Source organism: Vicugna pacos, chromosome 8 (assembly GCF_048564905.1).
Source record: "Vicugna pacos chromosome 8, VicPac4, whole genome shotgun sequence".
In the NCBI taxonomy this organism is placed as follows: domain Eukaryota; kingdom Metazoa; phylum Chordata; class Mammalia; order Artiodactyla; family Camelidae; genus Vicugna; species Vicugna pacos.
The window spans coordinates 50,851,674-50,973,709 of record NC_132994.1 but is presented as its reverse complement, the minus strand read 5'-3'; the positions used below and the strand labels follow the sequence as shown (position 1 = coordinate 50,973,709).

Sequence of the window (122,036 nt, the reverse complement as noted above, 5' to 3'; positions counted from 1 at the left end):
TTATCTTCATTTTCTCTTTCCTCTTTTCTGCCATTATTGTCATACATATTAATCTATATGTTATAAAGTCAACAATGCAGTGTCACAGTCATGGTTTTAAGCCTTAGGTTTTTTAAAGAAATTTAAAAAGCAGAGTACACACACACACACACACACTGATTTTTTTTCCTGAATACAAGTCAAATTTTCTTGTTTCCTTGCAAGTACTATAATTTTTTGTTGAAAATTGGACTCAGGTAATATGCTGTAGCAACTCTGGATTCTGATTATTTTTCTGAGAATTTTTTTCTTTCAGTAGTCACCTGGACTTAAAATTACAGATTTTTCCTGCTCTTTTCTACAAAGTTTGCCACTTTAGCAATGCACCACCACCTCACCAAATCAAGTCCACCCTCTGATGGCTAAAGGCTGCAAATTCCCACTGTTTTTATCCAGATCTAGTAGTTTTTCAAGAATAAATGCTTCTCCACTATTCACAGTAGCCAAGACATGGAAGTAACCTAAATGTCCATTGACAGATGATTGGATAAAGAAGATGGCTGGTATATACACAGTGGAACAATACTCAGCTATAAAAAAGAATGAAATAATGCCATTTGCAGCAATATGCATGGACCTAGAGATTATCATACTAAGTGAAATAAATCAGACAAAGGCAAATATCATATGATATCACTCATATGTGGAATCTAAAAAATAATTCAAACGAACTTATTTACAAAACAGAAACAGACTCACAGACAGAAAGTACTAACAATTTTTTTTGTAGTTGAAAACTGATAACAATTCCTTTACCTTTGTATATTTGGCATAATAAAGCCAAGGCTGCTTACCTTATCATCCTTTCCCAGCCCTGGGGCAGGTGGATAATTCTAGTTTCAATCAAATCAGTCACACAAGAAAAGAAATTTTTTTAACTCATCATTCTTTTCAAAATTATTATCCACTTATCCCCTACAAGTGTGTAATCACATATAATACGTATATCTGAACAATCCAGAAACTTCTAAAATTCATCAGTATGGGGCATCCCAGTTTTTTCTGTTGACGTGGGCATCCAAGTGGGTTAGGTGTGATCATGGGACACAGAGGGCCAAGCCTGAGACAAGCACATGGCCTTCCTTCTCATCCATCTGAGAGAACATTTGCTGCAAAGGTGCCACTGTTGTAGGGTAGCCTAAGATCTTGGGAGACAGGGAGGAATGTTGTAGCTGTGGGCCCCAAAGAGTAAGAATGTCCTCTTTCTCATTGTGCTGGTGACATCATCCAGAACATCGGATGCTGAGGTCTAGCTCAGTGTAGGATGGATTTGTTAATTCTTATAATATGGACATTAGGGATTAAGAAGCTTTGTACCTCTTTATACCCTAAGCCACCTGAAACCAAAATAATGGAAAAGCAGTACAAAAAAAGGGATTATATGCCACATTATATTCCAAAATAAACTTCTAAAAGATAAAATGTAAACTCATACACACACCAAAAAAACCTCACAAATGCATATGAAAAAAATATATAGGTGATTATCAAAAATTACCTCATAGCTCCTGGCTTTTCAAACAAATATTTTTTGAAAGAATGAATGAATAAAAGAGATAAAATATGACCTTTCTTCATATGCAAGGAACTTTATAATCTTTTAAAGTTAATGATATTTTGAAATGTTTAAACTTTTTTTAAAAAATGACAAATAATCCAACTCTTTTTATAAAAGTAAAAGAGCAATTTAGCAGAAATAGAAAAGCATATAGCCAAGAAAACATTCAAAGCAATGCCCTCACTAATAATAGGAGAGTTGCCAATCAAAGGAATAGCATATGTAATGTAATAAAATTAGACAAAATGTATTATGATTTTTATCATATTAATAAGAGGTAACTAAGGACTGCTATCTTTTATAAAAGAGAAACAAAGTGGAGAATAGAAAATAATGAAATTGAAAACAGAAAGAAATGGGGAAACTCAATGACACCAGAAGATATTTCTTTGAAAAGCTTAATAAAATTGACAAGCTTCTAGTTAGACTCATCAGGAAAAAGAGAGAAGTCATAAGTTATTATGAAATTATGAAATGTATGTGCCAATATTATGAAACAGGTGGCACAAAAACTACAGATTCTACAAACATTAGGATGATAAAGGAATATTATAAATAATTTTATGTGAAATTCTAGAAAGGTAAAACAACAGTGACAGAAAGCAGGTCTGTGTTTTGCCAGGATCAGGGTGAGAGAGAGAAACTGACTGTGACTGGGTACAGGGGGGCTTGTTGCGTGGATAGAAATGCTCGATATCATGACAGTGGGGGTTGCACGACTGTATGTATCTGTCAAAACTCATTGAATAGTAGACCTAAAATCAAAGAACTTTACTATGTATAAAATGTACCTCAATAAAGCTGATTTTTTTAAAAATTAAAAATGAAAGAATGCAAACAGGCACTTCTGGGAAAAGATGATGGATCAAACATACACGTTTACTTTCACTTTCTCCCAAGACAACACTAAAAAGAATGTTTTTTCTTAAAAAAAAAAACATAAATCCACAAGGACAAAGAATTGGCAAAAGATGACTAGAATAAAACCGTGTAGATGGAAAAACAGATAGACGCCTGGTAAATACTTTAGCAGATCGAAGAAAGCTTAATCTTAAACCAGAAGTGAAGAAAACCAAGATGCAACCAGATTTACATGTAATATGGGCTGCACTATGTACTCCTGTTGGAGGGTGTGATGATAGGATTAGAAAACGGGAGAACTGGTCCAAAGTCTATTGGAGACACATTCAGAGAGCCAGATCTTTTCCCCAGTTCCATGCAGCTGGTGACTAGCTCTTTCCACTTTGTCAGCAGAAAACCAGAGGTTTATTCTGTGGAAAAAATAAAACAGCCTTTGGACTCTAGGACTCCAGGACTGAAAGGCAAGAAATTATCGTATTAACATATTTGGTTAATTACCATATAATTACCAGAAAATATGTTCAGTGTGAAAGAGAGGTTGCATACTGAAGGCTGATCCACCAGCTCTCTGGAACACACAGTTATTGATTACCTACTGTATACCAATGACTGTACTAGAAACACAGGATAAAAAAGAAAAATAAGAATGATGCATCCTCACCAGAAGCTCCTAGCCCAGGGTGGAAGCCAGAAATATGAACGGCTAATTGTGATACAGTATGTTGAGAGCCACGAAGGGGAGCCCACAGGAGAGTATTAAGCCCTAATTGGAGGGCCGCAGTCCTGAACATCATTGCTTATACCTCCTGTGGTCCACGTTAGAAAACCTATTCTCCCAGGCACCGCTGGGAACGGCAGCCCCGCATATCCTGGGACATGGCCCTGCTCCTGTGATCACACCTGATTTAATCAGATGCCTCACAGATGCCCATCCATTGACTCTGCCGTGATTGGGGTTTTCTTGGGCTTGAGCGCTGAGGTTTGCTCTCGCTTGAGAATTTTGCAATCAGGCACAGCTGAAAAGTTATGATGTGGAAAGAGCGGCTGAGGGAGACCACGTTGGACTGCGTGAAAGCTGAGTCCAGAGAGGACTCCGGTAGAGACAGAAAGGGGAGCATGAAGCAGACGCTTAGAGAGAAGCAGGATCAGGAGAAAACATGAGGTGAACTCCAGATTTTCGGCGTCCCCACCTGGGATCTGTGTGGCTCAGCTCTACCTTGCTTACTGTCTTTGGATTTTACCTGTTGTTGTATCCTCAAAAGAATGCCCCTCCTTTTTGCCATGATCTGATTTTGGTGGGTTTCTTTCCTTTCATACAAAAGGACTAGAACAGGGGTCATGGAAGACTCCTTGTTATTAGTCTGCTACTTCCAAGGACCAGTAAGAGTTAGACAGGTAAAGAATGAGAAAGATGGTATTTCAGGATGAAGGAGCAGCCCACAGGAAGACTGACAGGCACAAGAAAGTGTACTTGCAATGCAAACACTTGAGTAGAGCTGGAGCACATCACAGTGAGAGAGAGAGAGAGAACAGGAATGGGCAACTGGTACCTAGGCACTGAATGAATAAGGTGATGGGTAAACTAAAAGCTCACCCATGTCTTGAAAAATCTGTTTCTGAAGTTCAAAAACAGATGAACAAGTTTACTGGAAAGTTTGGCAAGCTAATTAAAAGACGGAATGAGTTCTGATATTCTGGTTCCAGGAGGAGAATTTACAAAAGTATTGCTATGTATAATTATTCTATTTAGAAAATTATTTCAGTAGGGAAAAAATGCTTTCAAAATATCTTCATTGTCTATGAGCTAGAAGTAAATTCATTTTAAGAAATTAAATGTAATAATGGAATGGTAATTAATCACAGGTCTTGAAGTTCCCATGTGGATCTGTCATCAAGTAATTTTGAGTCCGTGCTATCAATAAACTGATAATCAAAACTTTGTTATAATAGAAAAATTAATTATCCAGAAAACCCCATATTATTGAGATTATCATACTTTATTCTAAAGAAAAAAGAAAGCCTTGAATTTGCAAATTTTATTAAAGTATTGAAATTAAAAGGAAGAAAATTAGACTTTCCCCAAAATGTATGAATAATTAAGTTTGTTTACTTCTGGTCATATATTTCCTGATTGTGCAAATCCTGATAAGGATTGATAAAACTTATCCTAAAAGTTGTACCATTTTAATAAAATGAAATTAAGGTGAATAAACATTTTAATATGTACAATTACTATATTGAAAAATTATTTCATATATTTTTCATTAAAAGGTTCTGATTTATTCTTTATTAATATATATTCACACATATACACACATGTATCTTTCTATCTCTACATATTTGTCTATTGCACAACTATAGAAAAGAACTCAACTATAAAAAACATGTTTGAAGGAGCACATAACTCAGTTTCTGAAACCACAAGCAGGTTTTCAAGAAACTGAAATGCTCAGCAAATTGATTTGATCTGGAATGAAGACTAACAATAGTAATATTAACTGTCATTTTATTGAATGCCACCATATACTGGTCATGGTTCTGGGGATCTCAGTCATTCATTCATTTTTTCACCTCTTTATTCAATCATTTATTTATTCACTAAATATTTTTTGAATCCCTACTACGAATCAAGCGTTAGTTTTGGCTCAAGATACATGGGTAAGAGGATATGTCTCCTTAAGGAGTTTAAGAGCCTAATGAAGGGAGCTAGATATTAATCAAATAAGTGTCAAGAATTATAATAAAAAACAGCAATAAATACTGTGGTGAAAAAATGTAAGAGGGCAGAATATATAACTGGAATTTCTGAACCAATCTGTGGTGGGTGTAGGATGTAGTCAGCAAAAGATTCCCTGAAGAAGGGATGCTTGAACTGAGATTTGAAAGGTAAAGAGGAAGTGGAAATAAGACAGAAGAACCAGATGATTTTGAAACATGGCTTTTGTTGGTTGTGTAAGATCTGTGTAGGGGAAAAAGTGAGATAGATTGACCATGAGTCATGAACTGGAAACTATTCATACATCAGTTCTTTTAGAAACTGAAAAAAAATTATTGAAGTATAGTCAATTTATAATGTGTTAATTTCTGGTGTATAGCATAGTGATTCATATATATATATATATATATATATATATATATTTATTTTCCTATTCTTTTTCATTCTAGGCCATTACAAGGTATTGAACATAGTTCCTTGTGCTATACATTAGGACCTTGTTGTTTATCTGTTTTGTAAATAGTAGTGTGTATCTACAAATTAATCCACTAATTTTATGGGTTCCATTTCATACATGATAACAACTCAAGGGCCTCTCAACATTGCCAGAAATAGTTTTGGGATCCACAGAACAGAGGAACACTGAAATTGGCAAGTTAAAAAAAAATCTTGAGAGGGATGATAAGAATAATATGCATTTGAAAATGTGATTCAGATATATACACTTTAAACATAGGAAACAGTAAATGAGGTAAAATATATACTTGAAAATAGATTCAAATATATATTTTGAAAATATGGAGCATCCCAGCAAATAAATTAAACATCTGAAAGGAAATCCAAAAAGAAAGCAAGTCACAGAATGATGTTGAGGAAGGAGATCAGGAAAGACAAAATTCTTTTTAAGTTCTCAGACCCTGTGACAAGTGACTATAATAGGTTATAAGGAAATTGAATGTCTTGTGCTTCTTCTCCTCAATCATATAAAGTTAAACTTGCAAAGATATTTCATAGGATTGAGTGCTTGGCAAACTGAAAAAAATGCAACATAAAAATGGGTTATTTTTACAGTCTCTTCAGAATAGAGATATTTGAACCTCATGAGTCACAAATTGTAAAATGTATCAAAATTTTATTTCACTAAATTATTATGTGTCTTTCAAAGCAGAAGCAATGTAGACTCTGTGGGTCACGATGTTAGGCCTTATGTCTGTCTGTCCACAAGGAAGCAATTGGCTTCCCAGCCTGGAGCTGAGGCTGCCACGTGAGCAAAATGGGCAGCCCTCCTGTCTGGCAGTGGCTGTACTGCAAACACGAGGGAAGCAATCCCAGGCAGAGATGAAAAGGGCTTTAAGGACTCACTCAAGCATGCTCTCCTGCTCTCAGGCTGTAAGCCATGACTGGGACTGGCTGCAAACAGCTGCTGGTGACAGACCCGTCTGGCGAGCAGCTGAGAGATGGAGTTGCTTTTTCTTTTTGAGCAAAGGCTTAAAGCCAATGATATCTCTGATAGGCATTGATACAAACAACTCTAGGTGCCTTGTGGAGCTTTTGTTGCAATGTGACTCTATTATAAGGAGAAAATAAATGATGACAACTAATAATATAATCCCAGTTACCACTCTGGGGGCATTTACAAGATGCTAGGCACTGAGCTGTGTAACTGACAGACTCTGTGCTCACTTCTCTTCACTGTTTACAGAACAGTGACAGCTAGAACGCTGTGCCCCCACCTCCCTGTGCACCAGGTAGTTCTCATCCATCATCTCTGTTTACTCTGCTTAGTGAGGACACTAAAATGTTTTCAATAGTTTCGCAATATTCCACTGTACCAAGGAAATACATATTTAAACCAATTCCCTGTGGATGGAGTGGGATATTAGGCTGTTTCTAATCTTGCTACTACAAACAGTGTTACCATGAATACCTTCGCATGTACTGTGTTTCCCACCTGTGTGACCACATGTGCAGGGTGGGCTCTGGAGAAGTGGAGAGGGTGGGGCTGAAAATTCCAAGCTTCTAATTTTGGTTTGGTTTTGGTTTTGGTTTGGTCCTCTTGGGACCAGCCCACACCCAGCCGCCTACTCAGAGTCAGCCCATTAGAACAAGGGATGCTCCTAGTGTTCTTATCACTTGGGAATTTACTGGGATTTTTGGAGCCCTAGGTCTGGTCCCCACAGTACAAGGTTTGGGGAGCTTCCAAGCTAGTGAACACACCCTTGTTCTGGAGGGTAGTGATATACCCCAACTCCACAGGGCAGAAGCTCCTGCACTCAGGATCCTCTCAGACCTCGTCCTATGTAGCCATTCATCTGGCTATTCATCTGTATCCTTTATGATATCCTTTAGTAAACTGGGAAACCTAAGTAGGTGTTTTCCTGAGTTTTGTGAGCCTCTGTAGCCAATGAATCTTATCCGAGATGGGGTCTGGGGAATCTTCAATTTGTAACCAAGTCAGACAGAGGTTGTGGGTAACTTGGGAACCTACTACCTGCAACTGGCCTCTAAAGCAGGGTGGGATGAATCTTTAGCCCTTAACCTGGGAGATCTCACACTATCTCCAAATAGATAGTGTCTGACATGAGTTAAGTTGTAGGACACCCAGCTGGTGTCACCGAATTGCCTGGTGTGGAGAAAACCCACACAAATGTGGTGTCAGAAGTGCTGTGAGTACAACAGTGGCGGGAGAGCACAGGAGAAAAACTGGGAGGAGGAGTGTGGTTTTTCCTACTTAAACACGCAGAGAGAAGACAATGTGAAGACACAGAGGGAAGACCACCTTGTAAAGATGGAGATTGGAGTCAGGTAATGCAAGCCAAGGAACACCAGCGATTGCCACGCGCCACCAGAAACTAGGAAAAGGCAAGGAGGCGTTGTCCTCCAGAGCCTTCAGAGAGAACATGGCCCTCCTGATACTTTGATTTGAGACTTTAGAATTGAGAGAATAAATTCCTATTGTTTTCAGCCACCCAGTTTATGGTACTTTGTTACAGAAGCCTTAGGAAACAAATACAGGAAGTTAGACCCTGTATGTAGGTTTCTGAGCATTAAAACTCACATAATCAGCGAGTGGACGCCACCATTCATTCATGGCCTTCAACTTTAGCTGGATCCTTAGCATCGTTCAATGAACTTGAAGACATCTCTCTGCTAATCGTTATCAACTCCCTTCGAGCCAACTAAAGCGGTCCCCACTTCTCACTCCCACACATAAACGGTGGCTATAATTGCGATTCTGACCTGTTTACATTTGCTGCAGTCCGCTCTCATCTGCCAGGATCTGTCTGGTTTATGAAGGGGCCATGCATGTAATTGGTCAATAAACTGCATGTGGACATAGGAAAGACCACCACCCAGGAATCCTTTAGGTCTTTAAGGATTGCACAAATTTCTGCCATTTCCCTTGGGAAGTGAAATTGTTTCGGGATCACTATTTTGGCAGGGGGAAGCAGTTTTAGAGGCTTGTACTTGGCCTTCCCACAATGTGATAGCTCTTACCCACCAGCCAAGGAATCCAAATGAGCTTTCTGACAACTACAAAGTACATCCATTCCAATTATACAATCAAGGACTGAGGAACCGAACACTCTGTCAGTCCATGGGCCCCACGTGAGCTGCACATGAGGCAGGACTCCATTTATTGCTTGGCCAACATGTGCCCTTACTCTGCTAGAGAGGCCGGGAGAAGGCTTCAGCTCCTGGACTCAGTCGGATCTTAGATTCAACAGTTCTCAAAATGTCCAGGTGCATCCCTTTTCCCAGAGTGTAGTTGCCTAGTAAATGGTTGTAGATCCCTTCGGAAAAGAACTGGAAGGAACCACTAAGGCATCTGCCTGCGGTGGTGCTGCCCCATTCGTGGGGTACCCCCAACGTGGTACGAGTCCAAAAACAGGCTCAGCTGGGGAAACTAGGCTAGGGAAACTTGTGACATTTCAATGGGCTGTTTGCCCTCACCCTCCCAATTATCTATCCTTGATTTACTTTGTGGTTTACAGTGAACAAAACCCTTGTTGTCTGCCCAGCTATCTTGTCCCAGGAATGTCATGCTCCATTAACGATCTCCATAGCCCTGGGCGATTCAGGCTCCTCTACTTGCTGCTCATGACGATAATCACACCCACTTTGCTTCTGAAGGTTAAATGCCATTGCCTGGCTTCCATTATCACCGTGGCTTTCAGGGGGCCCTGTTCTGTAAAGCTGTTCCTCTCCTCAGCCCTGGCATCCAGGAGAAAATTACGTCACTGGTGACCCCTCACCACTGCATCCTTGATGGGTTTAGTAAATTGCATTCTTCTGGGCTCTCCCACAGCAGGTGGACTTTCTGGCCTTATCTGGTATATTCACTCTAGCATGCCTACTTCTGTGAGCCTCTTGACCCCTTGCTCAACCATTTACCAGGGAGCTGTGGAATTTCTGCTTAAATCCGTGTGAGCCACTATTCCCTAAAGTTTCCAAAGCCAATCTAGCAATGTATTAGCATCCTCTTCAGCGGCCCTTACCAGGTTTAAGTCCTGTGTAAAGAGAGGGGGTTCCTTTATCAACAAATTCTTATTTTATTATATTAAATATTATATTTTATATGTTATATTCCACCCCACTTGACTTGTCACACTCCCAAAAGTTCTCTCTAGAAAGACTACCTGTATATGTTGGCTAGATTCCATATCTCATCTGGTGCAAAGTCCCTTTCTTTCCCAGCAGGTCCAGCACCTGCCCCGCTGAATATCAAATTTCCCCAAGTTGTGATTTGATTGTAGTTATGGATCTGGTGAGCAAGTGGCAGGGGAAGTTACATCCTAAGGTGGGCTTGTGTTTTCTCACAAGACTTCAGCATCATCTTCAAGGTGGGAGTACTACCTTTAAAAATGAAGAGTGAGCTCATTCTGTCAGTTCAGAGTCCTGTTTCCCAGCAGAGAACAGGTAGCTTTTGAAAGGTGGTAAGATAAATTCTTCTGAGAGAGCGGGCATGGACCCAAAGCAGAATATAGACACATCAGATTAAAAATTGCTGCTTAACTTTCCCGTTCATCTCCAGGAAGAGGGGGAAGCTACATTTATTACATCTTTGAAGCAACAGAAGAGAAAGTTATTGCTGACTCAGGATGCTTGTATTATTGCTTCAGTATCTCACATTCTTTTTTTGCTGTTTTCATGATATCATTTCTACAACGTGCTGAATGCATCCTAAGGACTCAACAGTGTGCAACCCAGAGTAGTCACAAGATCTGTCAAAACTGATTGTTTCTCAGACCCCAGTGTGTTTGGAAAATCTGCTTCCTAAATATATTTACTCAGACAATTTTCATCCGTTGCAGATATTTTATTAGAAGATTTTTGCGTGAAGAGTAGGTGCAGAGAAGGGGAGGTAGTGGCAGGCAGGGAAGTGCATGACGAGGTTGTGCCCAATATCCATGAATCCCAACTGAACTGCACTAAAATATCCTTGTTTTGAAGGGTCTGCAGCTGTTTGTCAGTGTCATTCATGGTGAGAAAAGCTTTGAAATCAGAATGCCTTTGCTGAAGTCCTTGTTTCTCTAGTCAATGGTTGGATGACCCTAGGCAAGTCATTTCATTCCTTTCTGCTCTGGTTTCCAGTTTAAAAATAAGCATAATAATATCACCTGTTCTGCTAATCTCAAAAAGGGCTGCTTGAAATATTAATTAAGATTCTGGACATAAAAGTACTTTGTACATTTTAAGGAACCACGAGGGTTGGTGATGCTTTTCCTGCTGTAATTACTCTGGAGTAGTTGTAAACTAAAGGCAAACTATTTATTTCTAAACCATGAATTTGCCTCTTTGGGGTGGCGTTTTGTTTCGTCTAAAATTCCTAGGATTTAATTTTTTTAGTTTCGAACTAAGTAAGTGTTGGCAAACATAACTTGTAAACATTATATGTTTTAAATTAATGTTCATTTTGAATTTCATACCATGACTTTTGAAAAACAATTTTTTCACCCTGCAAAAATATCTACAAGTTATAACCACAGAGAAGGCAAATTAGTTTTTCTTAGTTGCCCCAAAGGAGATTCTATCCTGAGGTGATAAATGAATAAATTTGTAGACGTGTTTGAGGGTCCAAAGTAAATTTCTAAATATACAGAACTATGCAAGAAAATGACCTTTTACGTCAAAGTAAAATTTGAGTTTAAAAATAAAAGTCAGTGTGCTTTTTTTCTTTTTTAATAAGATCTGTGGTGAGAACAGCAGACCTGCCTTTCCCTTCCCCTCCCCTGGCTGTAATGACTTCCATTTCCAAAGAAATCACATAAGATTTGTTTGCTGCTTAATATTACTATTTTTTGACCCCATCCTGGCCTATTCTTATGCCCTTGAGTCTGTAATTCCAAGGTGACCGCAGTTTTCAGGTAATCAGCAGCATTCAAATACCCTTTCATGAGGAGGATTCTGGGTACTCCTTGATCCTTTCCCCTCACTTTCAGTATCTCTTATTGCTTGCTTTCCAAGGATGTGTTACTAGTATATGAAATATGTGTCTAATTATATGTAATTAGATATAACAAAACAAAGATTTTTATTAGTATTATTATTAGCATGAGTAACTAAAGATTTTGCTGATTTTAAATTATTCATTGGCTAATAGTAGAAAGAGATCTCTGAAAGATATCATCCTGTTAGAGATACAGCACTTTGAAATGATTCTTCTGCATGTAAAACCAGCTTACAGTAGGAAAGAATTTAGCTCATAAAAAATAATCATCTCGCTTGCATAGCATTCTATGTTTCTAAAATTTCCACCAGTATTAGAACCAATCTGTGAATAAGCTTTAAATTTAGGAACCACCCACTTTATTCCATCAACAGCAGGCAAACTAGAATGGATGAAGGAAAATATGCTTATCAAATTGAATTACTCCAGTTGACTGTTCCCCTTAATCAAATCACTAGGATAACTGCCAAACCTATTCCCTTGGGCGGCATTCCACACACTCCTAAAGGAACCAAGATACCAGTTTTTATAAAAATAAACCCCCTATAGAGTAGGAAACTGGGCAATTCCAGTGATTCCCTACCTGCCAGTCCCCACTCCCAAGTCCCAGGAATAACCAGGATCCCTGGTGACATCACACATAATTTAATCAAAGATCTTCTATGGAGTATACTAGACTTTCAGGGAGGTGGGTGTGTTTTGGGAAAAAAAAAATCAATACTATGATATAATTTTATATTTGGAAAACCAAATAAAAATGCTTATTTTGAAATTTCAAATCATTTATTGTTAATGCGGTTTTCCAAAGGGGGCACAAATTTTGAAACGTTGGAATGCTGTTCACACTTTTTCCTCCTTTCTGCTCTCTATGAGACTCTGCCTGACTTTTGTGCCAGAGCCAAGATCTGCGCTGAGAGTAAGTGTCAGCGAAACCACCAGCTTCCCAGGGAGTGAGAGAGAGAAATCCAGGCTCCATTGGCTCCCCAGCCCAGAACACAAACACCCGGTGTCTCTTGCACCCTTTTCTTCCTCAGTCAGCCTTCCTGTGGGAGCCGTAAGCCCAATGCCAAGGATCCAACGTGAGGCTGGAGTTATGTGCCTGGAGACAGAGTTGACGGAGCTCTGGATGAGAGCTCGAATTCAAGGAGAGTCGCCGTGCCAGGCAGAGCAGCTTTCTCCCCACCAATATCCTGGGAGAGAAGTGGGATGGAAGAGGAGGAGGGGAAATCTGGCCCCCTTTCGTCAGTATGGGCTTACTTAAGCCTTTTGCTAAGTAACCATAGGAAAATACATTGAAACCAGACTTCATTACTACAACTGGAAAGTATTTTTCATGATTGATTTCTTCTTCATCTCCAACTCCTAGAATATAGCTCTGCTGGTCAGAATGCACTAAGTGTGCTCAGAAACCCATGAACAAAGCTGCAATCACACATGCTGGAATCAGGAAAGGTTCACACTTGCACATTGTGATGGTGCCCATTTCTTACAGAGAAATAAGGATGGAAGTCAGTTCACCATACCGAGTGGCCAGTGGGAATTGACCAAAAAATGATGAATTGGCTAGCTTCACTGAATATTTACATTTCTTCTTGATCAATGCTGATTCCAGAAGAGTGAAGTCTAAAGATTTTACAGCCTCTACATCAAAAATGGAGCAGCCATTGTACATAGATCAGTGTTTCAAGGGCCTCGACGATCCCCAGCCTTAGGAAGCACAGATCTGAAGGTGTCGAGCAAGGCCGACTGCGTCTCGTCTATGTGCTGCTCGCTGACTTGGACTCTGATTTCAGAAACCAAAGCCTCCAGGTTTCAGGCAGTATCCTACCACCAACCAGCCAGTGCCAATATTACACAATGACTGCGTTAGGAATGCCTTTGATTAGCTTAATGCTTTGTTTACCTATATTAACATTTTATTTATTTTTATTTACCAAAATGCAAATATTTTTGACAGGGATAATAGAGTATATTTTATCTAGCATTTATATCCTTAATGGAGAAAGGTTTATGACATCTCAACAGCTGGTTCTGATGGGGAAGAAGAGAGAGAGGATGAGGGCACAGGGCATTTGAAATGACCGTGAACTGTGACAAAAGTGACCACACAGAGGCTCTGAAATCAGTTTGCTTATTTATTTTCCAGCCTTGCTTTATTGAACCTTACCCCGACAGCATCCCCCTTCAGGATAGCATAGGCTATCTGCATAAAAGGAAAAGAAGAAACTAGTGAAGAAACAAACCAGGATCCCACATCCAATGAGGCAAGTGGAACCAAACGGAACATCCCTTGGTCAGCAGGGGTGAAAAAATCCACAGTTAAGTGGCCAGGCTCACCTGGAGAAGAGGTTACAGAAGGCATGTGTGGAAAATGTCTAAGAACACACACAGACTTGGCATGAAATAATGATCATCTTCCCAGGGTATTCAGGTTGCCCTGGTTTCTGCCACATCTCAGTGTCCTTTCTCTCTCCTACCCTCTTAAGTCTGTCACATCCACACTCTAACAGCCTCTAATGTCCTCCACTCCCATGACACTTGGGTTCCTGGGTTGTCCTCCTCAGGGTTCTGTTTTCAGGAAATACAGCTCTTACTTATAGCAGTGACATGGTGGCTCAAGAGTCCCCACCAGAGGTCCAATCTGCTTTCAATGTAGAGCTAGCAGGTCAGAAATGGGTTTAATCTCTCCAGGCCCAGCAGATCGTCTCAGTCCCTCAGTCTTCCCATCTCATGGTCAACCTGCCCACCTGACTACCTTTGAAACCATTTGAAATCTCTGCCACCACCAACGCTACCATCATCAAGACACTTATGCCCATTTTTAATAGGCATCCATCCATGTATCAGACAGAGAGAAACGGAGCTTGCTACATGGCTGGCACTGGGAATGGAGCAGTGACTGAAAGAGACAAAAATCCCTGCCTTCCTGGTACTTAGACTTTAGTGGGGAGATGCAGATAGCAAGGAAAATAAACAAGACATACAGTAGATCAGCCAGTGGTAAGTTCTATGGAGATAAATAGGCAGGAAGGAGAGGTGGCTGCAATTTTAATCATGGTGGCCAGAGAAGGCTTCACTGAGGAGGTGACAACTACGTAACGACCTGAAAGAGGTGAGGGAGGGAAACTGGGAAGAGTATTGAAAAAAGCAGGACCCAGTGAGTGCACAGCTCTGAGGCCAGAGCCTGCCTGGCCTGTCCGAGGAATGTCCCCGAGGGGGCCAATGTGGCCGGAGCAGAGTTAGTGAGGGAAGATCAGGGCAGATGGGCTGGAAGAGGTAGAGAGGATGGGCCTGAGAATCCCCTAATCCCACAAATGCAGAGTATGCGGGACGTTCCTCTCAAAAGCTTCCGCTGGGACATCATATCCTTTCTATCTGAGAGCCATCAGAGGATTCCCCGAATCCCTCTAGATGGGTATTCTGCCCTCCATTTGGAACCAATGCCATTTACGGCAAGATTCTTACGTATTTCTCTGCTCCTTCAATGGCAGTTACATTGATGGGTTTCATCAGGAGCTGTGTTTGCTCTCAGTTTCGACAGAGATAGAAATTTGTGGAGATTTGTTTGCTGTTGGCTTTTCAATTAACTCACGATCAGAGGAAGAATACAGCAGGATTCACAATCAGAGATACAGGTGTTTTTCAGCCACATCACTAAGAATGTTAAGATAAGATAATGACCTTCAGAATATGGGAGAGGCGGTGACTCATTCTAAAGGGGACGTGTCTGGTTTGCCTCTGTTTCAAGGTGTCCCCAGTGCTTACATCAGCTCAGTCTTCTTCCTTCCTTTGAATAAATGCCTGCTTCTCAGCAAACTAGTAATACTTTGATAGTTAAGTTTTGTAATCATTTGAACTATTTTGAACTATTTTATATTTCATAGTATCCAGGTGTCATTATAATTTTTTAAGGAAGAGATGCCCTTTAAGAAAAGTTCCAGATTGAATCCGAGGCTAGGAAGCATGTAGCAGTCAATGGAGATTAACTGACTTTGGATTCTAATGCCATCCTACTCTGTTATAATCACAGTTGTGTTTCATACAATGTCTCGGTATTAAAAACAATTATTTAGAACATTTATTCTGTACCTGGTGCTATCATAAGCACATATTAATTCTTCACACATCTTAACCAATAAAAAAATCATTGATGTACTCTAGTATTATATCATTTTATAGATGCAAAAAATGATGCCTAGAGAGTTTCAGAAATTTTCATGGCATTGCTATGTGTAGCTGCCAGAGGCACACATTTTCACTTACTCTGCAGAGCAAGGCCTGGAGAACTGGCGAAATGTATTCAAATCTTAAGAAGCAATACGCAGACTGATATCACTAGATCTGTTTGTGATATTTAACCTAATTTATTCCCTGATGGATTTCTCTGATGGATGAGGGATACAGTCCCTTAAGAAGCTGGGTGTAGGTGAGGAAAGCTGTAAGAAATCCTGGCCCTGGCCTTTCAGGTTCTACAGGCCCACCAATTGGTCTGAAAACCTTGCAAAAATAGATGCAGATGCATGATCTCACTTCTTCCATATCCAAGTCCAGTTTCAACCAAGGAGGGCAGAATTGTGTGCTCCAGGAAAGAATCATGGAAATAAGCTAAATGAACAGAGGCACTCCCAGCTACACCACTGGTCCTGCTGGAGTTTGTGCAGCCCTGCTCCTCTGTGATTCAGCTCTCTCTTCCTTATCTCGGGATGAGAAACCCAGAAAGGTCTCCAAGAAGTGAAATAAGTAGGATGTACTCGAAGGGTGTTGGCCATTCCTTTCCTCAGCCTCAGCAGGCAGAGAAGTGACTCTCAGACTCCAGAAAGCTCCCCAGTGGGGATACTGGTGGCTCCAAGGACACTGTGCTTGCTTTCCTCATGGCTGGGTTATTCAGGAACACACAGAGTGCCAAGCATCTCAGAATCCAAACTCCCCATGGTTTTCGCATCAAGAGCCTCCGCCAATTCCCCCCACCATTTCCCGGTTCATTGTCATCTGCTTAAACCCATAGCATTTACATAAAGTGAGTCCCTTTGGTGGAAGCTTGTAACATTCTAGAAACGGTTTGATTTACTCATTTGCAATTTTTATAAACCTTTTTAATGCTCTTCCTGGGAATATATTGTCATTTCAGGCCTATTTATACATATACATACATCTTATAATTGATATGTTTATACATGCATACATTTAATATACATATATTATTTTATAAGCTATATTAATAGTCACACATCCTGATGCCTCAAACGTTTGGAAATCTCATGTTTAAGACAAATATAATTGCTGGTAAAATTGTTTTTTTTTTTAATCCTGAATTAAAGTTGGTAGATACTTCTGGTAAAACAGCATGGTAATAATATTTGAAAAATTCAGAAACAATTTTTTTTCTTATCTCCAGATATTTGAAGATCAACATCCCTCTTCTAAATTAAAAAGAAAATCATTCTTTTAAGAAATATCAGTTCATCGAACAAACACTTAACTGGGTGGTTGACATGAGCCTGGAAACCTGTCACCTGCCAGACATTACTGCTAAGCAACGGAAACAGAGCAATGAAATGAGCACCAACAAAGGAGACCCCGGCCCCTGTGGATTTTAGAGTCTAATGAAGGTGCTAATCAATTAATCACACCAACAATATAATTATGACCAAATCAGGACTATGAGGGAAAGATATCCCGGGCTTCCCAACAATTCAAATCATTTATCTGGAAAACAACTTCTATCAATAAACTGAGTTAGGATGCACAGAAATCGATTGAGAAGTGCCCAGCTGGTTATTCAATTACTGCATTTAGATGTCTAATCGGTGTCTACATGTGTGTTCACGCACGACTGAAGCATTGTGCTGCACACCAGAAATTGACACATCGGAAACTGACTATGCTTCAATAAAAATATATGTATACAGACATCTAAACCTCGAGGTGTCAAAACCAAGTTCCTCATCTTCTCCCTAGCCTTTTCTGTTTCAGCTGATATCAACTTTATTCTTTCAGTTGTTTAGGACAAAAACCTTGGTGTCATCTTGACTTCTCTCTACTTCAATCTTTTTATCTAATCCTTCAGCAAATCTGTGGCTCTACCCTTAAAACACATGCAGAGTCTGTCCACTTCTCACTCCCTCCACTGATCCCACTGACGTCTGGATTATTAGAATCCAAGTAAGATCAAATCTTGCCTGGGTTTTGCAGTACGTCCTAAATGGTCTGCCCTCACTTCTGCATTTTCCCTGTTGACAATCCGTTCTCAGTGTGGCTGATGTAGTGACCCTGCTCAAAGTTAAGGCAGAATGTATCACACTTTGGCTCAAAGCGTTCCAGTGCCTCCTAACCACCCATTAAATTCCCAGCCCTACGTGAGAACTCGTCTACCCTCTGACCTAACCTTCTGCTCTTCTGCCTCTGACTCCATCTGCTGCACCATCTTGGCCTCCTTGCTGGTTCTTGGACTGGCTGGGCACATGCCCTCTCCAGAGCCTTTGCTCCAGCTGTTCCCCCTGCCTGGAAATCCTCTCTTCACAAATCTGCATGGCTCCCTCCTTCCTCACCTTCAAGTCTTTGCTCAAATGACCTCTTCCCAATGAGGTTGACCCTTGATTTAACATGGCAACCTGACCCCTACCGCCCAGCATGCTTGATACCTCTGATTCTGCTCCCCTTTTTCTTTTTGCCTGAGTACTTCGCACCTGTTAACATGTGTATAATTTTATTTAAAAGTATGTTGTTTCTTTTGCCTATCTTTCCCACTGGAATCCAAAACTCATAGGACAAGAAGCTTTGTCTTTATTCACTGATGTATCCTAAGCACTCTAAACAGTGCCTGGCATATAGTATGCACTCGATAAATATTTTTCAAATAGATAAATGGAAGTCAGTAGGCAGGATCATGTTGTGGAAGAGCACCAGCCTTGAGGAAGCAAACCTGAGTTCTAGCCCTGACTGCACTTTCTAGCTGAGTGAGTTAGTACATACTCTGAAATTTCAGTCCCCGCCACTATAAAAATGTAAACAAGAGGGTCATTATAAGAATCACACATGAAGCACCCAATGTGGCATAGGTTTTATAGGTGTAGTAATCACTGATCACAGTATTTTTATATGAAATAGTTAAGAAAAGATTTAATGTTGTATTTTTTCAAACAATGTTCTATGAATCATAACTATAACTCAAATACTTAAAAATTCTCGCTCATTTCGGCACTGCAGGTACTACTCAAAATGTTCATTAATAGCGTAAGTTCTCCCTGGTTTCTCGTAAGAATTTCAGCAGTTCAGTTAGTTAGTGGAAGGCGTAGGGGAACAAAATGTCTCTTTGGCATGTGGGATATTTCTAGCCAAAATCAAGGCCCAAAAGACCCAGGAAGAGACTTTGATCTTCCTCCCAAAGAATGTAGATGGAGGACCTGTCCCAGGAAGGGAGCTGTCACCACGCATAGCCACAGTGTGAACCAGCTGTGTAGACAGGGAGGAACAGAGCAAAGTCTATTAAAATATCCCTTAGTGTCTCATTGTCTCCGAGTGGCCCATCAAACATCTGTTTACCAAACACTTGCTTTTCCATCTCCCTGCGAATTTCCTTCCTCCTTGAGGCTCCAAACCACTACACCCCTTTGTCCTTAGCTGAAGGTACTTAAGGTGAGGGCTACGCCGTTTTTGTGAGTTAGTCTTTCTGGGTCTTTCCCCTGTACATATGATACTAAACTTTTGCTTGATTTCCTCCTGTTAATCTGTCTCGTATCAATTTAATTCTTAGACCAGCCAGAAGAACTCAGAAGGGCAGGTGAAAATTTCTTCCTCCCTGACAAAGGCAACAACAGCTGAAAGACACATGGGGTTTCTTAAGCCACAAACACCTAAGGACAACAAAACAGTCTTATTAATAGTATTCAGAGTTAGAAGACAGGAGAAAAGAGGTCCATTTCTTGTGGCAAAGAGTGAAGCGTTATCAGATTACAGAGAGAAAGCAGGAATAAAAATGTGTTTGATTTTGCTTTTTGGCTTTCTTTCAGGAAGAATGGACTTCAGACCCAAAGTGGTAGAGCAAACATCAGTGAGAGGACATAGATGTAGGAGATGTGTGAAGCTGTGTGAGAGAAAGGGACACTATTCTGGGCCAATTCATCCCCAGACTTTACAGTGGTGGGCACCCAGAGAAACTGCTTTTTAAGATTTCTCTGGGCCATAGGGGAGGGTATAGCTCAGTGTTAAAAAGCACTGGGTAGATTTTTATGGGATACTAGCAACACAGTTATCTTTGCAACAGACTGAAAAATGAGTTCCCAACCAATGAATGATGAAATAGACTTGATGTAAATCAGTTGCACATTGAGTGAACCAGGACAGTGGCTTTGGTCTGCTGTGTGAGAGAAACCATGTTCAGAGAGGACAGAAAGGCCACTCCCTTCTGCGGTCACCTCACCTGAAGTATTCATTCAGTTCCAGGCCCCATAATTGAAATGAAAAGGAGTATTGCTGATCTGCGGACAATACAAAGACGCTGAGGGGATACAGAGACTCATACGAGGAGCAACTGAAAAGAAAAAAACCCAAGTGTTTGCCTTGAGGAAAAAGAAAATTCAGGGGACACAGAAAAGCTGCCTCTATTAGAGAAAGGGTGCTGCCTGGTGGGGTGGAATTTGAGGAGAAGGTAGTGTTTGTGACCTATCTCTGAGTCAGGCATTCTTCTGGTGCAATATCTCTTTGAATCCTCACACTTACCATGAAAGTGCCTGATTGCTGATGAAGGCAAGAGCATAATATCTCTCCCCAAGTGCGTCAGGATCACCGAAAGCCATCGGTTCTGTACGTCCAATCTCTTCTTCCGAGATGCTGAATTACTGTCTTATATTAACACATTCTCATTGTTTGTAAAAGTTCCGAGCATTTAAAGTCAGTGAAGATTCCAAAGAGAGAGAGAGAGAGAGAGAAAAGTATTTTAGACCAAAGGGCAAATGTTGCACTGAGAAGTGCAGGTAAAGAAACCACTCCAGCCATCAAAAGTAACTTTGTCATCTGAAAGGACACAGATGGTATGTGTTGCCTGAAATGTCACTTGTAGGAGCCTAATCTCACAGAAAACTGTCCTGGCACATAGCATGAGCCTGTGCACACAGAGCTGTTGGCAGGTTTCCTAAATGGGGCCTTCGGACTTTAAAATATGGGGTCTGTTTTGAAAATGAGAAAAACTGGTATGCCTGGATGGGAAGTCGGCTGCTTTTCTCTGGTTTGATAAACATTTCTGAATCAGGCTTCTATTCCTTTAAGAACTATGCTTACCTTCAAATTTATTTTGGTTTATAGACGCCCTCCTTAACAGCAATGTTCACGAAGAAAGGAATCCTTTCAGGGAGACCTCAGAAAGTATATGAAAAGGTTCTTTGAAAGCTATCACATTTTGAAACTGACTTTCAATGAGCTGCTGCCAGCTGCAGTGATCAGTTTAAGTAGATTCAATGGCTTTTCTTTATTTTTAGTATTTAATACTTCACTTTTTCCTACTATTCTTAAATAACCTAAATATTCTGAGCTTTCTGGTATTCCCTTTACAAGGAAACTGAGCATGAGAAGAAGCATTCTTTTCCCCTGGTAACGTTCCCAGCAGATTTCTGCACATCTGAAGTTTTGTGGTTAAAGAGCATAGATTTATAGGTATAAATTTTAAGAAGTATTTGAGAAAACAAACAGCCAAAACATTAACTCCATGAAAAAGTAGTGCTGTTTGCAATAATATGGTTTGGGGTTTTGGAATAGAAAGAAGTGCTTTTACTGAGGAAGTAACTGCCTGGATGACTCCACTGGAGGGGGCGGCAGGGGCGGTCACAGTTCCCAGTGGGATGGATTCTGGTCGTAAACTCAGTCCAGTCTGTCCTACCACCTCTCAAGCCAGAATCAGGCCAGTCCTTAACTCCCCCGCAGCTGTTCTTTGCTAATGTTGACTTTTATTAAATACTTACCATATTCCAGGCATTTAAGGACACAATTGAATGTAATCCTCACAGTAATCTCTTGAAATGGGTACTGATTTTACTGCCAGAGCTGCTCCAGGTCTCTGCTCACAACCTGCCAAACCCCCATCTTTAGCAGGAGTTAGCAGAAATCTTTAAGTTAAAGGGTCCAGAGATAAGAAAGGAAGCTACAAACAAAAAAGTCAGATAGAATCAATGGGACCAAGACGGCCGCAAATCTGATCTCCAACAGACCCTAAGTCTCATTATATGCTGATTTGAATACAGTAGCTTATTAAATGCCACACCTACCGCTGGCCGTGACCAGCCATTAAGGACTAAAAAAGGATAAAAAGGAGATGGCACCCTGCTCCCTCCTTCGGAAAAAAGCCCTGCCTTTTCCCCAGTAGACTAAAGCCCCATCTCCTCCTCCCTTTGTCTTTATTCTTTAAAATTAAATCCCTCTCACAAATGGGCCAGGAGTTGATCTGTGAACTTAGTTCCCACTTTTCCATTCTTTGGCAGCTGAATAAAGTTTGCACTGTGTCAAAGGTCCCAAAGGAAAAAGAATCCTCCCCTACTGAGGCACAGAGCCTTGGCTAGGCTGGTGTCCAAGCAGGGTCCATATGATTTAATTTGGTAACATTTTAATTCCCATTTCACAAAGACAGAGACTGAGGCTTAGAAACTCTGCTTAAACAATATCGGCTTGTGAGTGGTTCCTCAGGCTCAGAGTCCTAGTCCTTCACCATAACCCCAAAATGCCTCTCTCTGCCTCGTTCCTTCCACTTAGGATGGGTCCATGGGATGCCTGAGTTGAATCAGAAGTGTTCTCTTGAAAAGGAAAATCCCAGCTAGGAAATGAGTTAGTGGGACGTGGAATCTCTGATCACTAGGAAAAGAGACCCCTGGCAGGAGTACCAGAGACCATCACGTGTGGGATCAGTTATTCTGGCTGGTTCTCCCCCAGCCACAGCTTGGAAGGAGAGCTCAAGGCTGGCTGCCTCCGCCCTGAGAAAAGAATCGAGTCTTTTTCTGTTTGTTTTCATTTTTATTTTTTCAGGTTTCTGGGCTTTGGGAATTAGCCAGAAAGCCTGTGAGCAGCCTTAGAAGACCTGCTGGCAGCACCCCTAAGAGTTGTTAGCCAAAAGCTTCCAAATCCTCTCCTCATCACTGAGGCTGGTCCATTGGGAGGAGCTCAGAGATACTCTTTCAACCAAGATAATTAGTTTTGCAAAAGGGAGCCATTGTGGTTTGGAGAGCTCACCATTGATTATTAGGTCGAGATAAAGATTGTTCTCTCCTTTTTTTCCCTCCTGAGAGCTTAGATAATAAAATACTTTTGACCTTGTGCAGCAGAGATCCTCTTTCCCACTGAGAATAATGTGGGGAGGAAGGGGAGGGAGGCGGGAAGAAGTCCAAGTCCATTGTACCACTTCTCGGCACTCGAGTTTACACCATCAGCCTTCACTTAACCCACAGGCATGTGACCCATACCAGTAGCACCAGGGAAAAACACAGAACTCCTAAAGTCAGTGACAGGCCTGAAGGGGTTCAGAATATGCTGCTTTGACATATTGATTATTTTGAACAGAAGTCACCTGAAAAACAGCAGGTGTTAGAAGGGCTTTCCGATCATTCCCTTTCTACCTAAAAGCGGATCAAAAAATTTCCCTTGAGCAAGTTGCCTTCCCCATACTAGGAAGAGAACATTCTTATCACTGGAGACTGTTGTATAAAGGAACTTACTAAACGAACCCTTAACTTGCATCAGTTCCCTCATCAATTTGTTATCACTGTTGCACAATTGACTGCCCCCAGCTCAAAACCCTTTGTCTTATCTCACCCCCAGAAGTTATCCGTCTTTGTTTAAAAAAGCATACAAGCTTTGGGGCCCAATGGCTTCTTCTGTTTCTGAGTTTCCTTTTGAAGACACTCAAACATATAAGATATTAAATAAAATTTGTATGATTTTCTCCTGTGACTCTGTCTTCTGTCTGTTTAAGTCCACAGACCCCAGGAGGGTAGAAGAAAGTTTTTCCTCCCCTTTAGCCCTTCTTGTAATGCATAGGAACTTTTTTCCCCAAATAATTTGATGACACAAGCTAGTCAGAGTGATAAAATGCCTCTTTAAAATATTTTTCTCCTTTTCTACACTCATGCAGTCTATTCATGATCATTGAAGAAAATTTAGAAAATGTAGATAAGCAAAAAGAAAATAGGTAAATTAAAACCGCTCAAAATACCATTACCCAGAGAGAATTACCATTAATAATTTTGTGCCAATTCTTCCAAGCTTTTCCTATTCAAATAGAAACATATAAAAGTTAACTCTTTAAAAAAAAATCAAATTCTACACACAGTTTTGTAACTTGCTTTTTTCTTAGCAGTTTTTCTTAGCATCTTATATGAAATATATAAAAATGAACATTTCTCTTATTTTATTACCCTCTATGTAGATTGCCATAGATGAGCCTCCTGTCATTTATTAATTTGTTCAATGTGGTCAAACATTTAGGTAGTTCCTCATTTTTCACTATTATTTTAAGCAACAACAGAACAGGCTCATTCTCACATTTTTGAGCCCTTGCCAAATATTACTTCAAAATAAATCACCGAAGCTCAGACCAGTCCATTTACTAAGGTTTCTGAGACATTGTCTTCTAGAAAGGTGCCATCCAACAACAGTTCACAAGCAATGTGTGAAAAGTGCCATACAGTTTTCTTAAAGAGCAGGGCAAACCGATGGTCCCAAAACAGTCATAGAAAAGGGATGAAAGGGTCCCACTGCCTTGCCAGGAGCCCCTCCACTGGGCTTCCTACAGTCACGAAGATAATGTAAACGGTTGTCACTCTGTTACCCCCATTCCAAACCTGTAAGATGAGATAGCGGCAGAGTTAGATCATTATCCAGAACAATGGAGAGTCCTGGGGGCCTGCTGGGAAGAGAGTGCTTCTGTATGCAGCGATGTTAAGAAAAAGAGCAAAAGCCAGCATTCAGTGAGATGCCCTTTGGCAGCAGTTGATAAAAGCTGATGCTTCCGAGGTGCAGAACTTATTTATTAATCAAACATTTACACAGCATGTATTATGTGCCAGCCACCTGAAGTGCTTTATAAGTCTCTAATCATTTAAATCTCATAAAAACCCTATAATAAAGCCGATAACACTGTCAGCCTTGTTTTTTTACATGGAGGTGAAGTAACTTGCTGGGAGACAGTCTGCATGTCTAAGCACAAAGTAAGGTTGCCTATCAGAGCATGTCCCTGATGGTGCTAAGAGCATCCCCAGCTGCTCCCACATATACAGGGTGGTAAATACTCAATTTCCCCATCGCGCAAGAAGCACCGTTTAACTGGCATTGCCACAGTAAAGACAACAAAGACTGAACTTTGTGCACAAAAAGCCACTTAATACCTAAAATAACTAAAATAATTTTAGATAACATGTTCCCCATACCTGATTTAGCCCTGGTTTCCTTTGCCATTTGTTAATTTTAACTATTTATTTTTCTGGGCAGATTCAACTTTTTCTTCAGTAAATCATAACTGGACCACTGTTTAAGGCCTTACACTTTCCAAAGCCCTGCGACCTAGTTCATCTCATTTCACCCCGAGAACAACCACTTTGGAAGGCACTGGAGCTTAAGAGGCTAAGTGACTTATCTGTGGTCACTCAGGCGGATTCATAACTGAGGCAGGACATGAAGCATGTCTCGTAACTACTTCCCCACTCCCTCCTATCTTCTTTCCTCCACAGGCTCACAACAGACACTGAAACTAAGGAAAAATGTGAGGGAGTGAGCTGATGTGGGAGCCATAGGGAGTTAAGAAGATAGATAAATATCCAGACACACACACAGAGACACACCATGATATTTCTTGTGTTTTGAATTCAGCCGTCTGGTGAACTCACCTTCCAGAGCTCAAAACTACCTGGTCTATCTATCTATCTGCTCACCGCTAGTCAACTTTCTTTTCCAAGCCACACAAAACTATTCTTTTTTTAAAATTTTTTTAATTTTTTAAAAATTGAAGTATAGTTGTTTTACAATGTTGTGCTAGTTTCTGGTGTACAGCATAGTGATTCAGTTATATATATTTTCATATTCTTTTCATTATAGGTTATTCCCTGTGCTGTACAGGAAGATCTTGTTATTCATCTATTTTGTATATAGTAGCATGTATCTGCCAATCCCAAACTCCTAATTTATCCTTCCCCCAATCTTCTTCCTCCTTGGTAACCATTAGCTTGTTTTCTGTGTCCCCACAGAACTATTCTTAAATTTCACCACATTTCAAGTCTTCTGGCTTCTTTTGTGTCTGAAGCTGACAGACAAAATTAAGGCCACCTTTCATTTATTTACTCATATGTTCACCTCTGTGAATGAACCTGCCCCGGTGTGTTCTACACAACTACCAAAACACCTTCAGTTTCAGTACAAACACACACCCACACACACATCTCACACACACACCCCTACACTCTTAGCTAAATGTCACTTCTTCAGAGATACTTTCTCTGGGCATTCTATCCATAGTAGCCTGTCTGCATCTCATTCTTTTTTCTTTTCTTGATAGCACTCTCACAATCTGAAAGTATCTTGTTTATTTGCTTATTCGTTTATTATCTACTCATTCGAATCTAAGTTCCATGAGATCAAAGAGTTTGCTTGTTCATCACTGTATTCCCAAGGTTTGATACAGTTCCTGACACATAGCTGGTGTTCAGTAAATATTTATAGAGCAAATGAATAAATGGGCGAGTGAATGAATAAATGAATGAGTAGTTAAGCCCTCTTGTCATGAGTTTCTTTTGACTCTTTGCTTATGTCCTGTGCTTCCTGCCCTGTCTTAGTCAGTTTGGGCTGCCATACAAAATACCTTAAACGGGGAGGTTTAAACAATAGAAATTCATTTTTCCACAGTTCTGGAGGCTAGAAGTCCAAGATCAAGGTGCCAGCATGGTCAATTTTTGGTGAGAGCTCTCTTTTCTCTTCTTGGCTTATAGATGGTTACCTTCCCACTGAATCCTTACATGGGAGGAGAGAGAGTGAGCAAGCTCGCTAATGTCTCTTCTTAAAGGCCACTTCCCGTCATGAGTGCCTCATCTTTTAACCTCATCTAAACTTAGTATCCTCCATAGCCTGCACCTCTAAATCCCATCACATTAGGGATGAGGGCTTCACATATGCATTTTAGGGAGACCTAGTTCAGTCCATATCATGCCCCAAGTGTAATGCCCTCTTTTCCATTCTGCGTGCTCGAGAATCACCATTTCCATGAACAGATTTCAGGTAGAATAAATCACTTCTTCCTTTGAACCTCACCAGCGTCCTATGCACCTACAGTATTTTACTGTAGCTAGTTTCTTACATGCTTGGCTTCCTTTCTGAGACTTATAAGCTGGCACAATGTCTGGTACCCATAAAGGGTTAAATAAATATTCATGCATTGAGTAAATAATTGGATGAATAAGTGTTAGCATCTAAGAAGGCAACATAAAGCGACTAGGACTCGGGGTGGCCAATATCCATACCATAATTTTCATAAGAGCTATTCACAGGAGATGCATTCTGGAACTGTCTCCATAGACTATTTATAGGTCATTGTCATGGTATTAGTTAATTCAGTTACATGATTTCCAAGTCGACCCATGTTGGCTTGCTAGGACTGCTGTGACAATGCACCGCGGACTCTGGCTTAAACAACAGGAATTTCCTTTCCTGCCTTCCTGGAGACCAGAAGTCCTAAATAGGGTATCAGCAGGGTTGATTCCTTCTGAGGGCAGTGCCGGAAGGAGCTATTCCAGACCTCTCTCCTTAACTTGCAGATGGCTGTCTTCTTTCTGTATCTCTAACCCATCTTCCCTTTGTAAGTGCCTGTGTCCAAATTTTCTCTGCATATAAGGAACCCAGTCATATTGGAATAGCGCCCACCTCATCTTGACTTAATTACACCTTCAAAGACCCTATTTCAAAATAAAATTACATTCTGAAGTATTGGGGATTAAGATTTCAACATGTAGATTTGGGGGAAATGCAATTCAGCCTGTAATACAATCTGTCATGCAAATGAGAAAGTTGTCACACAAGAGCAGAGAGAGAAATGACAGTCAACCGCCTGAAACCAAGGGTTGAAAACAGGGCAGATGTAAGGGGCAGAGAGGTGGGGGAAGAACTCAATGAAGAACATACACAAAATATCAAAAAAAAGAATACCGACCAAAGAGCAGAGTGCACCACTGTTCATGAAAATGAATGGAGTCTTTAGGGAAATATTTGGTTATGTTTAGAATAGCTTATTTAAAGGGGCAGGAAAGGCCCCTTCAATACATTTTGTAGCGTAGTCCTTCAAGTATGGTTACAGGGTTTTAAATATTGTTTCTTAATGGTAAATCTCCAGGCACATGGAAAATTTAGCTGAAGACTCAAAAATGATACAAATGTACTTATTTATAAAACAGAAACAGACTCACAGATATTGCAAACAAACTTGTGGTTACCAAAAGTGAAAAGAGGGGAAGGATAAATTAGGAATTTGGGATTAACAGAGACACACTACTATATATAAAACAGATAAACAACAAGGACCTACTGTATAGCACAGAGAACTATATTCAATACCTTATAATAAACCATATGGAAAAAAATACTGAATCACTTTGCTGTACACCTGAAACTAACACATTGTAAATAAACTATACTTCAATTAAAAATTAAAAATAATTTAAAAAAAGATTCAGCCCCACAGTGGTCCCATTTTTTCCTGATAACTTTCATCTCAAGATGAATGACCATAGAATAGAAGTAAAAAAATAAAAGATCAAGAAGTTCCCCCAAATGGGTGAACATACAAGGAATATACATTCAGGTGGGAAACATCTCTGTGCAAAATAAGACACACTCTATTCTTCAATTCTTGTTCTTGCTCTTAATTTCTCCCCTTTGCCACCCACCTTCTTGGAGATCTGCTTAAACATCCTGGAAGAGTGAATCACCGTATGTAAGGAAACCCAGGAGTATTGGTTTCTTGGAAGTCTGGTAGGTGACTCATAGTTCAAAGATTTTGCCTTTAACAATTTCATTTGGAAAAAAGTTTTCACATTTCCCAAATAGGCAGTGTGTCCGTTAAGAAATTTAAACATGATAAAATGGTGCATAGCTTGTTAACGCTAGACAGTGTTACATAGTATACTTTTTATAGCATACGATCTTTATTTTCATTTCATCATGTTGTCTCTATATTTGTAAACCATAACTATCACTTTAATTGTATTAATTAAAGTAATACTGTTTCAGTGAATATCCCCAAATTTACATAAAGTTCAAACACAACCACCTTGAGTATTTGGAATGGCTAAGCTCTTCCTTTGGAAACCATAACACTTTCAAATGAACCAAGTATGAAGATATTATATTCCAATTCTAATTAACAAAGAGAACTCTTTGTATGTTGGATATCCCTAAATTCTTTCCTCCGTAGATTAGGAGATTTGGCCTTGATTCAAAGTACTTTGTATTCCTGAAATCTCCTTGTGGAATTCCTCAACTCAGGCCAGTTTCTGGACAGCTAGACTTATGGTGGGCACTGCAACAAAAAAGCGCAAACAAAAGTGATAACAAAGCTTCCCTATTTAATGGGCCGTAGGCCATAAGTAATCAGACTGCTCTTTGGAAAACTTTCAAAGGGGTTAATTTCTACCCCTTGGAAGAACTAAGTGTTTACACTCATAAAATAGCATTTATTTCATAGTATAAAAAGAGGTGTGATAAAATATTGTATGTAGAGCACTTAGCTGAGGACTTGGATATAGGAGACAAATAATAGTCAATACATAGTATATGTCCATACAAGCAGCACTAGAAGGACATGCATCCAGGTGGGTAGTAACAGTGATTTGCTCTGCCTGGTAATGTTTTGAGTGTTATTTCTCTTGCCTGTGCCTATTTCTTTGTTTACAGTGAACATTTATAGCTTTATAACAAGTAAAATTAACAAGTGATTTTTAGTTTTTAAGATATTACTTTAAATTCAGTGCAAGGGTTTATTAATTCATCTCTTTTTATGCCTGAAATTTCCCTGTTACCTGGGTAGTCCAAAACGTTCATTTGAAAAATGGGTCCTGTTTCGCCGTTAGGTGTTTAACATGTGTTTGAATTTTTGTTAGTGACATACAGATGTAACCACGAAGCATATTTGAAAGAAAATACTTTCTCATCTAAGAGAGTAGTGTTTTGCTTCAAAATTCTAAATTTGGAGGAAAAGTATTAATAGCAGATAACCTGATTAACAGAATAACATTTTCTATTAAGATGGATCACTGCTTGCAAGTCTAAGTAACTCAGGTGTGCCTGAAATTCCGTGGTGGCTTCTGTTCTCACCCTGCACCTACTTTGAAGCCAAACTCAAATTTTTTGCCACATTCCCAAAACAAATTCAACACTAAAACGTGTTCATTAGTAATGCCAACTTTACCAAAGATTTCTAGGGGAAATGAAGAGAGGAAATTACATCACATATCACCCAGAAAAACTTAGTAAAAGTTAGTCTTCACTGTTTGCCTCCACACTCTTCTCTCTTGTCTGTCAATCAAAAAATCCTCCCTATTGTCCTAACATTCAAATCTAGACTTTGGTTTGTTGCCAGCAATACCCCACCTAAACAACCGCCCTCATCACTGCAGTAAAATACAGATCAGTAACTATTTAGCTGTAGTTAAGTCTGGCCCATTTCATATTTCATCTCAGGCAGTTTCTCAAAATATTCGCCCAGTAAAACAGGTATGTTGTGTGTAGTGGTGCTGATGCTAGTGAAATTTTGTAGTAAGAGAATATTATTTTCACCAGAAGGATAAATACACAAAATCATCGTATACCCATGAATACGCGAATCAGTGTGAAAGTGACAAGGACTCTTTCTATTCTGCTCTCAGCCCATCCTTGTCTCGAGCTTTGGCTTCAGATGAGAAAGAACCGGACATCCCTAAAGTTTCCTCTATGTAAGAGTTTTCAATGTACCTGCTCAAAAAGCCCATTGCACTAGCTTCTGAGAACACATGGAGCCTCCTAGTACAAAGCATTTCTTAAGAAAACTTTTTTTAGAAACCTAAAAAAAATTTTTTTTCCTGTACTTTGGTATAACACACTTGACTGATCAAGATGAATTTTAATTGGAGATACATAGCAAACTTCGGCTTTCCTTTACTAGTCATGTGTCCTATTAGTCTATAAACTATAACATGAGAGTAGGAAGACTTACCTTGATAGCTGTCATGACTCCAAATCCAAGCTTTTTTCCAACTATTTACGCCATTACTCAGCAACCATTTAGTAATTGCTCAGTTACTGTTTCCATGTATGTGGGCTCTGGCTTGTAAAGTCAGAGTGGGGAAAGAGGAAAACCCAGCCTACAAAGTTTCCATCAAATAAGTCTGAACTCCAGACATGTCTTGAGTCACTCGGACTCTACTTGGTTATTGAAAGTCTATGGAAACTTTTTCTACTCATTGGCGCTACTAAAAGCTCCAGACCACTGGTTTCCAGTCGAGTGGTGCAGTGTGCTGTTTTTCCCTAATTGCTTTTTAAAATGTGGGTGTAATTCTTCCACTTTCATCCTTACTGTTTCGGGGGTTTCAAAATTTGTGCTTGTGTATTATTTAGGTTCTTCTTATTTTAAAATAAAGACAATTACAATTTTGTATTTTAATAGCTGACTTCTTCCTTTGCCATTGCTTCTCAAAACCTACGTTACCCACTCTGTCTGAGGTGGCCACATTCCACGGTTGTCCCAGACATACCTAATGATTACAGCTTTCCCGCAGCAGATCTGTGAAGGAGGAGAGAGTGTTTTACCCAAATCCCAGGCATATAGCATTTCTTGAGATCTCAGAAAAAATTAAGAAAGAATTGAATGAGTTGATCTCTTAGAAATATATACAATTCAAAAAAAGGCACAAAGATTTCAGGTGAATTTAGCAAATCTCTGATGGGAATAGTCAAGACTCCAGAAGGAAATGTTGCAGGGCAGAGCCCTTAAAACCAGCTGTTCTTTGCCATGCTGGCCACCCCATACGCTTCAGAGGGGGACATCACGCTGGACTGGGGACATCACGCTGGACCAGGGACATCATTATAAATTCTCTGAGCCTCACTTGTGGAATCCGTAACTACAGAAAGTTGTGTAGAAACATGAGATTGTATAAATAATTAATGTTTTATGAGTGCATGTGAAAACTGGTGAAATCTGAATAAGGTCAATGGGCTAGTTAACAGTATCATACAATGACATTTCCCAGTTTTGACATTTTACTATAGTCATGCAAGACGTTACCACTAGGGGAAGGTGGGTAAAGCATACCCTGGACTTGTACTATATTTCTGCTACTTGTGAGACTATAATTATTTCAAAAACAATTTTTTTTGTGAGAGAAAAGATTTTAAAATCTTCCTAGAAAGATACAGTATATTAAAGAAATTTTAAATTTTTACTTGCCTCATTTCCAGTATCTTTTATGTTCCCAGTGATTTGTGCATCATTTTAAAGTAACTAATAACTAATCCCCATACAATTTGTTAAGCAGGAAGCACCTTTAGTTCTCAAAAAAATTTTTTTTGAAAATCACATGTTCTTTACCATGATTTTTCTCTTTTGCCTATCTTGAGCACAAGCTGTCATCCTGATTTGCCCAAATGTGAATAAAGGTGAAATGGGGAAATCAATCTTTTGTATTCTTTTTACAAATGCCAAAAGAAAGATTTGTGTCCTAATATTCACAAAGAGGACTTTGCATAAAAACAAGTAGACTTTTACGGCAGATTATTATTTGGGGAAATGATTACCTAAATTCCTTGATCTCCCTGTCAACAAGGGCTGACTCGACTGCCAACATTGGGAAAGGCCCAGAAGAGAAACGGCTGCTCCCTTTCAGCCTCAGTGGACTGCAGAAAGCAGGAGAAAGAAGAGAGAGTAGCAGAAGCAATCAGCTGTGCATGTCAGTTTTTATATCTCTGGGAGCCCAGAACATGTTAGGTTCACGAGGAAATAACTTATGGGGGTACAGAGGAGGTGACCTTGCATTTTGAGCTTGGGGAGGAAGCTATCCTGAAGCAATGCAGGTGCAGTCATAGAGCAGAGTGGAGGCAGATGGAGGCCCTGAAGTTAGCTTTCCTCAGCCAGATGACTCCCTGTGGCATGGATCCTGAGCTCAGGGCAGGCAGTGTGGGAGAAGAAATCCCACAGTAGGGGATGGGATTGTATTTCACAACCAGCCAGATAGAGGGAAGATGTGGTGAGAGACTCAGAGGCTGAGGTGCTTAAGCCGAATGGATGGACCTTGAGTTCACTGCTGGTAGATTTCAACTTTGGAGATTAACAGGCGATGCCATGACAAGGCAGAAAAGAGTTTACCTCTGAGTCCAGAAGTTGCCAGCCAGCACACACGCGTGTTATTTTTTCCTGTTATCAATATTTAGTCATTTTGATTTTTTAGCCCAAAATGAAACACTTCACATTATTTTCATGTTACCAAAATGGGATGTGAGTTAAACCATATGAAATTGTCAATGTTTAGCAGTTTTTGAGTTACAAGAATGGTGATTTCATATGGTTTACCCTCAGACTATATCATGAATAGGTGGAAAAATTCAGGATTACACTTGAGGTCATTGCCAGCAGACTTGATATTGCTAACCAGAACTTGATAGACCCCATTTATTATTGTCTCTGCTTACAAGAAGATTTTATTCTGGGACAGAAGAACTCAGAGTACCTATTAAACACAACCAAAAGAAAAAAAATGTTATCACTTTTTTGAGTCGGTTGAAACCTAAAAAAAAAAACAAAAAAAAAACTCCTTTATCTAGCTTTTTACTCTTAACATGCACCCCAGGAAATGGTTCTGAGAGGTCTGAAGGGACAAGGAGTGTTTCCTAGTAGCCATGCTGGCTTCCTACTGTTCCTCGAACACACCAGGCACATACCCTCCTAGCTTCCCCCATGTACTTGCCCGGCTAACGCCTCAGCTCACCCGTCTTTGTCAGATCTCACCTTCTCAAGGATGCCTGACAACCCTATTTATTATTTTTAGCAAACTGCCCCCCACATCTCCACAACCTATTGCCCTGATCATTTTTACCCCAATTTACTTGTTTTTTCCATAACACTTACCCTTCTAGCACATGATTTTTCTTATTTGTTGTGTATATTATTTATTGTTTGTCTTCCTTGCTAAAATACAAGCTTCTCAAGAACTGGGGCCTTTGTCGAACTTGTTCACTGAGTATCTGAAGTCCCTAGGACAGTGCCTGGAATATAGTAGGAGCTCAATAAACCTTAGTTATATAAATAGATTTAATGAGATGATCTTAAATAGGCAAGGCATGTAACTGAATGACTAGGAAAAGGTAGTTGGTTCCAGATTCAAAGGGACAGCAAGAGAGAAAGATATTTAGTATCTTAAAGTAATCAATTAAATATTTGATTCTAAATTTCTGTTCTTAATTTGTGGCAAACTAGGCTTAAATTCCTTAAGAGGCAGAAGATGGAATCTGAGGTGATAGTTGATAAAATCTCTGCAAAATCATACCACTTTCTGAGATGAGATCCAGACAGATCAGGAAGAAATAATGAGTCTGCCCAGTCAGCTGATTTGAGCCACTGTTTTCCGTTTTTTAAATATTCCAGAGTAACAAGATTAACCATGTCATGGTTCCTTTTTTTCCCCTTAAATTGCTAATGTCACCATAACTTACAAAACATTCTTGGATCTAACCAATGAATAAGGACTGTAATAGAGGCAGGCCAAATTTAAAGATCAGGGCAACCACAAACCATGATGGAGGATGTTACTAATGTGACTAACTCATCCTGGCAGGAAATATAGGAGTCAAACCTCCAAATCACAGGGCAAAGATCAATCTGACATAATCCACAAATTTGAGTCACTGAAACTGTGCCTAAGCCCAAATGAAGCAGAAGCAATTGCCCAATTAGTTCAAAAAGAGTGCTTTCTACATGATGGAGAGAGGACAATGCTACCACATTGAAGCCTCGGTTGTACATATTCTAGATCTGGTAACTTATTGAATCCCCACACAACTCTGTGAGGTAGATACTAAGTGGTTCCCCCTTTACAGATGAGAAAACTCAGTTATAGAGTTTAAGAATCCTGCTCCAGGTCACACAGCTAGGAAGCCAGAATTTAAACCCTGGCGTCTGTAAATTAGGAACTCATGGTCATATTAATTCGCCACCTTCTCATAACACAAATTAGGAAAGATGATTCCTTGAGACACTTATAAACAAATTTTATAAATATCACATTAAATAGAGACGGCACTATGCAAATCATTAGGCAAAACTTCTTTATTTTTTAATGTTTTATTTATTTTTTTTATTATTGCATTATTTACTTTATTTGGGGGGGAGGTAATTAGATTTATTTATTTTTAGAAGAGGTACTGGGGACTGAACCCAGGACCTCCTGCATGCTAAGCATGCGCTCTACCACTTGAGCTACACCCTCCCCCCAGGCAAAACTTCTTAATTTCAAGAAATGTGAAAAGTTATTTAAGGTCTTTGTTTATCCCTAAGAGAACATTATTCTTTAGTGGAGGGAGTCATAAGAGATGGACTAGTTAGCCTCTCTAGATTCCTTCTACACCTATGAATCATTTACACATTAAGAAACATAAAATCTTAGAATAACAGAACCAGCCTAGGTCTAAGTCCAGTGTCATAATTTACTAGTTGTTATTCAGCTACATTTGTCCTGTGGATTTCAGACAAGTCAGAATTGCATGAATTCTCTCTCATTGGAAGGCTGAGGTTTGTTCCTGTCTGGAAGTTTGTTCAAGCGTTAGTCCACTGATTGAGGGAGTAATTGTGGTCTGCCAAGGGTGCTGTGTAAAAAGGAAGTCGTTTCTTCCAACAGCCTTGTTTGTGTTTTTGAAAACTGTTTAAATTTATGTTCTGTCTCCATTCCCAGGCCCAGCCCTCTCAAAGTAAACAGATGACAAGTAGCGGTGGTGGGGTAGTGGTGATGCAGGGGTGGGGATGGAGGTGGAGGAAGGAAAGAGATTTCCCTAGGGCAAGAAGAATTTCAAAGAACCCAAATGTAATTTGGAAATAAACTCAAGTGCCAAACCCAGATGGATTTATAGCTTCAAGATCAGTCAAATCTATAAGCATAAATAGACTCCTAGAAATTTCATTTACTTAAAATGATGAAACACAATGAACACTCCTATATTAGATTCCAGCTAAATTAGTGGCTAAAGATGAATTCTTGGCACAATAGTAGTTGCACCTCTTTATGACATTTATCTCCCTCCACCCATCTGCTTCTACATTCCCAGAAGAGTCATTTTTTTCTGATACTTTCTGGAATAACAGACCCTGAGCTCCCTTAATTCCAACTATGGCAGTAAAAACCTTGGAAAGAAAGACAGAAAGAAAGAAAGGAAGGAAGGAAAGAAGAAAAGCATTGAGAAAATAAATTTACAGAATCTTAAATAAACCTGAAAAAAAAATCGAACATTTAGAATTTCCCTTCTTTCCAAGTCTGTTCCCAAGACCTTAGCTGACCCCACTTGGGTTAGAATGTTCCCTTTCCAAAAACAAGAATTAATTGCAATCCTTGATTCAGTAACACTGGAACTCACAAAAATATTCCTCTTATATGCCTGTCTACCAACTATGTATAACTAAAAATAGCAGTGATATGTGTTTCCTCTATTTAAAAGCAAGAAATTCTATTATATTAATCATCATTTATATAAAAATCACTTGTCAAAGATTTAGTGGATCACATATTTCAATGTCAGCAGAATAAAAAGGAAAGATAATTATATTACCTGAGATGATATAGTTCTATTGTCTAAAAGTTAAAAAATAACTCAAGAAGACTTAGGGTGATGATGGATCTTGGATACTAATATGGATTCCTACTACACCCACATAAGTCTCCATTAATTCTCAGCTACACACCTCAGGTACCAATTTGTAAAAAATCAAGGCATTTATTGAAATGTCACGTAGTCATTACCTTACTTTCTTCAATAAGTTAAACTTTCTGATAGAAAGGTTTTTTTAAATCCTTAAAAAGCAAGTAACTTTCTGAAAAATTTTACATTTCTCTGAGAAAAAAAACTTGACTTTGAACCAAAGCAATATAGATTGATGTTTCCCCAAATCCCATATTCAAATTTTACATTCAAAGGAAAGCTACACCCAGGGGAAGTGATTAATAGAGTTTAACTGCTATAATCATTGGTTGATGTGATTATGCGTGATTTTAATATATGTATAGTATTTTTTATATATAATATGTTTTAATATGTAAATGTAGTCTATATATAAAACGTTTATGTATATAGTTTAATTTAGATAGTGGTACAAGTATGCATTTCTTTTATGATTCAGAAAAAATAAATTATTTCCATTTTTTAGTGATGGAAAGCTGTATCTCAGTAAATTTAGATTTTGAATACAACAATTTAGGAATTAAAAATATGTCAAAAATACTGTTATCTTTAAAAAATAAAACTGCCATATATATGTTTGCTTAGTTCTAGGAATTTTCCCAGAAGGTATACTTCCAATAAAACAGCATATGCATAAGGTTATTCATTGCTATATATTTGTAACTACAAACTATTGAAAACAAGATCCTTACATAGGAGATTGACTTAACAAATATGGTAGCCCACAGATTTGATAATCTAGATCAAATGGACCAGTTACTTGAAATACACAATCTGTCAAAACTCACACAAAAAGAAATACACAATCTGAACAGGCTTATATCTATTAAAGAAATTGAATCAATAATTAGTGACTTTCCGAAACAGAAAGTACTAAACCTAAACAGCTTTACTGACAAATTCTTCTTAAGGAAGAAATTATATCAATTATCTACCATCTTTTTAAGAAGATAGAAGCAGAGGGCATACTTCCTAATTTGTTCTACGAGGCCAACAGTACCCTAATACCAAAACCAGACAAAGACACTGTAAGAAAAGAAAACTACAGACCAAAATCTCTCATGAACATAGGTTAAAAAATTCTCACCAAAATATTAGCTCTCACAAAAACCAGTACATGGATGTTCATAGCAGCTTTACTCATAATTGCCAAAACTTGGAAGCAATCAAGAGGTCCTTCAGTAGATGATGAGTAAATACATAGGAACATCCAGACTATGGACTATTACTCCATGCTAAAAAGAAATGAGCTATAAGCCTTGAAAAGACATGGAGGAACTTTAAATGTATATTACTAAGTGAAAGAAGCCAAATGAGAAAGCTACTTATTCTCTAATTTCAACTATGTGTCATACTGGAAAGGACAAAGCTATGGAGTCAATAAAACAGTTATTGTGAGTGGTGGGAGGGGTGGGAGAAAGAGAAATAAATAGGCAGAGCACAGAGGATTTTTAGGACAGTAAAATGTTCTGTGTTGTATTATAATGATGAACATATATCATTATGTATTTGCCCAAAACCATTGAATGTACAAAACTAAGACTGAATCCTTAGGTAAACTATGGACTTTGGATGATTATGACATGTCAGTGTAGATTCATCCTTGGAAAAAAAAATGACCATTCTGGTGAGTGATGTTGATAATGTGAGAGGTTATGCATGTGAAGTTATAGGGAATACATAGGAAATATCTCTACTTTTCTCTCAATTTTATTGTAACCCTAAAACTGCTCTTTAAAAAATGTATTAAATAAAAACAGCTATAGTACATCCACAAAATGGAGTACTATGCAGCAGTAAATAGGATGAGGAAAGAGCTATATAAATTGATATGAGCTGATTTCCAAGTTTAAAAGAAAAAGGTATCTCCTTTTGTGTAAGAAAGGAGAATTCAAAAAATAAATTTATCTGCTTATTTTTGCAAAAATAAATAGAGGAATAATAAACTAGAAACTAATGGCATTAGTTATCTACACAGAGTGGATGGGAAAAGACTGGAAGGACAAAAGGAGGACACTCTGAGTGTCCTTTTGTCCACCTAATTTTAACTTGGAACCATGTCAACATTTTACATACTCAAAAAACTAAAATTGACTCAACAAGCATGGGAAAATTTCTAAACAGAATATAAATAAAAACAAATGAATACTACTATATTTCAAAGAGTAACATAACTACACTGAAGGAGGAAGATTACACCAAGTAATTGTGGAACACAGAATTCTGATTATAATTTCTTAGTCTAGAGATGCAAAGAAGTGAAAAAAGTTTCTTGAATCCTACTTAGTAGATTGGTTTCTCTCAATGGCATTGGTTAGCAATTCCTGCATTTCTTATACTGCAGGATTGAGCAAGTGAGTATGCTGATGATGTTGGGAACCAAGTGTCTCATTAGTGGAGACAGAAGACACCATTATGAAATGGGAAAGGGTTAGAAAGAACCATGTAGTACTGAGTGGTAACTGAACTCATTGCTTTTTTTACATGTAATTACAGACAGACATAGACGAAGAGATGTAGGTATAGACCGTACTTTTGTTGACTGGAGGGGCCTAGATGCAATGGACATTCCAGAAGTAACTGGGCCACCAGCACCCACTAAATGGAACCAGGGCTTCTTGGAGAAATGGCTGATCCCAGAGTTAGCACAGGTAAAGCACAGATAAGCCTAAAACTTTTTTTTTTGTATCAAAAAGTAAGGAAGTGCTCAAAAAATAATGAGGATATGTCAACAGGACAGTAGAGTCCACTTAAAGAAGCTCCCATAAGCCAAATTTGGAGCAATTTGAGTACCAAAATAAATAATGATTATTTTAATCAATTGGAATAAAAAAGAATCCATGAGTATATACAGATAAGAAATAAACAATAAACAGGCAAACAAAAATTAAGAAGGGCTTGCTTTTTCTTACAGTAGAATGCTAATAAACATAGAAGGAATCTCATGGCAGTTTTAAAAATCACCCTTTGGCAACTGTCATAGTAAAATTTGATCGGGGAAGAATTATTAATGGATACTAGAGATGGTAGATGAAAAGTTAACGAGGAACAAGATGTTTATACGGTCTCAAGTATCCTCCCACAAAAAACTTCTAAATTATAAAGAGAAAATACTTTCTTTATAGAAGAGAAGCCTGATAAACACCAACTTAACCAGTGACCAAATTTGGCATCAAGCATAATAACACAATTGAACATCTTGTGCTTCCAGAAATGAAGCACTGAGGACGCAATATCACTGATGTAGTGCTCCTGCCAAAAATGCAAAACATGGATCCAGTCATAAGGAAATGTTAGACAAACCCAGACTGAGGGACAGTCTACAGAACAAATGATCTGGGCTCTTCAAAACGTCAACATTTGGGAAAGGCTGAGGAACTAACGTGCCAAAAAGGAAAGAAAACTTAATGAAATGACAGTTTCTGTTTTGGGTCCTAGAAAATAAAGTATTATAAAGGATATCATTAAAAATGAGAAAAATTGAATTAGGTCTAGAAGTCAAATAATGGTATTGTATCAACATTAAACTTCCTGATGATCGTTGTGTGTGTTAATGTCCTTGATCTTAGGAAATACGCGCTGAAGTGTTGGGTAGTAAATGGGCATGGTGACCACATTGTATTCTCCGAAACTTCAGGAAAAAAAAAATAAAAGAGATACGTAAGTACACCTAGCAGAATATTAACAGTTGGTGAAGATGGGTGAAGGTTATATAAGAATTCTTTATACTAGTCTTGCAGTCTTTCTCTATTTCTGAAATTCTTTCTACATCAATACTTTTAATTCAACTTTATTTATATTTTTGGATTTTTTTTCCTTTTTCAGTTTTATTAGGTAGAATTGTTACAGTTTGATGGCACATATACAATATATTGCATCTAAATATATATACACAATATACTGCATTTTTTTAATTTACATATGTGTACTATCCATTGTTTCTAAGAACGTTTAGAGCCTTAGCTTTTTAAACTTACATAGTTATCAAAGGAATAAAGCCAACCACAAAATAAAAATTAATTCAAAGAGATACATACACCTCACTATTAACAGCAACATTATTTATAATTGCCAAGATATGGAAGCATCCTAAGTGCACATCAATAGACGAATGGATAAAGATGCAGCATATAAATGTGATGACTACATACTGAAAGTTACAATGTAGCAATTGCAAATCCCCTTAATTACATGACCTGCCTGTTAAATCAATGGTTTCCTTCCTTCAGGATGATCTTACACATACATATTTTTAATGGGATAATGATTATAACAAAACAAGTTACTGTATTACACAATCTCTATGCAAAATATGTCATTTTAATTTTTCTCTGGCTGAAATTTTTATTTCGATGTTGAGTAAACATTTGACATAATATGGAAAATAATTAAGTCGCTTTCAGAGAAACTCAGAAGCAATGAAGGCATCCAAAGTTAAACTCAGTTCAGAGTTGTAATCATCCCTCACTTGTCTCTCTATAGTGGGGTTCTAACTAGTTTTCCAGACATGGTGGGGCAAGGGAACACTGATTGAAGGAATTCTGTCTGTATACAGGACAGTAACATTTTTTGCCATATAGAGGGGAATAGTTTCCAATTTTTGTTTTATTTTTCAGCCTGTCTGTATTGTACATTTTATTTTTATTTTTATTAGATTGATCGATTGATTGATTTTAAGGGAGGTACCGGGGACTGAACTCAGGACCTCATGTATGCTAAGCACTCCCTCTACACCTGCACTATACCCTCCCTGCTGTAGTGTACATTTTAAAACTAATCCTATAACTAGAGAAAATATCTTAAAAAAAAGAAAAAAGAAAATCTAATGGCATTAAGGAAATCAATTAGTTACAATTAATAACCATAATTCAATTGAAGTCCTAGCAGAAATAGTTTGCTTTTTGAAACTCGGGTCACAAGGTTTTTCATCATCAGCAAAGCCCCTGTCCCCTGGATGAACGGGTCTATATATCAGAAATGAATCTGGAACTTTGCCAGTCTGCAAATCCAAAAATCTGACCAATGGTAATGCTCTTCAAATAAGTACTGGAATCTCTTTGCTTAATAACCATATTTTGAAAAATTAAGGAGATGCATATATAGGTTTTTTTTAATTTAGGCAATACCAAAAGTCACAAAATAAAACTATTTCCCTCACTCTCTTCCTCTCTCTCTCTTACACTATTAATTCCTGCCTCTCCCCACCCTGGCTTTATTACATAAATCAAGGGTGACAAACTAGAGCCAATGGGTCAACTCTAGCCCTCCATCCATTTTTGTAAATAAAGTTTTATTGGAACTCAGTTACTCCAATTCTTTTTATGTATTATCTGTGACTACTTCCTTGATGTAATCGCAGAGTTGAGTAGTTGCAACAGAGACTGTATGGCCTTAAAAGTTTTTTATTATTTAGCCCTTTATAGAGGAAACTTGCTAGCCCTGAAAAATGATAGCATGCTATACATGCTATTCTTTCACTTGCTCTTCATTTAACAATAGCCATATATTCAATATATAGATCTACTTCTTCTTTATAATAGTGGAACAGCATTCCATTGTTTGTTTAAAACCAGTCCTTCAGGTTATTTTCTGGTCTTTGCAAGAGATAATATTTTCATGCATTTGTGCAAAGTATATCTGTTGGCACAAGTTTTACAAGTGAAATCACTGAATGAAAGTAATGTGTGTTTTTTTATTTTAATAAATATTGCCTGATGGTCAAGTATAAAATATTTTATAACAAAACTGAAGTAGAATTGGTTCAATTCGAAAGTGAGACCCACTTCTCTTGTTCTCCATTCTGTTTAGATAATACTGGGCAAGAAAATATAGCCAAGGATTATAAATGAGATAACATGGAATCTATAGCACAATCTATGTACAAAAAACTTTAAAATAATACATTTTTATAGAAATGAAAATAAGAAGGGAATAATGAAAATGATGCAACATGGCTTTAAGAGGAATTGAGGAAAAATAGAAAACTATATGTTCTTCAACAGAAAAAATCATTTACATTTTGTCAAAATTGTCTTATGTATTAAGTTAGATAACGGTTTCAAATGTGGGTAAATATGTCTTTAGCTGCAGTATTTCAGAGACAGGCTGTACTTTTTCCTGATAAAAATCAAGCCCAGTAAGAAGTTCCACATCACGGACCCGGGCAACATGTGCCTTGAATCTTTCTTCAATCCAAACATCTTCTTGTTTATTTTCCTGAAAAAGAAAAACAAAATACTATTTTCCCTGAGGCATGATTTTTCATTAACAGAAAGATCTTTTATTACTTGAAAGTTGTCCTGTGTGTTTGTTTTTTCTTACTGAGGTGTAATTGACATACAACATGGTATTAGTTTCAAAGGTACAACATGATGATTCAATATTTGTTCCTGTGGTTTTTATTGCCTTACATCTTAATTTGATGCACCTAGTTTTGTTATTAAAATAAAAAGAAAAACAAAAGTACAAAGTACACTTTAACAAATACAGGCCACCATAAAGTCATAAAGTTGAGCCATTTTTATATTCACTTCAGATATAAATTTTTTGAAGAAATGAAATATTACAGATGAAGTTAAGTCACCGATGTTCCTCTGCTCAGAACTAATCATTATCATGAGTCAGCACGAATCCAGTCTGTATTTTTAAACTTTTACTGCACACCAATGTACAATATATAGCATTGATTTATGTTTTCAAATTTATATAAATGATGTAAGTGGTATTCTATAAATAACTTTTTCATTCAATATTATGTTTGTGATCTATCCATAGTGAAATATCTAGATCTAGTTAAATCATTTGTTTTTAGCTGTGGTTTGTGGTAGCACAGTTTCTTTTTTTCATTGCCACATTGATAGCATTTTTGGCCTTATAAATAATAGTGTAATGAATAAATTGGCTCATGTCTTCTATGTTCAAGAACATGAGTATTTAGGATATATAAATGGAATTGCTGGGTCATTGAGTACATGTAATTTTAATCTTACCCGATATTAAACCTAGCACTTCTCAAAGTGTTTATACCAATTTACACTTGCACTGGCAGTGGAGGATAATCCTCATTTCCCCACATCCTTGCTAAATAGTGTTTTATCCCTGCTTAAAATTTATTACCCTGAGTATTATTGAGTATTTTTTTCAGCTATTTCTGGGCCATTTGACTTTTAATAGGCTTTTAACTATATATAAAAAATACATAGTAAAAAACAGTACAATAAATAGTACAGTAAAAAACTTTTTACTATATATACAAAAGTTAGTTCAATAATTTAAAGTCATGGAGTTCTATGAAATTCCTTGCTCTTTATTTATTAATTTACCCATATTTATATGATATTGCTAAATTTCAGTTAAATTTTTAAAAAGTAAGAAAGTTTAAAAGCGTGTTTAATTAGATGAGTCTGCTTTAATTTCAGATCAGTCTTTCAGTTGACTTCAGCACACTTCAGTTCACCTGTTTTTTAAATATGCAAGATTAAAATAGGCAGCTACCATTTGAGCCAGAGGAAGTATAAGAGGAAATTACTCTTTGTTTTGAATCTCCAAAGCATTTCTCCGTGTGAGATTCATGATGTGAGTTAAGATTTTTTTAAATAAATATGCAGTGTACTGATTTAACTCATATTTCCAACGGCGATCGAATTCAGCCTTTTTTCTTGCCTTCATTACTTCACATGTTAGTAGCATTTAATGTTTTTGGTGACTTTTTAAATGAAGTTTTCTCCCACCTGGCTTTTATCACTCTATTTTCTCCTGGTTTATCCATCTAACTGAATGTTTAGTGAACACCTGAGAGTATTTGCTTTTTCGAATTGCAATGTAATGATCTTAAAGTGTAACATATAGTTATACCTAGGCAGGGGTGATATTCAAGCTGTTTCACATCTGGCAGCTCACCGGCACCAACCAACCTGAACAGAAGCCAGCTATAGACAACTGCCCCCGCTGCACCGGTGCATCCCAACAGAACAGAAGCCTTGCATGTATTCAATTCTTAGGAGCCATATGTAAATATACAATTTTGATTATATATATTACAAAATTCACTTATGGATTACATACGTACTAGACCTGTTACATAATCAGAATTATTGTATATATCCAAAATACAACTCAGTTTGTTAGTTTTTGAGGCAATATTAGTTTCAGTGTTTTTCTCCCCTAACCACTTCCTTATTCTCTCTGTTTATTCACTTACAGTCTGCTTATTGCTGACATCACACTAATGAAACCATTCTGTCAAAGAGGACCTAACTGAGTGGATTTTTGAAGACCTTTCACTTAGCTGTTTACATCAAGCTTCTAGAAGTTTCTTTTTTGTCTTCCATAGCTCTGCTTACTTGTTTGATGACACCTTCTGTTTCCTCAAGTGACTCTAGTATTTTCCATCCTGGAAGAGTAGACATTTCCCTCAATCTGATCTTTGGATCTCTACTCTCCACTTTCTCCTCCCCTTTGGCATGATTTAATACCAAATCTAACTCTACAGTTCTGGTCTCTTCCAAGTTCCATACCTGTATTGTATACCCCTAATTCTCCTTACAATACAACTGTATACCTCCAATTGCATTTCTGATATATACTGCGTAAGTTACAATAATAATAGACACAGACTCATGGCAACATTATTATTTATCTGACAGGAATTTAACAATACAAAGTTGAGAAAAACAGGAAAAAGAAGAGAAGGGAGAGAAGGATGGAAGAACAAGGGAAGAAAGAAAATAGGTAAGGAAGTAAGAATCTAGTTCCCTACAACAAGTGTGAGTGGACTCATGACTCTGCCGTTTCTACAACTGGTATCAGTTCCCTCAAACCTCTTATAGTGCAACTACCTCCCCACACTCAGTGATTAGAATATTTAAAAGTGCAGAATTTTCATATGACATGACCCTTGAAGCCAGCCAATGATTTCATTGGGTGCTTAAAGCGCAATTACCTGTTCTAATGCTTGTGGAAATACTGACTGATTTTCACTTATTAAGGTACGGCTTGTGTATGTACTCTGCTTTCTGGGTGATTTGATTCTGGGTGATTTGATCTGCATACAATTCCATTTTGTGTTGATTTTAGATTGTAACCCCTTCATCAAATGTAATTTCTTAATGATGGCCTCCAAGTGCTTACTATTCATTGAGAATTCTTAGGGGTTTATATGAAATATCTCATTTAACTATCACAACATCTTCCTCAGGGAAGGTGAATTTTTTTACACAGTTGAGGGAAGTGACATTCAGTTGTTTACCCAAAGAGGCCAAATTAATACCTGAACCCAGATAACCAACTCCAAAACCTAGGCATTTAAGTTCCATTCCATACTGCCTCTCACATATTCTCCTAGATATTCAACTAGTTTCTCAATCTGAAGACCAGCAAATCCATCCTTCTCAAAACAAGTCATCTTATATACTTCCTGGCCAGCCATATCTAAATTTTCAGTCACTTTTGATTCTATCAATCATCCTCTCTCTTCCCTCCCTTCTAGCTAATTGATAGTCACATCCTATTAACTTCACAATCTTGTAGTTATTTTTATAGATATCATATCCCTATTACTATACTCTTTAAAACCTTGGAATTTGTCCAATTCATTAGTGATCATGTCTTATTCCACAGAGATGATGCCCTGCTAATTTTGAGATCAGCTCCACTTTAGATGTTCCGGGAAAGCTTTGTGCCATTTGTACTTTACCTTGAAGTGTAGGTGGAATTTTTAGCAGATGGAAAAGAAGGGCATTCTAGGGGACAGAAGAGCATGAGCAATTAGTGTGGAAGTGGGGAAACTCAAGAGGTTTTCAAGTAATTTAAAGGATTGGCTGGGAACGTGGGTCTGCAAAGTCAACTGAGGGTGATTGCAAAGAATGTTAAGTACAGGCTGGATATTTTTGTGTTTGTTTTTGTATTTTTATTCAGGGTGGATAATCAAAATTTTGGGATGAGAAAGTGTGTCATAATGAAAAACTAAATTTTAAGAACTTGGTAGTGCTATACAGAGTTGAAGGGGAGGAAGACAGGAGACAGTGAACTGCTTAGGATCCATTCATTCATTCAGAAGTCCTGATAGATGGCAATGAGGGCGTAGACCAGGAATAGCATATAGTTTCGCCTTTTCACACTATTTCTGATCAATCCATAACGGCTACCTAGAACCTCTATGATGAAGAGCTATTTGGTCCTGATTCAGTGGAAAAGGGTACCACATTGTTTCAGTAACCAATTTCTGCCACTGGAAAAGGAAGTGAAGAATGATGGCTTACCCTTGTCAACCAAATAAACTTCTGACAAGAAAAACCGGAAGAGATTCAACTACACAACATCTTCTGATAGCTTCTTGGTTGGAAATTCCTTCTCATTCTAGGGCTACGAGTGACCCACTGTTTATCCTCTAACCTTTGCCTTCCATCTTTAGTCACTGAAAGCAACCAACCAACACTCAAGTTCAAGTCTTATCTTCAAGATTCAGCTAGAATGTTGCTACTTTCCTTACCAAGAAGTAGTTCTCCTTTGAAATCCTACAATTTTAGCTGTCTCTCTTTGTGCCATTTATTTTTCCTTCTTCTATTTTTACCAGGCTTCTAAGTGGACTATGAGCCTTTTTTGCTAGAATACGTGTCTGATTTATTGATTTATTTGTATATCATCTGTAGTTCACAGCACGGTGAAGGCAGTTATGTGTCAAACACCCTGTAACAACAGAGATGAATCCCAATTTGGCCTAGAACCTGGGCTTTAATTTCCATCTCTAATAGCCCATGGGATTTTCCACATGAACGCCTATTTCTACAAACTAGACGTGCCTAAACTAATTAGCCTATACATCTGCCGAACTAGTTCTCATTCCTAACTTTCCCCTTTCTGTCTTTTTCTTAATTACCTACATTTAAAATCTCTGATTCAGTGTTGAGTCTCCCTTTTCCTTTGGCTCTTACATCCAGTCAGTCACCAAGTCCTCTCCATTCTTCATTCTCTCCATGGAAGATTCTTCCTAATCTTCTCAATCTGTTCAAATTCTGCCTATCATTCAGGGCCCAGCCTTACTCCAGCCTCAATTTATGTAACCTTTATTGATTATTCCAGCTAAAAATGTTTCAAATTTGAAATACTGAATCCTTATAACAGTATTTGGCAATTAATTCTAACTTTGTAATGTTTCTTATTTTCTAATTTTTAAAATATTTCTTATATGATTGACTGATCCATTTATGTGTTTATATCTCATTTATATATCAAAGTTATATATGAGCTGCTTGAGGGCAGAGACAATGCGTTCCTCTTTGATGTGTTCTAAAAAGTTTTTATCATGATGTTGTGCACTTAATAGGTACTCAACACATTTGCTGAATGATCAGCAAATCCAATTACCAGAATACATGCTTTTCTGGAAAGAACATAAATGAAGTTGAAGTAATCATTCATATATAATTTGCCTCAATCCAAAAGTTTTTTATGCCCCCCAATACAGATGTTCAAAAAAGGATTGTTATTTGCACTAACTTATTTTGTAAATAAATATACATATATCATCTCTATCTATAGTTATATGATATACATCATATAGACATATACATGTTCTTTCAGACCTCATGTTTCAAGTTGATGGAAATTTTATATTTACATATTCATATAAGAAACATTAATTTAGTGTCAACTTTGAGACAGAAACATAAGGTTAGTTTGAATCCAGAATAAAAAAAATTAATAAGATACAACCCCTTCCCTTATTAGTGAATGTGAATAAAATGTGTCTAAATAAAATATATGACATGACTATATAAACACATGTTCATGCAAGCATATATATATTTAAATTGATATTAATTACACAAAGATCAACGGTCTAAGAAAATGTTTAAAAATGATGGCATATTTAGTACAGCTCTAACCCACGAAATACCTAAAAACATACTGGCATTAGAGTCACTTCTATGAAAGCCCAGATGAGCTCTGACTAATCATTTTCTCAGGGCCCAGAGACTTTCCGAGGGTATACTCACGGGGCAGCTTTCCGTGTTGGTAGGTCGGTGGGGGATGACAAAGGGTAGGACGTCCAACCACCCAGGGCAGGCGTCAGGGGTTTGGCTCTTATTTTGACAACTAGTCAGCACCACGAAGTAGTGCGTGGGGATGGGAACGCTGGTGTTGGCTGAATATCTAAAAACATAATTGAAAAGATTTGATGTTATTACACTTTTGCTTCGGAAGATTATAAATGTCTATTTTTTTAAAGAAATGTCAAGGTAGAGTTATTTAAAAGAAAGTAAATGAATAGAAAGTAAAAAAATCTTATCATACATTTTTAGACTTCAGTGAGCCAGGATAGAGGACTATAGAAGTACAGGCTTGGTCATTTTAACATCATGGGAAAATATTAAAATCCAAAGAAGAGCAGCGCATGGCATTTTGCCTTTTGTGTTTCCTAGTTTTGTTGGCTTTATACTTCATAGCAACGTTTACTAATAGAGTAGGGGCTGGGAACAAATGAGCCAGGGTCCCAGTTCTAGCTGTGCACTTCTCCTACATGTGTGGACATGTACTAATCCTCGAATATTCTATGACTTTCCAACTTTCCTCAACTTTAACATGGAGGCAGTCCTACGCTACCAACTTCATGGCACAGACAAGGATAAATCCATACAACTGGTACATGACAGTCCTTCAGTTTCAGATAACAAACATGAAAGTGTTTAAAAAGTTTTAAGTGCAAAGTAAAGGTAAGCTACCAGTATGAGTCCGCTAAAAGGAATATGAGTAGTAATATATTACTGTGATTTAGAGTAAGAGCTAGAAGAGCTGGATTCGTGTCCTGGCTTTGCTACTTAGCTGTGAAACTTAGACAAGTTACTTAACCTCTCTGTGCCTCTGTTTCCTTTTCTAAATGGGAGCTAATGGAATCTAACATGAGGATGTTTTGTGGATTAAATGAAGTATATGTAAGTGCTTAGATGTGTACCTAGAGTGTAAAGTGCTATCAAAGTGTTTGCTACGATTATTAAATGGCGAAAGATAGGACTATTAAACATTGAAATAAGGACTAGGCAAACAAAATCAAAAAGGCCACACACTTAGTGGTCATAAGTGTGACTTTATCAGAACATGTAAGTAGAAATCATTGCTTTACATAATCCAGGCTTAGACAGTACAATACTTTAGTTTGACCCTCCCATTCATTTTGATAATAAAGAGAAATAATAGATGACACTTCTAAAACTCTCTATTCCTGTGTGCTGCATTCAAAGGTAATTCTTAGCAACTTGTTATGACCAATTTTAGTACAAAGATGTACAATTTAGTGGGACCAGTGTTCTACAGGAAGTGTTCTATACTCTCTCCTGGGTGATTTAATGAATCACCCACTATCCAAAATATTGGACAATATTATGAATAGTCACTACTTGATATTTTTAGTTATTGCTGGGCTGGTTCTACATTTATTGATAGTACAATGAGTCTTCCCTACCTCCTTAACCTTGACAAAATCACATTTTCCCTTTCCCATTAGTGTAGAAAATTTCCAAATGTAAATTTTGCTAAAAATTTCCTGGATATTTTTTCTTTGCCAGTTAGTTTAAATTGTTGCTGTATAAGATTTTTGCTAACTATTTAGATAAACTAGTTGAAAATGCTCAACAATTACAACTCTATATAAATATGCTATGTAACATTAAGAATACTGAGCTTTAATTTGAACTATTGAGGTTTCCTCTTAAAATACCCTATTGCTAAATCAAAAAGTCCATTTGGTTTCAAACTACTTACTCTGTAATTTCATTTGGAGCATCAAAATTACCATCATAATTATAATCAAATACTGGTCCACTAACCACATTTACTCCATTTCTGTCCATGGCGTATTTTACAAGAAGAGCACTATGGAAGTAATTCCACATTTCTAAAAATGAAAGAATAAGGTGTTAAAAAAGTATCTACCTCTATTGAACGTGGAAATATTTTCTATTATAAACAGGATACATTTAAATAGTATCCAACTCTGCTTCAATACTTGTCAGTGGTCATTGAGTAATTCTGCAAAATAGTCTATGCAACAAAAACAAACAGCCCATCAATAATAGCTTTTTGTTGTTGATGGAGTTGCAGTCTTGAAATTATAGTGAAGCATGTCTCCAAATGCCTCCCCAGGGATGAGCTGCTTTGGGGACAGTGCAAAAATGGTCAGAACACACATACTGCCTTATTAATTATGTCTCTGGGGACAAACACCTTTCATTTACCTATGGTGAGTTTCAGTAAAATTTTGCTTTGTTATTGGTTCTTTCCAGTTAAGTAAGGATTTTTGAAAAAAAAATTATCAAAATTCTAGTAACAAGTCAGCCAAAGTTGAAGTAAGTGGAAAAGAATTTATGTCAGAGATCCTTCCTGTTTCTATATTTAAAATATTGGAACAAAATGACTCAATAAACAGGAACAAATTGCAATAAAAGATGTGTCTAGTTCAGAAGTTCAAGAAGTCACTTGGATATTTAAAATTTAATAATCTAAGTATATACTTACTTTTGAATGCTTCATACATAGGGACCAAATTGCTTGTAATTAAAGCATCGTATTGACTATCAGAAGTTCTGTTGTTTGCTGCAAAACAGATGAATTTTAGTAAATCTAGCTATAAGAGAAAAATATGACATACTACAGAATAGGCCCATTACTCTTACACAATAATGTAAATTTATTAACACACAAAACACAGAGACATCAAGCACTCTCTAGTAGAAGTAATCAATATTGCAGGCAGATTTATGCATTTGATACCTATAGTGGGTTGGTGACCCTCAAGAAAGTATGTCCAAGTCCTAACCCCCCATTACCTCTGAATGTGATAGGTAAGAAAACAGTGTCTTCACAGATGTAACTAAGGTAAGGGTTCAAGATGAGATTATCCTGGTTTTAGGATGGACTCTAAATCCAGTGACTGGTTTAGCATGCACGAGGTCCCTTATAAGGAGATGGGAGTTTGAGAAGAGGGGGGACTCAGGGGAGAAGGCCAGGTGGAGATGGAGGCAGAGATTGGAGTGATGCAGCAGCTATAAGCCAAGCAACACCTGGAGCCCCCTGACACTGCAAGAGGTAAAAAAGGATGCCCCCCTAGATTCTCTGCTTCAGTGGGAGCGTGGCCCTGCCCACACCCTGATTTCAGACTTCTGGCTTCTAGAACTTTGAGAGAATAAACTTCTATTGTCTTAAGCCACCAAGTTCGTGGGTAATGTATTACGCAGTTTCTAGGAAACAAATGTAATATTATGGATAGGAAAGCATAGATGTTGAACATACATCAAATAATAATGCTATGATAAGTAACTCTTCCAAAATCAAATTTTCTTAAGAAAGTGAGTTTTAACTCAGTGAAGACTGCTGAGAACACCACGGATGAGTGGCTTTGAGAACTCATGGAGGTGCCATTTAGTACAGTGAGTGCTGGGCGTGTGTACCATCGAGTATAGACTGCCCTGGTTGGAAACCCAGCTCCACAGGCCACCAGCTGACCCACTTAGGCAAAGTGCTGTGTCACTCCATACTTCACTGGTCTCAAGGCCTCTATCTGATTGAATATTGTGAGGATTTAAATTGCTGCAAACCAGTAAATATTTATTATAATGCTTTTTATATTTAAACTACACTTGGCTACCTTAACTAATACTCAAACAAAAGGCCAATATGTGGGCACCAAAAGGCAAGGAGAAGCAAGATTTCTTTTTTCCGTTAAGATTTCACATTCTGTTTATGGTCCTCGGATCCTCTCTAAGCCTGTTCTATTTTTTTAAAACTATTTTTTAGGGGGTGTTATTTATGTTTCTTTTTAATGGAGATTTTGGGGACTGAAGCTGGGACCTCGTGCATGCTAAACATGTGTTCTACCACTGAGCCATACCTTCCCCACCTTTTCTACTTTTTAAACTGAACTCTAAAAGTTGGAAACATAACGTTATCTTCTTTTCAGAGAAAAATATGAATTTGCTTATAGGGGAATTGCTAATCGTTAGAATGTGTAATGGAGAAAGAAGGGAGTTTCATTCTCTCCTTAATATGTTTTGAGACAAGCTGCTTTTAATTTCATTTCCCTGTCAAGGCAAACATTCATAAATCAACCAACATCTTAGGGCTCAACAGATACGATTTTATATGCCAATTAAAAAATTTTTATTAATAAATATTGTAACTAAGGGTTATCCTAGGGTTTACATAAATTGGGTGGCTCTAATTGTCTCCAGATACTGTAATAAGCTGCATCAGTTTATTATCCTAAGTCTCTGTTAGGAGTTTTTCATTGATGTGCTACTCTCTTTCCTTAAGCCTTTTTTTCCCACTGTAAATCTCAGAACCTCTAAATTATAAACCTTTTAATTGACCTCTTTGGTACTGGCTTCCAGAAAATTGAAGCCAAATATCTGGAGAAAATCCATTCTCAGAAGCTGAAATTGTTAAAAATTTCATGGGTAAGTTAGGGAAATAACAACTCCTGTAGAGCAGAGAAGAGATTTGAATTTTGGGAAAATCACACTGGTTTCTGCATGTCACCAAGAGAGATGCTTTCTTAAAAAAAAAAATTCAAGTTCATTTGGCTGCTTAATCCACAGTTTAAATTTGTTGGACATATAGCATGAGTGAGAGTCGATTTCCAGCCTGATTTGTCTTCAAGGCACAGCTGCATTCTTGATGCAAGCCTTATCTTGGCCAGTCACCAGAGGGGAAAAAAAAGTTTTTTTAGATGCTGTGTCCCTCTCCAAAGAACCTTCAGTTTTAAAATTAAACTTAAACCTGCCGAACTCTCTGAACATCTGGGCCACATTAGAGCTGATGTGTGGTTCCCACTGCAAAATTTATTAGCCTTTATTATAGCTGCTGCGCTGCTCCAGGCCAGGCCACAACCACTGGAAGCCTCCTGGGCAGCTGGTTTAGCCCAAGCAGGTAGTTTTGGTGGGGAGCATATGTTTAAGGCACATGCCCACATCCAGCTGATGAGGGCCTTCTAAGCTGCTGCTCTAAAAAAGAGTTATACTAACCAGGAGGGTAGAGGAAGCCGTGGGTGATATTCTTGTCTGCTAAATAGAAGGAACAATTTTGGCTCTCAGAAGGAGCAACCCTGACATCAGCCCGCAGACAGTCTGGGACAGTGGGAGGAAGAGGCGATGTGTCTCCCTGTTGAAAGAGAGAAAAGAAAAAAAAAATTACACCCACGGTGTGGCTCACCCATCACCTTATATGGTTAGTAACTTCCCTAGAATGTTTTTCATTTAACCTTTTCTTATTTTCTTAGTGAATCAGGTCTCCGGAAGCAATGGAAATGGGTGTCTTCAGCAATGTTTTCTTCTGTGGTTCCCTTCTGGTTAGGGACATGGGAAGGGCAAATCAAATACACCTTGGGAAGGAATATTTGCAGAATAAAACCTGACTTGAGTGCAGAGGAATAATGGGAGCTACTGCTAAAAACCCAAATCCTTTTCAGGATCGAACTTTTAGGTGGTGATAAACGTGGTACTTGTAAATAAAAATAGAATATAAAATATAAACAATTTATTTTAAAATTACAGATATGAATTCAGTTGAGCAAGAACTTCTAATTAAACTTAAGGTCAACTCAAAGAAGCTCTGGTTGTCTAAACTTACTTATTTTGGAACTTTAATAAATTTATAGCTATTCTTTATTCATCATGAAATATAGGAACATACATTTTTAATAATTTTATTTGCAACTTTATGTAAAGACTAATAATTTACTTACTAGCAGGCATCCTATAAATGTGTGCCTAAGTACTTAAGTTAATACAGTATTACATGATCATGTTTTGGTTAGCATATATTCATGAGTATGTAAACATTTTGCTATTCATTGAATTTTTTTCAGAGATTTTGACTTATATGCCCTCTATTGCTCACAATGTATGTATTTCTTAATAAAATTATTTTATAATTTATTTTAAAAGATTAAATTAAATTAGAATGTTCTTCCTTTATTCACTAAATTATGCTCAAAGCAAAATTAGCTATGATATCTAAAACATACCTGGTAATTATTTTATAATATATGCATGTATCAAAGCATCACCTTAAACTCACACAATGTTATAGGTCAATTATATCTCAGTTAAGCTGGGGAAAAATAAATAATGAAATGTGCAAGACCAATTTGCAAAGGAAAAAGCAATAAATACTGTGTGTTATATTCACAGGCAGGAGAGTAACATGATGAGGTACAGAACAGGTAAGAGCTGAAGATGAGGGGAAAGACAAGCAGAAAATGCACCCCTAACATACTGCTACAATCCAGCTGGAAAAGACTAGACAGAAGTTGAGTAGAGTTCTCAACTTGATGGTTCAAACCCATTTATCTCAGCTTCCTTTTGAAACCTCATTAAAAGAACGGTAATGGTGAAGACATGAAAGAGATGATAAGAGATGATGTGTGTAGAGTTGAAAAGAAAAGGATAAGCTGAAAGTCTGTAAAGGAGCCCAGATAGAAAGAACATTTACTCACTGGAGAAGTTGAACCAGAGGGACAAGACCAAAGGACACAAGGCACCTTGGAGAGCAAGTGCACTATATTGAAAGCAATAGAATTAAATGAAAAATCTATATAATGAATGGTAAGATTCTGTCCAGTCTCACTGCCCTCATCCATGTAGCCTGCCAATTTTGTATGTTGGTTTGAATCAGAAGTGTCCTTTCTTTGGAAAACAAACCAACCTGAAAGGAAAACTAGATACTTAAAATTGGGAGTCCCCAACAAAATGTCTGGATCTCATCCTGCTTAACTTATAAAGAAGCCTATCAGCTGACAAGCCCCAGCCATGTAGCTTAGTGCCTCAATCTTAAAATATGAGCTGACAGCCAAGGACCACCAGACACTTGGTGTGGCTGGGGAGACGAACCAAGCAGAGCAGAAGAAAACTCACTTCCCAAAGAGAAGAGACTCTATGAATGGCATCCATAGAGAAGGAGCAGAAAGCACAAAAAAGTGAAAGAGATAACAAAGAGTTCTTGGGATTTATGGCAGCAGAAATAAAATATTAACTAAAATCTAGGAGACCAAATTGCAGACATTTCTCAAAAAGTAGAATTAAAAGTAAGAGATGGGGGAAAGGAATATATAAAAACTTTATAAGTCTAATATCCTATTAATTTTGAAGAAAGATTATTTCTAAAATTCTAAAACTAAGCCATCAATTAAGCATATGGATAGAATAAAAACATTGTGAGATGCACAAAATCTCAGGTATATATCTTCCCTTCTTCCTTTCTTAGGAAGCTCCTCAGAGATACAGTCACTAAAACAAGGAGTAAACCAAGAAATATGAAGATATTTGTAGAATATCTCTACCATTTATTTCACTCTCCTTCTGGTGGCAGATACTAGAAAACTAAGAACATTTCTTTATATTTAAAAAATATATATATAGTGAACAGTCCTGAATGACCAGGTTTCTTTACTGGGTATAAAAAGGCACACAAAGCTGTTGTAAAGTGGGAGAGCCAGGGAAATGGACCACTGACCGAGTCAGTCCTTAGACACCCAGAATATTGTGAGTGATGTTTCCTACCACACAAATTATTGTTTTCCTTGAGGAAATACATAATCCATTAATGTAGCCATGGATGGATTTTCCATGATATAAGGAAGTTGAAGTGCCTGTATTCAATAGTCAAAATCATAACAGTGTTAAGGAGGGAAGTTTATTGTAATTTTTAATGACCCTGCAGCTGTGGAGGTTGTGCTCAAGCAATTTAGTTGGGCAAAATGTTTACTATTTTTCTCAAAGTGGCATAGACTTTGGAGTAGGAGAAAAGGACCAGGATGACTTTAGTCAGAAATTACTAAAAAAAAGTTACTTGTTCTCTGCTAACTGAAAGTCTTAAGATGTGTTTCTTACATGTCAAACCCAAACCCCCAAATATAAGTGCACTGGGAAAGGCAGGATGTGGCCTCCTTCATAAAGGTGAGATCAGGTGTGGGAGGGGAGGAGAGATAAATTAGGAGTTTGGATTAACAGATACACACTGCTTTATATAAAATAGATAAACAACAAGGACATACTGTATAGCACACAGAACTATATTCAATGTCCTGTAACAACCTGTAATGGAAAAGAATCTGAAAAAGAATATATATATGCATAATTGAATCACTTTGCTGTACACCTGAAACTAACACAACATTGTAAATCAACTATACTTCAATAAAAATTTTTTTAATTAAAAAAAGTTATTTTTAAAAGGTGAGATCATGCAGTTGACAGCATTTTAGAAGGATGGAGGGGAGTGATGGTCACTTTTCTGATCCTGGGCTCTTGAGAAAAAGCATAGTGAACCACCACCCCACCACCACCCTCTACACACACACACACACACACACACACACACACACAAATAGTTTCATCCTGCCATCTTCTCAGAATTCCCTAGAGTTTTTTAAGCTAGAGGATAGAAAGTCAGGAAAACAATAAATAGAACTCAGACACTCAGATAAAACCTGAACTCACTAGCTCTCAAAATTCTTCAAGGGAAGCAGACAATGAGCACAGACAGGAAAGTGAAACACCTCCATTTCTAGTCTGGCATGGATACAAAACAGGGGATACAATTCTTTTTTATTGAAGTTATAGACTCTCCTTACCCTTAGTCTGAATGTAAAAGCTAAAACCTTTATTTGAAGATGGGATAATAACGATCCTGCCTTATGGTAAGGATAATAGCTATACACTTTTCTAACTATTTTTCTTGTTACGTGATTTTTTCTACAGGGAAAAGTATTTCTCACAGTTCAAAAAGGCATTTGCAATACACAGTAATGTCTTGGTTTTTCGAGACCCACAAAACATGATTGGATCATAATTTATAATATCAGTGCTAACAAGCTTCAGAAACAAAAAGGACTGTAAAAATTCAGAGATGGGAAATATACACATAATGCGTAGAAATAGAGAAGGAGACATTTTTCAAAGTGTACTAGATTTTCTTCTCTGAAAAAGCCCTTTGACTTTCCAATTTCTGAAGTATACATGCTAAATAATAATTGTAATTCTTGCTCTTATTTTCAATTTTTCACCTAGCAACAGAAAAAACAATTCACATCTTCCTACTGAGAGGCCCATAAGCAAGGCTCATATACAGTCTGGTCAACCTTAATGGTTTTGAAGCAATCACTACAGGACCATGATTTCAAATCACAACTACTTCCCCAGAACTCTTCTGAGATAATAACAACAACAGCAATTAGAAAACCCACCAAAACCACAGGAAAACAAAAGCTCCATAAAACTTAAAGACACAAGCCAATTGGGTCCATGCTCCAAAAAGTGCTTATTTAAAGTCTGATTTTTCAAACATAGAGCTGATTTACAACATTTTTATGCGAATTTCAAAACATGCTTGTATGTAATTTTCTTGAACCACAACATACTAACAGAGTAATTTCTGAATTGGAAAGCAGAAAATTGCTAGAATTCCATCCTGTCACATGGAGGGCGAAACACACAAGCAGTTCTGTGGGATCAGTGAAAGGACAGGAACTTTTGGTAACAAAGAAGCTAGTTTTAAAACAATAACAAAAAAGAATTGTCCTAAACTCCTAGTCTAAGCCCACTTAAAATCTCTCTGCCTTTGGTTTCCGCTAAAGCTCATATAAATTCAGGAATGCAAGACAGCAGGGGGAAAGTATTAAAAACATAAACGTTCCCCTTAACTCCACGTAATCCCTAATACCTGGACTTTTCAAAATAGAGGACTGAATTAAAAAACTGGCTTTCAATATACTGCCCCTCTGAAAACCAAAAACAAAATAGAAATTATTTTAAGGTATAAATAACTTCATATTACTGTTTCATAGTGTGCTTCATAGCTTGTTGAAAAAATCACAGACAACTGGACCTTTTGCACATTAAGAAAGCGATGTTGCTGAGTTCTTAAGAAAGAACGCAGGTAGCTGAAATATTTGCCCACATTGGAAAACAACTTCAATGCTCTCCTACCATGGACCACAATTAAACCATTGTCAGCAGCAGAGATGGCTTTCAGAACACACAAAGCTTTCATTAGTAGTGGGAAAGGATGTTTTTCTTGAAAAATCTTGAATTGGAAAAAGAAGAGTAAACAAACTGACTACAACCAATCACTTCCTGTCCACAAAAAGAGATGGATATAGTCGTAACGGAAAAAAATCTGAAAAAAAAAGTATGTATACGTATAACTGAATCGCTTTGCTGTGCACCTGAAACTAACACTGTAAATCGACTACACTTCAATAAAAAATAGTAATTAAAAAAAAAGAGATGGAATATCTGTACCCTTCACAAGAACAGTGATAGGTAGGGGTTTGTCATCAGAATCTTTGGATCTAAAATGCTAAGATTTTCTCCACAAAAACAGTTTCCTGATTATTTATTTACCCTTCTGGTTGGAAGTACTGCTTTGTCTCTAGTCCTTTAAAAATAATGGTTGGGATTAATTTACCCAATGCATTCATTCAATAAGTATTTACTGGGCAGCTCTGTTGTACTGGGGATACATTAAATCAAACCGTCCCAGCCACGAAGGAGTGTTTTGGCTGACTTTTGACAGCCTTTGATTTTTGCTTTACTTTACATTTCCCTGATTGCTAATGAGGTTTAATTGCTTGGTTAATAGCTCTTGCCCGTTTATTAACTAAGATGCTTGTCATTCTCTTGTTTACTGGTAGAAATGTATTAGCTATTTTGGATCCTAATTACTATTCTGTATATTCATCATTTGTTTCTTATATGCAATGCAAATATATTGTGCCATCCATAACTTAGTTTTTTGTCACACATTGAAGTTAATTGTAGTAAATTCTTCAGTTTCCTCTGTATGTTTGTTGTTGTTCTGTGTCCTAAGAAATCCATCTCTAGCCTAAGGTCATAAAGAGATACACAAAGGAAAACATATATCTGTTGTTTACATTTAGGTCTACAAACTCATCAGCAATTTAATTTTGTATGTGGCGTGAAGGGCTGCCAATCTCTTATGGTAGCCAACTGTCCTGGCGCCATTAATTGAAAAGGAGTTTGCAAAATAGTGAAAGAGGAAAGAGGATTTAAACAGTTGAATTCTCAACCTCAATCCAGAAAGATCTGTGACACAGCACACCTTATTAGAGAGCTATATCCTTCAGGGAAGGATTGCCTCTTATTCATATTGTGTTTCTCATGCCTACCATGGTCCCAGAAGATGGTACAGTATTTTTAAGTAATCAGATAAATACAAAACCCTTTATAATTTAGTCATCATCACCTTCTAGGTACATCCACCATATACTTGGGAAATACCAAATGCAGTGTGTGCTTCTGTACTTCTTGTTGCTTCTCTTTGAAGTCTTTTTTTCTACCTACCACGTCCATTGGCCTGTAAACACTTTCTACGTTCTCCAGGCAAAACTCAATGTAGTCTCCTTTTGTGCCCATGCAGCACCTTTAAGAACCTGTAAATAAAACTTGGGATATTGTCTTACCAGCCACGTGCCAGTGAATTCCCTCTGGAATCTCTACTGCAAATCAAAATTCAACTTTTAGAATGTTAAAGAGCTACAGTTTCTTTCCATCCTGTGGGGATCAACCGACACTGGGACTTACCGGTTTAGGGACTGTATACGAGCTCCAAAGGGGCATCCTGATGGCTTTGTCAAATCCACTGACATACTCCCTGTGATAAAGGAGACAGAGCTCCTTGTTCTTCTGCATAACCCTGGGCCTCCCGAATGGCAAATTTAGTTTCTCTGTTGCTGTTACTAAAATAAAAATAACAAAATTAAAATGTTTATGAAGTTAGCCAATGTTTCTATGCATAGTAACCATCAATCTCTGATACTTTATTATTTTCCAGTAACTCATAACTATTTAACATATTTAACCTCTTTTAATTCTTACAAACCACCCTATGAGGTAGGTGTCATTATTCCATTCTACAGATTATAAAACTGAGGCTTAGATAAATTATTTACCTAAGCACCTAACAGCTCACAAGATAAAACCTTAAAATCAAAAGCACATACTTTATAACAAAGATGATCTACTTTAATAATTATCATAGGAAAGAAATGGGAATTTTATCAAAAGTATGGCCTAATGTATTTATTCATTTTTATTTGTCTGCCGTTATAATCTAAATTTTATCAATTAGTAATGGTTAAAAAACCTGCAGGGTATTCGTGCTGTGGAATAACACTTAGTAGATTCTAAGAAGATTGTCAAAACAACCAACACATTTACTGAGCTCTTACTGCATGCCAAGCACTATTCTAAGTACACACATATGTTAACTCATTTGATTTTCATAATAATTTTAAAAGTAGGTATTTTCATTCTATAAGTGATGAACAAGCCTAGAAAGTGTAATACGAGAGTACTTAAGCGATGAAAAGTTGACCATAGTTAATAATAAAATATCGCATATTTGAAAGCTGCTAAGAGAGTCAATCTTAAAAATCCTCATCACAAGAAAACAAATGTTGTAACTATGTGTGGGGACAGATGTTAACTAGACTTATTGTGGTGGTCATTTTGCAATATACACAAATAGCAAATCACTCTATTGTACACCTGAAACTAATGTTATATGTCAATTATACCTCAATAAAAAAATTTTTAAGTAAAAAATAAAAAGGTAACAGGTAATCAAAATATTGCTCCAAGCCAGACACTGTTCTAAATTCTTTCCATGGATTAGCTCTTCTAATGTTTACAATTACATGAGATGAGTGCCGTCATTATAGATGAAGAGACAGACACAGAGAGGTTAAGTAATTTGTTTTGGCCCAGGTTACACAGTCAGGAAGCAGTAGACATAGGACTTGAACCCGGGCAGTTTGTCTCTTCACATCTAAGAAGGTGAATAGGGGACTGTAGACAGGCACAACCATTTGAAGGAATTTGTTACGTGCTTGGAACCATTGTAACTACTCCATGCTTGCTATTCTTGTTATTAGATGTGGGTCATTCTCCCTCCTATACATTGGCAATACAATCTTTATGTTCAAAAGAACCTGTGAGCTTATTTCGGAGAATCCCCTAAAGGCAATATGTTATGTTCTGTTAGGTCTAAACACGGAAGACTTAACACATTTATTATTGACTTACTTTCATTTTGGGTGAGATTTAGCATTTGATTCACATGTTCTAGATCAGAATTCTGCAAGACAATGTGGGACAGGGGAAGAAAGTGAATCTAAGTAACATGTTCTAAAACGTCATCAAGATTCGTTCTGTGGGAATCACGTGAATGCTTTACTACCAAACAAAAGAGCCGGACTAACTTGAGTTTAAATTCCAGTCTGGCCACTAACTCAGAAATACACAGGGATTATGACTCTCAGGGATACTTTTTACTGCAGGAGTTTACAAAGATGTAACTGATAATGGGGCAGAGTATTCTGAACACAGCTCGAATCAACTAAATTGAGATGAAAACATCCCATGGCTTCTCAAGCTTGATTTGTAGGCAACTGCTTTGCAGATTCTGATTCAGTAAGCCCCAGCTCAGTGGGGTAGAGATTCTCGACCTCTAACCAGCTTACAAATGATGCAGATACTGATCTTGGCACCACATTTTGAGTAGCAAGGGACATTCCTTACAGAGATGAACTTGGAGTTTGCTGCCGGATAGACCGAGTTTCTGTGGCATGGGACAATTTACCTAACTTCTCTGAGTCCTCTTTATCTCTAAATTGGGGATAAAACATCCACTTCAGAATATTTAATATTATTATTTTAAATGGTGGTTCCATTGAAGTTATCTGGAGCAGTAGGAAACCCACACTTTCATTCTGATCTTTAGTGTGGATTTGATTTTTATTGGGAAGTTTGGACTTTCATCCCTTTAAGCCTTTTTTGGTTGGTAATGTATTTATGTTTGATTTATTTCTGTGGTTTAATGTGATTTTGAAGATTAGAAAATGGAAAATCTTCCCTAAACCCTGGCTCAAAGAAATACTTCTTACCTGAGGCAGTAGGTGTTTATTTAGCTCTACAACCACACTTTGAACTTGGCATCAGATGCACCTTGACATTAGTTTTAGTTTGATGGACTCCTGATAACTGGGCTCCAATTTCATTCTGAAATCCCAGCCCCACCCATGTGGTCCCGTTCTCACAGGTGGGCTTGTCCTTGCATTTTGACCTCCTGTTCTGACTCCTTGCCTTTGGGAGGCCTCCTCTTAGGCTGGAATCTCACCTTGTTGAGAAAATCTCCTGGGATCTGAAGTCCTGTTCTGGAACTCAGCGGGGCACCTGATCTACTAAAAAGACCTTCCCAATGCTGACTGTCAGCCAGCCTCCAAGTTGTCAGATCAAAGGAATCTGGCTGCTACCCAAAAGAACACCTCCCACTTTGAACATTAGGCTTCCTGCTGAATGGACTCCAGAGCACCCACCCGAGTGGGTGTGTCTGATGCGAGATCATGGTCCCTGCACTCTTCAGCTACTTTTGCTCTGAAATAACCAAGCATGACCATCTGACCTTTAGCGGTAAGAGGGATGGTTTATGAGGGAAATCAAAGAGAACTCCAGGATTCCGCTGTTTGGAATGGTTAAGGACAGTTAGCTCCCAGTGGATTCACAATTTCCAAATGATGCTTTCCAGTCTACAAAACATATTCACATACTTTATCTTACAATATATCTCTCATTTGTAGAGACGGTTGAGAAAAGCCACTTAGTTAGGAAACATCTGAGCTAGAACACAAACCTGGTTGTCAGCTACCCTGGCTATAGATTAGCTTGCCCCTTTACATTCTTATGGATACATGAAGTTCTTACTTACATTTTGTAGCTCAGGGCATGAACACTGTAGATTATCTGTGGGCAATGAAACAGTAAAGCCACAAACAGAAAACTTTGACAATTCCTCTGGGTGAGATGGTTCATAATAAGGCACCTTCAGAAGATGGTTTAAACTACCATGGGTACCATTGTTTGGTGCTGGCTGAATGTGTAGCAGATCTGTTTAAAAGATAAGTTCAAAAAATAAGTTCAAAGTAGTTTTAAAGTAGAAAGCAACAACATCTATGCAGAAGACGGGAGAAAACAAGCATCTAACATTCACCTCCTTTAATAAATTCTGCTCTAATGCAGTGGGACATTACATGTTCCATTCGGTTTACCAGATTCTCTGCCCACTCCCTGCCACACACACACACACACACACACACAGACACAAAATTTCTATACCTAGTCTTTCTGGAAATAAGAACAGTTGCTGTAAATGAACCACAGGAATTTTCATCAACTATTTCTGTTCCTCTAGAGAAAACATCTTTGCTTAAGTGATCACTTTGTGCCTTAAACATACCATGGTTTTCTAGCATAAAAACTATACTTTTAGTAAAAACAAGTTTAGAGAAGTTAAATAATTTACAATCTTACTTGTAGAATATTCACTTAATTATAGGTAAATTCTTTAAGTACAGATACCTTAAAAAATTAAACTAGTGAACTTTGATTAATATTTAGAGGAACTTTTCTAGTTTTTCCTACAAAAACAAAACATACAAATATTTCATAAACATAGCCTTGTAAGTGGATCCTGCTGAGAACTGCCAAGGAAATCTACCCCAGAACTGGAATCCTACCTAGTTCCTCTTAACCCTTCCCGAAAAGGGCCAGCAGCCCTGAAACCACAAACTCAGCCTTGGGAGCCGAGAATTTAACTTGTTAAGGCTACAACACATTAGTTTGTTAAACAAATACTCTTCAGTCTCTAAGTCATATTCAATTACCACAGGCCAGTGTGAAGGAGGAGTGACAACTGTGAGTGTATTTATGTTCACAAACTCCTGTAGCTAAAGGTGAGATTGCAGCTGACTCATTGCCTTGCCTTGAAGTATGGTCTGAGGTAAGCATATTGGCAGGAACATAGGTTAGATTCCCCCAAACTCTAATTCTTTAAGGTTTTTTAACATTGTGTGTAATAATGTGTCTACCCAAATAGAACTTTTTTTTTATACCATCCTTCTATGTCAGAAGCTTTCTCTCTGTAATTACAAGAAAATACTTGTGTTTTTAGACGTGTTTTTCCTGCTTTGAAAAGTTGGAGGTGTGATTTTAATAATCTAAGTTCTGTTAAATTAGATTTTCAGATAGAAACTAAAAGAGAAGCTGGTCTCCCAAGATCTAATGTTTATCATTACTAGAAAAGCAAAAAGAACTCTCTCTCAAAACTGAGTAATTCTGAATCATCAGCAATTCTTCCTCAGCTTTCCTACTTTTTGTTTTCTTAGGAAAGAGCACCTACTTTTGGGATTCAATTTATCACCAATTTCAAAATACAAATTTTGAAGACTCTCTCCACATTTTATTGTTGCACTTATGTACTCACCACATATTAAGTTATAAATTTCAATATTGTCAAATGGTTCGACTTCAGTCTTCTCTTTAAAACTGGGTCCATGTGCCAGAAAGATAGCCTAGGTGGGGGAGGGGGTAATAGTCCTACTATTACTGGGTGTCACGTAAATGCGAAAACAGATGTTGGAAGAGACACAATTTTCTTTCTGTAACAGCTCTCCTACTTGTATCTTAGACCTGTGGAAGGACTACTTTCCAGATCTGAAAATGATTTTGACATCATTTCCTCCTGTGATGTTGTACCAATCCCAATCAAACATAATCCAAACCATGTTTACTTTTTCTCCTGCTTTCACAGCATCTCCTGTGTCAACAGACCAGGCAAATACAAGCAACAGTGGACAACCAGTGCCAGCACAATTCTACAGTATCTGGGCAGTACATATTAGAATTCATCATACAATGTCATAGATTCTTTTTGTACTCCTTTCATATCATTGTTCAAATACGTTACAACTACTACATGACCAAAAAAATGTTGAACTTCTTAAGCATTAAATTATTGCACAATTTATACTCACCCACTGATTTCTCAAATACATCTCCCATTTACTTGAGGATGAAGAGACCTAAATATTTTTATTTATGTTTAACTAATTAAAGTTAGCTTCATTATATTATTTATAACAGATCTAATTGCTTTAGATTCTAAATAATGAGAACAGTATCAAATATGGACAAGCAATTCTTTTCAGGTAACAGGAATACATATACAGATACATATTTTTCCAAGATAATCAGCAAAGAATTGGAGGTTTTTCTTGCAGTAATTAACTGAATTATCAAATAGTCCCCTAATTAATAAAGAAGCATTCTGTCTCCAGAAATTTTTCAAGTCCTTACAAAGAGATGTAACTCGTCATGACAACGTTAAGAGGCCATATAATCATAAAGAGCCTAACACATTTTTCTTTATTTGGAAAACCATGTGTTTGTGCGTGTCTGTGTGCATGTGTGACAAATGGAACTAGATAAGACAGTCGGGTTGCAAAAATGATAAAGCTTCACTTATGGGTGAATATTGGCTACACTGAACTCATGGGCTCCTTCAATAGCTTCTTCCCTGGGCTCCCAGGACACCACACACTCCTGGTTTTCCTCCTCCTTCACTGGTTCTAGGTCCAGGTCTCTTTGCTAGTATCTCTTTTTCTCCATCTCTTCAAGGAAAAGTCCTTAGGGCTCAGTGTTTGGTCCTCTTCTCCACCTGCTCTTAATCCCTGAAACGCTTACCTAGTCACGTATCTTCTAATTAATCTATATGCCTAAAACTCAATGTTTCATTTCTTTAGGTAGACCTTCTGATTGTCTATATGTAACATCTCTACTTGCACGTCTAATAAATATCTTGAACTGAATATGTCCAACTAACTCTCATTCTCTCCCCTCTGCTCAGCGGCAGCCACAGTTGACTATCCTAATAGCCTAATGAAGGCTCTCTTGCCCCCAACACATCAGGCATGCTCCCACCTTAGGGCCTTGACACTGGCTGTTTCCTCTGCTTGGGACACCCCCCTGAATATTTGAAAAGTTAATTCTTTCACTTTGAACTTGAAGTCTCTGCTCAAATGCCATTCTGATGAATCTTACCCCGTCTATTTCATTTAATTCTTGGGTAATTGTTTATTTTTCTTCTTCTTCTTCTTTTTTTTTTTTTTTGGAGGGGGCAGGTAACTACATTTATTTATTTATTTATTTATTTATTTATTTATTTATTTATTTATAATGGAGATACCAGGGATTGAACCCAGGACCTCATTCATGCTAAGTACACACTCTACCACTGAGCTATACCCTCCCTGCTTCCATCTCATTTAAAGTTGCACTCTGCCCCCATGGCACTCCCCAAAACACCCCCAATTTCCTCCTATTCTGCTTTACTTTTTCTTTATTTCCATAGCACTTAACTCCTAACATACCAAACAATATACTGCTTTATTATGCTAAATGTCTATATCCACCTGTTAAGATGAAAACTTCATGAGGGCAGGGATCTTTTGCTGTGCTGTTCACAAATGTATTCAAGAGTTTTGAACATCACCTGTCACAAAGTAGGTCCTCAATAAATAGATCTTTAAAAAAAAATCGCTAAGTTACCTCCATGCTCTTAAACTCATTGTTATAACCATGGTTGCCTCCTCCACAGGATGAAGATGCTTTATTCCTATAAAGAAATGACATCATTACACTCTGATCATCTACTGATATGAGACCTTATTGCAAGCTGAGCTTTAATGGATTTTGATGTAACTTCTGCTTTTATTTGAGTAAAATTTTCTGTCAGTGACAGCACTAATATATTTATTTTCATGCTCAAATTCATACCACAGAGGAACAAAGAGAATAGTAGGAGAGAAAGAAGGAGAAGTCCAGGGTCTATAAATAGAATTCAAAAGCCTTCAACTCTGAAACATTAAGAAAAGGATAAACAAAGTCATATATTTTTTTAAAAATTGCCTTTGAGCTCATCTGTGCATTTATACATCCACGTCTGCATGATGAAGAATGATTTGATTGATACGTTACTTTAAGCATTTCAGTGCTTTAAAAATAAATCTTAGAATTGTGGGAAAAAAATATCAATTCCTATTTTATCGTGGAGATGTCTAGGGAAATAATATAAAAGTATGAATAAAGAATACTCAGCTCACGTTAATTATAAGACTTGGGAAGGAGACTGTAAATGCAGAGTATATTTTTAACTTTCAGGATTTTCTTCCATGAGTTGTCCTATTACTTGAATGATTTTTCAAAGTTAATTAATTTGTATTTTGTGTTTGTATTTTGCCTACTTTTTCACATTTTACTCTTTGAATTGAGCAGTCTTAGCAATTTTATATGTAGTTAGTGTTTATACTTGAAAACAAAATAGTGATAAGTGAACCTAGATTTTTTTTTTAGTAAGACTACTATTTCCAAATATTGTCCTTAAAAGATTTCTCTCATTTGTTTCCCTAAACCCTACCTCCCACTCCCTGCAAACACACACACACACACAAACATACACATATACACACACAGAGTTTCTGTTGTTTACACTGTAGCCTTAATTGAGAGCAAGACTTTAGAGTCTTTAAAAATCAACTTAAAAAAAAAATAACTGACTCCCTCTTAGCTCAAACAAAAAATAAAAATAAATCACAAAATAAAAAATAAACTGCAACACTGACCAGGCCACACTCAACTCTACCCCCAATGGAGGGAAGAAAGAAGAAACTAAGTACTGCCCAGAATGGGAAAAGCAAGAGTACTACTTACAAGGAGTTTAAATTCAGTTACTCTAAGGTTCCAGTCCATGTCATCCTAGTCAATTCCAATAAAACTGTTGGTAGAAGGTAAAATTGTCTTAAAAATATTTTTATCCTTATTGCGTAGATATTTGGTTCCCCAAGATTACTGGAACTACTTGATTGTGGGTAACTAAGTTTCAAATTCTGTGTGGCAAACTAGAGTGCTCATTAAGGAAAGAAAGAAAAGTTCTTTTGAACCAAGTCATTGGTAAAATTCTCTAAAATTGGTCTTTTATTTATCTTTCTGTTTTCAGAAAAATCTAGTTTGTTTATTTTTATATTTCCAACCCCTAGCCCAACTCAACTAGAAAACTTTACTAAGTATTACAAAACTGTATTAGGAAGAAAAAGGTCAAAATATTGTGTGAAAAGCCCTATTTCCTATTGCTTTCCAAGTGAAAACTTTAGAAATGTGCTCTTCTAATTGCTGATGTTCGAGCTTTCCAACCATTAATTTGGTTCTGGAAATTACACATGGAAAAATGGAAGCTGGCACTTGGAAAAGATGAGTTGATTTTATCTGTCATAACTTAGCTCAACTTCCAACTACTATATAAAATCCTTTGGAACAAATTCTCTTTTATCTTCTCCATGTCTAATTAATAAAGTTGAAATCAAGGCCCTGTTTCTCTGCCACAGCTGGGAAATGACACAGATGGGAGGTGAGCAAGACTTCTTCCCTGATACCCAATTAATTACCAAGTCTTATCTTTCTCTGTAGTGCTTTTCACATTTCCCTCGCTTTCCTCCTCTCCTGCCACAATTCTGAGCTAGCTCTGACCTGAGTTGGTTATCCTGATTCTGAGCTTCAGGATCTTCCTACATAACACAGACACAGACGCACATACACACACAAACACACATAGGCCCCTAATTGTATTTAACACTGCATATCTCTGCTGGAAATGGAAACATATATTTCATTTGTTTGTTTTAATGGAGGTACTGGGGATTGAACCCAGGACCTAGTGCATGCTAAGCATGTGCTCTGCCACTGAGCTATTACCCTTCTCCCTGGAAACATGTTTCAATGAATACAAATGTGAGACAGAATATAATGAACCAGTACTACCCTGGAAAATCTGAGTCACAAGTTCACCATACATACTTTCCTGCCAGTATCCTAACTAACCAGTTTTACTGTCCCCCACAGCACCACAGCCTCCCTTGGGGCTGTCATAGTGCTAAAGAATGGGTCACGACACATCTTTCTGACTGGCTTCCCTGCCACTCACTTGACCATCATCCCCCATATGGCAGCTGGGGCTGCTCTCTGAAATGCAAATCCCAATATATTTACCTCCAGCTATCTTGTATCTACTAATGGTCTCCTACTTCTTTCACAAAGCCACACTCCTTAGTGGTGATAGACAAGGTCCTTTGTGCAGAGGGCGGCTTCATTCACCAGGTGCTCTAGCAATAAGGAACTACTTGCAATGGATGGAATCTAGTCCTTCTGCCTGAAACTTGACTCTTTCTATCCTTCCTTGCCCCAGAGCTGCTCCTGGCTTTAGAGGCCTTTTAAAGGCACTCCACTGCTCTGAGCAAGCATTCAGAGAAAGAGGCACCTCTGAGAAGACACAGCCTGGCAGTACTCAAGGCTTGGCAAGCAGATAAGTGCCTTCCAGTAAAGAAAAGCGGTCATTTTCCTCCTGCAGATGCAGACTGTCAAGGCTTGGTGAGCTGAGCAAGGGATATCCACTTCCATTCATCTCCTTGGCTGAGTGCCTCTGTGCAATACACACGCTAGACAACTGCACAGACCTGCTTATGCGTCAGCATTTAGCCTAAGCTGTCCTGAGTCTTCAAATCCTGGAGCAGGAATCACACCCACCAGGAAGCATTCTCTGACATCCTCTGGCATTCGCACCTGGGGTGTGAGCTCACTCTTTGTTTCCTTGTGGCTTGTACTTGATCCTAGTGTGGCAGTTCTTACACTTGATTGTAAATGTTGTCACCCTCCCGCCTGGGAGGGTGAGGACTGTCTCTGTTTCTTAGAAAGTTGCCTGGGACGTATTTGTCAGTTTTCAATCATAAAATGAAAAGCTTTTATTCACATTCTCTAAAAGGGGACTTTAACTTTCCTTCAATTAATTTCAAATAATTGGGTGCCCCAAATTAGCAAAATCTAACACATTTTAAGCAAAATAAGGATGAAGAGGGGGAAGAGGAGGAAAATAGATTACATGAAATGATGAAATTTGCTACAATTTTGAAAAGGGAATCTAATCTAGTTATCAAATTCTGAACATGATAACTAAAGATGACATACTGTAACACAGAAGGTAGGTAGCCTGAGACTGATGTGGTAAGAGCTGGAGACAGAGTGAGGCCAGGACCTAATCAGGTGAGACTCCCCAGATGCCCTGGTTAGGGCTACGGCCAACATTTCCTCTGGTGTGAGTTAGTTTACTTTGTGTACAAATAGCAACAGAATAATAAAACTGGGCTCATCTTGTGTTACAGATGAGAAAAATGAAGCCCTGAGATGTTAATCTCTCCAAGTTCTCACAGGTCAGGTGTGAAGCCCGGCCTTGCACTCTGGGGCTGCTGCCAGCTAGTAAACGTACAAAGCTCACAGTCTGAGACTGAGTGTCAGTGTGTGAAAGCCAGAGGTATGCTGGTGGCTGGACTCCCTTCCCTAACCCGTAGTCTGTGGTGTGGAACCAACGGGCACGTGGGACCATGGTGTCCTAACTTCTTTGATCTCATACTCTTAACAGTAAATATTTGGAGAACTCACTCACGTTTATATATCACATACACACGCTACTAAAAATCTTATATATTTAACATTAGTAAAGCCTAATTTTGTTCACATGTTTTAATCCTTTAGAGAAAGCTGTCCTGAGCCACACTGACCCAGAAGGTGATGATACTCCAATTCCATGAAGAAAGGCCAGTGCCATCTAGCGATCCCGTGTTAAACTGCACCCTCTGGTCTAGCCAGGGCACTGGCAGGCTTTCCTGTTATCTCAGATAAGAGGCTCAGCCAAATCTCCAACTCCTCATCCTGCACACGTTTATATTAGAGCCCAGCTTCCTCGTCTTCCTTGTCTCCTCTCCCTTTGTTAAATGTATCTTTCAGCCACTGTATTTCCACTTTCCTCTGCATCTTCCCTGACATCATGTAACATACAAATAAGACAGAAAACACAATATGATCCTGATTCCCTTTATATCCATTCATGCGTAAGGGAAAAATCCTGGAATAAAATACAAAAAATAGGGAACATGAATTAAGCTACCGGATGGTGTGCATGTATTTGTTTAGTGACTTATTATCAGGCTTCTCCATGTGATCAAGAGGGCAGGAATCATTTCTGTATCCCAAATGCCAAGAACAGTTTGGTGCACACCTAGCAAGCATCAATAAAATGTTGTTGAATCAATTAATTAGTTGGTTATTTGGGTATGAAATGATTCAGAATGGTTTATATTTCCTCTAAACAGACTTATATTTTGCAAATGTTCAATGATCAATAGGAATTAAAATTATAACCAAAAACAAGTTACAACAAATTGATCAGCTTGGCCATACAGACATAAGTGTACTTTTTATAAAAGCCACAAAAATGACAAAGGTCTTAAAGAGCCATTTCATCAGTTACTCATCACCAGACTGTAAGACACCTGATATCATCTTTATACGCTGTCTGCTGCCTAAAGGAGACTGCAGTCGGGGATAAGAATGTGCTGGTACCGACCGTTTCCGGAACAGTCAACGAACAGTCAGGCTTCTTCTGACTCATTCTCATCTGTCTTGTGAAGATTAGGATGCTAAGACTGGCAACCTAGTAACAGTCCTTTCAAATGCAGAAGTGCTAGATAGCATATAAAAGGTCAAGAAATTGTCACGCTCAGGAAAATTCATGTAATAATAGCAGGATAAGGTCAAGAAAATTTATTATGAGAGACGGCTGTTAACAGTATTATGAGATTAATTAACAGACACACAAACCTCACAGCCAGCCACTGTCGATCCACCAAAAGATGAGCTTTGTCAATTCTGACATTTTTGGCATAGTGCAGTCGTTTCGGCAAATCGGGAGTCAAATAGGGTGTGAAATGCTGATCTGGTTTTCGGCACTGAAAAAGAGGTAAATTATTTCTTCACGACACTTAATAAATGTATAAGCTAGTACAATTTCATCTCCTAGGACCATTTATTAAACACTTTTTAAAAGTAAGAGGATTTAAGCCTGGCTAAAAAATACAGGAATATTAAACCTATTATCAATGTACTTACATTCCCTAGCTATACTGTTTTTACTTGTTACAACATTATTTGTTGCAATTAAAAATATGACGTTTATTATACTGTTTGATGTTCAAAGTTTTATTCCTGTGTATGTACCTTAAACCTTCATGGATCTCCCCTCCTTTTTTGACAGAAAACAGATAGGTCTAGATTTAGTGACAATTACAACTTTTGAGTCTAAATTCTACATGAAAAGTATACAATACATTAGTAGATATGAGTGAAAAGTCTGAAAATTAGTTTAATTGCACAAAAAAAAATCTCTTCACAATTGACTCAGTTTACCCTTTGAGTAACCTACATTTGCTTAATTTTCAAAGTCAATAGTTTTTGAAATCTAGTACAGTTCTACTTGTGAAAAATTCATGGGTTTCTTCATAAATTAGAAATCATTTCTTAATAACCACTGCTAACTAGATGGCATACTTTAAAACTATGTAAAGATGCAAATCATACTGGCAGCTATATATGCAATAAAAGTGAGAAAATGAGAACTAAAACTGCAAAGAAACTTTTTCTCTCTTGTGACCTTTTCAAGAAACAAAAGGGAAAAAAAATACAGGGAAGCATGTGGGGAAATGAATGGTTTTTTCCACTTTCTCATTTTCTTATTTATTTTAAGCCTCAACGATGTTATAAAGATTTCAAGTCTGTGTCACTATTATCTCATGCTCAACTTATATAAGAAAAAGAAGAGATACTATGAAATTGACAAAAATTTTAAAAAGAAATACAGATAGCAGGCAAGTGAAGACTTATAGAATGAAAAAGGGAAAAGTATTTATTGCAGTTATTTCTGCACAGTTATTTTTTCTTGCCTACTTTGCTATCTTTTTCAGTCTTCTTATTTTTCTGCATTTTCATTTGTCATTACTTCTTGCTTAAGTCACAATTTTTGTAACTTCCAGGCAAGCACATGATGGCAGCTGCTGAGTATGCAGCTTCCTCAAATATACAAAGGACTAGAACGTACCCTTAAAGACCACCAATCATTTGATGAGTCACACTTTGCTGGCTGAGTGCACAGCTGAGTGAATACAGAGAAACCTGGGGGTGTACTGCTGACCTCTGAAGAAGATCGGTGTTTTTTGCAGCATTTGAGAATTTAAGTTAAAGACACTAGAGTTAAGATAAAATTGCCATCCTTTTATCGAAGAACAAAGTTGATGCTGTTGTCTGTCATGCAGCCAGAATGTTTGGAACTTTCCAGTTCGTGTTTGGGTATGTTTGCCCAACAGAAGCTCAGTCTAGGCCCACAGAACAGCATTCCTGGGGATACTGTACAACCACATGAATATTTTCCTAGGAATAATGGACTGCTTTGTAAAATGAGAGGCTGTTTCTTCAGGCCCAGGCCATGTCTGTGATGCCACATAATGGACTCCCAGTGTCTATGGTATCCAATCCCTTTGCACCACTAGGATTATTGGACATCACCCTTCCTCATCTCACCAACAGGACTTCAGCTATATGGATCATAAGGTGATGGGGAAAAGGGAAAACAACGTGCAGATTTAGAAGCGTCCATATGTTGACGCTTCTCAGCTACCCATCCAATCAGCATGAACACACTGTATCCATACCCCTCACCAGTAGGGGATGACATTGTCCATCATGCTTACTGAAGATCAGAATATTAGATGTAAGAGAAAAAAGGAGTGATTAACACTTAAGGATCTCTGCTTGAGTGGTCCTTCCTACTTCAAACCTACAGTGGGTCCCAGATTATAGTAACCATTCTTTCCCTAACATTTCCTTATTTTCAGTCATTCACATTTCATTCTAACAGATTTTACTATAATTGCATATCACCTATACAGAAATAAATCCAGCCCCACCCCAAGGAATGGTAAACTGGTGAATTCATATAACAGATATACATTTGCAAATATACTTTCAACACAGAACTATTAAAACCACCACACAAGAATATTTCAGATCTCTCCAGGAGTAGCAAAATCCACCTGGAAAATCTAGATTGCTTTAAACTATATGGAATTTGCTCTGCTTGTTTACTCACAACCTGAGATGTAAGAACCAGTCAAAAGCAGTCGCAATTATAGTTAGAATAAGGAGATGATTTTTCTGATCTGTATAAAAAGATCTGTAATATCTGTGCTTCACTGTTTCCTCATATTAAATGACACAAAAAAATGTGAAAAACGATACTGCCTGAAGCTCAGTAGCCCAGCTCCTTCTAAGGAAACATCAATTCTTCTAAGGAAACATTCAATTCAGGGATCAGTGCCCCTGTTACCCGAACCAGTTTCCTTTAGCGGTGTCAACTCCAGAATAAAATCAACTAAGATAAAAGCAACTGGCAAGAATATAAAACAATGTTGAAGAGGGATTAAAGAATAAATTATAAGTGGCTTGGGCTAAAAAAGGTATAGAATATAGATTTCTCAAAACTCAGATTAAGGACATTACGTTAACTTAAACATGTATGCTAGGAGAGTGTATACTTACACTGAGGTTCCTAACAATTTCTTCAGAATCAACTGTTTCAAAAGAAAAATGAATAAATAAATCACATTAAAGTTGATACTTGACAACAGCAAAAAAATGTAAATAACTCAAGTTAATTTGACACAGACATTTATTAATGACTATGATTGATAAAATAAAATTTAAAAGTATTTTAAGCAAAGAATTTCTTTAGCATTTAAGAATGGAGCAGAATGTATTTTAACCTAACAATATTAAATATTACCATAGACTTTATAGATGCACTGTACTTAAACATGAGAATCTCTCATTTGCTTCTGTGTGGTCCTTCCAAGAAGTCAGAAGGGCAGGCCTGGTAATCCCTACATTCTCAGAATTAGGGGCTGTGGTTATTCACTTTCAAGTTTACCTTTATTTTTCCATTGAGCATCTTCATACTTACAGGTAAAAAAATCATAAGGTATATTACGAGTCCTGATGCGGGGGGCAGGTCCTTCGTACATGTAGAAGTTTATTTGGGAAAAATAATCAGTCATATATTCTCGTTGCTCACAATAAGTTTGATCCATTCCTGAATTTAAAAAATAAAATCATCCACTGAATGGTAACAATTGGTTTGTCTTTGATCAGGTCAAATAGGAGACATTTAATGCTACACATCAGAAACCAAGTTTCACTGAGATCCTCTAAAATTCACTCCACTTTTTTACTCTAAATGGCAGGCCTTGAAAATCTTGGCATTGGAAGAGAAGGATCATGTTTATAAGAGAGGGATTGACAGAAATTACAAACAGATCATCTGTTCAAAGAAGATCAATTAAAGTAATTTCAAAGATGAAAACCCTCTGTAGGAAGCAAATGAGATCTTCATAACATCTGATTTTTACATAAGACAAGTCGATATATTTTTAAGTCAAAAAAGTAACATGCATTTTTATAAAACAATGCAATAAGTACAAGAACAAAGGATAAAGAATATTCACTTTTCATAACTATATTATTTAAATTTATACAAGCAGCACGCGCTCTAAAAAAGATTTGGTAGTTAAACCTTTTTTGTTTGAGGATTCTTCAGACTCCATTTAAATTTTTATTGTTGTCATTTTTATTTATTTTATTATTTCTATCTTTTATAATTTCTTTTGACAAAATGTGCCTTAAAATATTTCCTTTAATTTTGAAGCAACAGGCCAAAGTATCAGGGAACCATTTTAGAAACTGTAAAATAAATTACTATGTTTCACATTGTCCTGATGTCCTAAGCCATAAACCAAAGTTTTGCAGACCTGCTCCTTTTCCTCATCTCACTTCATCTAGACCACCTCATCTAGAAAAAGTCCATTTCTGCTTTATGTACTTCCAAGCACACCATGTCCAGGAACGTACTTGGCATTGAGTTAGCACTTTGAAAATATTCGTCGAATGAATGAGTACTTTAAAAATGAGGTTGTGACAGCTATCTCACTTCTTTTAACACTGGGGTTAACTGAAATGGAGAGCCACCCTCAAGCAGACAAAATGTAGAGTGACAGGGACTTCATGGACGTCTATTCACACGACTCAAAAGAAATACACAGGAAGTGGTAAACTAGCCAGTATAATGAACTGCGGCCAATCTACATGAATGCACCAGTCACTGAAAAGAAGGCACATTTTAAGACTGAATAACAGCCCAATCACCTCCCTGTTCAGTACTACTAACTCCAGTTTTACAGAAAATCAAGTGTATGGATGGACTTTCACAATGAATGTTAGAATAATTAAACTGGAAAGATAAATATTAGTCCTCTGTTAATCACAGCCCACCACAAAACTCATTCTTTGCTCATATTTTAACACCTGTATTTCTAGACCTAGAAACTCTTTTATGAGCAAAGAATGAGTCTTGTGGTGGGCTGTGATTAAAAGAGGACTAAAATTTCTTACCACTTACCGTGAAGTGGTAAGATATAATCAATAATAAAATGTGATTTAAAAAAAAAAAAGCATACCATGGTCAGCCAAAAGGATTATGTTGACACAATTGTCTAAGTTTCTCTGTTTTAGGCCTTCCATCAACAATCCAAAAATGTTATCTACTGACTGTAAGGCTTGAATTACCTAAAGAAAAAGAAATGGCATTAAAATTGTCTTCGTGATTTAAGGTTTAATTAACCAAATCATTACCTAATAGAGTAAAAAACTGAACACGTTTCTTCCTTTGAAATTGCTGGGTTTTGAAATAGGGTATCAGAGCCCAACACCCACACTACAGTTACTAGACACCAATTCCTGTATGTCTATAGACAGAAAAATTAAACACTCTTCCCTACAAAGGAAAATAGATTACTGGCCAATAAATATCTAAGAAAAACAACCTCAACCAACATTATTCAGCTGCAAAGGTTCTCAGAATACTGTCCAATGTTGGGGAGAAGAGTCCACAGACACTTCCATAGGAGCCTGAATGGTTACACAGGATCTGAAGGATCACGTGACAATGGGTAATCAGGGAGTTTAAAAAGGGGCATAGCCCGTAAACTAATCATTCTGTTTCTGGGCTTTTGTCCTAAGTAAACAGAGTACAAATGGAGATTCACATACAAGGATATTCATTACATTATTTATAATTAAAATACAAGAAAAATTAACTTATACCACATCCTTAAGAAGGCATGTTCAATAACAATTAAAAAATATTTTTATAGAACAGTGGCATAGGGAAATGACCACAATACAATGTTAAAGATAACAAATTAAAACCAAACTGCATATGCACCCAACATATTGCATAATCCAGTTTTGTTTGTAAATATATTTAGCATTTCATAGTAAACTCACAGGCACAGAAAACTGAAAGAAAATGTATCAAGGTACAATTAAGAGTGATTGTCTCTGAATAGTGGAGTTCATTTTTATTTTATTGTTTGGATTCTTTTGTGTTTTTTAAATTTCCTGCCCTTCATCAATATAGTATATTGCACTGACTTAAGGTTTAAATGAATAATTTTTTAACCAACATAATCTCATTTTTTTCCCAGTGAATAAGAAAGTGTAATAGCAATGGATTGAGAAAAATGTTTAACCTTATAATCTATTATAACAATGATTGCCTTTTTTCCTTCTTTTCTGAGAAAGAATTTTACAAGCCATTTACTGTTAAGAGCATTAGTGCATCATCTTATAAAATTAGCACAGCAAACATTCATGGATGGTGCTTTTGAAACTTCTGGTTATAGAGACCAGGAAATTTGAGGTTTAAAGAAGTTAAGTAACATGTTCATGGTCCCACAGTTAATGAGAGAGAGCAGAACTTGAATTCAAATCATCTCTGTCTACTGCCAAATCTGTCATCAACTCCAATCCAAGACGCTTTCCTGACCCTCATTCTTAGGGGGACCACGCAGTCTGGTTTGCCAGTGAGTCACATTTCCAACTATTGTCATGGCATAGTTACCTTCCCTTTCACAGAACCAACCTACTCACGCCTCCTGGCTGTGCTAAGAGCACTTCCTCCTCTGTCTTCCACTGCTGTCTGATCTTCTCCTCCAAATTTATCCCCCTTCAGTGGAAGGAACCTGCCTGCTTATGACAGAAATCTGAAAAATCATTGTTGATCCTGCATCACCCATCTCGCCCCAAGTCATAGCAAGTCTCTCTCTTAAATAAATTTTAAGGGCATTTTCTTCCACCCAGGATGGTTGCCACGGCCATAGTCCAAGTCACTACTATCTCTTTCCTGAAATATTGCAAATGCTGACTCATCACTCCCCACTTTCTCTTGCTCCCTCCAATTCATTCCTCTTACACAATAAAAGTGAGTTTAAATGTTCATAGAACTGATTCTGTCATTTCCCTGATTAAAATGCCTCTGTGCTTCCCATTGCACATTTTATGGCCTTCAGGGACCTGCATGGTTTGGCACCCGCCTCCTCCTGAAGGCGCTCTCCCAGCCCTTCCCCGGGCTCACAGTGCTCCAGACATTAGTGGGAGACATTCCTCATACAACAGTTCGAACAGTTCCCGGCACAGAGCAGCCCACAGTAAGAGTCAGCTGCTATTGTTATTGTTACCTTTATCATGCTGTCTGTTTGTCTAGCCAGCTGTTCACCTATCTGTTCATTTGTTCATTTTATGTGTCCCTCTACCGTGCTCCGCCCCTCCCTCAATCAGGCCATTTGTGAGCTTTTTTCCTTTTTGTTACTCAGAGGAGAACTTTCCAACCAGCCTCACCACCACCCCAACCCAGGCTGGGTTGGCCCCTCAAGACCTCTCAGGGCACCCTGATCTTTTCCTTTGAGGGACTTTTCCAAATTGGGCTTAAAATTTATTTGGGTACGAAGCTAGGGCATTGAACAGAAGAAGATACAATGCCTAAAGTCAGCTGGAGGGGTCAGACAAATGCAGGTGAAGTAGTTGATCACAGCAATATGTATAATGATTAAAACAGAAAAGGAGCATTGGTAAATACGCTTTAGAGAGTTACTAAGCCATTCCCTTTTGGAATAACCTCAGTGTTAGAGTCTGTGATACAATCCAGGGTGGTGTGTATACTATATAAAAGAGGACGTAGACTATATAAAAGTGTTCAGACGTGAGCAGGGCCTTATATTAGAAATTATTGTGGTTTAACAGGAAGGAAGCAGAAGGGCATATCTTATACAAAGATAAATCGTGCTGCCAGAATAAATACGCTGTGCATCCCAACTGCAGACAACTGTTACTTGAGTTTCCACAAGGGCCTTTGCAGATTTATATTACGTCCAAGATAATGCAGGTCTGAGTGGATTGCAGAAGAAAACTGGCTTTAGAAAAACCATATTTAAGAGCTATATTTCTGTGGTAAATACAGAATGGTGTAGATAATGAAGAAACTAATACTAGAGTCTACTTCAATTATAATGGGGGCCTAGAAGGGGAATGACTCTGCCTGAGGTAATAATATAGTAAGTCCAATTATAAGAAACTTCTGATTGGAACCATGCTTGAGCAGACAATGGATATTCTCCGGTGGACTTTCAGGTGACGTGGCTTGAGATGCACTGTGTTAACATGTTAAGGTGACACACAGTATTTAGCCTTGATGTTTTCATTATGTGAAGTAACTGCCTCTAAGTATTCAGTAGGCATTTATCCAATTAATTAGGATGCAGTTATTAAGGCAGATATTCTTTTTAGACTTTTAATTATCTTGTGGTTAATAAAGCAGACCATCTTTTTAATCTTTTAACTATTTTTATGTCTGTGTGTGTATATCAAATACAATTTGATTCAGTTGGAATTAAACAACAGCATTTTAGGTTGTGGGTTTTACATTTGTTCAAAAAAAAAAAAAAAACTCACTGCGGCACTGACTGGTCCCTGTTCATGTCCTGCAGAATCAGGTTCCTCCACGTATATGGTATAAAAATCAGGCCTAGGGGTAAAATAGAAACAGAAAGGCATTATCCATTTGCAATAAACCTACGAGGTGGATTTGGGGAATCTGTAGGGCTAGAACTTTGTGGCAGTTTCCTCCTTTTTGCCTCTGGTCTTTCCTTCTCTTTGCCCAGGCCCAGTGCTTCCACTTGGCCGCAGCTGGGGTAGTGTCCCAACAGGGCGTAAATGAGTCCTTGCAGGATGTAGGCACTGGGCTGACTCAGCTCTGAAACTCTCTCTTGGTCTTGCTATTAAGACCTCTCGGTGTGCCTCAGCCCTCTGTTATTTCCAGGCTTATGAGTTTTTGCTGATTCTTTGTTCTGCCATGTTAGGCCCTTCTCTAAAAGTCTGGTTTCAGGAATAATTCTTGAAAAATGCCCATAAAAAAGGAAATGCCAAGTTGTTGGTTTTTTTTTTTTTTTTCCAAAATGGTCATTTAAACTAAAAAAAAATACTTTCATTTGATGCCCACAAATTTCCTACGGTGCCAGCACTTCCCCGACACTAGATATTACCTTTCAGCTTTGGGCAGGTCCAGCCATTTTAACAATGTAAAGACCCTTTCTTCATATGTCACACTTCTGAAAAGAGGAGGAAAAGTAATTTTTAAAATTAATCAAATATTTCCTTTCTTTCTCATCCATCCCTCCTTCACTGTCCCCTCAATTAAAATAAAAGGTGATTAATTATTATCCATTCATTCAATAAGTTTATTTTTATTCGCTTCATTCATTTATGCATTTATATGTATTGACTCTCTATTGTCAGACATGACATTCATTTTAAACAGAATTTATCAGTGAACAAACCAAAGATGCCTTCCTACCTAGAAGTTACAGTCTAGTTGAGGAAGACAAACAAACACCTATTAAAAGATAATAAATGCTATAAAAAAAAAAGCAAAGCTAGAGCTAGAATAAGGGACACTGAAAAAAAAACCCCATAAATACAAAACAGAAACAGACTTACAGACATAGAATACAAACTTGTGGTTGCCAAGGGGGTGAGGGGTGGGAAGGGACAGACTGGAGTTTCAAAATGTAGAATAGATAAACAAGATTATACTGTATAGCACAGGGAAATACGTACAAGATCTTGTGGTAGCTCACAGCGAAAAAAAATGTGACAATGAATATATGTATGTTCATGTATAACTGAAAAATGGTGCTCTACACTGGAATTTGACACAACGTTGCAAAATGACTATAACTCAATAAAAAATGTTAAAAAATAAAAATAAAAGAACAACTGATTTAAAAAAAAAAAAAGAAAGAAAGCAAAACCAGAAAAAAAGAAGGGGCACTCAGTAACTGGAATGGGCCAGTTTAGAATTTGACATCTTTGTATGACCAGGCTAGGACAGTGTTGAGAAGGTAATTCTGGAGCAACAGCCAGAAGAAGGTGAGGAAGCAGGCTGAGTGCATACACAGAATGAGATTGTCTCAGACAGAGGAACAGCTGGTGCAAAGGCCCTACAGCTGAAGCAAGCCTGGTGTGTTGGGGGTCATGGAGGAGGTCAGTATGGCTCCTTCAGCGTGAGAATCCAGGACAGCAGTAGGAAAGGACATTTGAGAGGCGGGAGGACAGCAGGGTTCATACCAACAGGGCCTCGTAGGCTTTTACGCTGCATGAAACAGGAGCCATTGGAGTTTTTAGTGCCAAAGAGGGTCGTAATTGGACTTGTTTTTTTAAATAATTATTCTAATTGATGGAGTGAGAACAGAAATAGAACCAGGGAGATGTGTAAAGATGCAACTGCAGTAATACAGGCAAAAGAGGATGACAGCTGAAACCAGAATGTTAATGCTGGAAGTAATAAAAAGTTCTCAGATTGCAAATATTTTGAATTAGATGCACAGCATTTACTGATAGATCAGATGAGAGATGTAAGAGATAAGAAGCAATGTTAACTACAAGATTTTTGGCCCAAACAACTGGAAGGATACAATTACAATCAAGATTTGAAACCAGATAAATGTAATCATTTCTGCCAAAATGGGGTCACGTCTGCAAGTGCTTCACTACCTGTTGTAAACCTTATACATGGAAGGAAAGGTGTCGTTTATAGCCACATCTGATCCTGGCCAAAAGTAGGTACCAGCTTTTAAACCTTGATACATTGCTGTCAGCCAGATCTATAAAAAAAGAAAATTTCAGATAAGTGGAGGTCAAGAGAATAATTAGTTTGGGTGAAAATGGTACCATTTATTAGGAACTGAACATATTAACAGTTGCACATTTTATTTAATTACTAAAGTTCATTTAAATTATTTGAAATTTGTCTTTGTAGCAGTTAAAAAAAACGTAATTAGCCAGGCATTTACCTCGAAAATCAAAAAATGTAGCAAAGCAATTAAGAAAGGTGGCTTCTCAAGTTGGAAAAATTATACAGTTCTTCCTCTTTTAAAAACTTACAAAACAGAATGAAGAAAAAATCAACAGATAATCTTTCTCAGTAACTTCCAGAATGATATGTTTATAATACAACATCCAGGTTTCAGATGAAGGCAACTTGGGAGAATAATCACACTCATTTAAAAGATTCAAATTATAATTATAAATAGTAGTGAAACACCTTCCCACCCCTCGCTCTTAGAAATTAGAAAGATAATGTGAAATTCAAAGCAGAGAGAAGAGAGAGATCCACTGTCACATTGGGAAACGAAGGTTACTTTGGTGCCACATGCAGGATGCTACATACTGGTTGTCCATGCCACCAAGCTGGATTATCTTTCTCCTTCGAAGAAAGTGAAAAATTCTTGTTGAGGTTTACATCATACATATTATTGTCAATGATGCCATGTGATTCTGGAAATAAACCCTAAAATAATAATTTTTTAAAAGATTTAAGATAAAATAATATATTAAGAAAACATACTTAAAATAGCATAAAAACTATAACTAATGTCTTGAAAAAATGTCATACTTAAAATAGCATAAAAACTATAACTAATGTCTTGAAAAAATGTCATACTTTTAATATAAAACCCCTGTATCTGAACCCAAATACCAAAAATATATACATACTAGTATTTATATATATATGTATACATACACATATATATACATACACACACACACACACACACACACATATATATATATATATATATATATATATATATATGCTAGTTCCACCATGGTCTATGCTGCAAAGGAATGACATTAGGCAGATGGTTTATTGATGGTTTTAATATAACTCTTGAGTTATTAAAAACTGTTAATTAAAAAATCCTATATTAGCAATAATGATTAACCACTGATATTATTGACAATAGGAGCAAGAAATTTACTATATAGATGCTTTTCAGTATCAGATATCCTGGCTAAATGGGTTAAAATGTGTTACCAGTACTTTAGAAGAAAGCCTGCCAAGTCTCTGTCCTTCCTTGCAGCCATCCATCCATCAAGCCCATCCTTCCTTCAATCCAATCACACCTATTCATTCAATCACTGCACACATTTCCACTGAATGCCTATGACATCCTATGCAGTTGTAACTACATTAGATAGATTTTAGGGTCATTATTTCAGAATATTACTATATATGTGAATATGGATATGCACATATATAGGAAATTAATAGCACTTATGTATAATTCCTTATTTACAATACATACATATATATGTATTATATATGCATGTGTATTTGTGTACATATGTGTACATATAGTCAAGTCTTATTATTTGCAATAGTTATGTTTCATAAAGTTGCTGCAAACTCTGAATTAGTGAATACTGAACCATTTCTCCTAGGAAAAATACAGAGTTAGGTTCCTGTGAACCTCTGCTAATAACGTTTTTGTCTACTGATCTGTATATAACCTTGTTTTGTGTGTGTTTCTATTTGAAGATACCTTATTTAATATATATCGTTGATTCACTATAACTCATGCCTGAACAAAGCTTATCTAACACACATATCTTTTTACTCCAAATGGTACATCACTGCCTTCTTGCTCTTAGAAACACTAGAAAGTACTTCAGCTGTATGCTTAAGGGTCATTTTAAACAACAAAATCTCTAGCAAAAAAGTACAAACATGCAAAAAACATGGCACTACATAGACAGTAGACTGTGAAAACATTTGTTTACTGAATGAGAGCTAAAACAAGAAGGCAGAGTATTGCCTTGTAGGACCTCAGCTGGGGACACGTGAGCTGAGCAACTCAAATGTTTAGGTGAATCTGCAGAATGGAATCTGCATTTATACACCCAGACACACATGCACACACATACACATATACATATACAAATATATAGTTACTTAAGGACTAAAATTTAAATAAGTTGTAATTACTATTCCATAGTAATAAAAGACTAAATGCAAAGTAGGAAAGACATAACATTCTTTGGCAGTAAAGGCTGAGGCAGAGGACTCCTTAAGGTACATTCTAAATCTATAAATATTAAATAACTTAATTTTCCTTTGAGTTCATTTTGATCATTTCACTTATGTCTTCTTATACATTGAGGGGAATTTACTTGCTTTATCTAAAGAGATATAGCCAGTTTGAATTCATCTATGAAACAGGAGACTTTGTCAAGTTAAATATATTAAAAACAAAGACTAGGAAAGAAATTTCCCACATCAAAGTGACCATACTCATATATTGCCTCCCATTCCTTCAGATAAATGGAGACTAAGCAAAAGGTCAGAGCAGAGGGAATGTCTCCCATCCAAGAGGCTGTCCTGGCCTGTTAGAGAGGTAAATTAGCCAATGGTGGGATTCTCACTCACAGTTAACAGCTCACAGCACTGGACTGGCCTCGAACTGAGCCATTCCTTCTGTGCCTGAATTAAGCCCTGACTGCCACCACATGTGCTTGATGTGTGACCTACAGCTCATCTGGTTTCTGCCTGAGCGTGCCTGGTGTGGTCAGTTGCCTGCCAGGGGCCTGTCAGTCTTGTCACTGGGCCAAGCACTCACCGTGACAATGGTGTAATGATTTGGGAAGGTTTTGGTCGGATAGGCAGGTCTCAGGTATTTTGAATGAATCCCACATGTTTCTGCAACGAAGTACATTGAGAAATTAAGATGTGTCGGGAGGCTATAGCTCAAGTGGTAGAGCTCATGCTTGGCACACACAAAGTCTTGGGTTCAATCCCGAGTACCTCTTCTAAAAATAAACAAATAAGTAAACTTAATTACCTTCCCCCAAAAAAGAAAATTAGAAGAAGAAAAAAAGAGAGAGAAAGAGAGAGAAATTAAGACGTTTCTTCCTCAGAAGTTGTTTGAATAACTGAAACTTTGAACATGAAAATTTGTCAGAGAAATAGAAAGCTGAGGGGTGAATTGTAAATGGAAAGAGGTTGAAATGCTGATGCCTAAAAATGCCTCCATTCCAAAGAATGTCAGTTCTTAGGAGAGGAATGAGCTAAGTCAAGGGTCAGGAAAATTTTTCTGTGAAGAAATAAGTATCTTCTGTGAAGATAGTAAGTATGTTGAGCTTTGCAAATCTATATGGTCTCTGTTGTAACAGCTCAACTCTGTTATTAAAACCCCAAAGTATCCATGGACAATATGTGAACAAAGGAGCATGGCTGTGTTCTAATAAAACTTTATTTGTATACACTGAAATTTGAATTTTACATAATTTTTTGCATGGCACAAAATATTCTTTTTTCCCGTAACCATTTAAGAATGTAAAACAATTCTTAGCATTGCAGGCCATACAAAAACAGGTAGAGTGGACCAGGACATAGCTTGCTGACCCTTGAGCTAATCATGTCCTAAATTTTTATATAGTGCCAGCTTTGTTTGCTTATACTGCTCCCTTTTTTCTGATCCAGGCTATTACAGTAAGAATTTCTATATAACATTTGCTTCTTAGCTAGTTCTTAAATGTAAAGTATCCAGTATAACAAAAGTCCACATAACTATCTAGATAACTGAAAAGGAATTTGACTTGTATAAATGCATAAGCCTATGCCGTGTAGCAAAGTTTACAAAATGAACTAATTTTATTGTTTATTATTTTCAGCACAGTTTCAGTTTGATCAGTGAAGTTTCCTGTGATCTGTTTTCCACAAAGCATGGCATTAATTTTGCTTTCAGTTGTCCTGTTGTTTTCATCTGTGCAATAACCCTGCTTAAGGCGGTCACACCCACTAGAACACACTGCTGTTTCCTCTGCAGCAGTGAAGTATGAGAGCCTTTTCCTTGCCCAGATCCCACTGACTCTGATTCTAAAAGAAAGCTTCACCATTGAGATTCTATGTATGTTAAAACAAAAGGTGGAAATGATTGCTGTCCAGAAAGTAACAAACTCTACAGCTAGAAATAATGAAGATTTTCTCAAATAGGCTTGGAGTTGGTCTCTTTTCTGGCCTCTAGAAGAGTGTTTCCAATATAATCCATGAATTTACTCCTTCAGAATCTTCTTGGATCCAATATCAAGTCTACTAAATATGACTTGAGTGGGGATGGTGGGTGAGTGAAAGGTAGAGGAAGAAGAGCTCAAAAAAAAATCTACATTTGTAGCGAGCACCCCAAGTGGTTCTGATGTATTTGAGTTTGCGGCCTGCTCTAAGACATAATGTCTAATCAAAGGTTAAAACAAGCTTTTTCTCCTTTTTAAATCAATACCACCAATAAATAAGTCTTGTCCTTAATCAGAGAAAGATACATTTAATATCCACCATTTTAATTAAAAGAACTGAAGTGGGGAAAACAATCATACAATAAAGAGATCTAAGGTCAGTTTCTATTTTATTTCCTTAAAACATAGGTAATGCAGTCAAATTTCTAAATATCTAAAGACACAGAGTATAAGATAATAAACAAACTAAGCTACCAGTGATGTGGAAACATGACACCACCCTAGTTTCAAATAGGACACACTGGCTATCTACAGATTCAGGCTATGATTTTAGATCACTTGCCTTTGAACCAGAGCTATTATAGAGCATCTCATCAGAAGCAAGATCTTCTACCATCTTTCTTCTAGATCTTAATAATCTAAATTATGACTGAATAGAATAATTCTGGAAAGACACACAATAAACCAGTAATAATATTTGCTTCTATGAAGAGAAACTAGAAACACCAGGAGAGTTGGTTGGTTAGTTGGTTGGTTGGGTTTTTTTTCTTATTACATACCTTTCAATATTATTTTTAGAAGTTTATCATTCGCATATTTTCCGCCTTAAAAAACATCTTATTAAAAAAGAAAGTATGAGGGGGGAGGGTATAGCTTAGTGGTAGAGTGCATGCCTAGCATGCATAAGGTCCTGGATTCAATCCCCAGTACCTCCACTAAAATAAATAAAAACCTAATTATCTCCCCCTAAAAAAAAGAATAAAAAATTTAAATAAATAAATAAATAAGTACCAATTAAAAAAATCTGAAAATATAAATGGAATAAACATACATCCATGGTAATGATACACTACAAGAAGGAGTATTAGACTGAATAGATAAGCAGGTGAAACAGCTAAAGAACATACAGATACAGCAAAAGCAGCACTAGGAAAGCGGTTCACAGAAATAAACACCTACATTTAAAAAAAAAAAAATTTCAAATGAATAACCTAACTTTAAACCTTAAGGAGCTAAAAAAAGAACAAAATTCAAAGTTAGCAAACATAAGAAAATAATTAAGATTATAACAGAAATAAGTGAAATAAAGAATAGAAAAATAATTTAAAGAATCAACCCAATTAAAGGGTTTTTTTGGAAAAAATAAACAAAATCGATAAAACTTCAGCTAGATTAAGGGGGAAAAAAAGAGAGAATTGTCATATTAATAAAGTCAGAAACCAATACCACAGAAATAAAAAGGATTACAAGAGACTACTATGAACAATTATACCCTACAAACTACATAAACTTAGAAGAAGTGGATAAATTCCTAGAAACATAGAACCTTCCAAGTCTGAGTTATGAAGAAATAGAAAATCTGAGCAGACAAACAAGTAATTAAAAACCTCCTAACAAAGTAAATCTTCAAGCTGGCCTCACAGGTTAATTTTACCTCACATTTAAAGAAGAATTAATGCCAATTCTTCCCAAACTCTGCCAAAAACAAAAACAAAAACAAACAACCACAACAAAAAAACTTAAGAGGAGAGAACACTCACAGACTCATTTTATCAGCATTACACTGACACCAAAGCCAGATAAGGATACTACACGAAAAGAAAACTCCAGGCCAATTTCCATGAATTTAGATGTAAAAATTCTTACCAAAATACTCACAAATCAAATTTAATAGTATATTAAAAGGATCACACATCGCAATCAAGTGATATTTATCCCTGGGATGCAAGAATGGTTATTACTAGTTTTGCACTATCCCTAGTTTCACAGCTTTCTAGGGAACCTGACTTCTAGGTGAAGCCAGATCACTTCTATCTCACCTGCTTCCTAATCCTGGCCCTTCTTTTCCTGCTCCTGCCAACACTGAAACAAGACAGTGACTTCACATGCCCACGAGAGTTGAGTCCACGAATCCCCTCAGTAGTCACTGACACGACTTGGTACTGTGGCATCAGTTCATGCTCAGTTTACACAACCACTGTAGCCCAATCCAGGTAGCTTGACGGGATTCTAGAGACGAGGGTCTAGACTCCCTTAAAGTGATTCCTGCTGTCACATACCTCACCATAGTCTATCATTCTTGGGAGCTCCTAATTCTGACCCTTTTACTACATCTACTCCTAATTGGACCCCCTAAGTAATGAAGAGCCCATTTTGCCTTTGAAGACCAGTTAGTGATGGCTTCACACATTAAAGGGTCGAGATGTTGTCTAAATGACTTAAAAAATATATTAAACCTTAGAAAGGGAAAGCTCTCAATGGTCCAATATTTCATTGGTGTCATTTCCAGCTCTCAATGGGATGAGAAAATCAAATAATATCACTTCAAAAGAGGTTCGGTTCAGCGTGGCTAGCTAAATTCCGTTTTGGACACAGGATTTGATATCCAGGCTCAAACGAAATGCATATAAGGAAATAGAAACTGAGGGTTTTTAATTAACTTTCCAGACCAAAGTAACTTGGCAGTGAGTGAGAAATCCTGAATTTGGAGCCAATTTTTTTCAGGGACCCAAACCCTTAATCTTTCTACTAAAGATCTCTCTCAGAGAATGAGGGAGAAGCTGAGGAGACAAAGCTTGTTGTGTTGTAGGGGAAGTAATTTTTCTTTCCACAGTCATGGAATTTCAGTGCTAGAATTAGCAGTCAAAATCATTAGCTCTAATTCTCTCATCTTACAAATGAGGAAACTAAGGTCCGGTAAAGGTGACCTACTGACTTAGCATCAAACAGCTATTGTTTTTTTAATAATTTGGAAAAAAATAAAGTCAGGGAACCTGTAAAATTCACAGATTTTGAGGGCTGTGGAGGTAAAAGAGGGCCTGGTAGAGGGGGAAGGAAGAGAGGAATTGCAGGCCAGTGAAGAGCATGGGCCCTGGAGCCAACCCTGGATACGTCTTAGTTCCGTGGACCTTGCGTAATGCCATGCCTCTTTATTATTAACTTTATAAAATTGTATGAGGGCCAAGTGCCATAATACAGAAATACAACATCATGATAGAAATGATAATAAAATAATAGTGATGGTAATCACTTGAAATCATGGTGTACACCATGTAGATATTCTCACAGTATTTCTATCAGTTGGGAAGTGACCATTTTACAGATTAAGAAACTGGGGCACCAATGGGGGAAGTAAATTTGCCCAAGGTCTCCAAGCAAATAAGTGGTGGAACCAGGTTCCAGGCACTTTGATTCCAGAACTAGACGTAGATACTGGACTTTAATTCACCTAGGAGACTTGGTATGTGCTGGCTCTGTCCAGGCTACTCAGGATCCTGTCCTTACTGGTCATATCCACCTTGCAAAGACCCAGAACCCAGGTCTGACAAACACTACTCTTGAGACAGTATACACAAACAGATTTTCATCCAGGAGAAGTTGTATTCAAATGCAAAACCAATCAGAAGAAACAAAAAGTTGAACCTGCTACACAAAAAGGAAGGAAGAAGCAACAAGTGTGAAAATAGATTACCAGGGGGTGGGGGATACAGCTCAGTGGTAGAGCGTGCGCTTGGTGTGCACAAGGTCCTGGGTTCAATCCCCAGTGCCTCCATTAAGGGGAAAAATTAAAAATAATAATATATAAAGTAAAAATAAATACATATTAAAAAAGAAAATAGATTATCATGTAGTGAAGTCATCAAAATCTTGAGAGGACCTGGGCTGAGACAAACCACTAACATTAAAGGTCAGAAAGAAAGGTGCACCATCTAGAGACTAAGTGTCTATCATCTGCACATCCCTGATTGTAGGAGACTTACTCAGTTTATTGATAGTAGGTATTAGAGTACCCCATGTCTGTAAATATTCAGCTCTAAATCCATCCATGGAAAACAAAATAACTGGTGGCAGGTCAAATCTGAAAATGGAAAACAAAAAATTAGTTCATTATTTTGATAAAACAAAGGTACTTTTCTGTACTTATAATTCTCTAAATTAGAAAATACTAAGAAAGTACAGTAAGAAATAGTTCTAAGTCAAGTTTTCCTTTCTCTTCTGAAAAATTATTTCTCTTGACAGTCAGTATTTCTAGTACATTATTAATCCTTAATAAAAATGTACGATTTTTCTTGAAGTGGTACATAAATGATCTGGGTCTTTCAACTCGGAGATCTACCACCCTTTGAGTTCCAGAGTTTAAGAAACTTTAGCTAATTTTATTTCCATTTACTCCTTGGCACTGGCTACCTGTGACATCCAGGTATACCAGGTATGAAATTTACAAGAAGGGACAATGAGGGAAAGGGGAAACCCACCTTGACTGGGAAGTGACATGTGGCATGTGCTCAGGGCTGGACTTAGCCCAGGGAGCAGCCACCATGAAGGTGTGCAGGAGATGCATGTGAAGGTGGGGTGAGGGGCGGTGCTTCACGTGCTCAACACCCGTGCAAACCCGACAGAGTTCTCCCCATCCATTCATTCTCTAAAGCCCCCTTTCACTCTGAGGACTTCCATGGACAAACCTCTTCCCTTTCCCTCAGTAAGAATACATCTGAGGTGCCAGGATGTGAACAGAAAAGAGTTCTGGCTGGAGTCATTTAGATCTAAGTTCTAGTCCTGATCATAGGACCTCGGCATGCTCATATAAATACTTAAACCAATTTTTTTGTCATTGTTGTAAGATACGACTAACTTAATATAAAGATGCTTTATAAACAATAAAGCAAACCAAGCTGCGTTACAAGTGTGAAGCCATAAGGAATCTAATCTTTTGTTAACTTTTTTGCATTAAAATGTAAATAGAGTGGAGGAAATTCCATCCTGCTCTCAACTATATTCCCAACTGCCACCTGCTGAAGGAAGCTAAACCATGCCCCGGGCCTTCTCACCCTTCTGGGCACTGAGGCTGCTGGGCTGTGCCACAGTCTTCTTCCACCCATGAGGTTTCTCCTGAAAACAGAATATCAAGCTCTTCAGACAAGAAAAGGGTAACAAATGTTCAACGACACAATCTTTCCGAACAACTTAGTTCGCATCACTCCAATAACTAAATGCTTGCAGAACGTTAAGTGCTGTTTCACATATCGGCAAGGCCGGTGCCTCTAGTGATTTGCACAGATCAGTCATGTGCACTAACTGAACCCCAGGAAGCCTATCTGTACCAAGAAAACAAAGGGAAGAAAAGAACAATTTCTTCTTTCTTTTTTAAATAATGTTTTTTCCTCAAGGACAATGGTTTCACAACTGCTAGGAAAAATGAATTTAATAAATATAGGTATACAATCTAAAGAAAAGAGAAAATAAAGCTTAAAAAAAAAAAGAAAGAAATAGCCGATGAGAAGAATTGACATCAAATGGGGAAAACTGAATAAATGTTTGAGATCCTAGCTAAATAATTCTCACTTAGTGGATGTTTCTGTTTATAGAACATTGCAAGTAATTAATGAAGTAGAAATGACAGAATATGAATGCCACCATCGGTAACCCCCAGTGGATCTAGGCAATGATCATCAATGGCTAACATTCCCATGAAAGAGATAAGCAGACAAGACGTACCTCTTGATGGAAGTACACATGGTAGATAGATAGATACATAGATAGGTAGATAGATAGACAGACAGACAGATAGATAATAGACAGATAGGGAGATAGAAGATAGATAACACCTGAATCTGAACAGTTCTCTGGTTCTACCTACCAATTTACAGGAAATATAGGAGATGACAGACTGCTTGAGTCACAGGGGATGCAACCTGCAAAACCCATGTTGGAAAACTCTACAGGACAAATGACCCCTTTTCTCCCACATGTTTTATAGCAAGAGGAAAAAAGGGAGAATCTACTTTTCAAGGACTTGAAACATATCAGCCAGCTGCAAAATATGGAAGCTATGTGGATTCTACTTCAAACAAAAAAGATTTTTTTTAATTTTGCAAAACAAACAGAAAAATTTGAACACTGATTAGATACTTGATGACAATAAATAATTATTGATGACATTTTTAGATATATTGATGGTATTCTAATTTTGTTAAATCTTCATCTTTTTTAGCTATATACTGAAAATACTTACATATCAATGATATTAACCCTATGATTTGCTTTGAAGTAATATAACATTTTGGAAGAGAGGTTGAGGGGCATAAAGGGTATATTATATTAGGGGAAAAAAATCTAAAACTTGAAAAAAGCAAAAGGAGAACTGAGCACTAAACTTCATTTTAATGTCATGGTGGGAATTATTTAAAAAGCCCACCTATGGATCATCTAATTTCTAGAAGTATATGCCTTTATCTAGCTTATTCTTTACCATTCGTTTTACAACTCAGTAAGGGGAGCAGTTAATTAGTAGAAAACTAATAGCAGTATAACTGACTCTTGTCTGATACTAGATAAATGGTCCTACAGAAAAGTAGATCATTTCTGTCCCACCAAAAATTACCATGTCAGTGATTTTATTCCAACACTCTCTCAGGCCCGTGTATAGTCTCTTCACTGCTCTGAGCCAGCTCAGCATTTCAGTTGGTTGTCTCTTTAATGAGTTAATAAACTTTGACATATTCACTTTACGTTTACCAGAGTCGTGTTTTTATTTTTTGAAAAATTTAACTGTGTCAGTCTGAGACAAGATTGGTCATGAGCTGATCATTGCTGAAGCCAGGTGATGGACGTATAGGGGAAAACATATAACTATTCTTTACTTTCTATGTGTTAGAAAATTATCATAAAGTTTTAGAAAATTCTAAATTTAAAATATAAAAGTAACTAGCTGCTTTCTTGCACAAAAGTCATTCAAATCCCCTGCAACTACTGTCTGGAGATATAATTTTGGCAAAAAATCATTTAACGTCTTTAAAGTACTGAATTCTTAGAGTGAGAAAATATTTACCTTTATTCAAAAAATCAACTGAAATGATAAAAAGAACTCCATCAAAGTAACCAGTTAGTGGTACTGGCACTAGAAAAGTTGCTTTTGTTTTTGTTAAATTCAACCAATATTGTTCAGTGAATTCAGTGAGAAAATTAACCACATGACCTGAAGATCGGTCTTGAGATAAAAGTTGAGTTATAAGACTGGAGTGAGGGAGAAGGTAGGACAATATAAAAATCAGAGGCAGTTTGGTCGATGAATTTATTAGAGAAATAAGCAAACTGGAAACTACACTTGCTTTTGTGAATTTAGAGGGATTTTTTAATGATACAATATTCACTATTAAATATCAAACTGTATAAAAACTGATCCATCTATTTCCTACTAAGGGATTATAGTTAATAACGTTTTTACTGTGGCATTAAAAAAAAAACAATTTAACTTAATCTTTTTTCTCTATAAATATTAAAAGTTTTGCTCTACTGGGTATGGTATTACAAAAAAGGGGTTGATAGGTTGAAGCAATTTTGTTGCTATGAGTACATGTGCATTTTTCATAAATCTCATCAGATGTTCAGAGGCATTGGTGATTGAATAAAAAAAAAATCTGCATCACTTATAAAGTGTCAAAGCAGGTGAAATCAGGAGCTGAATAACCTGGATTCTAATCTTGGCTCTGCATTACCTCCCCGAGAGTCCTAAATCAGTAATTTAATCACTCAGGGCATAGTCATTTCAACCATCACATTGGTTTAATGAACTGATATTTGGGCCAGATAACCTCTTTCATGATGTTTTAACTTTCAGATCTGCCATCTGGTGTCTCAAATTGCAAGTATGTCTAACAGTCATTGGACTGAAAAAGACCTTGCTTTACAGACAATGTGAAACTTTAAGCTTTCTTATCTTTTCTCTAACAACTATGCTATGAGCTCCCTTCCTCTACAGCACACAGAACACATTTCTTTCCACAGTAAACTCATGCGGTCTTCTGTACAGAATCACTGAAGAGTCTTTGACTTGTTTTGATTTTTGCAGCCTAGGCCAGCTCTAAGGTCACTGAACTCACAGAGGCACATGGAGCAACAGCTGCTTACCTTGGCAGGCGCTCTTATAGTCAGGACAGCAGTCCTTCTTCTGTAAACAGTCGTCTGAACAAGAGCAAAGGCTGGATTCTAGTCTGGTCTCCCCACAGCGGAATGTATTGCATGTCCACATTCGAGCTGTACAAGTAAACGATTCAGTTCTGAGCATACAACTTACTTTAACCATCAGATACTGAAAATATAAATTTCGTGCATTTCTTGCTGTACTCATTGTACAGTCAAATTCTTGGCATATCTGCATTCTCAAATGAAAATACATAATACAAATAAGGGGCAAGCCACCGCTTTTCTTCATTTGACATGGGCGGCAAAGAGAAATGTAATTTTATAAGCTGCAGCGCTGGTCTAACAGGTACATCTCTGAGTTTGGAGAAACCCTAAGCTCCCGTCCTATTCCCCCGCCAAGGGTAGGAGCTCCCGATGGTGAAGAACCACTAACCTTGAGTGATGGTTGCCACCCAAGAGCAGGCTGCCCAGCCTTATCTAAGGACAAGCAGCAAGGAAGAGACAGTGACAAGAGAAGTAACAGCAGCACAGTCAAGGACTGTAGGCAGGTCAGGGTACCTCCTAGCTGAGAATGAAGGAAGTGGTAGATCAGTTTCCTACCACACGTCTGCTGGTCTCCCGGGCTGCACTCTAAGTGTGAGATCAGTTTCAGTAAATCCCAATGCTAAAATCCACAAGAGGCTGGACTGAGGCTGCTCCTAGGGCCACAAGCCAGGAAACAGTAAATAGGATCAACACCAGCTCCAGGCTTAGACAAATACATGGGCTTGGTGACAGCTGTGCATTTCCGTCATGCACAGAGTCCTTTGTTCTTCATTACGTACTACTTGCTTAGGAAGAAAAGATTTTTGGAAATCAAGCTCCTGTATGGAGCTTGTCCATACTAGGTTATCCCCCACCCTCTTGCCCTTTTCAGAGAGCACAGTGAAAGGAGCTCCAGTGTGCTAACCTTCACTCTCTTTGAATCACTAGATCCCCCCACCACACACACACTTTCCCTGATTTCTTAGAAAATTAAATCTTGCAAACTGTCTCTTCCACCGAGAGAGCAGTGTTTCTCAAGTTGTGTTCTGTGGAGCGTTGGCACCAGAATCACCAAAAATCACCAGCTTTCCAAGGAAGTCTTTTTCTGGAATTTGAGAACCACTGAAAGTGAAACTGATTATGAGTAACTTGAGCCATAGTAAAACTCCTTTGAAACGTGTGCAATCACACAGCATTTCATCTGCTGGAGACTTGTTACTGCTCAATCTCAACTAGCTGTACTGTGGATTCTGTGTTCAGCACTGTCAAGGGGGAAAGGATAGTAATAGATCCTGTGTATAAGGCGTTATGGGTTGAAGTGTGTCCCCCAAAATGTTGAAGTCCTAACTCCCCCCTATTCCTATGAATGTGACCTTCTTCAGAGAAGGATTTTTGCAGATAATCAAGTTAAAATGAGGCCCTTAACCCAGCATGACTGGTGTCATAAGAAGGTGGGAGTTGGACAAGGACACATGCAGAGGGAAGACGGTGAAGACACAGGGAGAATCCACATGAAGATGAAGGCAGAGCTGGGAGTTATGCTGCCACAAGCCAAAGAAAGACAAAGAGTGCCTGCGACCCATAGGAAGCTAGGAGAGAGGTGTGGAGTAGATTCTCCCCCGCAGCCTTCAGAAGGAGCCAGCCCTGCCAACACCCAGCTCTTGGACTTCTAGATTCCGCAACTGCGAGGAGATGAACTTAAGCCACGCGGTTTGTGGACTTGGATATGGCAGCCCTAGCAAACTCCTACACAAGGTGTCTGGTGAGCATTTGCACAGGCGTTAGTGACGGCACCACCAACGTGCTAACAAACTTGTTCTCAGGATTCATACTTGATTTCACACAGGCGTCTTCAAAATCCCAGCAGCAGTCGCCTCGGCCTTGACATTCCGCGTCACACCGGCAGCCCTCCAGTCCTCTATGTGAAGAATCAAAGCATTTTTTCCTGCAGCTGCCTGCAGAGTAAAGGAATAAGGAAACCAAAGCTCAGAAGTTGTCCAATGTCGCAGAGTAGATGCTGGGAGCACAAGAAGTACTGAGCACAGGCTGGGACAGACAAACAGATCATTTGCATTGTGCTGTAGGATTCATCAGTGCAAGTGATAAATAATGAGTAAACACAATGAGTGATTTTTTCCCCAGGACCCTAGAGAGGTCCCAGACTTGGAGACTCCAGGGACCCTTAGGAGAAGGTAGGGGAGACGAGCAGAGGCTAATTATGGTGGAACTGGTTGAAAGTCTGGATATGCAATGCCTCCCACTCCAGAATAGAAGACTCATAATTTGGGAGAATTTAGGAGGAGGGGCTCTCATCCCAGAGACAGCAGATGTCACAATAAGGAGGATGGTCATAATAAGAAAAAAAGATGAACAGGTCTTACTCTTAAATACGAACAAATGGTTACCAGATATTTGAGAATAGCAGGACAGCATCTGACATGAAAGACAAAGATGAAAACAAACAAGAATTTAAAAAACAACTTTTGAAAATGAAATAATGCAGGAAGCAGAAGACACACAAACACATACACAATGAATACTGAGATGCTCGGAAAAGGGAAGATATTACATCCATGAAATAAGAAAGAAAGCTATAATCCAAAAAGGGAAGGCATATTCAGAGTGCTTTTGGAAATAAAAACATGAGAGCAGTAAGGAAAAATTCAATAGATGGATGTGGTAGGAAGAATTACATTTCCAAATACTCCATGCCCTAATTCCTGAGACAGCGAATATGTTGCCTAACATGGCAAAGGGACTTTGCAGATGTAATTAAGGCTACTACTTAGCTGACATTGAAACAAGGAGGTAGTAAGTACCAAAAAGTGAAAACAAAGAAAATGGGAATGATATTATTATTATTAAGACATCATGTTATCTAATTTCCCAGAGCTGAAGAGCAAAAATTATTACATCAAAATTACCCACTAAATTTTCCAGGGCAAAACTCACACCAAGGGACCAGTAGAAATAAAGATATCTTGAAAGCTCCCAGAGAAAGATCATGAGCAAAAGATAAAGGATCACAAGTCAAAATGGTATCAAATTTCCTAAAAACAACAGTGGGAGAGAGCATAGGTCAAAAGGCATCTTGGATATATGCCAAAGAGAACTACATTGTAATTAGATGGGTGCATGAGACTAGAGGCATGCAAAACAAGTTAGATGAATCTTAAACAAAGTTCAGTGAGAAAATAAGAAAAAAAGTTTATATACCATTTACATACAGGCCTTTACATTTTTCTATTCACTCTCCTCCTCTGAAATATATGCCACACTTGGCTTCCACGACAAAACAATCACCTGGCTTTCCTCCCACATTCTTAGCCACTCCTTCCTAGTCTACTTCTGTTTCCCCCCCCCCCCTTATCTTCCCAATCCTTTAAGATTGGCATACTCTGGTCACATTGCTTTAAATCCCACTTATGAAAATGGTAACCAGCCAGGACTTCCCCCTCTAAAGTCAGCCTCATATATCCAACTACTTTTGACTTTTCTACTTAGACTTCTGGTAGACGTTTCAAATTTAACATATCCAAAACTGAGCTCATGATAACTCTCCCCAGAGCAGCTCCTTCTGCAGCCTTCCCATCTCAATTATGGAAATGCCTTTTCAGATGTTCATGCCATAAATCTTGAGGTCATTCTTGCTTCCTCTGTTTCTTACTCCATATCCAATCTGTTGATAAAATCTATCCACCACATCAAAAGATATCCAGAATCCAAAGAGGTCTCACCAGTTATAATGCTACCACCCTGGTCTAAGACATAGGGCTTGTCTACATTATTGCAATAATTTTCTAATTGATCTCTCTACTTTTCCTGGTTTCACTCTACCATTTATTCATATCACAGCAGCCTGAGGGATCATACTGAAAAGTAAACCACAGCGTGTTATTCCTCTGCTCAAAACCTCGTCATTTCCCATCGCACTCGGAATGAATGCCGAAGGCCATACTTTGACCCACCAACCCACTATGATCTGACTCTTCTTTGGTTGATCTCATTTTATGACTACCCTCCTCTGGTCCTCTTAGTTCTAGCTCACTGAATTCCTCGTTATTCTTTAAATAGAACGTGCCAGGCAAGCTCCTGCCTTAGGCCTTTTCACTTGCCATTTTTTTCCTGCCTGAAATGTTCTTCCCCAAAATATCCCAGTTTCTTCCTCATTTCCTTTAGCTCTTTACTTGAAAGTTATTGCACACACCCCACCCTACCTTGACTCAATATTTCATAGTTCCCTTTCTAATTTTACTTATTCCTTAGCACTTCCCTTATCACATTATATCTGTTTTGCTTATTTTTGTATTGTCTGTCTTCCATGCTAGAATGTAAACTCTTTGGAGGATTTTTGTCTGTTCATCACTATATCCCCATTAATTAGAGTGGCACTCAGCACATAATCAGTGCTCAACTGTTGAAGAGCAAGTGAAAAAGACATGCATATAAAATGATAAATTTGTCACTCAAAGAAATCGCAAATGAGTGGGAGGGAGAAAGGAGTGATGCCACATAAGCCCAGATAAACTGAGATGAAAGGAAGAAATTAAGGAACGATGACTCTGGGGACCCAGTTAGTAGCTGTACTCACGTAAGGAAGGGAGAGAGCGAGCTGAAATAGCTGAAATAGCTGAAATAGAGATTTTGTCCAGAGATCACTATATGTCTCCTGCAATTAATTTATGTGATTTGTGGGATAAGATAATCAAGAATCGATGCCCACCCGTGTTCACTAACATCAGAATAATGCCACCAAAATGGCCTGCCAACATTTGCTAGCTCTAGGACTGGTACGGCAGTTCAGAAACACAACAGCCAATGGACCAAGAAAAGACAGTAATTTTCCAGCTAATGCCCATCTTTTCAGCCCCACTGTGTTCCCATGTTACACTGGGCTACTGAGTGTTTGTAAATTATTAAGTGAAAACGTAAGTGGAAAACTGCCAGGTAACCTCACCAATAGTCTCCTAATGCAGAAGCCATAAAACTTTCCCCAGTGGAGCCAAATTAGTAATTAATCAACCAAATTAAAAAGGGGAATGAATTACCTAACATTTGACCTCACGCTTCCCCTTAGTAAAAGTTTCAAAACAATACACAGCAAGATTATAGAAAGTGCTTTTTATAGAGTCACTTGTAAATGGTTTACTTCCTGCTCATGCTAATGGGATGTGGCAAAAGAGGTGTGAGGTATTCTGATATTCTGAGACTTGGAACCCATATTTTTCCTTTGCTTCTTATGAGAAAAAAATATGTAAAGTTTTTTTGTTTTTGTTTTTGTTTGGTTTTGTTTTGTTTGTGCACTCTTTCAAGAAAGTGGCACTGCCTAATCAAGAAATAATCAGTTCAGGGAGCGGGTAATTCCTGGGTGCTCTCAAGGTGCAGACGTGGTGTTGGGAGGTCCTGGGAGTGAAGCAACAAAGATGTTCGAGGCCAAGTTTATCATCAGATATTAATGATGAGAGTAGTCGCTGAGAGAGAAGGAATCTTTGATCCAATTACCAAAGTCCTCTATGAAGGTGAGGGAAACTAAGGAGCAAATACTGGAATGATATGAATCTCAAAGAAGTAGAGGAGGGTGAGGTCAAAGAGCAACGTCCAGAAAGGGCAGTGGGGAAGGTTAACCACAAATGTGGGCTCCTGAGAAGTGGGGTGTGGGAGGAAGAGGAATGTTGCAGGGGAGAGCCACATGTTGGAGTGAGGAGGCTCGGGAGAGGACAGTCCGAGCTGTAACAGTGAAGGTTAAGAGAAAGAAGAAAGAAGGCAAGGTTCTGAGAAAAGGCCGAGGGGTATACCTTGCTTTTCTTGTTGCCTGAGTCCAACCACCAGGCCAAACGCAAGTGACACAATCACCAACAAAGCGAGAAGAACCTATTACAAAAAAATGTGACCTTTACAATTTCGTTAAAAGACAAAGATCCAGATAACCGCCTTCCCTCAGTGATTAAGAAGCACAGCGTGCTAGCTTTGCATGATACTAGGTCCAACAATGATAAAGGTACAGAATTTTATTTAATGCCTGAAAATAAGAAAGGTTTGGGAAGAATTTTGAAGTACCATTTATTACAGAACTTCAAATTCAAATACATTAGTGACAGTTAGCTTAACCCCAAATAGAGTTAAAGTAGGAATGAAACCAAAGGGGCCATTTACCTTGGCCCATTTCTCTTTCTTTAGCTAGATACCTGTTTGGAGATCATTTATTGAAAAGCATTCCAAAACTGTGAAATCGTTAACTACCTCGTTCCTAAGGAGCAGGGTGTTTTTTTTTTTAACCCACTCTGTCCATCAGAAAATAATGAAAACATTTAACATATGTAAAACTATAGTGTCCAAATAATTAACTATGATCTGCTTTGATCTACAGTATAAACAAATGTTTTAGGGTAACCTGGAAGACATGTGACCAAAGACTGCGTGTGTCATTTCATTATCACCACTGCTGACAAAGCTCTTCAGTGTAATGGACTTTATGCTATGATTAGAATTAAACTGTGATATAAATTAGAGAGAATTCTTCCCACTGATTTCTATCCCCACCCATTAAGTCCAATGATAAACATTCTGGTTGATAGAGCTTGAATAATGTGTATTACCGTAAAGAAAACAAGTGCAACAGGCACGCAGATTACTTAGGAAAGTAGTTTCCAATATCAATAGACTTTGTTATTTTTTAATCACTTCTATGAAAGAAAAAAACAGTATCAAAATTTGCTTAGATAATAAAGACCTACATAAATTATTGATTTTTTTTGCTTGATTTCACTCTGAAAATTAACATATCTAACTTTTACAATAGAAGTGAATTCAACAATTATGAAAATATGTTAGAACACTATGAAAATAATTCTCATTTGACGTCTCAAATTTAGCCTAAGGGTCAGTGACCTTCCAGTAGGTGTTCATTCAGTGAAGAGGAGGAAGAGGAAAAGGTGAGTATAAACAATCTTTAAATAACATCATGAGCACTTGGTCCCTCATTATGATGCTCAGAAGACACAGGTGACTAGGGCTAGGAAGACCACAGTGCCACAAAACCCTGGGAAATTTTCCTATGGTAAACCTCGTGCATCATAGGATTACTAACTGATGTATTGTGGTACATCTTACTTTTGCTCTTTCGCCATTCAGACTTGCTGGAAAAATCAACATTTAGCTGTCTTCAGGATGCTTTAGAACTTCATAGTGTTGGAGGGAGGGTATAGCTCAGTGGTAGAGTGCCTGCCTAGAATGCACAGATCCTGAGTTCAATCCCCAGTATCTCCATTAAAAAATTAATTAAGTAATAAAAGCCTAATTACCTACCCCCTCAAAATTTTTTAAACAATAAATTAAAAAATTTTAAAACAAGTTTGTAATGTTAAATCTTCATGTCTATTTTATGACTTGGCACTTGTTCCATATATTTATGACTTGCTCTCTGCGTTTATTCTATAAACTCCTCAAAGGTAAGAAGGTTCATTTTTAATCTCGTATAATCATTTACTCAAAGTATGTAATTCTGAATAAGCTTCTTGATAGTAAGGTGCAAATATATCTTGTTATCTTATGCTACCAACAAAGTAGAGAGAGGAGTACGATGGACTCTAAAAATCACTGAAAAATAAACATTTGGCTTTAGCTTGGATGAATAAAGAATGCTAGAAACACAGCAGATACATTCACATTTTTTAAATAACACTTTTGTTAAAATGTGGAAACATGAGGATACTTTCAAAACTGTGATTTTAAACTATTGTGCTTCTATTAAGGGTCCTAATAACCCACCAGCAGGATACAAAGAAGGGAAGTAAATGATAAACAGGTATTGCTCCCAAGGAGTTGATAATTCCCTGAATTTGTAAGGTAGGATAAATATAATAAATGGCAGAAGAGCTAAAAGAGAGTGCCCAAGCTTCCAAGGGGATAATGGATAGAATATCTTGGTAGAATATCTTGAGGGTTTCCTTTGTCTAGTCACTGAGCTCAGTACTTAACACACATTGTTTTATTTACTCCTCCAAACAATGCTTGTGTGGCAGAGAGAATGGTGATGACGTTAAGTGGGGAATATAGGAGCAAACTGCAGTGGGACAGGTGTGTGAAAATTACGTAACTGGTTTTGACTACAAAGTAGGTCTAGGATGTGGGGTCAGCCAGCAGGCACTTGAAATCCTGTAACAGAAACTCAACAAGAGGTCAGAACTACTGGCTTCCTTGGAATTCTTGGTGGAGAATATGCTCTTAAAACCATAGGAAAAAGATGAGACTTCCTAAAGAAAAGATCTTTAGATAGGATTTGGTGAAATTTGCACAATGAGAAGAAAGATAAATTGGCCCATAATACCGATAAGGAGAAAAGTGATAAAAATGGGAATTTTCAATGCCATCAAGAAAGCAAGAGGAAAGAATTCAAAATGAGGAAATAATCCGTGATATGTGTATTGTTGTTGTCGAGACTCAGCAGGAATAGGATGGGGAGAAGGACTTTTGAAGGGTGACTTCAGTGCAGTAAAAACAAGGCTAGAGAACAAAAAATGGTTGAGTGGTGAGAAAACTGAGGCAATGGATAAAATCAAAACCAGCGGTAAAAGGAAAAGAGACAGTAATAAAACCAGGAAAGATTTTTTTGTTTGCTTTTTTTTTTTTTTTTTTTTTTTGCTGTTTGTTTTTAGGACAGGGAAGATCTTACTATATTAAGGAAAAAGAAAGAAAAAATAGGTAAAAGAGACTATCTCTAAAAAAAAAAGAGAGAGAGAGAAACTATCTCTAGGAGTGACATAAAATAGGATAAAATCAATAGTCTAACAAAAAATTTTAATGTCTCACTCTCTGGCCTTAAAATATTTATGCAAAAAAAAAAAGCTGACTTGGGACGTTAAGTGTAATCATGCTCTGATCAATGCTGTTAAGTGTTCTGCCACAGATCCCAACCTTTTAGATTGATCAAATATTAATTTGTTCTTACTCAAATTCCTTCTTTGCAAAATATGATTTTACATCTTAACTTTGCTCTCGAGTTGTCATAAAGGATCAAACTGAACACAATTACTTAAAACTTTACCTTTAAATAGCAATGCATAAATAAAAAGGGGAGTCAACCTCCCAACATTTGAAACAAAGCTACAAAGGTGAAAATGTTAAAATGTACTCACAATACAAATGATTTTGTACTTCTTATCAGTTCTCTTCACAGGTTCTTCCACTGATAAATTCAGCCTAGAATCCATTGTTCTATTAGTTGTCTAAACCTGTTTTACCAGAAGACCATAGGACTCCTTCCTTTTTCTGGTCTGGCAAAGAAACTGTGTGAATTACAAGGCTGACTGACTTTTAAACGTTTGAGAAGAGCACAGCTCTTTAGTGATTGGGCAATCAAGAGAGGAAAAAAGTTGTAATAACAATAGTGTTGAGAGATGAAAGTCCATTTCCAGTACATTGTAGACAGCTTTCTTTTTCTCTTCATAGTTTATACTAAATATGAATCAAAACATATGTCTCAAGAATCATAAAATAACCAAATTTTAATACAATGATTATTTATTTTTTAAAAAATAACAAAAAACAAAGTGCCTTGTTGCAGAAACTCCAAAAAGTTTCTACATCTATAAAAACTCCATGTCACAGTTGAAAACCAACATATTAACCATGTGCTCTAACCATAGTAGGAACTCCAACTTGGCTAAATCTATGTAAAGTATTAGTTATGTGATAATTACATCTTGCATTTTACAGTGTTCACAATTTGACATATTTTCGTATGCATTATCTCATGTCAAATTTAACAATATCCCTTGTAAACATTTTATCCCCATTTTGTAAGATGGGTAAAGTAAGTCTCTGATTATTTAAATTAAAATATGTGAGTTACTTGTCCCAAGTCACATTTACTAGATGCTAGAAGAGAAATTGGAACCCAAGTCTTCTCTAAACCCAAATCCAAGATGATGTTCACTAACAAACTAACTTGCTCTTTTCTTGTTTGTATAGATGAGAATGTCCTGATATACATACTTCATGCTGCTAACTAAAAATTGACACTTGCCGTGTGCCTCTACAAGGATTGGAACACGTTGGCACTTGCCATCTACCTCTGCTGGGATTAAATCACAAGTGGCTGCAGCCACTGACCTCCAACACTCCCTGAAAGTTGTTCAGGGCTGAGGTCAGGAATGAGGCACTCTGTGCTCTGGGAAAACTGGCTGAACAGACTTTCAGATAGTTAGATATTTTCAGGGAAAGCTTTTGACACTCATTCTTGCATCTCCTCATATCTAGAAAAGAACTGAAATCATTAATGGTGACATCTGCTCGTCATGACTAGCAGCAGCCTCTGGCTTAAACGTGTGATTGGCTGCACGTCCACCCTTCACTGAAGTCATATATAATACTGAACTTACCCCCTGCCTCTTTTGAACAGTTTCCCAGAGCTTTCTGGGATGCTGTCTCCCAGGCTATAGCCCTCATTTTGCCTCAAATAAAACTTAACCCACAACTCTTACGTTGTGTGATTTTATTTTAGTTGACGATGCTGAGAAGGCGTTACTGGTTTCTGATGAAAGAAGCTAAATTAATAGCAGTGTGACCAAAGAGAGTTCCAGTAAGTGGTGGGCATTGCACATTCCTACTTTACCCTAACACAGTAACTCTGAAAGTGGGAGTCCAGGGGACATTTTCATTAGTCCTATAATTACCTCCTTAGTCAAATAAAGCTTGAGAACTCTTGTAAATTCATGTGCCAGACGCACCATGAGGCCAAACAAACTGAAATGTCAAAGTTTGGAACAGAGGGAAGTTTGTTGCAGGGCCAAGCAAGGTGGACAGGCAGCTCAGGCTCAAAAAACCCGAACTCGCCAATGATTTTGGGGAAAAATATAGGTAAGATTTGGGGTGAGGATTGCAGGGTGTGTGACTTTCTTCTGATCGCTTGGTAGTGCGGTACCAGGGCAGTATTTCAGGAATCATGTGCTCAGCCTGAAGTCACCATCCTCCACCTGGGAGGGGCTTAGTTTCTGCAGAAGAATTCAAAGATACTGCTATCTATATTCCTTGTGCTAGAACCAGGACTCTGTCCCAAGGCTGCACTATTATTTCTTAACTATTCCTTCCTCGTCTCTGAACTCCTTCCCTTCCCTGAGGGAACTGTTTGACTCTGCCCTCTGGAACCCAGGGTCAAGGAGGCTGAATGAAGCCTATTTTTTACAGACAAGAAACAGTGGGGAGGGTATAGCTCAAGTGGCCCAGAGCCTGCTTAGCACACCCTAAGTCTTGGGTTCAATCCACTGTACCCCCTCTGAAAATAAACAAATAAGTAAACCTAATTAACTCCACCTGATGAAAATATTAAAAATAATTTAAAAAAAAAAGAAAGAGAAAACACAGAAAGGATTTGAACTGTCGACTGAAATAAATGCGCAGCCTAAAAGTTGAGAGTTTTGTTTTATTTGGCAGGAGGACTCGAGCCTGGATGACAGCCTCTCAGATCACCCTGAGGGACTGCTCCGAAGAGGTAAGGGAGGAGCTAGGAGATATAGGAGCTTTACAACAAAGACCAGGTAGTTGGAACATTTAAAGATTACTTGTTAACTGAAGAAAACCAGGCATCTCAAGTTAAAGAATTTAGTGCTTTTCTATGTATGGGAGGGAGCAAACATTTAGGCTTATTGAACTCATTCCTTTGACAAGCACCTAGGTATCGAGGGCCAGTATCCTGTCCTTTCTTATTCTGAATCCGCTCAGAGTGCACCATTGTGAGTGGATGCAGAGGCTGGGCTGCAGGCCTGTCCCCACTTGGGGGTGGCGGCAGCCCCTGATGACTTGGTTTCAGCATTCTTTACTGATACGGTTGCAGTATTTTCATTCACAGTACCAGGGAGAAACCCACAGGGTTTTTCTGTTTCACTCTTTTCTAACATAAAGGTCATAAAAATCCTGCAGGCTGCAGTACATTCTTTGGAAAACACTATTCCAAATTATTCCAACCCTAAAAACAGTGAAAAGAAATAGGAAAAGAATCTATCCTGATATCCAATGATGTAAATCCTAGGAATATTTCTGGAATTCATGTCTAAATTCTAAAAGCCACGTTTCCTTTTATGGCTTTGAGGACTTGTGCTGTTCCTCCCCATCACTTCTGCCATCCAGTATGCCCCCTGTCGACTGAAATAAATGCACAGCCTAAAGTTGAGAGTTATGTTTTATTTGATGGGAGGACTTGAGCAGGATGACAGCCTCTCAGATCTCTCTGAGGGACTGCTAAGATGAGGTAGGGGAGGAGCTAAGATATATAGGAGTTTTACAACAAAGACCAGGTAGTTGGAACATTTAAAGATTACTTGTTAACTGAAGAAAACCAGGCATCTCAAGTTAAAGAATTTAGTGCTTTTCTATGTATGGGAGGGAGCAAACATTTAGGCTTACTGAATTCATTCCTCTGACAAGCACCTAGCTATCTAGGACCAGTATCTTGTCCTTTCTTATTCTGAGTCCGCTCAGAGTGCACCTTGTGAGTGGCTGCAGAGGCTGGGCTGCAGGCTTGTCTTCACTGGGGGAAGGTGGCAGCCACTGATGACTTGATGGCTTCAGCATTCTTTGCTTACTAATAGTTTGCAGTATTTTTCATTCACAGTGATCCCCTTTCGTCCTAAATTTGACCAATATTTTGGGGGACATTTCATGACCAATTTTGTGCCAGGACACCAGGAAGGCTTTTTCCTAGATTAGGCAAAGATTCTGTTGACATGTTACTCAAGGTGCTAGTTTTGGGATCAGGCCCTGCTGATACTAAAAATTCTCTGAATCACCTGTCTTACTAGTCTCTTATGATCCAGGAGATGTTTTTCCCTCATTGCTCATTCCCATACCTAGAATTACGCTATTACAATTACTCTGTGCAAGGTTACAAGTATGATCTCTTTCCTTATGTCGACTGAAATAAATGCACAGCCTAAAAGTTGAGAGTTATGTATTATTTGGCGGTTGGACTCGAGCCGGGATGACAGCCTCTCAGATCTCTCTGAGGGACTGCTAAGATGAGGTAGGGGAGGAGCTAGGATATATAGGAGCTTTACAACAAAGACCAGGTAGTTGGAACAATAAAAGATTACTTGTTATCTAAAGAAAACCAGACATCTTAAGTTAAAGAATTTAGTGCTTTTCTATGTATGGGAGGGAGCAAACATTTGGGCTCACCGAATTCACTCCTTTGACAACCACCTAGCTATCCAGGGCCAGTATCCTGTCCTTTCTTATTCTGAGTCCGCTCAGGGTGCACCATTGTGAGTGGCTGCAGAGGCCGGGCTGCAGGCCTGTCCCCACTGGGGTGTGGCGGCAGCCACTGATGACTTGGTGTCAACATTCTTTGTTTACTTATATGGTTGCAGTATTTTCACTCACATTGCAGTATTTTCCTTCACACTTAAGATGTTTAGCCATCATCAGTCTTATTGGAGATCTAGTTACACACTGAGAACTGTAAGAAGCAGCAATCTTATAGAATAAGTAATACAGTTAGTAACATTAATAGTCATATAAAGCATAACAATTTAGAAACAAAGAACAAAGTAAAACAATGATTCATATAACTAGGTGTAACCTGGCTTCAATAACCCTCAAATCTACAGGGGAGCCAGCTGGAGAAGTTAAATTCTGGAAGGATCAGGTAGAGAAAGATGTTTTATCCTTGTTTACAAAGGCATACTTTATCAACTTGTATGTCATAGAATAAGAGTAAAGCATTTTGTTTTTTGTTTTGTTTTGTTTTTTGGAAAATAAAGAGTAAAAGCCAGTATGTTTCTTAAAAATCTCAAAAAAAAAAAAAAGGTTACCAATCGTATTTATCAGTTTAATCAGTTCCATGTAATTAATTTTTATTTATCTGGATGAAGTCATTAGGTTTCCATTAGTTTCATAATTTACCCAGTTCAGTGGTATGATACAAAAGTTATCAGGAACATATTTGTTTAAAAGTCCCTTTTTTATGAATCTTCCTGAAGATTTTCATTTTATAAAAACAAAGTAAAACAATGATTGTTTATGTAAATAACAAGACTTAGAATGGCAAAATGGCATGGTTAAAGATTTGATTATAATGCAATTGACAAGCAACTTGGCTATTTTTGACATACAACTTTTTAAGATAATAATTAGCTTTATGGCTGATACCACGTATTAGATTTTTAGGAATTTTATATAAATTTTGGAATAACTATATTAGTGACTTATCTCCACAATATAACCTAAGTTTTATCCCCAATTATTTGACAATTTTTTTAAAGCAATTTAACATGCCAGATATATATCTAGTAAATTGAATATCTCTCTTTGGGATATTTCAAGGGCCCTCTGAAGCAACCGAAAGTTAGCTGGAAGTCAAAAGAACTTTAATCAAAATTTGATATTTGGGAAGCTTGTTAAAATGTTTCAAAACACTTGGTCAGATAAAACCACAGTTTACTGTGAAACAATACTTACTTACTTAACCAAAGTGGCAATGGTTTTAAAAACAGATACAAATCATTTAAAGCACACTCACATAATCTGTGCTCAAAAGTAGCACTCTAAGAAACGTTGTTTTCTTAACATACAGAATTAAACCCCAATCTTGTACCAGCTTATGTTTAACAAAATCAATTGAGTCAATCCCGACCATACACAAAACTCTTTTCTCAGGATCTCTTCTCGACAAACCTTCTATCACTTTCTAGATCCATATGATTTTATCCCTTAATTCTCCTATCTAGAAACTACCAACCCTAAGTAACAAAATGTGTTTTTATCTTTTACACCTTCTTTTGCTGAAAACATACACTCCACTTTTCTACTGTATACCAAAAAATGTTTTTATTATTATTTGTAGTAGCTTTAATTACATATTTAAATTAGAACACTTAACTCTTAAAATCCTTAATTTCCAATGAAAACTAGGAAATAAGCAATTATGAACTATTTTTTACATTAGCATTTTGCAGATTGACAAACATAAACACCAATAATAATTTCTAAAAGCATGTGCTTTCTTATAAAAAATCTCTTAGGATGACACCAGACCTATTTATCAGTAGTCCCAAATACCTTAGCTTCTCTGCAAAGGGAAGCCTAAGTTTAGTCATTAATGTTTTAATACCTTACTTTGTTTGGGAATGACCTAGTTATTTAATAAACTTCCATCATTTAACTTAATTTAGCACAACTCTAGAATTTTAAGATACCAAATATTTGCAGAGATTGTTTTAAGCATACATTTCTAAAATACATTTATTTTTAAAGAATTTACCCTAAAGCTCTTATCTCATTTGCATTTAATTTACTTATAAGAATTTCATCACACCAAATTACTATTATTATTGTCAACTGAAATAAAATCACACAACGTTAGAGTTGTGGGTTAAGTTTTATTTGGGGCAAAATGAGGACTTAACAGCCTGGGAGACAGCATCCCAGAAAGCTCTGAGAAACTGTTCCAAAGAGGCAGGGGAGAACTCAGTATTATATATGATTTCAGTGAAGGGGGTACCATGCAGTCAAGCACACATTTAGGCAGAAGTTTGCTGCTAGTCACAAGGAGCAGATGTCACCACTAATGATTTTAGTGAATTTCTAGATGTGAGGAGATGCAAGAATCGGGGTCATAAAATCGTCTCCTGAAAATATATAACTATCTGAAGGCCTGTTCAGCCAGTTTTCCCAGAGCACAGAGCGCCTCATTCCTGACCTCCATCCTGAATTCCTTTCATGGTGTGCTGGCGTCAGTGGCTACAGCGGCTTGTGATTTAATCCCAGCAGAGGTAGATGGCAAGTGCTAATGTCATCCAATCCTTGTAGAAGCACATGGCAAGTGCCAATTTTTAGTTAGCAGGGCCCCCTCACGGTCATAAATTTGACCATAGTTTGGGAAGCATTTCATGACCATTTCGTCCCATGGTGCTGAGAATGCTCATTCCTAGGTCAGGTGAGGATTTTGTTGATAGGACACTCAACGTGCTATTAAGGGGCTAGACCTTATTAACAGTAGCAAAAACTCTCTGCACCACCAGTCTTACTAGTCTCTTATGGTCCAGGAAAATATTCCCTCTAGTTTCTTCCCATATCTAGAGCTGCATCATTACAATTATTGGTCTTATACAGAAGTATGTATCTGGTCTACTGCTTCAAGTCACCTAGTCATTTTATCAGAAGCTCAGTCACACATTAGGTAATGCAAGAAACAACAATTTTGTAAAACAGGCAAAGTACAAATAATATACTTAGCGGTATTAGTAAGGTCATAAGTAAGAATTTAAGCCAAGAACTTCCATTAGATGCAGCTCAGTATATCCCCAGGTCATCTGACTTAGTCTGTTTTGTTCTGATCCTTATCTTTAAGGAAGATGTTATACAAGTGTTGTTCATAAGGCACCCAGACAAACTTCCTAGTCTTACTGGGTTAGTTATCCTTAGTATAGTTTAATTTTTCCCAACATAAACTTATACTTAAATGATCATAGCCTGGTGTTAACCATGTAAGTCCTTCCCATAATTGAGGGAGGTTTTATATATATATATATATATATATATATGTGTGTGTGTGTGTGTGTGTGTGTGTGTGTGTGTGTGTGTGAAATTTTGTTTCTTGCCTTGAATGAGCTTAGTGGTCTTGTAAGAAAATTTATATTTTCAGCCAGGCTCCGAGCAGGTATTACTAGTTGGTCAGGTGAGGGTATCCCACCCTGTAATATCAATAGTGGCCTAAACAGAACTATAATTTCTTTTTTCTAGAACAAATTTTCTAAGGGCTTTCTAAGAGCCTTGGAGTGGGGAAACCTACCAGGATAACCCAGAAGTACTGGATATAAGTAATTGATCATAAACTTAACAATTGGATTAACTTTACCTCTGCATAAACTTGTGAAATATATTTAGTTCATAAGCAAAGATGTGGGCAATTATCAAAGTAATTAGTGTATCGGCCTGGTGCCGTGTCTCGGGCCAGCTGTCTACCTCAGATGTCATCTTCTTCTCATCCTGGTCTGGTAGCTTCTCCTTTGCTTGAGCATTGTTTAAAGGTGATTTTAATGTCAGCAGTCCTCTCTGTAGGCCAGTCCAGTGCAGATGCCCCTTGTAAGCGGGAATATTAATCCAAGAGTCAGCTCCCTTCAGTCCATTGTGCATGAGCTACCTAAGAATAACTGACAAAAGTCCTTGCATCTCAGTTGGAGATAGCCCTTAAATTGTGGCCTTTCCAGTGCGCATCATCTCCTGGTTGCAGGTCGTGGGACATTGGATCTTCATCTAAAGATAGATTTCTGAGATAAGCTTCAGAAACAAACTTAAGAGTGTCCTTTTAATAATTCAATTAAACTTTGCAATAATATAACAAAATGACAAGGAACAATCTGGGAAGTGAGTCTTAGGTCATAAACACAGAACTCCATTAACAAAACTAGAATTTAATATTCACTGAAACATAATCTTTTTCTCTCTAAAGTTACCCTCATTTTTATCAAATATGGCCAAATCAAGGTTAATTTTGTCAACAAATTAAGTCTGATTATTTGATCATATAGGCTCTTTTAAATTCACTGTGCTGGAGATTTTTATAAGCAGTCTCAAGCTGAAATTTTAATAAGGTCTCCTAAGGCCAGGAAAAATCACATCAAGGGTTTATCACAGATTTTGCCTGACAGATTTAGGTAAATTCTTTTCTTTCTAAGGTCCCCAAAATACCTTGAGATTTCTATACCTATGTTAGGAGGAGGTCTTCCTAATTTATCTGCTAAAGCCACTGGGAACCTAAGAGTTTTCAGTCTCTGAAGGGATCAGATAGAGAGAAAAGATAACTGTTCCAAGTCTGCTTACACAGGTATAATTTATGAAATCAATGTGAGTCATAATTAGCTTAAGGAGAAGGGTTTCTTTATATCTAGAAAACACAGATTAAAAGCCAATAATGCTTCAGACAGGGACCATAAAAATTATAACCATTACTCGCCAGTTCACTCAGTCCTACTTAACTAATCCTTTTTGTTAACAGTTTCATGAATCAGAGTTTCCAACAGAATTTTAAAATTTCTTATCCAGTTCAGTTCAGTGCTATAACCTGAAACTTATCAGAAACCAGTAATTCTCCTTGAAGAGAAAGCATTTTGCAAAGGCATCAGAATAAAACAATAACTGTCTATGAATGACAACAAGCTTAAAAACATGGTTGAATACCTAGTCACACTGTAATTGGTAAAGAAACCTGGTTACAATAACCAGAATTATGACTGGTAACATTTCAGACATGCCAGATTTTTAGGGATTCCATATAATTTCTAAAATATCTATATTAATAACATTTTCTCATATAATATAACCCAAGAAGATTTATTATTCATTTGACAATGCTTCCCATGTAATTTAACATGCCAAGTAAAACTTGCTAGTTTAAAATCTCTCTTTGGGATGTTTCAAGGGCCCTCTGAAGCATCCCAGATTTTTAGCTGAAAGTCAAAAGAACTCTGATTAAAATTTGTATTTGGAAAGCTTGTTAAAAAGTTTCAAAACACTTGGTCAGGTAAAAGTATAGGTCACTGTGAAATAATACTTATTCATTAACAATAAAATATTTCAAAGGTAAATACAGAACAGATGACTTAGGGAGTAAAAGAAACTTTACAATCTGTTACTAAAAGGCAGATTAACATTTTAAGAAAACTTTGTCCTCTTAACAGAGAGAGAGAACTAAATCTAGTCTTGTACCAGCTTACTTCTAAGATTCATTTACTCGACTAAATTTATTCTAAACTTAGCCAATCCTGGCCATATACAAAACTCTCTTCTCAGGGTTCCTCTTCCACAAACCTCCCACAACTTTCTGTATCCATATTATTTTGTCCCTTATTTTCTTTTCCATTCAGAAGCAACCAGCTTTAGGACAAAGGCACTCTTTTCCACTAACAAACTATAATACTATTCTTCATACTTTCTTTTACTGAAAACACACATCCTACTTTCATACTGTATACTGAAATGTTTCCTTTATTTTTTCCTAGTAGCTTTAATTAAATCTTTAAAATAGAATCCTCAACTCTTAAAAATCTCAATTTCTAATGAAAACTAAGAAGTAAGCAGTTATGAATTGTCTTTTACATTAGTATTTTGTAAATTGGCAAACAAATATCAAAAATAATTTCTAAAAACCGTGTGCTTTCTTATAGAAAATATCACATTTTGGCAATAAAGATGTTGATCAATAGTCTTAGACACCTTTTGCTTCTCTACAAAGGGAAGCCAGTATTCAGTAATTAATGTTTCAGTATCTTACTGCATTTGGGAGTGACCTAGATATTCAATAAACTTCCACCATTTAACTTATTTTAGCACAACTCTAAAATTTTAAGTTACTGAATATCTGGAGAAATTATTTTAAAGTAGATATCTCCAAAGTATATCACTCCTCAAGAATTCATCCAAAGATTCCCATCTCATTTTCATTTACTTTACTTTTAAAAATTTCACCAAACCATATTATTTTTCTTGTTGACAAATCTGCAGCAGATATAATAGGATTTTATTTGACTTCTATTAAACCTAGGTATAGCAAAGGTATTATATTTAATGTTGATGACTATAAAGACGTGTGTATATTAATTAAATCTGCAAACAAACTTTAATATCAGGTATTAATTTCATACTGAATATTTCCCAGTTCACGTGAAACTGAAATTCATTCTAGCCAGTTTCCTTTTGTATTTCTGAGAATTTATAGAAGCACCTAATTTCCTCTAGGCCAATTAATTAGAGCTCATTTACAAATTAATTTTAATAATACCATCCAAAAATAAAGACACATGTAATACACACATAGACATACAGATAGACACAATCAGAGATCTCATAGTTTCATTTTCTAAACTTGATCATGAATCAGTTATTACAATATAAAACTCACTAGTTTTAACTGTTGGAACAAGTTTAATTAAATTTAAAAAATCGCCCCCCCCCCTCTTTTTTTTCCTGCAGCCTCAGGAATTAGAAATGTTCTAGGTAAGATAAATGTTCTTGAGAGCCTGGCCTTAAGGCACAGGGAGAGAAAAGCAAGTTCTCCTAGAAGGACTTGTTCCTTCAGTGTCAGAATTCTGAAAAGATTTTCTAGGTCTGCTTTAGTATCTGGGAGAAGTGAGTGGGACTTCCAGTATAGTCCTGAGGCATTACAGTCCACACATCTTGCCTCTCATTCCAAGTAAAGACAAAAAGACAATGATAATCTGGAAGTACAGGAGTACTTTTTTTTTTTTTTTAATGTGCTGCAGAGCTCTATCACAGAAAAGAAGTAGCTCTTTTTAGTAATATGGACAGTAAGGTATTGGGGTTTGGCACTACAGAATGACGAGGACTGTTTTAATGGGTGACACAGAATGTAATCTTCCAATGTTGGTAGAATCAAGCTTGTTCAATGTCATCTTCATCATGAGTCACAAACATTATATGATGAAGTCTGATTGGTCCTTCAGATGCAGAAACATTTCTCCCTTAAAAGTAAAGGAAATATGGACTTCATAAGTTTCTAATAGATCTCTGCCTATCAGGTGAATGGGAGCCCTTTCTACTAGAAAAAAAAAAGAGTGCCTTCCTTTATGTTCCCCTAAGTAGATTTCTAAAGGTAACGATTTAAAACCTTAGCAAGTGCATTAGAAACCCCTACTATCTTCACTGAGGAATTACTCTGAGGGAGAGGTCCTTTAATTTTGGTAGCGTTCAAAACTGAAAAGGCGGCCCCTGTATCTACCAGGGCGTTGCTTCTCCTTGTATAATCATTTCCACTTCTCCAAAGGCATTAGCCAAGGAACGGGGAAAGCACCCCCACGTTTCCCTGGAGCAGCCCTCTTCTTGTCTAACTCATAATTCTGGTCTAAAAATCCAGTTTTCCTTCTAGGCTTCTCTTTCTTACAGTTTGTTTTCTGATGCTCTGTTTTTCTGCAGTGAAAGTAAATTTTGCTTTTCTCTATCTCGTTGTGGATTGAATGGGGATTGGTTAACCTTCAGCTGGCATTGGGCACTTAATTGGCACAATTAAAGGCTCATGATTTTTTTGTAGATATCCCCCCTTTTTTTTTAAATAGTCTTAAAAGTTGCTCAGTCAGCATAAAAAGGGCATTTGTAGGTTATGCAGCCCAACTTAGATTGTTTTTTGATTAGGGTAGTCACTTCCTCACCTAAGCCTTCTAAAAAGGCAGGGTTAACTAGAGGATCATTTTGGTGAATAGAGAATGATTCAGATGTCAAGCCAGAATATTCCTTAAAGGTTTTTTTTTTCTTTTTAAACCTTTCACAATAGCCTGGAATTTGTTCATCAGGTCTTTGCACTGCTGAATCTTTGTCCAGTCTACAGTTTTTGGGAAAAGCTCTGAGATAAACTCAAGTAATTTTTGAGCTAATTCCTTGCCTTCAGAGTGAGCCTGTGGACTGTGTAATTCAAAGTCCATTAGAGGTTGTTTCCAACCTGCTTTCTCTGGGCATTCCTTTGGTTTGCTTTCAGAAACTAATTGATACAGATCTTAAAACCTGGGTTCATAGGTCCAGATGGTTAACTCAAACCCCTTAGCAAATCCCACAGGATCCTACTTTGGATTTGGGAAATTCCTTAGCCAAAGCTCTAAATTCTCCTGTCCAGGGTGTGTACATAAGCACTGAGGACCATTCACCTCTCCCTGTAATAGGTTTTCCGTAAAGGGAGCTATAATCACCTCTGATTTTTAATCCTCCTTTACTAGAGAAGAGGGAACAGCAGGAGGTGGAAGAGACAGAAGAGAAAAAGAGATAGCGTCTGGACCAGACAATTCAGATGGAAGAGGATACGTGGGAGGAGCAGAGGGAGAGACCGTGTCAGTGCTAGTGGCCGTTTTTAGTCCTGATATAGTTTCAAGCAATTTGTTGTTGGTTTCCTGCAAAAATGTTATCATTTCCTCTTTTAGAAGCTTCTAAGTACCAATCAAGTAAGCATTCCATTCAGTTTATTTGATCTTACAGCTGGCTTTTTCTAACTGTGCATGCAAAAATATCAATTTGGGAATATCAAAAGAACCCCAATTTGGCCATTTTAGACTAAGGTCTCCTTTAGTATAACTTCACCAATTAAGTAGGTACTTGTAAGTATGAGCTCCGTACATGAATCTGGTCAGGGTGTTTAGTCAGAGGTTGGTTTCCTGATGCCCCTCATTTCTCTGTTTGAAAGACTCTTTCTCGTTTTAAAGTTGAATTTATCAGGGATAAAATTTCACTTTTATCCCTGACAAATTATACTGAGGTAGCCAGATGGAGGAAAGGCATCAGCTCAGCCTGTTACCTAACCACTCAGTCCAGAATCTTGTATCTTTCAACCAGATCCTATCCAGCACCTCTCCACTGGGTGGATATTTCCCCCCAGTATCTCTCAACTGGAGGGCCAGGTACCTGGATACACCACCAAATAAAACTCAGGATCATCAATCAATCTGGGAGATCCAAGTACCAGGAGAGACTGACCCAAATTCATCTGGACTCTCTGAGGAGGTGGATGGACACAAAGGGCTTCTGCTGGTACCAAGGCTCTGGTTCCTTGCAGAGTTCAGGTGAAGGAGAGAAGTCTGCTCTGGGTCCATTCATAGTGGTCACCAAAACTGTTGATTGAAATAAATGCACAGCCTAAAGTTGAGAATTATGTTTTATTTGGTAGAAGGAATTGAGCCAGGATGTCAGCCTCTCAGATCGCTCTGAGGGACTGCTCCGAAGAGGTAGGGGAGGGGCTAGGATATATAGGAGCTTTACAACAAAGACCATGTAGTTGGAACATTAAAAGATTACCTATTAACTGGAGAAAACCAGACATCTCAAGTTAAAGAATTTAGTGCTTTTCTATATATGGGAAGAAGCAAAAAATGTGGGGTCACTGAATTCATTCTTTTGACAAGCACCTAGCTATCCAGGGCCAGTATCCTGTCCTTTCTTATTCTGAGTCCCCTCAGGGTGCACCACTGTGAGTGGCTGCAGAGGCCGGACTGCAGGCTTGTCTTCACTCGTATTTTTTTTTTTTTAATTCTGAAGTGCAGGCTCCACATCAATTGAATTGGAATCTTCTAGAGTTTTGCTGAGGCAGCAATATTTTTAAAGTATCCTTCAGAGTGATTTTTAATTTGGCCAAGGTCTGTCTGAACACTTTGCTTTGAGTCTTGCATGTACTTTCGGATTTTCTCCTGCAAACATTCACTCTGGATTCTAATTAAGCTTGCAGATTTTTCAGAGAAGGTTGGAGGACCTAAGGGACTTGATAATTTGCCCAAGATCACCTTGGTGTGTGATCTCTCAGAGGTGAGATTCCACCAGGTCTCCAGACTCCCACTGCAGGGTACTGTGTTGTTATTGTGGTGCTATGTCATACTGATTGTACAAAAGAAAGACCAAGACTACATCACAATTTGCCTCAAAACTAGGAGATTCCTAGGACCTATATTGCCAAAAGATCAGCACCACCCTTGATGAGCCAAATTGAAACTCAGAGGTAGGGTCTTAGAGAATAGAAGAAAAGAGGAGGCTTTATTACTTTGCAGGCAAAGGGAACTCACAACAGGCTAGTGCCTTCAAAATTGTGAACCCTCCTTGGGGATGGGATAGGGCGATTATATAGCCATAGCTCAAATAATAAAACATTGATAACAATCATTTTCTTGTCATAAGACTTAGAGTGGTGTCATGATGTCTCCAGGCGACCAATTCTGTAAAGGCTAGTGGTTGTCACTTTTTCCATCTCTTTATCTCAAGGCGTGGTCTTCTTGGTAATTCAGGCTATTTCGTAAGGTTACAGTTCCACAACCTTCTCCCTGGAGAACAACTCAGAAACCAAGTACGATTGTTACTTTCAATTACTGGAAGAAAGTAGAAACAGTAAAATTAATAGCTTTACTTTAACAACGGACCTGGAGCTGTGAGTAGCAACTGGTCAATCAGGTTAGCTGATCGTTTTAAGGGCAAGCATAAGAATAAACAATCTGTTAGCCTAAATGCGGCCATTTTATTAATTCTCCTTCACCTATGGCTTTTATATACTCATTTGACATAAGCCTTCAGCTTTTCTGAGCTTCTGGGTTCTAATTGCCTGTTTACACTCATGACAACTTATCTAGTCTGCTTTGACTCTGGTTCACAGTGCTTCTACCTTTATCTTCCTCTCTGTGATGGTTAGTTCTGTTTGCCCACTGAGCTAAGCTGTAGTAACCAATTGTTTAATCTACCACATTGCCAGAACATCCTTCTTCTCTTCATTCCCCAACTTGTTCCCCAACTCCCTTCAACCCTGAGAATGAAACAACCAAGTCCTGTTAAAACTGAGTTTCTCTGCTGATTAACCTCTCTATCCAAAACATTATCCCTTTTTTTTGTCCAATACCTGTTCTCAAGATTGAGGAGTATCAAAGAAAAGGGGGATGCTGAAAGGGGCACCACCCCTCAACTCCTGCCTCTTGTTTATAGAAAAGCTGAAGTTTTCCAAGCCTCCCTGAGTCAAAGAGGAGCAGACTCAAGTAGTTGACTAGGACAAGCCTGCAGGCAACAGGGGATGATGTTTCAGGGCTGTTGCCCCTGGGATCATTCTCGTGCCCATCCCTCAAATAGAGATCAGTTACTGTTATCTAAGTCCCAGGGGTCAGCTGCAGAAAAGAAATAAGAACAGGTTAGGACCCACCGAGTCCAAGATGGTGGAGGATTTGACTTCCAGTGGACCTTGAGCCTCATTATATATTCATTATATTATATTAACATGCTAAATGACACACCCACCACTTGACAATTGCCATGACAACAACCAGAAAAGCTCATACAAGGACTGAAAAACTTGAACAAGGATTCATCAGGTCCATCACACCCAGAAGGAGGACATGGTGGCAGAAGCCTCCAGAAAAGTCCACATGGCCCCACCCGGGCTGGAGCTGTCTCTACTGGCCATCTTGGCTGACAGTGCCACACCTGAGCACCTTTTCCTCACTTGAGTGCTTTTCTTCCATTCTCCCTGCTTGAACACTTTCCTTCCATTTCCCCTTCTGAGCAACGAAGTGGCTGTTCGCTTCGTCCCTCTGCCTCTGATTTGGGAATTCTTTCACAATCGGCAGCAAAGACACTTTGGTGAGCTTCCTAATTTAAGGGTCCCCCTATCTGCTAACAAGAATACAAGAAAACACTAGATAAGGAAGTCAAGGAGCCTCTGATAAAATCTTATGTCTGTTACAAGTTAATTGACTCTTGACATTGGATTCTGCATTCTCAAAGTGTTCTCAGATTATCTCTATGCTAATAAATGATGGATATTATAATGATGAAATATCTTAGTCCTTCAGGTCCCAAGGGTGGTAAACCTCAGAGAATCTACCCGGGACATGTACAGATATGCACAGTAGAGATGTTGGCATTGCTCAGTTTCTAGTCATATTTTCTGCTCTAGGAATTCCCCTAACTGAACCCTAAGCCCCAACCTCTTGAGTCTCTCAAGTCTTAGAAACTTATTCTTAACAGTTCTCCTAAGCATTGGACACCAGCCAAATCCACACCCTCTCCGTCATTTAGACTTTGGAATAGGCTGCCTGTGTCATCTGAACCTGCACTTTCTAAGTTACTTGAACCTTGGGAGCCTCACTCTTCTTTTCCCTTTAATTTAATTTAATTTAATTTATCGAAGTACCATCAGTTATAATGTGTCAATTTCTTATATACAGCACAATGTCCCAGTCATGCATTTACATACATATATTCATTTTCATATTTTTTTCCCTTCAATTTTAGAATAGTCTATACCTTCTGGGTTCTGAAAGCTTCATTCTGCATATCTAATGCTTAGAACACTTGTGCCCTGAAAGGTGGCTACAATTATATCCCCTACTAATCATAAATATGTTTTTTACATTCTACAAAGTTCCTGTGTCCACAGAATTCTGGGAACTTTTCTAAAATCACAGAAAGCCCACTTGTTAGCGTCTGGGAAAAGCCCCAGGGGCGCCAACCTCAGCTTCATGAAGTCTTAGAAACCTTCCCTTCCTGGTTCTCACACTAGAGCTTGAGAGGTAGTTGGACAAGCCAGACTGGGAAAGTTCAGAGAAACTACATAGACTGAGGGTGGTGGTGAGGTAGACGTTAGGCTCAGGTCCAGCAACAGAAAAAAGTCCATCAGGACAGGGAGACCTCACCAACACAGCCAGCTTTATTTGTGAAACAAGGAAATAAAGGCCTAATTCTCTTTAAAAAAAAAAAGATAGGGAGAGCTCAAATAACATAATAGCAGGGATAGGTAGGCAGGTGACTAACTTCAAAGGAGGGCTTATTATGAGAAAAAGGAAGGAAAAGCTACAGCAAGATTGGCGGGGGCTGCTTGGCAAGCAGAAGGCTCACCAGACAGGCAGGTGGTGTGGGAAGTACGGATGCTAGTCCTCAGCATGTGGACATCCAATACTGGAGACAAGGCAGAATCTCGGCATGGACTGGAGGACCTAAGTTCTTGGAACTGAAATATTAGTCAAGTGCCTGGGTTACTAGACATCCAAACAATCACTGATAGAATCAATGTTCATGGATTGATATCCATATTTTGCAGCACTTGTGTGTAAGAAAAATCATTTTTCCAAGGTGAAACACATCAAATCTCATCACCAATCAGCACAGATGAGCATTTATAATCAACTTGGAGATAGGTAACAATAATTTTGAACCTCAATTAAACAAAATGTTATTCCCCAACACTAAGGGGGAAGAAAAAAACCTCTACTGTTATATTTTTTAATTTTATCAAAAAATTTGTGAAATGTGTTTCTTCTTTTACTATATAAGTACACATCATTTTTTATTTCACACACATACCTACATAATCTCTTTGGTTATGCCTCTTGGCCCACAAAGCTTAAAGTATTCACCAAGTGGCCCTCTGCAGTAGTGCTGATTCCTAATTTACCCCTTGATTCATCCAAGTTTCAAAGGTTGGCACTGATGTACTTAACCAGAGAAACCTTCACCAGCTTATCACTTGAACCAAAATTCAGAAATAATTTTATTTCCAAAAAATTTCCAAGCTTTACTAAGATCCTTTTGTCTTTAGTGTTTCCAAGTGTTTTAATGTTCTCTTTCTCATCCATGACTCAAAGTCCAGAGACATCTCCAGAAGAGACATCCTAAATCCAGAGTCCCACTGTGCTACTTGAGTTCACCAATGCTTGGGAAGGCAGCCCCACAAGTGTCAGTCCATTGGGCAAGGACTACCTTAGTTCAGGGTTACCATTTTGTTCCATT

The 122,036-nt window shown here is 37.7% G+C and overlaps 1 protein-coding gene and 1 non-coding gene across 2 annotated transcripts; one reads left to right on the top strand and one right to left on the bottom strand.

Annotated features, from left to right (window-relative positions):
• Positions 1 to 42,230: 42,230 nt before the first annotated feature.
• ENPP3 (ectonucleotide pyrophosphatase/phosphodiesterase 3) lies at positions 42,231 to 104,064 on the bottom strand. The gene is made up of 25 exons (XM_006200056.3): positions 103,931 to 104,064; positions 100,592 to 100,667; positions 96,629 to 96,751; positions 94,758 to 94,883; positions 91,679 to 91,739; positions 90,611 to 90,708; positions 85,238 to 85,317; positions 83,008 to 83,127; positions 82,332 to 82,441; positions 80,822 to 80,887; positions 80,232 to 80,304; positions 76,901 to 77,009; positions 75,352 to 75,480; positions 74,931 to 74,962; positions 72,162 to 72,289; positions 67,008 to 67,074; positions 64,885 to 64,972; positions 63,331 to 63,509; positions 61,650 to 61,701; positions 60,147 to 60,301; positions 53,568 to 53,703; positions 51,064 to 51,141; positions 50,311 to 50,443; positions 48,549 to 48,705; positions 42,231 to 42,768 (listed from the first exon to the last, which is right to left on the bottom strand). The coding sequence occupies exons 1-25, from the start codon at positions 104,003 to 104,005 to the stop codon at positions 42,598 to 42,600; spliced, it is 2,622 nt and encodes an 873-aa protein (XP_006200118.1). The 5' UTR covers positions 104,006 to 104,064; the 3' UTR covers positions 42,231 to 42,597.
• TRNAT-GGU (transfer RNA threonine (anticodon GGU)) lies at positions 90,331 to 90,402 on the top strand. The gene has a single exon. It is a non-coding gene; the product is annotated as a tRNA-Thr (tRNA).
• Positions 104,065 to 122,036: the final 17,972 nt, after the last annotated feature.

What these genes read in the sequence shown, in the direction of transcription:
- ENPP3 (XM_006200056.3), bottom strand. Translation starts at nt 104,005, where the DNA reads ATGGATTCTAGGCTGAATTTATCAGTGGAAGAACCTGTGAAGAGAACT. An exon ending in AGTACAAAATCATTTGTATT is followed by an intron (nt 100,668 to 103,930) that starts GTGAGTACATTT and finishes TTTTTGTAATAG; the next exon opens with GTTCTTCTCGCTTTGTTGGT. An exon ending in CAGCCTCAGTGCCCAGAAGG is followed by an intron (nt 90,709 to 91,678) that starts GTGAGAAGGCCC and finishes TTCCATTTTCAG; the next exon opens with ATTTGACCTGCCACCAGTTA.